Genomic DNA, 143,866 nt, shown 5'->3' with positions numbered 1-143,866 from the left:
TTCAAAGCAAGGGGGATTAAGGAAATAAGGAAAAAACTTAAAAGGAGCGACAGCAAACTAAAACGGAGACGCAGAAAGAAGATCTAAAAAGCAATGGCACGGAAGACAGAGGAGAAAGAATGGGGGAAAAAACCCAGCAAAGGGAGTAAAAGTAGGCACAGACAGAACGTTTAAAGAGCAGACATAGGCAGAAAATTCAAAAAGCGAGGGCACGAAGGAAAGACAAGGAATAATTAAAAAAGAAAGGCAGACAAAAACAAGCCTGCAAATGGGAGGCAAGTAGACAGCAAATTTCAAAAGCAACGGTGGTTAAGGAAATAAGGAAAAAAAGTTAAAAAATAGCGACGGCAAACTAAAACAGAGACCTAGAAAGAGAACCTAAAAAGCGATGGCACAGAAGAAAGAGAAGAAAGAGTAAAAAAGGGCAGCAAAGGGAGTAAAAGCAGGCAGAGAAGCCACTGGTAAAACGCGGTAGGCATTAGGGGACTAAAGGAAAAAATTATGAAATCGGAACAGCAAACTGAAACAGAGATGTAGAAAGAAAATTTAAAAAGCGTCGGCACTAAGGATGACAAGCAATAATTGAAAAAAAACCAGCAAAGGGCATAAAAGTGGGCATAGAAAGAACATTATAAAAGTGTGGGGGATTTGGGAAAGGAAGAGAAAAATTAGGCAATAGGGACCGCGAACGAAAAGAGACGGAGAAAGAGAATTTAAAAAACGCCTGCGCTAAGGAAAGACGAGGAATAATTAAAAGAAGAGACAGCGAAATAAAGACAGCGAACGGGATAAAAGAAGAAAATGTAAAAAGCAATGGGGATTAGGGAAATAAACCAAAGGAATTTAGAAGTAGGGACAGCGAAGCAAAACAGATGTAGAAAGAAAATTTGAAAAGCGACGGCACTAATAAAGACGAGAAATAACTAAAAAATAAAAACAGCGAATGGAATACAAGCAGACAGAAAATTTTAGAAGCAAATACGATTAGGGAAATAAGAAAAAAATTAAGTCGTAGCAACATTGACCTAAAAGAGATAGGTAGGGGGAAAAAAAAATAAATCTAAGAAACGATGGCAGTGAGGCAAAAGAAGCAAAAATAACCGAAAAGACAGCAAAGAGAAGAAAAGTAGCCAGAAAAGCTTAAAAGCAACTAAGGGCACTGAGGCAAACCAAGGAAAAATAACTGAAAAGACAGCAAACAGAAGAAAAGTAGACAGAAAAGTTTAAAAGCAAGTAAGGGCACTAAGGAGAAACGAGAAAAAATAATTAGAAAATAAAGAAAGTGAATGAGATAAAAGTAGAAAATTTAAAAAGCCAAGAGATTAAGAGAGGAAAGAACTAGACAAGAGGGAAAGCGAGCTAGAACGCAGACATGGACAGAAGATCTAAAAAGCAATGGCACTAAGGAAAGACAAGAAATAATGAGAAAGAAAGATATCGAAGGGAAAAGAAGTAGGCATAGAAAACACATTGGAAGAGCAATGGGAATTAGAGGGGAAAAGGGGAAAAAGCTGAGCAGGGAGAGCAAACTAAAACAGAGGTTGAAGGAAACATTTAAAAGCGACGGCACTGAGGCAAGAGAAGAAATCATTAAGGAATAAAGGCAGTGAACGGGATAAAAGTCAAACGGAAAGTTTTAAAAGCACCGGAGATTAAAGAAAGGAGGAAGAAACTTAAAAGTAGCGACGACAAACTAAAACGGAGACGTCGGAAGAAAATCTAAGAAGCGATGGCACTAAGGAAAACCAAGGAAAAAAAAATTCAAAACTAAAGACAGCGAACGAGATAAACGTAGAAAATTTTCAAAGCAAGGGGGATTAAGGAAATAAGGAAAAAACTTAAAAGGAGCGACAGCAAACTAAAACGGAGACGCAGAGAGAAGATCTAAAAAGCAATGGCACGGAAGACAGAGGAGAAAGAATGGGGGAAAAAACCCAGCAAAGGGAGTAAAAGTAGGCACAGACAGAACGTTTAAAGAGCAGACATAGGCAGAAAATTCAAAAAGCAAGGGCACGAAGGAAAGACAAGGAATAATTAAAAAAGAAAGGCAGACAAAAACAAGACTGCAAATGGGAGGCAAGTAGACGGCAAATTTCAAAAGCAACGGTGGTTAAGGAAATAAGGAAAAAAAGTTAAAAAATAGCGACGGCAAACTAAAACAGAGACCTAGAAAGAGAACCTAAAAAGCGATGGCACAGAAGAAAGAGAAGAAAGAGTAAAAAAGGGCAGCAAAGGGAGTAAAAGCAGGCAGAGAAGCAACTGGTAAAACGCGGTAGGCATTAGGGGACTAAAGGAAAAAATTATGAAATCGGAACAGCAAACTGAAACAGAGATGTAGAAAGAAAATTTAAAAAGCGACGGCACTAAGGATGACAAGCAATAATTGGAAAAAAAACCCAGCAAAGGGCATAAAAGTGGGCGTAGAAAGAACATTTTAAAAGTGTGGGGGATTTGGGAAAGGAAGAGAAAAATTAGGCAATAGGGACCGCGAACAAAAAGAGACGGAGAAAGAGAATTTAAAAACGCCTGTGCTAAGGAAAGACGAGGAATAACTAAAAGAAGAGACAGCGAACGGGATAAAAGAAGAAAATGTAAAAAGCAATGGGGATTAGGGAAATAAACCAAAAGAATTTAGAAGTAGGGACGGCGAAGCAAAACAGATGTAGAAAGAAAATTTGAAAGCGACGGCACTAATAAAGACGAGCAATAACTAAAAAATAAAAACAGCGAACGGAATACAGACAGAAATTTTAGAAGCAAATACGATTAAGGAAATAAGGAAAAAACTAAATTGTAGCAACATTGACCTAAAAGAGATAGGTAGGGGGAAAAAAAAAAAAATTGAAAAAGCGATGGCAGTGAGGCAAACCAAGTAAAAATAACCGAAAAGATAGCAAAGAGAAGAAAAGTAGCCAGAAAAGCTTAAAAGCAACTAAGGGCACTGAGGCAAACCAAGGAAAAATAACCGAAAAGACAGCAAACAGAAGAAAAGTAGCCAGAAAACTTAAAAGCAACTAAGGGCACTGAGGCAAACCAAGGAAAAATAACCGAAAAGACAGCAAACAGAAGAAAAGTAGCCAGAAAAGCTTAAAAGCAACTAAGGGCACTGAGGCAAACCAAGAAAAAATAACTGAAAAGACAGCAAACAGAAGAAAAGTAGACAGAAAAGTTTAAAAGCAAGTAAGGGCACTAAGGAAAAACGAGAAAAAATAATTAGAAAATAAAGAAAGTGAATGAGATAAAAGTAGAAAATTTAAAAAGCCAAGAGATTAAGAGAGGAAAGAACTAGACAAGAGGGAAAGCGAGCTAGAACGCAGACATGGACAGAAGATCTAAAAAGCAATGGCACTAAGGAAAGACAAGAAATAATGAGAAAGAAAGATATCGAAGGGAAAAGAAGTAGGCATAGAAAACACATTGGAAGAGCAATGGGAATTAGAGGGGAAAAGGGGAAAAAGCTGAGCAGGGAGAGCAAACTAAAACAGAGGTTGAAGGAAACATTTAAAAGCGACGGCACTGAGGCAAGAGAAGAAATCATTAAGGAATAAAGGCAGTGAACGGGATAAAAGTCAAACGGAAAGTTTTAAAAGCACCGGAGATTAAAGAAAGGAGGAAGAAACTTAAAAGTAGCGACGGCAAACTAAAACGGAGACGTCGGAAGAAAATCTAAGAAGTGATGGCACTAAGGAAAACCAAGGAAAAAAAATTCAAAACTAAAGACAGCGAACGAGATAAACGTAGAAAATTTTCAAAGCAAGGGGGATTAAGGAAATAAGGAAAAAACTTAAAAGGAGCGACAGCAAACTAAAACGGAGACGCAGAAAGAAGATCTAAAAAGCAATGGCACGGAAGACAGAGGAGAAAGAATGGGGGAAAAAACCCAGCAAAGGGAGTAAAAGTAGGCACAGACAGAACGTTTAAAGAGCAGACATAGGCAGAAAATTCAAAAAGCGAGGGCACGAAGGAAAGACAAGGAATAATTAAAAAAGAAAGGCAGACAAAAACAAGCCTGCAAATGGGAGGCAAGTAGACAGCAAATTTCAAAAGCAACGGTGGTTAAGGAAATAAGGAAAAAAAGTTAAAAAATAGCGACGGCAAACTAAAACAGAGACCTAGAAAGAGAACCTAAAAAGCGATGGCACAGAAGAAAGAGAAGAAAGAGTAAAAAAGGGCAGCAAAGGGAGTAAAAGCAGGCAGAGAAGCCACTGGTAAAACGCGGTAGGCATTAGGGGACTAAAGGAAAAAATTATGAAATCGGAACAGCAAACTGAAACAGAGATGTAGAAAGAAAATTTAAAAAGCGTCGGCACTAAGGATGACAAGCAATAATTGAAAAAAAACCAGCAAAGGGCATAAAAGTGGGCATAGAAAGAACATTTTAAAAGTGTGGGGGATTTGGGAAAGGAAGAGAAAAATTAGGCAATAGGGACCGCGAACGAAAAGAGACGGAGAAAGAGAATTTAAAAAACGCCTGCGCTAAGGAAAGACGAGGAATAACTAAAAGAAGAGACAGCGAACGGGATAAAAGAAGAAAATGTAAAAAGCAATGGGGATTAGGGAAATAAACCAAAAGAATTTAGAAGTAGGGACGGCGAAGCAAAACAGATGTAGAAAGAAAATTTGAAAAGCGACGGCACTAATAAAGACGAGCAATAACTAAAAAATAAAAACAGTGAACGGAATACAAGCAGACAGAAATTTTAGAAGCAAATACGATTAAGGAAATAAGGAAAAAACTAAATTGTAGCAACATTGACCTAAAAGAGATAGGTAGGGGGAGAAAAAAAAAAATTGAAAAAGCGATGGCAGTGAGGCAAACCAAGTAAAAATAACCGAAAAGATAGCAAAGAGAAGAAAAGTAGCCAGAAAAGCTTAAAAGCAACTAAGGGCACTGAGGCAAACCAAGGAAAAATAACCGAAAAGACAGCAAACAGAAGAAAAGTAGCCAGAAAAGCTTAAAAGCAACTAAGGGCACTGAGGCAAACCAAGGAAAAATAACCGAAAAGACAGCAAACAGAAGAAAAGTAGACAGAAAAGTTTAAAAGCAAGTAAGGGCACTGAGGCAAACCAAGAAAAAATAACTGAAAAGACAGCAAACAGAAGAAAAGTAGACAGAAAAGTTTAAAAGCAAGTAAGGGCACTAAGGAAAAACGAGAAAAAATAATTAGAAAATAAAGAAAGTGAATGAGATAAAAGTAGAAAATTTAAAAAGCCAAGAGATTAAGAGAGGAAAGAACTAGACAAGAGGGAAAGCGAGCTAGAACGCAGACATGGACAGAAGATCTAAAAAGCAACGGCACTAAGGAAAGACAAGAAATAATGAGAAAGAAAGATATCGAAGGGAAAAGAAGTAGGCATAGAAAACACATTGGAAGAGCGATGGGAATTAGGGGGAAAAGGGGAAAAAGCTAAGCAGGGAGAGCAAACTAAAACAGAGGTTGAAGGAAACATTTAAAAGCGACGGCACTGAGGCAAGAGAAGAAATCATTAAGGAATAAAGGCAGTGAACGGGATAAAAGTCAAACGGAAAGTTTTAAAAGCACCGGAGATTAAAGAAAGGAGGAAGAAACTTAAAAGTAGCGACGGCAAACTAAAACGGAGACGTCGGAAGAAAATCTAAGAAGCGATGGCACTAAGGAAAACCAAGGAAAAAAAATTCAAAACTAAAGACAGCGAACGAGATAAACGTAGAAAATTTTCAAAGCAAGGGGGATTAAGGAAATAAGGAAAAAACTTAAAAGGAGCGACAGCAAACTAAAACGGAGACGCAGAAAGAAGATCTAAAAAGCAATGGCACGGAAGACAGAGGAGAAAGAATGGGGGAAAAAACCCAGCAAAGGGAGTAAAAGTAGGCACAGACAGAACGTTTAAAGAGCAGACATAGGCAGAAAATTCAAAAAGCGAGGGCACGAAGGAAAGACAAGGAATAATTAAAAAAGAAAGGCAGACAAAAACAAGCCTGCAAATGGGAGGCAAGTAGACAGCAAATTTCAAAAGCAACGGTGGTTAAGGAAATAAGGAAAAAAAGTTAAAAAATAGCGACGGCAAACTAAAACAGAGACCTAGAAAGAGAACCTAAAAAGCGATGGCACAGAAGAAAGAGAAGAAAGAGTAAAAAAGGGCAGCAAAGGGAGTAAAAGCAGGCAGAGAAGCCACTGGTAAAACGCGGTAGGCATTAGGGGACTAAAGGAAAAAATTATGAAATCGGAACAGCAAACTGAAACAGAGATGTAGAAAGAAAATTTAAAAAGCGTCGGCACTAAGGATGACAAGCAATAATTGAAAAAAAACCAGCAAAGGGCATAAAAGTGGGCATAGAAAGAACATTATAAAAGTGTGGGGGATTTGGGAAAGGAAGAGAAAAATTAGGCAATAGGGACCGCGAACGAAAAGAGACGGAGAAAGAGAATTTAAAAAACGCCTGCGCTAAGGAAAGACGAGGAATAATTAAAAGAAGAGACAGCGAAATAAAGACAGCGAACGGGATAAAAGAAGAAAATGTAAAAAGCAATGGGGATTAGGGAAATAAACCAAAGGAATTTAGAAGTAGGGACAGCGAAGCAAAACAGATGTAGAAAGAAAATTTGAAAAGCGACGGCACTAATAAAGACGAGAAATAACTAAAAAATAAAAACAGCGAATGGAATACAAGCAGACAGAAAATTTTAGAAGCAAATACGATTAGGGAAATAAGAAAAAAATTAAGTCGTAGCAACATTGACCTAAAAGAGATAGGTAGGGGGAAAAAAAAATAAATCTAAGAAACGATGGCAGTGAGGCAAAAGAAGCAAAAATAACCGAAAAGACAGCAAAGAGAAGAAAAGTAGCCAGAGTAGCCAGAAAAGCTTAAAAGCAACTAAGGGCACTGAGGCAAACCAAGGAAAAATAACTGAAAAGACAGCAAACAGAAGAAAAGTAGACAGAAAAGTTTAAAAGCAAGTAAGGGCACTAAGGAAAGACGAGAAAAAATAATTAGAAAATAAAGAAAGTGAATGAGATAAAAGTAGAAAATTTAAAAAGCCAAGAGATTAAGAGAGGAAAGAACTAGACAAGAGGGAAAGCGAGCTAGAACGCAGACATGGACAGAAGATCTAAAAAGCAATGGCACTAAGGAAAGACAAGAAATAATGAGAAAGAAAGATATCGAAGGGAAAAGAAGTAGGCATAGAAAACACATTGGAAGAGCAATGGGAATTAGAGGGGAAAAGGGGAAAAAGCTGAGCAGGGAGAGCAAACTAAAACAGAGGTTGAAGGAAACATTTAAAAGCGACGGCACTGAGGCAAGAGAAGAAATCATTAAGGAATAAAGGCAGTGAACGGGATAAAAGTCAAACGGAAAGTTTTAAAAGCACCGGAGATTAAAGAAAGGAGGAAGAAACTTAAAAGTAGCGACGACAAACTAAAACGGAGACGTCGGAAGAAAATCTAAGAAGCGATGGCACTAAGGAAAACCAAGGAAAAAAAAATTCAAAACTAAAGACAGCGAACGAGATAAACGTAGAAAATTTTCAAAGCAAGGGGGATTAAGGAAATAAGGAAAAAACTTAAAAGGAGCGACAGCAAACTAAAACGGAGACGCAGAGAGAAGATCTAAAAAGCAATGGCACGGAAGACAGAGGAGAAAGAATGGGGGAAAAAACCCAGCAAAGGGAGTAAAAGTAGGCACAGACAGAACGTTTAAAGAGCGGACATAGGCAGAAAATTCAAAAAGCAAGGGCACGAAGGAAAGACAAGGAATAATTAAAAAAGAAAGGCAGACAAAAACAAGACTGCAAATGGGAGGCAAGTAGACGGCAAATTTCAAAAGCAACGGTGGTTAAGGAAATAAGGAAAAAAAGTTAAAAAATAGCGACGGCAAACTAAAACAGAGACCTAGAAAGAGAACCTAAAAAGCGATGGCACAGAAGAAAGAGAAGAACGAGTAAAAAAGGGCAGCAAAGGGAGTAAAAGCAGGCAGAGAAGCAACTGGTAAAACGCGGTAGGCATTAGGGGACTAAAGGAAAAAATTATGAAATCGGAACAGCAAACTGAAACAGAGATGTAGAAAGAAAATTTAAAAAGCGACGGCACTAAGGATGACAAGCAATAATTGGAAAAAAAACCCAGCAAAGGTCATAAAAGTGGGCATAGAAAGAACATTTTAAAAGTGTGGGGGATTTGGGAAAGGAAGAGAAAAATTAGGCAATAGGGACCGCGAACAAAAAGAGACGGAGAAAGAGAATTTAAAAAACGCCTGCGCTAAGGAAAGACGAGGAATAACTAAAAGAAGAGACAGCGAACGGGATAAAAGAAGAAAATGTAAAAAGCAATGGGGATTAGGGAAATAAACCAAAAGAATTTAGAAGTAGGGACGGCGAAGCAAAACAGATGTAGAAAGAAAATTTGAAAAGCGACGGCACTAATAAAGACGAGCAATAACTAAAAAATAAAAACAGCGAACGGAATACAAGCAGACAGAAATTTTAGAAGCAAATACGATTAAGGAAATAAGGAAAAAACTAAATTGTAGCAACATTGACCTAAAAGAGATAGGTAGGGGGAGAAAAAAAAAAATTGAAAAAGCAATGGCAGTGAGGCAAACCAAGTAAAAATAACCGAAAAGATAGCAAAGAGAAGAAAAGTAGCCAGAAAAGCTTAAAAGCAACTAAGGGCACTGAGGCAAACCAAGGAAAAATAACCGAAAAGACAGCAAACAGAAGAAAAGTAGCCAGAAAAGCTTAAAAGCAACTAAGGGCACTGAGGCAAACCAAGGAAAAATAACCGAAAAGACAGAAAACAGAAGAAAAGTAGACAGAAAAGTTTAAAAGCAAGTAAGGGCACTGAGGCAAACCAAGAAAAAATAACTGAAAAGACAGCAAACAGAAGAAAAGTAGACAGAAAAGTTTAAAAGCAAGTAAGGGCACTAAGGAAAAACGAGAAAAAATAATTAGAAAATAAAGAAAGTGAATGAGATAAAAGTAGAAAATTTAAAAAGCCAAGAGATTAAGAGAGGAAAGAACTAGACAAGAGGGAAAGCGAGCTAGAACGCAGACATGGACAGAAGATCTAAAAAGCAACGGCACTAAGGAAAGACAAGAAATAATGAGAAAGAAAGATATCGAAGGGAAAAGAAGTAGGCATAGAAAACACATTGGAAGAGCGATGGGAATTAGGGGGAAAAGGGGAAAAAGCTAAGCAGGGAGAGCAAACTAAAACAGAGGTTGAAGGAAACATTTAAAAGCGACGGCACTGAGGCAAGAGAAGAAATCATTAAGGAATAAAGGCAGTGAACGGGATAAAAGTCAAACGGAAAGTTTTAAAAGCACCGGAGATTAAAGAAAGGAGGAAGAAACTTAAAAGTAGCGACGGCAAACTAAAACGGAGACGTCGGAAGAAAATCTAAGAAGCGATGGCACTAAGGAAAACCAAGGAAAAAAAATCAAAACTAAAGACAGCAAACGAGATAAACGTAGAAAATTTTCAAAGCAAGGGGGATTAAGGAAATAAGGAAAAAACTTAAAAGGAGCGACGGCAAACTAAAACGGAGATGCAGAAAGAAGATCTAAAAAGCAATGGCACAGAAGACAGAGGAGAAAGAATGGGGGGGAAAAAACCAGCAAAGGGAGTAAAAGTAGGCACAGACAGAACGTTTAAAGAGCAGACATAGGCAGAAAATTCAAAAAGCGAGGGCACGAAGGAAAGACAAGGAATAATTAAAAGAGAAAGGCAGACAAAAACAAGACTGCAAATGGGAGGCAAGTAGACGGCAAATTTCAAAAGCAACGGTGATTAAGGAAATAAGGAAAAAAGTTAAAAAATAGCGACGGCAAACTAAAACAGAGACCTAGAAAGAGAACCTAAAAAGCGATGGCACAGAAGAAAGAGAAGAACGAGTAAAAAAGGGCAGCAAAGGGAGTAAAAGCAGGCAGAGAAGCAACTGGTAAAACGCGGTAGGCATTAGGGGACTAAAGGAAAAAATTATGAAATCGGAACAGCAAACTGAAACAGAGATGTAGAAAGAAAATTTAAAAAGCGACGGCACTAAGGATGACAAGCAATAATTGGAAAAAAACCCAGCAAAGGGCATAAAAGTGGGCATAGAAAGAACATTTTAAAAGTGTGGGGGATTTGGGAAAGGAAGAGAAAAATTAGGCAATAGGGACCGCGAACAAAAAGAGACGGAGAAAGAGAATTTAAAAAACGCCTGCGCTAAGGAAAGACGAGGAATAACTAAAAGAAGAGACAGCGAACGGGATAAAAGAAGAAAATGTAAAAAGCAATGGGGATTAGGGAAATAAACCAAAAGAATTTAGAAGTAGGGACGGCGAAGCAAAACAGATGTAGAAAGAAAATTTGAAAAGCGACGGCACTAATAAAGACGAGCAATAACTAAAAAATAAAAACAGCGAACGGAATACAAGCAGACAGAAATTTTAGAAGCAAATACGATTAAGGAAATAAGGAAAAAACTAAATTGTAGCAACATTGACCTAAAAGAGATAGGTAGGGGGAAAAAAAAAAAAAATTGAAAAAACGATGGCAGTGAGGCAAACCAAGTAAAAATAACCGAAAAGATAGCAAAGAGAAGAAAAGTAGCCAGAAAAGCTTAAAAGCAACTAAGGGCACTGAGGCAAACCAAGGAAAAATAACCGAAAAGACAGCAAACAGAAGAAAAGTAGCCAGAAAAGCTTAAAAGCAACTAAGGGCACTGAGGCAAACCAAGGAAAAATAACCGAAAAGACAGCAAACAGAAGAAAAGTAGCCAGAAAAGCTTAAAAGCAACTAAGGGCACTGAGGCAAACCAAGAAAAAATAACTGAAAAGACAGCAAACAGAAGAAAAGTAGACAGAAAAGTTTAAAAGCAAGTAAGGGCACTAAGGAAAAACGAGAAAAAATAATTAGAAAATAAAGAAAGTGAATGAGATAAAAGTAGAAAATTTAAAAAGCCAAGAGATTAAGAGAGGAAAGAACTAGACAAGAGGGAAAGCGAGCTAGAACGCAGACATGGACAGAAGATCTAAAAAGCAATGGCACTAAGGAAAGACAAGAAATAATGAGAAAGAAAGATATCGAAGGGAAAAGAAGTAGGCATAGAAAACACATTGGAAGAGCGATGGGAATTAGGGGGAAAAGGGGAAAAAGCTGAGCAGGGAGAGCAAACTAAAACAGAGGTTGAAGGAAACATTTAAAAGCGACGGCACTGAGGCAAGAGAAGAAATCATTAAGGAATAAAGGCAGTGAACGGGATAAAAGTCAAACGGAAAGTTTTAAAAGCACCGGAGATTAAAGAAAGGAGGAAGAAACTTAAAAGTAGCGACGGCAAACTAAAACGGAGACGTCGGAAGAAAATCTAAGAAGCGATGGCACTAAGGAAAACCAAGGAAAAAAAATTCAAAACTAAAGACAGCAAACGAGATAAACGTAGAAAATTTTCAAAGCAAGGGGGATTAAGGAAATAAGGAAAAAACTTAAAAGGAGCGACGGCAAACTAAAACGGAGATGCAGAAAGAAGATCTAAAAAGCAATGGCACAGAAGACAGAGGAGAAAGAATGGGGGGGGAAAAACCAGCAAAGGGAGTAAAAGTAGGCACAGACAGAACGTTTAAAGAGCAGACATAGGCAGAAAATTCAAAAAGCGAGGGCACGAAGGAAAGACAAGGAATAATTAAAAGAGAAAGGCAGACAAAAACAAGACTGCAAATGGGAGGCAAGTAGACGGCAAATTTCAAAAGCAACGGTGATTAAGGAAATAAGGAAAAAAGTTAAAAAATAGCGACGGCAAACTAAAACAGAGACCTAGAAAGAGAACCTAAAAAGCGATGGCACAGAAGAAAGAGAAGAAAGAGTAAAAAAGGGCAGCAAAGGGAGTAAAAGCAGGCAGAGAAGCCACTGGTAAAACGCGGTAGGCATTAGGGGACTAAAGGAAAAAATTATGAAATCGGAACAGCAAACTGGAACAGAGATGTCGAAAGAAAATTTAAAAAGCGACGGCACTAAGGATGACAAGCAATAATTGAAAAAAAAACCAGCAAAGGGCATAAAAGTGGGCATAGAAAGAACATTTTAAAAGTGTGGGGGATTTGGGAAAGGAAGAGAAAAATTAGGCAATAGGGATGGCGAACAAAAAGAGATGGAGAAAGAGAATTTAAAAAACGCCTGCGCTAAGGAAAGACGAGGAAAAATTAAAAGAAGAGACAGCGAAATAAAGACAGCGAACGGGATAAAAGAAAAAAATGTAAAAAGCAATGGGGATTAGGGGAAATAAACCAAAAGAATTTAGAAGTTGGGACGGCAAGTAAAACAGATGTAGAAAGAAAATTTGAAAAGTGATGGCACTAATAAAGACGAGAAATAACTAAAAAATAAAGACAGCGAATGGAATACAAGCAGACAGAAAATTTTAGAAGCAAATACGATTAAGGAAATAAGGAAAAAATTAAATCGTAGCAACATTGACCTAAAAGAGATAGGTAGGGGGGAAAAAAATCTAAAAAACGATGGCAGTGAGGCAAAAGAAGCAAAAATAACCTAAATGACAGCAAAGAGAAGAAAAGTAGCCAGAAAAGCTTAAAAGCAAGTAAGGGCACTAAGGAAAAACGAGAAAAAATAATTAGAAAATAAAGAAAGTGAATGAGATAAAAGTAGAAAATTTAAAAAGCCAAGAGATTAAGAGAGGAAAGAACTAGACAAGAGGGAAAGCGAGCTAGAACGCAGACATGGACAGAAGATCTAAAAAGCAATGGCACTAAGGAAAGACAAGAAATAATGAGAAAGAAAGATATCGAAGGGAAAAGAAGTAGGCATAGAAAACACATTGGAAGAGCAATGGGAATTAGAGGGGAAAAGGGGAAAAAGCTGAGCAGGGAGAGCAAACTAAAACAGAGGTTGAAGGAAACATTTAAAAGCGACGGCACTGAGGCAAGAGAAGAAATCATTAAGGAATAAAGGCAGTGAACGGGATAAAAGTCAAACGGAAAGTTTTAAAAGCACCGGAGATTAAAGAAAGGAGGAAGAAACTTAAAAGTAGCGACGGCAAACTAAAACGGAGACGTCGGAAGAAAATCTAAGAAGCGATGGCACTAAGGAAAACCAAGGAAAAAAAAATTCAAAACTAAAGACAGCGAACGAGATAAACGTAGAAAATTTTCAAAGCAAGGGGGATTAAGGAAATAAGGAAAAAACTTAAAAGGAGCGACAGCAAACTAAAACGGAGACGCAGAAAGAAGATCTAAAAAGCAATGGCACGGAAGACAGAGGAGAAAGAATGGGGGAAAAAACCCAGCAAAGGGAGTAAAAGTAGGCACAGACAGAACGTTTAAAGAGCAGACATAGGCAGAAAATTCAAAAAGCGAGGGCATGAAGGAAAGACAAGGAATAATTAAAAAAGAAAGGCAGACAAAAACAAGCCTGCAAATGGGAGGCAAGTAGACGGCAAATTTCAAAAGCAACGGTGATTAAGGAAATAAGGAAAAAAAGTTAAAAAATAGCGACGGCAAACTAAAACTGAGACCTAGAAAGAGAACCTAAAAAGCGATGGCACAGAAGAAAGAGAAGAACGAGTAAAAAAGGGCAGCAAAGGGAGTAAAAGCAGGCAGAGAAGCCACTGGTAAAACGCGGTAGGCATTAGGGGACTAAAGGAAAAAATTATGAAATCGGAACAGCAAACTGAAACAGAGATGTAGAAAGAAAATTTAAAAAGCGACGGCACTAAGGATGACAAGCAATAATTGGAAAAAAAACCCAGCAAAGGGCATAAAAGTGGGCATAGAAAGAACATTTTAAAAGTGTGGGGGATTTGGGAAAGGAAGAGAAAAATTAGGCAATAGGGACCGCGAACAAAAAGAGACGGAGAAAGAGAATTTAAAAAACGCCTGTGCTAAGGAAAGACGAGGAATAACTAAAAGAAGAGACAGCGAACGGGATAAAAGAAGAAAATGTAAAAAGCAATGGGGATTAGGGAAATAAACCAAAAGAATTTAGAAGTAGGGACGGCGAAGCAAAACAGATGTAGAAAGAAAATTTGAAAAGCGACGGCACTAATAAAGACGAGCAATAACTAAAAAATAAAAACAGCGAACGGAATACAAGCAGACAGAAATTTTAGAAGCAAATACGATTAAGGAAATAAGGAAAAAACTAAATTGTAGCAACATTGACCTAAAAGAGATAGGTAGGGGGAAAAAAAAAAAAATTGAAAAAGCGATGGCAGTGAGGCAAACCAAGTAAAAATAACCGAAAAGATAGCAAAGAGAAGAAAAGTAGCCAGAAAAGCTTAAAAGCAACTAAGGGCACTGAGGCAAACCAAGGAAAAATAACCGAAAAGACAGCAAACAGAAGAAAAGTAGCCAGAAAAGCTTAAAAGCAACTAAGGGCACTGAGGCAAACCAAGGAAAAATAACCGAAAAGACAGCAAACAGAAGAAAAGTAGCCAGAAAAGCTTAAAAGCAACTAAGGGCACTGAGGCAAACCAAGAAAAAATAACTGAAAAGACAGCAAACAGAAGAAAAGTAGACAGAAAAGTTTAAAAGCAAGTAAGGGCACTAAGGAAAAACGAGAAAAAATAATTAGAAAATAAAGAAAGTGAATGAGATAAAAGTAGAAAATTTAAAAAGCCAAGAGATTAAGAGAGGAAAGAACTAGACAAGAGGGAAAGCGAGCTAGAACGCAGACATGGACAGAAGATCTAAAAAGCAATGGCACTAAGGAAAGACAAGAAATAATGAGAAACAAAGATATCGAAGGGAAAAGAAGTAGGCATAGAAAACACATTGGAAGAGCAATGGGAATTAGAGGGGAAAAGGGGAAAAAGCTAAGCAGGGAGAGCAAACTAAAACAGAGGTTGAAGGAAACATTTAAAAGCGACGGCACTGAGGCAAGAGAAGAAATCATTAAGGAATAAAGGCAGTGAATGGGATAAAAGTCAAACGGAAAGTTTTAAAAGCACCGGAGATTAAAGAAAGGAGGAAGAAACATAAAAGTAGCGACGGCAAACTAAAACGGAGATGTCGGAAGAAAATCTAAGAAGCGATGGCACTAAGGAAAACCAAGGAAAAAAAATTCAAAACTAAAGACAGCGAACGAGAGAAACGTAGAAAATTTTCAAAGCAAGGGGGATTAAGGAAATAAGGAAAAAACTTAAAAGGAGCGACGGCAAACTAAAACGGAGATGCAGAAAGAAGATCTAAAAAGCAATGGCACAGAAGACAGAGGAGAAAGAATGGGGGGGGAAAAACCAGCAAAGGGAGTAAAAGTAGGCACAGAAAGAACGTTTAAAGAGCAGACATAGGCAGAAAATTCAAAAAGCGAGGGCACGAAGGAAAGACAAGGAATAATTAAAAAAGAAAGGCAGACAAAAACAAGCCTGCAAATGGGAGGCAAGTAGACGGCAAATTTTAAAAGCAACGGTGATTAAGGAAATAAGGAAAAAAAGTTTAAAAATAGCGACGGCAAACTAAAACAGAGACCTAGAAAGAGAACCTAAAAAGCGATGGCACAGAAGAAAGAGAAGAAAGAGTAAAAAAGGGCAGCAAAGGGAGTAAAAGCAGGCAGAGAAGCAACTGGTAAAACGCGGTAGGCATTAGGGGACTAAAGGAAAAAATTATGAAATCGGAACAGCAAACTGAAACAGAGATGTAGAAAGAAAATTTAAAAAGCGACGGCACTAAGGATGACAAGCAATAATTGGAAAAAAAACCCAGCAAAGGGCATAAAAGTGGCCATAGAAAGAACATTTTAAAAGTGTGGGGGATTTGGGAAAGGAAGAGAAAAATTAGGCAATAGGGACCGCGAACAAAAAGAGACGGAGAAAGAGAATTTAAAAAACGCCTGCGCTAAGGAAAGACGAGGAATAACTAAAAGAAGAGACAGCGAACGGGATAAAAGAAGAAAATGTAAAAAGCAATGGGGATTAGGGAAATAAACCAAAAGAATTTAGAAGTAGGGACGGCGAAGCAAAACAGATGTAGAAAGAAAATTTGAAAAGCGACAGCACTAATAAAGACGAGCAATAACTAAAAAATAAAAACAGCGAACGGAATACAAGCAGACAGAAATTTTAGAAGCAAATACGATTAAGGAAATAAGGAAAAAACTAAATTGTAGCAACATTGACCTAAAAGAGATAGGTAGGGGGAAAAAAAAAAAAATTGAAAAAGCGATGGCAGTGAGGCAAACCAAGTAAAAATAACCGAAAAGATAGCAAAGAGAAGAAAAGTAGCCAGAAAAGCTTAAGAGCAACTAAGGGCACTGAGGCAAAAGAAGCAAAAATAACCGAAAAGACAGCAAACGGAAGAAAAGTAGACAGAAAAGCTTAAAAGCAACTAAGGGCACTGAGGCAAACCAAGGAAAAATAACCGAAAAGACAGCAAACAGAAGAAAAGTAGACAGAAAAGCTTAAAAGCAAGTAAGGGCACTGAGGCAAACCAAGAAAAAATAACTGAAAAGACAGCAAACAGAAGAAAAGTAGACAGAAAAGTTTAAAAGCAAGTAAGGGCACTAAGGAAAAACGAGAAAAAATAATTAGAAAATAAAGAAAGTGAATGAGATAAAAGTAGAAAATTTAAAAAGCCAAGAGATTAAGAGAGGAAAGAACTAGACAAGAGGGAAAGCGAGCTAGAACGCAGACATGGACAGAAGATCTAAAAAGCAATGGCACTAAGGAAAGACAAGAAATAATGAGAAAGAAAGATATCGAAGGGAAAAGAAGTAGGCATAGAAAACACATTGGAAGAGCGATGGGAATTAGGGGGAAAAGGGGAAAAAGCTGAGCAGGGAGAGCAAACTAAAACAGAGGTTGAAGGAAACATTTAAAAGCGACGGCACTGAGGCAAGAGAAGAAATCATTAAGGAATAAAGGCAGTGAACGGGATAAAAGTCAAACGGAAAGTTTTAAAAGCACCGGAGATTAAAGAAAGGAGGAAGAAACATAAAAGTAGCGACGGCAAACTAAAACGGAGACGTCGGAAGAAAATCTAAGAAGCGATGGCACTAAGGAAAACCAAGGAAAAAAAATTCAAAACTAAGGACAGCAAACGAGATAAACGTAGAAAATTTTCAAAGCAAGGGGGATTAAGGAAATAAGGAAAAAACTTAAAAGGAGCGACGGCAAACTAAAACGGAGATGCAGAAAGAAGATCTAAAAAGCAATGGCACAGAAGACAGAGGAGAAAGAATGGGGGGGAAAAAACCAGCAAAGGGAGTAAAAGTAGGCACAGACAGAACGTTTAAAGAGCAGACATAGGCAGAAAATTCAAAAAGCGAGGGCACGAAGGAAAGACAAGGAATAATTAAAAGAGAAAGGCAGACAAAAACAAGACTGCAAATGGGAGGCAAGTAGACGGCAAATTTCAAAAGCAACGGTGATTAAGGAAATAAGGAAAAAAGTTAAAAAATAGCGACGGCAAACTAAAACAGAGACCTAGAAAGAGAACCTAAAAAGCGATGGCACAGAAGAAAGAGAAGAACGAGTAAAAAAGGGCAGCAAAGGGAGTAAAAGCAGGCAGAGAAGCCACTGGTAAAACGCGGTAGGCATTAGGGGACTAAAGGAAAAAATTATGAAATCGGAACAGCAAACTGGAACAGAGATGTCGAAAGAAAATTTAAAAAGCGACGGCACTAAGGATGACAAGCAATAATTGGAAAAAAAACCCAGCAAAGGGCATAAAAGTGGGCATAGAAAGAACATTTTTAAAGTGTGGGGGATTTGGGAAAGGAAGAGAAAAATTAGGCAATAGGGACCGCGAACAAAAAGAGACGGAGAAAGAGAATTTAAAAAACGCCTGCGCTAAGGAAAGACGAGGAATAACTAAAAGAAGAGACAGCGAACGGGATAAAAGAAGAAAATGTAAAAAGCAATGGGGATTAGGGAAATAAACCAAAAGAATTTAGAAGTAGGGACGGCGAAGCAAAACAGATGTAGAAAGAAAATTTGAAAAGCGACGGCACTAATAAAGACGAGCAATAACTAAAAAATAAAAACAGCGAACGGAATACAAGCAGACAGAAATTTTAGAAGCAAATACGATTAAGGAAATAAGGAAAAAACTAAATTGTAGCAACATTGACCTAAAAGAGATAGGTAGGGGGAAAAAAAAAAAAATTGAAAAAGCAATGGCAGTGAGGCAAACCAAGTAAAAATAACCGAAAAGATAGCAAAGAGAAGAAAAGTAGCCAGAAAAGCTTAAAAGCAACTAAGGGCACTGAGGCAAACCAAGGAAAAATAACCGAAAAGACAGCAAACAGAAGAAAAGTAGCCAGAAAAGCTTAAAAGCAACTAAGGGCACTGAGGCAAACCAAGGAAAAATAACCGAAAAGACAGCAAACAGAAGAAAAGTAGACAGAAAAGTTTAAAAGCAAGTAAGGGCACTGAGGCAAACCAAGAAAAAATAACTGAAAAGACAGCAAACAGAAGAAAAGTAGACAGAAAAGTTTAAAAGCAAGTAAGGGCACTAAGGAAAAACGAGAAAAAATAATTAGAAAATAAAGAAAGTGAATGAGATAAAAGTAGAAAATTTAAAAAGCCAAGAGATTAAGAGAGGAAAGAACTAGACAAGAGGGAAAGCGAGCTAGAACGCAGACATGGACAGAAGATCTAAAAAGCAATGGCACTAAGGAAAGACAAGAAATAATGAGAAAGAAAGATATCGAAGGGAAAAGAAGTAGGCATAGAAAACACATTGGAAGAGCGATGGGAATTAGGGGGAAAAGGGGAAAAAGCTGAGCAGGGAGAGCAAACTAAAACAGAGGTTGAAGGAAACATTTAAAAGCGACGGCACTGAGGCAAGAGAAGAAATCATTAAGGAATAAAGGCAGTGAACGGGATAAAAGTCAAACGGAAAGTTTTAAAAGCACCGGAGATTAAAGAAAGGAGGAAGAAACATAAAAGTAGCGACGGCAAACTAAAACGGAGACGTCGGAAGAAAATCTAAGAAGCGATGGCACTAAGGAAAACCAAGGAAAAAAAATTCAAAACTAAGGACAGCAAACGAGATAAACGTAGAAAATTTTCAAAGCAAGGGGGATTAAGGAAATAAGGAAAAAACTTAAAAGGAGCGACGGCAAACTAAAACGGAGATGCAGAAAGAAGATCTAAAAAGCAATGGCACAGAAGACAGAGGAGAAAGAATGGGGGGGAAAAAACCAGCAAAGGGAGTAAAAGTAGGCACAGACAGAACGTTTAAAGAGCAGACATAGGCAGAAAATTCAAAAAGCGAGGGCACGAAGGAAAGACAAGGAATAATTAAAAGAGAAAGGCAGACAAAAACAAGACTGCAAATGGGAGGCAAGTAGACGGCAAATTTCAAAAGCAACGGTGATTAAGGAAATAAGGAAAAAAGTTAAAAAATAGCGACGGCAAACTAAAACAGAGACCTAGAAAGAGAACCTAAAAAGCGATGGCACAGAAGAAAGAGAAGAAAGAGTAAAAAAGGGCAGCAAAGGGAGTAAAAGCAGGCAGAGAAGCCACTGGTAAAACGCGGTAGGCATTAGGGGACTAAAGGAAAAAATTATGAAATCGGAACAGCAAACTGGAACAGAGATGTCGAAAGAAAATTTAAAAAGCGACGGCACTAAGGATGACAAGCAATAATTGAAAAAAAAACCAGCAAAGGGCATAAAAGTGGGCATAGAAAGAACATTTTAAAAGTGTGGGGGATTTGGGAAAGGAAGAGAAAAATTAGGCAATAGGGATGGCGAACAAAAAGAGATGGAGAAAGAGAATTTAAAAAACGCCTGCGCTAAGGAAAGACGAGGAAAAATTAAAAGAAGAGACAGCGAAATAAAGACAGCGAACGGGATAAAAGAAAAAAATGTAAAACGCAATGGGGATTAGGGGAAATAAACCAAAAGAATTTAGAAGTTGGGACGGCAAGTAAAACAGATGTAGAAAGAAAATTTGAAAAGTGACGGCACTAATAAAGACGAGAAATAACTAAAAAATAAAGACAGCGAATGGAATACAAGCAGACAGAAAATTTTAGAAGCAAATACGATTAAGGAAATAAGGAAAAAATTAAATCGTAGCAACATTGACCTAAAAGAGATAGGTAGGGGGGGAAAAAAGTCTAAAAAACGATGGCAGTGAGGCAAAAGAAGCAAAAATAACCTAAATGACAGCAAAGAGAAGAAAAGTAGCCAGAAAAGCTTAAAAGCAAGTAAGGGCACTAAGGAAAAATGAGAAAAAATAATTAGAAAATAAAGAAAGTCAATGAGATAAAAGTAGAAAATTTAAAAAGCCAAGAGATTAAGAGAGGAAAGAACTAGACAAGAGGGAAAGCGAGCTAGAACGCAGACATGGACAGAAGATCTAAAAAGCAATGGCACTAAGGAAAGACAAGAAATAATGAGAAAGAAAGATATCGAAGGGAAAAGAAGTAGGCATAGAAAACACATTGGAAGAGCAATGGGAATTAGAGGGGAAAAGGGGAAAAAGCTGAGCAGGGAGAGCAAACTAAAACAGAGACCTAGAAAGAGAACCTAAAAAGCGATGGCACAGAAGAAAGAGAAGAACGAGTAAAAAAGGGCAGCAAAGGGAGTAAAAGCAGGCAGAGAAGCCACTGGTAAAACGCGGTAGGCATTAGGGGACTAAAGGAAAAAATTATGAAATCGGAACAGCAAACTGAAACAGAGATGTAGAAAGAAAATTTAAAAAGCGACGGCACTAAGGATGACAAGCAATAATTGGAAAAAAAACCCAGCAAAGGGCATAAAAGTGGGCATAGAAAGAACATTTTTAAAGTGTGGGGGATTTGGGAAAGGAAGAGAAAAATTAGGCAATAGGGACCGCGAACAAAAAGAGACGGAGAAAGAGAATTTAAAAAACGCCTGCGCTAAGGAAAGACGAGGAATAACTAAAAGAAGAGACAGCGAACGGGATAAAAGAAGAAAATGTAAAAAGCAATGGGGATTAGGGAAATAAACCAAAAGAATTTAGAAGTAGGGACGGCGAAGCAAAACAGATGTAGAAAGAAAATTTGAAAAGCGACGGCACTAATAAAGACGAGCAATAACTAAAAAATAAAAACAGCGAACGGAATACAAGCAGACAGAAATTTTAGAAGCAAATACGATTAAGGAAATAAGGAAAAAACTAAATTGTAGCAACATTGACCTAAAAGAGATAGGTAGGGGGAAAAAAAAAAAAATTGAAAAAGCAATGGCAGTGAGGCAAACCAAGTAAAAATAACCGAAAAGATAGCAAAGAGAAGAAAAGTAGCCAGAAAAGCTTAAAAGCAACTAAGGGCACTGAGGAAAACCAAGGAAGAATAACCGAAAAGACAGCAAACAGAAGAAAAGTAGCCAGAAAAGCTTAAAAGCAACTAAGGGCACTGAGGCAAACCAAGGAAAAATAACCGAAAAGACAGCAAACAGAAGAAAAGTAGACAGAAAAGTTTAAAAGCAAGTAAGGGCACTGAGGCAAACCAAGAAAAAATAACTGAAAAGACAGCAAACAGAAGAAAAGTAGACAGAAAAGTTTAAAAGCAAGTAAGGGCACTAAGGAAAAACGAGAAAAAATAATTAGAAAATAAAGAAAGTGAATGAGATAAAAGTAGAAAATTTAAAAAGCCAAGAGATTAAGAGAGGAAAGAACTAGACAAGAGGGAAAGCGAGCTAGAACGCAGACATGGACAGAAGATCTAAAAAGCAATGGCACTAAGGAAAGACAAGAAATAATGAGAAAGAAAGATATCGAAGGGAAAAGAAGTAGGCATAGAAAACACATTGGAAGAGCGATGGGAATTAGGGGGAAAAGGGGAAAAAGCTGAGCAGGGAGAGCAAACTAAAACAGAGGTTGAAGGAAACATTTAAAAGCAACGGCACTGAGGCAAGAGAAGAAATCATTAAGGAATAAAGGCAGTGAACGGGATAAAAGTCAAACGGAAAGTTTTAAAAGCACCGGAGATTAAAGAAAGGAGGAAGAAACATAAAAGTAGCGACGGCAAACTAAAACGGAGACGTCGGAAGAAAATCTAAGAAGCGATGGCACTAAGGAAAACCAAGGAAAAAAAATTCAAAACTAAAGACAGCGAACGAGAGAAACGTAGAAAATTTTCAAAGCAAGGGGGATTAAGGAAATAAGGAAAAAACTTAAAAGGAGCGACGGCAAACTAAAACGGAGATGCAGAAAGAAGATCTAAAAAGCAATGGCACAGAAGACAGAGGAGAAAGAATGGGGGGGAAAAAACCAGCAAAGGGAGTAAAAGTAGGCACAGACAGAACGTTTAAAGAGCAGACATAGGCAGAAAATTCAAAAAGCGAGGGCACGAAGGAAAGACAAGGAATAATTAAAAGAGAAAGGCAGACAAAAACAAGACTGCAAATGGGAGGCAAGTAGACGGCAAATTTCAAAAGCAACGGTGATTAAGGAAATAAGGAAAAAAGTTAAAAAATAGCGACGGCAAACTAAAACAGAGACCTAGAAAGAGAACCTAAAAAGCGATGGCACAGAAGAAAGAGAAGAAAGAGTAAAAAAGGGCAGCAAAGGGAGTAAAAGCAGGCAGAGAAGCCACTGGTAAAACGCGGTAGGCATTAGGGGACTAAAGGAAAAAATTATGAAATCGGAACAGCAAACTGGAACAGAGATGTCGAAAGAAAATTTAAAAAGCGACGGCACTAAGGATGACAAGCAATAATTGAAAAAAAAACCAGCAAAGGGCATAAAAGTGGGCATAGAAAGAACATTTTAAAAGTGTGGGGGATTTGGGAAAGGAAGAGAAAAATTAGGCAATAGGGATGGCGAACAAAAAGAGATGGAGAAAGAGAATTTAAAAAACGCCTGCGCTAAGGAAAGACGAGGAAAAATTAAAAGAAGAGACAGCGAAATAAAGACAGCGAACGGGATAAAAGAAAAAAATGTAAAAAGCAATGGGGATTAGGGAAATAAACCAAAAGAAATTAGAAGTTGGGACGGCAAGTAAAACAGATGTAGAAAGAAAATTTGAAAAGTGACGGCACTAATAAAGACGAGAAATAACTAAAAAATAAAGACAGCGAATGGAATACAAGCAGACAGAAAATTTTAGAAGCAAATACGATTAAGGAAATAAGGAAAAAATTAAATCGTAGCAACATTGACCTAAAAGAGATAGGTAGGGGGGAAAAAAAATCTAAAAAACGATGGCAGTGAGGCAAAAGAAGCAAAAATAACCTAAATGACAGCAAAGAGAAGAAAAGTAGCCAGAAAAGCTTAAAAGCAAGTAAGGGCACTAAGGAAAAATGAGAAAAAATAATTAGAAAATCAAGAAAGTCAATGAGATAAAAGTAGAAAATTTAAAAAGCCAAGAGATTAAGAGAGGAAAGAACTAGACAAGAGGGAAAGCGAGCTAGAACGCAGACATGGACAGAAGATCTAAAAAGCAATGGCACTAAGGAAAGACAAGAAATAATGAGAAAGAAAGATATCGAAGGGAAAAGAAGTAGGCATAGAAAACACATTGGAAGAGCGATGGGAATTAGGGGGAAAAGGGGAAAAAGCTGAGCAGGGAGAGCAAACTAAAACAGAGGTTGAAGGAAACATTTAAAAGCGACGGCACTGAGGCAAGAGAAGAAATCATTAAGGAATAAAGGCAGTGAACGGGATAAAAGTCAAACGGAAAGTTTTAAAAGCACCGGAGATTAAAGAAAGGAGGAAGAAACTTAAAAGTAGCGACGGCAAACTAAAACGGAGACGTCGGAAGAAAATCTAAGAAGCGATGGCACTAAGGAAAACCAAGGAAAAAAAAATTCAAAACTAAAGACAGCGAACGAGATAAACGTAGAAAATTTTCAAAGCAAGGTGGATTAAGGAAATAAGGAAAAAACTTAAAAGGAGCGACGGCAAACTAAAACGGAGACGCAGAAAGAAGATCTAAAAAGCAATGGCACGGAAGACAGAGGAGAAAGAATGGGGGAAAAAACCAGCAAAGGGAGTAAAAGTAGGCACAGAAAGAACGTTTAAAGAGCAGACATAGGCAGAAAATTCAAAAAGCGAGGGCACGAAGGAAAGACAAGGAATAATTAAAAAAGAAAGGCAGACAAAAACAAGACTGCAAATGGGAGGCAAGTAGACGGCAAATTTTAAAAGCAACGGTGATTAAGGAAATAAGGAAAAAAAGTTTAAAAATAGCGACGGCAAACTAAAACAGAGACCTAGAAAGAGAACCTAAAAAGCGATGGCACAGAAGAAAGAGAAGAAAGAGTAAAAAAGGGCAGCAAAGGGAGTAAAAGCAGGCAGAGAAGCAACTGGTAAAACGCGGTAGGCATTAGGGGACTAAAGGAAAAAATTATGAAATCGGAACAGCAAACTGAAGCAGAGATGTAGAAAGAAAATTTAAAAAGCGACGGCACTAAGGATGACAAGCAATAATTGAAAAAAACCCCAGCAAAGGGCATAAAAGTGGGCATAGAAAGAACATTTTAAAAGTGTGGGGGATTTGGGAAAGGAAGAGAAAAATTAGGCAATAGGGACCGCGAACGAAAAGAGACGGAGAAAGAGAATTTAAAAAACGCCTGCGCTAAGGAAAGACGAGGAATAATTAAAAGAAGAGACAGCGAACGGGATAAAAGAAGAAAATGTAAAAAGCAATGGGGATTAGGGAAATAAACCAAAAGAATTTAGAAGTAGGGACGGCGAAGTAAAACAGATGTAGAAAGAAAATTTGAAAAGCGACGGCACTAATAAAGACGAGAAATAACTAAAAAATAAAGACAGCGAACGGAATACAAGCAGACAGAAATTTTAGAAGCAAATACGATTAAGGAAATAAGGAAAAAATTAAATTGTAGCAACATTGACCTAAAAGAGATAGGTAGGGGAAAAAAAAAAAATTGAAAAAGCGATGGCAGTGAGGCAAAAGAAGCAAAAATAACCGAAAAGATAGCAAAGAGAAGAAAAGTAGCCAGAAAAGCTTAAAAGCAACTAAGGGCACTGAGGAAAACCAAGGAAAAATAACCGAAAAGACAGCAAACAGAAGAAAAGTAGCCAGAAAAGCTTAAAAGCAACCAAGGGCACTGAGGCAAACCAAGAAAAAATAACTGAAAAGACAGCAAACAGAAGAAAAGTAGACAGAAAAGTTTAAAAGCAAGTAAGGGCACTAAGGAAAAACGAGAAAAAATAATTAGAAAATAAAGAAAGTGAATGAGATAAAAGTAGAAAATTTAAAAAGCCAAGAGATTAAGAGAGGAAAGAACTAGACAAGAGGGAAAGCGAGCTAAAACGCAGACATGGACAGAAGATCTAAAAAGCAATGGCACTAAGGAAAGACAAGAAATAATGAGAAACAAAGATATCGAAGGGAAAAGAAGTAGGCATAGAAAACACATTGGAAGAGCAATGGGAATTAGAGGGGAAAAGGGGAAAAAGCTAAGCAGGGAGAGCAAACTAAAACAGAGGTTGAAGGAAACATTTAAAAGCGACGGCACTGAGGCAAGAGAAGAAATCATTAAGGAATAAAGGCAGTGAATGGGATAAAAGTCAAACGGAAAGTTTTAAAAGCACCGGAGATTAAAGAAAGGAGGAAGAAACATAAAAGTAGCGACGGCAAACTAAAACGGAGATGTCGGAAGAAAATCTAAGAAGCGATGGCACTAAGGAAAACCAAGGAAAAAAAATTCAAAACTAAAGACAGCGAACGAGAGAAACGTAGAAAATTTTCAAAGCAAGGGGGATTAAGGAAATAAGGAAAAAACTTAAAAGGAGCGACGGCAAACTAAAACGGAGATGCAGAAAGAAGATCTAAAAAGCAATGGCACAGAAGACAGAGGAGAAAGAATGGGGGGAAAAACCAGCAAAGGGAGTAAAAGTAGGCACAGAAAGAACGTTTAAAGAGCAGACATAGGCAGAAAATTCAAAAAGCGAGGGCACGAAGGAAAGACAAGGAATAATTAAAAAAGAAAGGCAGACAAAAACAAGCCTGCAAATGGGAGGCAAGTAGACAGCAAATTTTAAAAGCAACGGTGATTAAGGAAATAAGGAAAAAAAGTTTAAAAATAGCGACGGCAAACTAAAACAGAGACCTAGAAAGAGAACCTAAAAAGCGATGGCACAGAAGAAAGAGAAGAAAGAGTAAAAAAGGGCAGCAAAGGGAGTAAAAGCAGGCAGAGAAGCAACTGGTAAAACGCGGTAGGCATTAGGGGACTAAAGGAAAAAATTATGAAATCGGAACAGCAAACTGGAACAGAGATGTAGAAAGAAAATTTAAAAAGCGATGGCACTAAGGATGACAAGCAATAATTGAAAAAACAAACCAGCAAAGGGCATAAAAGTGGGCATAGAAAGAACATTTTAAAAGTGTGGGGGATTTGGGAAAGGAAGAGAAAAATTAGGCAATAGGGACCGCGAACGAAAAGAGACGGAGAAAGAGAATTTAAAAAACGCCTGCACTAAGGAAAGACGAGGAATAATTAAAAGAAGAGACAGCGAAATAAAGACAGCGAACGGAATAAAAGAAGAAAATGTAAAACACAATGGGGATTAGGGAAATAAACCAAAAGAATTTAGAAGTAGGGACGGCGAAGTAAAACAGATGTAGAAAGAAAATTTGAAAAGCGACGGCACTAATAAAGACGAGAAATAACTAAAAAATAAAGACAGCGAACGGAATACAAGCAGACAGAAAATTTTTTATTTTCCTAATTTGCTTTCCGTATTTGCTTATACGATTAGGGAAATAAGGAAAAAATTAAATCATAGCAACATTGACCTAAAAGAGATAGGTAGGGGGGGGAAAAAAAATCTAAAAAACGATGGCAGTGAGGCAAAAGAAGCAAAAATAACCGAAAAGACAGCAAACGGAAGAAAAGTAGACAGAAAAGCTTAAAAGCAACTAAGGGCACTGAGGCAAACCAAGGAAAAATAACCGAAAAGACAGCAAACAGAAGAAAAGTAGACAGAAAAGCTTAAAAGCAAGTAAGGGCACTAAGGAAAAACAAGAAAAAATAATTAGAAAATAAAGAAAGTGAATGAGATAAAAGTAGAAAATTTAAAAAGCCAAGCGATTAAGAGAGGAAAGAACTAGACAAGAGGGAAAGCGAGCTAAAACGCAGACATGGACAGAAGATCTAAAAAGCAATGGCACTAAGGAAAGACAAGAAATAATGAGAAAGAAAGATATCGAAGGGAAAAGAAGTAGGCATAGAAAACACATTGGAAGAGCGATGGGAATTAGGGGGGAAAAGGGGAACACGCTAAGCAGGGAGAGCAAACAAAAACAGAGGTTGAAGGAAAAATTTCAAAGCGACGGCACTGAGGCAAGAGAGGAAATCATTAAGGAATAAAGGCAGTGAACGGGATAAAAGTCAAACGGAAAGTTTTAAAAGCACCGGAGATTAAAGAAGTGAGGAAGAAACTTAAAAGTAGCGACGGCAAACGAAAACGGAGACGTCGGAAGAAAATCTAAGAAGCGATGGCACTAAGGAAAACCAAGGAAAAAAAATTCAAAACTAAAGACAGCGAACGAGATAAACGTAGAAAAATTTCAAAGCAAGGGGGATTAAGGAAATAAGGAAAAAACTTAAAAGGAGCGACGGCAAACTAAAACGGAGATGCAGAAAGAAGATCTAAAAAGCAATGGCACAGAAGACAGAGGAGAAAGAATGGGGGGAAAAACCAGCAAAGGGAGTAAAAGTAGGCACAGAAAGAACGTTTAAAGAGCAGACGTAGGCAGAAAATTCAAAAAGCGAGGGCACGAAGGAAAGACAAGGAATAATTAAAAGAGAAAGGCAGACAAAAACAAGACTGCAAATGGGAGGCAAGTAGACGGCAAATTTTAAAAGCAACGGTGATTAAGGAAATAAGGAAAAAAAGTTAAAAAATAGCGACGGCAAACTAAAACAGAGACCTAGAAAGAGAACCTAAAAAGCGATGGCACAGAAGAAAGAGAAGAAAGAGTAAAAAAGGGCAGCAAAGGGAGTAAAAGCAGGCAGAGAAGCCGCTGGTAAAACGCGGTAGGCATTAGGGGACTAAAGGAAAAAATTATGAAATCGGAACAGCAAACTGGAACAGAGATGTAGAAAGAAAATTTAAAAAGCGACGGCACTAAGGATGACAAGCAATAATTGCAAAACAAACCAGCAAAGGGCATAAAAGTGGGCATAGAAAGAACATTTTAAAAGTGTGGGGGATTTGGGAAAGGAAGAGAAAAATTAGGCAATAGGGACCGCGAACGAAAAGAGACGGAGAAAGAGAATTTAAAAAACGCCTGCACTAAGGAAAGACGAGGAATAATTAAAAGAAGAGACAGCGAAATAAAGACAGCGAACGGAATAAAAGAAGAAAATGTAAAACGCAATGGGGATTAGGGAAATAAACCAAAAGAATTTAGAAGTAGGGACGGCGAAGTAAAACAGATGTAGAAAGAAAATTTGAAAAGCGACGGCACTAATAAAGACGAGAAATAACTGAAAAATAAAGACAGCGAACGGAATACAAGCAGACAGAAAATTTTGGAAGCAAATACGATTAAGGAAATAAGGAAAAAATTAAATCGTAGCAACATTGACCTAAAAGAGATAGGTAGGGGGGAAAAACAAAATCTAAGAAACGATGGCAGTGAGGCAAAAGAAGCAAAAATAACCGAAAAGACAGCAAAGAGACGGAAAGTAGCCAGAAAAGCTTAAAAGCAACCAAGGGCACTGAGGCAAACCAAGAAAAAATAACTGAAAAGACAGCAAACAGAAGAAAAGTAGACAGAAAAGCTTAAAAGCAACCAAGGGCACTAAGGAAAAACAAGAAAAATTAATTAAAACATAAAGAAAGTGAATGAGATAAAAGTAGAAAATTTAAAAAGCCAAGCGATTAAGAGAGGAAAGAACTAGACAAGAGGGAAAGCGAGCTAAAACGCAGACATGGACAGAAGATCTAAAAAGCAATGGCACTAAGGAAAGACAAGAAATAATGAGAAACAAAGATATCGAAGGGAAAAGAAGTAGGCATAGAAAACACATTGGAAGAGCGATGGGAATTAGGGGGAAAAGGGGAACACGCTAAGCAGGGAGAGCAAACAAAAACAGAGGTTGAAGGAAAAATTTCAAAGCGACGGCACTGAGGCAAGAGAGGAAATCATTAAGGAATAAAGGCAGTGAACGCGATAAAAGTCAAACGGAAAGTTTTAAAAGCACCGGAGATTAAAGAAAGGAGGAAGAAACTTAAAAGTAGCGACGGCAAACGAAAACGGAGACGTCGGAAGAAAATCTAAGAAGCGATGGCACTAAGGAAAACCAAGGAAAAAAATTCAAAACTAAAGACAGCAAACGAGATAAACGTAGAAAATTTTCAAAGCAAGGGGGATTAAGGAAATAAGGAAAAAACTTAAAAGGAGCGACGGCAAACTAAAACGGAGATGCAGAAAGAAGATCTAAAAAGCAATGGCACAGAAGACAGAGGAGAAAGAATGGGGGGAAAAACCAGCAAAGGGAGTAAAAGGAGGCACAGAAAGAACGTTTAAAGAGCAGACATAGGCAGAAAATTCAAAAAGCGAGGGCACGAAGGAAAGACAAGGAATAATTAAAAAAGAAAGGCAGACAAAAACAAGACTGCAAATGGGAGGCAAGTAGACAGCAAATTTTAAAAGCAACGGTGATTAAGGAAATAAGGAAAAAAAGTTAAAAAATAGCGACGGCAAACTAAAACAGAGACCTAGAAAGAGAACCTAAAAAGCGATGGCACAGAAGAAAGAGAAGAAAGAGTAAAAAAGGGCAGCAAAGGGAGTAAAAGCAGGCAGAGAAGCCGCTGGTAAAACGCGGTAGGCATTAGGGGACTAAAGGAAAAAATTATGAAATCGGAACAGCAAACTGGAACAGAGATGTAGAAAGAAAATTTAAAAAGCGTCGGCACTAAGGATGACAAGCAATAATTGAAAAAAAAACCAGCAAAGGGCATAAAAGTGGGCATAGAAAGAACATTTTAAAAGTGTGGGGGATTTGGGAAAGGAAGAGAAAAATTAGGCAATAGGGACCGCGAACGAAAAGAGACGGAGAAAGAGAATTTAAAAAACGCCTGCGCTAAGGAAAGACGAGGAATAATTAAAAGAATAGACAGCGAAATAAAGACAGCGAACGGGATAAAAGAAGAAAATGTAAAACACAATGGGGATTAGGGAAATAAACCAAAAGAATTTAGAAGTAGGGACGGCGAAGTAAAACAGATGTAGAAAGAAAATTTGAAAAGCGACGGCACTAATAAAGACGAGAAATAACTGAAAAATAAAGACAGCGAACGGAATACAAGCAGACAGAAAATTTTGGAAGCAAATACGATTAGGGAAATAAGGAAAAAATTAAATCATAGCAACATTGACCTAAAAGAGATAGGTAGGGGGGAAAAAAAAAATCTAAAAAACGATGGCAGTGAGGCAAAAGAAGCAAAAATAACCGAAAAGACAGCAAAGAGAAGAAAAGTAGCCAGAAAAGCTTAAAAGCAACTAAGGGCACTGAGGCAAACCAAGGAAAAATAACTGAAAAGACAGCAAACAGAAGAAAAGTAGCCAGAGAAGCTTAAAAGCAAGTAAGGGCAGTAAGGAAAAACAAGAAAAAATAATTAGAAAATAAAGAAAGTCAATGAGATAAAAGTAGAAAATTTAAAAAGCCAAGAGATTAAGAGAGGAAAGAACTAGACAAGAGGGAAAGCGAGCTAGAACGCAGACATGGACAGAAGATCTAAAAAGCAATGGCACTAAGGAAAGACAAGAAATAATGAGAAAGAAAGATATCGAAGGGAAAAGAAGTAGGCATAGAAAACACATTGCAAGAGCGATGGGAATTAGGGGGGAAAAGGGGAACACGCTAAGCAGGGAGAGCAAACAAAAACAGAGGTTGAAGGAAAAATTTCAAAGCGACGGCACTGAGGCAAGAGAGGAAATCATTAAGGAATAAAGGCAGTGAACGGGATAAAAGTCAAAGGGAAAGTTTTAAAAGCACCGGAGATTAAAGAAAGGAGGAAGAAACTTAAAAGTAGCGACGGCAAACTAAAACGGAGACGTCGGAAGAAAATCTAAGAAGTGATGGCACTAAGGAAAACCAAGGAAAAAAAAATTCAAAACTAAAGACAGCGAACGAGAGAAACGTAGAAAATTTTCAAAGCAAGGGGGATTAAGGAAATAAGGAAAAAACTTAAAAGGAGCGACGGCAAACTAAAACGGAGACGCAGAAAGAAGATCTAAAAAGCAATGGCACAGAAGACAGAGGAGAAAGAATGGGGGGAAAAACCAGCAAAGGGAGTAAAAGGAGGCACAGAAAGAACGTTTAAAGAGCAGACATAGGCAGAAAATTCAAAAAGCGAGGGCACGAAGGAAAGACAAGGAATAATTAAAAAAGAAAGGCAGACAAAAACAAGCCTGCAAATGGGAGGCAAGTAGACGGCAAATTTTAAAAGCAACGGTGATTAAGGAAATAAGGAAAAAAAGTTAAAAAATAGCGACGGCAAACTAAAACAGAGACCTAGAAAGAGAACCTAAAAAGCGATGGCACAGAAGAAAGAGAAGAAAGAGTAAAAAAGGGCAGCAAAGGGAGTAAAAGCAGGCAGAGAAGCAACTGGTAAAACGCGGTAGGCATTAGGGGACTAAAGGAAAAAATTATGAAATCGGAACAGCAAACTGAAACAGAGATGTAGAAAGAAAATTTAAAAAGCGACGGCACTAAGGATGACAAGCAATAATTGCAAAAAAAAACAGCAAAGGGCATAAAAGTGGGCATAGAAAGAACATTTTAAAAGTGTGGGGGATTTGGGAAAGGAAGAGAAAAATTAGGCAATAGGGACCGTGAACGAAAAGAGACGGAGAAAGAGAATTTAAAAAACGCCTGCACTAAGGAAAGACGAGGAATAATTAAAAGAATAGACAGCGAAATAAAGACAGCGAACGGAATAAAAGAAGAAAATGTAAAACGCAATGGGGATTAGGGAAATAAACCAAAAGAATTTAGAAGTAGGGACGGCGAAGTAAAACAGATGTAGAAAGAAAATTTGAAAAGCGACGGCACTAATAAAGACGAGAAATAACTGAAAAATAAAGACAGCGAACGGAATACAAGCAGACAGAAAATTTTGGAAGCAAATACGATTAGGGAAATAAGGAAAAAATTAAATCATAGCAACATTGACCTAAAAGAGATAGGTGGGGGGGGGGGGGGGGGAATCTAAAAAACGATGGCAGTGAGGCAAAAGAAGCAAAAATAACCGAAAAGACAGCAAAGAGAAGAAAAGTAGCCAGAAAAGCTTAAAAGCAACTAAGGGCACTGAGGCAAACCAAGGAAAAATAACCGAAAAGACAGCAAACAGAAGAAAAGTAGACAGAAAAGCTTAAAAGCAAGTAAGGGCACTAAGGAAAAACGAGAAAAAATAATTAGAAAATAAAGAAAGTGAATGAGATAAAAGTAGAAAATTTAAAAAGCCAAGAGATTAAGAGAGGAAAGAACTAGACAAGAGGGAAAGCGAGCTAAAACGCAGACATGGACAGAAGATCTAAAAAGCAACGGCACTAAGGAAAGACAAGAAATAATGAGAAAGAAAGATATCGAAGGGAAAAGAAGTAGGCATAGAAAACACATTGGAAGAGCGATGGGAATTAGGGGGATAAGGGGAAAAAGCTAAGCAGGGAGAGCAAACTAAAACAGAGGTTGAAGGAAACATTTAAAAGTGACGGCACTGAGGCAAGAGAAGAAATCATTAAGGCAGTGAACGGGATAACAGTCAAACGGAAAGTTTTAAAAGCACCGGAGATTAAAGAAAGGAGGAAGAAACTTAAAAGTTGCAACGGCAAACTAAAACGGAGATGTCGGAAGAAAATCTAACAAGCGATGGCACTAAGGAAAACCAAGGAAAGAAAATTCAAAACTAAAGACAGCGAACGAGATAAACGTAGAAAATTTTCAAAGCAAGGGGGATTAAGGAAATAAGGAAAAAACTTAAAAGGAGCGACAGCAAACTAAAACGGAGATGCAGAAAGAAGATCTAAAAAGCAAAGGCACAGAAGACAGAGGAGAAAGAATGGGGGGAAAAACCAGCAAAGGGAGTAAAAGTAGGCACAGACAGAACGTTTAAAGAGCAGACATAGGCAGAAAATTCAAAAAGCGAGGGCACGAAGGAAAGACAAGGAATAATTAAAAAAGAAAGGCAGACAAAAACAAGCCTGCAAATGGGAGGCAAGTAGACAGCAAATTTTAAAAGCAACGGTGATTAAGGAAATAAGGAAAAAAAGTTAAAAAATAGCGACGGCAAACTAAAACAGAGACCTAGAAAGAGAACCTAAAAAGCGATGGCACAGAAGAAAGAGAAGAAAGAGTAAAAAAGGGCAGCAAAGGGAGTAAAAGCAGGCAGAGAAGCTGCTGGTAAAACGCGGTAGGCATTAGAGGACTAAAGGAAAAAATTACGAAATCGGAACAGCAAACTGAAACAGAGATGTAGAAAGAAAATTTAAAAAGCGACGGCACTAAGGATGACAAGCAATAATTGAAAAAAAAAACCAGCAAAGGGCATAAAAGTGGGCATAGAAAGAACATTTTAAAAGTGTGGGGGATTTGGGAAAGGAAGAGAAAAATTAGGCAATAGGGACCGCGAACGAAAAGAGACGGAGAAAGAGAATTTAAAAAACGCCTGCACTAAGGAAAGACGAGGAATAATTAAAAGAAGAGACAGCGAAATAAAGACAGCGAACGGGATAAAAGAAGAAAATGTAAAACACAATGGGGATTAGGGAAATAAACCAAAAGAATTTAGAAGTAGGGACGGCGAATTAAAACAGATGTAGAAAGAAAATTTGAAAAGCGACGGCACTAATAAAGACGAGAAATAACTAAAAAATAAAGACAGCGAACGGAATACAAGCAGACAGAAAATTTTAGAAGCAAATACGATTAGGGAAATGAAAAAATTAAATCATAGCAACATTGACCTAAAAGAGATAGGTAGGGGGGAAAAAAAAAATCTAAAAAACGATGGCAGTGAGGCAAAAGAAGCAAAAATAACCGAAAAGACAGCAAAGAGAAGAAAAGTAGCCAGAAAAGCTTAAAAGCAACTAAGGGCACTGAGGCAAACCAAGGAAAAATAACCGAAAAGACACCAAACAGAAGAAAAGTAGCCAGAAAAGCTTAAAAGCAACTAAGGGCACTGAGGCAAACCAAGAAAAAATAATTAGAAAATAAAGAAAGTGAATGAGATAAAAGTAGAAAATTTAAAAAGCCAAGAGATTAAGAGAGGAAAGAACTAGACAAGAGGGAAAGCGAGCTAAAACGCAGACATGGACAGAAGATCTAAAAAGCAACGGCACTAAGGAAAGACAAGAAATAATGAGAAAGAAAGATATCGAAGGGAAAAGAAGTAGGCATAGAAAACACATTGGAAGAGCGATGGGAATTAGGGGGAAAAGGGGAAAAAGCTAAGCAGGGAGAGCAAACTAAAACAGAGGTTGAAGGGAAAATTTAAAAGCGACAGCACTGAGGCAAGAGAAGAAATCATTAAAGATTAAAGACAGTGAATGGGATAAAAGTCAAACAGACAGTTTTAAAAGCACCGGAGATTAAAGAAAGGAGGAAGAAACTTAAAAGCAGTGACGGCAAACGAAAATGGAGACGTCGGAAGAAAATCTAAGAAGCGATGGCACTAAGGAAAACCAAGGAAAAAAAATTCAAAACTAAAGACAGCAAACGAGATAAACGCAGAAAATTTTCAAAGCAAGGGGGATTAAGGAAATAAAGAAAAAACTTAAAAGGAGCGACGGCAAACTAAAACGGAGACGCAGAAAGAAGATCTAAAAAGCAATGGCACAGAAGACAGAGGAGAAAGAATGGGGAAAAAACCAGCAAAGGGAGTAAAAGTAGGCACAGAAAGAACATTTAAAAAGTGAGGGGGATTAGGGAAATAAAGGAACTATTAAAAAAGGAGGAACAGCAGACTAAAGCAGAGACGTAAAAAAAAGGTAAAAGCAACAGCATTAAGGAAAGAGAGGAAATTATTAAAAAAATAAAATAAAGGTAGGCAAATAAAGACCATGAGCGGGATAAAAGTAGACAGAATATTTTAAAAGCAAATAGGATTCAGGAAATGAGGAAAAGCTTCTGAAACGGCAATAGCAAACTTAACTGGATGCGTAAAAAGAAAATTTAAGAACAGATGGCACTGAGGCAAAACAAGAAAAACTAATTTAAAAATAACAACAGCCAACAAGATGGAGGTAGAAAATTTTAAAAGCCAAAGGATTAAGAGAGGAGAGAACTCAAAAATAGCGACAGTGAATTAGAGCGCAGGTGTAGATAGGCATTTTTAAGAGCGACAGCACTAAGCAAAAGCAAGAAATCAAAAAAAGCTAGTAAAGGCTCTAGAGCACAAGCTTTACAGGGAGCAGTTGAGAGAGCCTGGGTTGTTTAGCCTGGAGAAGAGGAGGCTCAGGGGAGACCTTACCATCCTCTACACACACACCCCCTCCCCCCAAAAGGGGGTCGTAGAGAGGTGGGTGCTCGTCTCTTCTCCCCAGTGAAGAGTGCTAGGACAAGAGGAAATGGCCACAGGTTGCCTCAGGGGAGGTTTAGATTGGATGTTAGGAAAAGCTGCTTCACTGAATGGGTTGTCAGACATTGGATCAGGCTGCCCAGGGAGGTGGTTGAGTCCCCATCCCTGGAGGAATTTAAAAGACGTGTGGATGAGGCGCTTAGGAACATGGTAGACTCGGTAGCGTTAGGTTTGCAGTTGGACTTGATGATCTTAAAGGTCTTTTCCAACCTAAACGATTCTATCGTTAAAAAACTAAGACAGTGAATGTAATGTACGTAGGCATAGAAACAAAATTTAAAAAACGAGGGGGATTTGGGAAATAAAGGGGAGAATTAAAGTATAGGGACAGCAAACTAAAAGAGCTGTCGAAAGAAAATTTAAAAAGCAATGGCACTAAGGAAAGACAAGAAATAAATAAAAAAGACAGGGAAGGGAATAAAAGTAGGCATAGAAAGAACATTTAAAGAGCAGACATAGGCAGAAAATTCAAAAAGCGAGGGCACGAAGGAAAGACAAGGAATAACTAAAAAAGAAAGGAAGACAAATAAAGACCGCAAATGGGGTGAAAGTAGACAGCGGATTTTAAAAAGCAATGGTGACTAAGGAAATAAGGAAAAAAGTTAAAAAATAGCGACAGCAAACTAAAACAGAGACCTAGAAAGAGAACCTAAATAGCGATGGCACAGAAGAAAGAGAAGAAAGAGTAAAAAAAGACAGCAAAGGGAGTAAAAGCAGGCATAGAAGCAACTGGTAAAACACGGTAGGTGACATGCAGAAACAAACTTTACAACTCACAAAGAGTTATAAAGCAGGTATGTTTACTTCGGCGCCGGGGTGCAAGGGGATTGTTCCTCAAAGCTTGCACACTTCTTTGGCGAGCAAGCAATTATTTATTACACAAATGTATACATATTAATGAGATTACATAAGACAAATCATGCATATGCATAAATCGGGTGGACTAATTAAAATACTTATGTCATCACGTCTAAAAATGTCCACATTATCTTTGCGCATGCTCGGGCCTGGTTCTGGTGGTCATTTACTTCCTCAGAGGGTCTCATCTTCTTCTTCCTCTCTTATGCTTTGGACGAACTTTTGGCCATTAATACATATTCTTCGACACTTGGCAAATTCTGCATTTTCTAACTAGCATTAGCTGGTCTCAAAGTTAGTGTTCCTGCTATCATTTTCTTTAATTGATGCGCTAGTTCCTCAACAAGCATCAATCCAACTATAATTTTCTTTTAATTGATGCGTTAGTTCTTCAACAACCTTGGCCCTTAGTGAACATCACCAGCACGGGTTTTCTTAATGAGTCTCTTAAGGATTCTACAATAGATATGGTCACTATCTAAGGCTTAGACAAGGTACATATTGTACATACTGATTCAGCAAATATGAGCTAATTACAAGTGTCTTTCTATTTTTACATATCATAGGCATTAGGGAAATAAAAGAAAAAATTATGAAATCGGAACAGCAGACTGAAACAGAGATGTAAAAAGAAAATTTAAAAAGCGATGGCACTAAGGAAAGACTAAGGAATTAAAATTTAGGGAAAGGGTACCCAATAAACGAAGTTGTGAAAGAGAAATTAAATCGCCATGGGATACAAGAAATATAGGGAAGAATTTAAAAAGAAAAAATGTATCAAGAAAAGGAACCAGGTAGAGGGAGACGTAGAAGGAATTTTAAAAAGCAACTGAGTACCAGGCAGCACACAAAAGAACACATGACTCATCACAGCTCCTGGCACTGGCAGGAGACCTTCACCACCCCAAGGCTTTTCGCTCTGCCTCAGCAGCAGGCGCCTCGATGCTCCTCCACCATGAGGCTTCCCAGTGGCTCACACAGGCAGCCAACGGAGGCACCGAGCTCCCAGCGCTGTGTGCTGGTGGTGCATTCAGTCAGGGACAGCTCGGTGGGATCCTTCATTGCTGCAGGGACTGGCCATGCCTTGCCAGAGGCACCTGCCTGCAGGACCCCCTCAGATTCCCTCCTCAGCCAGCTCCCCTTTGTCAGCTCCCTCAGGCAGGCGTACCCTGGTGGCAGCCCCCTTTATAGCTAGAGCCCCTTCACACAGCAGGGCCAGCCCCATCCTCAGCCTCACTGGCCACACCTGGGGCTGCCCCAGCTCTAGGCCCAGCTGGAGCCCATTGGCAACAGGGGCCCCTGCCAAAGCCCCCAGCACATCCCCCCCTCCCTGCACCTGTCCACAGCCACGAGCTCTGCACCCAGGGGCTGCAAACACATCCAGGGGCACCGAGGAGGCAGGAAAAGTGTATTCAGTAAAGCACATCAGGAATCCAGGCAGTGAGCTGGCTCCAAGGCTCGGTGCCCCAAGGCAGCAGGACAGAGGGAAAAGAGGGAAGAGGCAAGCAGGAGGAAGGACAGAGGGCGGTAGAGAAGAGGTGTGGGGCAGGGAGCCAGAAAATGGGATGCTGGGAACAAAAAAAAGAGGGACGGGGAGCTGCACAAGGGTGGAGAGAGAGAGAAATGGAGGGCAATGAGGAGGAGGATGGAGAGATGGAGCACGAGAACCGCAGGAATGGAGAGATGGAGCCATAAATAAGAGGGGGAGGGAGCAGGGGTGAGAGATGGAAGGGACCGAGCAGGACAACAGGAACAGCAGAGAGGGACATAGAGAAGGAGACACATGCAGGCAGGAAACACAGAGTTGGAGGAGGGGGATTTTTCCACGGTAGGGAACTGGATAGAGGGAGACAGAGAGAAAACTGCAACAGGGGAACAAAGCAGAAGGCATTAAAAAAAAAAAGAAAATTATGAACAGGAAGCCAGACAGAGGCAGTCATAGAAAGAAAAATTAAAAAGCTACAGATGTGGAAAGAATTAAAAATTAGAGAACGTAAGATGGCTAGAGGGAGAAACAGAAAGGAACCTTGACACAGAAAGACAATTAATTCAAAAGCAAGTAAGTAGAGGACTAGCAGGAAACAACTGGGGAAAAAAAAAAGAGAGCAAACTAGATAAAACTATACATAGAAGCAAAGCTTTCAAAGCCAAGGGACTAAGAGAGGTAAGCATTAAAAAAATAGCTACAGCAAACTAAACAGAGACAGAAATTGTAAAAAGCGACTGCACTAAGGAAAGAAAAGAAACAATTAAAAAATAAAGACAGTGAATAGGATAAAGGTAGACAGAAAATTTTAAAAGCAACAGGGTTTAGGGAAATACAGAAAAAATTAAAAATAGGGACAGCAAACTAAAATGGTGGCGTAGGACAAAAATTTAAAAAGCGACGGCACTAAAGAAAGGCAAGCAATAATTAAAAAATAAAGACAGTAGACACGATGAAAGTAGATTGAAAATCTTAAGAGCAATGGGGACTGAAGAAATAACGAAAAAAATTTAAAACAGGGACGGTGAACTAAACCGGAGGTGTAGAAAGAAAATCTAAAAAGCAACGGCACTGAGGAAAGAGAAGAAATAATGAGAAATGAAGATAATGAAAGGAATAAAAGGAAGCCTAGAAATAATATTTAAAAAAGCGAGGGGGATTAGGGAAATAAAGGCAAAAAATAAAAGATAGCGACAGTAAACTAAGAGAGATGTAGAAAAAAACCTTAAAAAGCAAGGGCACTAGGGAAACAGAAGAAAAATTTAAAAGAAAACACAGTAAAATAAAGACAGCAAATGTGATAAAAGTAGAAAATTTAAAAGGGGATTACGGAAATAAATGGAAAAAATTAAAAACAGAAACAGCGAACTGAAACAGATGTAGAAAGAAAATTTATAAAGGGCTGGCACAAAGGAAAGCTAAGTAATACTTAAAAAATAAAGATGGCAAGCGGGATAAAATTAGACAGAAAACTGTAAAAGCAACAGGGATTAAGGAAATAAGGAAAAAATTAAAACATAGCAACATTGAACTAAAATGGAGAAGTAGAAAGAAAATTTAAAAGGCTATGGCACTGAAGACAGACAAAAAATAATTAAAAATAAAAATATCGATGGGAAAAAAGTAGGCATAGAAAACACATTTTAAAAGCGATGGGAATTAGGGAGGAAAAGGGGAAAAAACTAAACAGGGAGCGCAAACTAAAACAGACATTGAAGGAAAAATTTAAAAGTGATGGCACTAAGGAAAGAGAATAAATCATTAAAGAATAAAGACAACAAAATAAAGACAGTAAAGAGGATAAAAGTAGACAGAACATTTTAAAAGCAACGGGGATTAAAGAAATGAGGAAAAAACTTAAAAGTAGCGATGGCAAACGAAAACGGAGACATCAGAAGACAATCTAAGAAGCGATGGCACTAAGGAAAACCAAGGAAAAAAAATTCAAAACTAAAGACAGCGAACGAGATAAACGTAGAAAATTTTCAAAGCAAGGGGGATTAAGGAAATAAGGAAAAATTTTAAAAATGGCGACACCAAACTAAAACGGAGATGCAGAAAGAAGATCTAAAAAGCAATGGCACAGAAGATGGAGAAATAATGGAAAAAAAGACAGCAAGGGGAGTAAAAGTAGGCACAGAAAGAACATTTAAGAAGTGAGGGGGATTAGGGAAATAAATGAAGTATTAAAAAAAGAGGAACAGCTAACTAAAGCAGAGACATAGAAAAAATGTAAAAGCAATGGCATTAAGGAAAGAGAGGAAATAATTAAAAAAATGGAAGACAGTGAAATAAAGACCACAAATGGATAAAAGTAGACAGAAATTTTTAAAAGCAATGGTGATCAAGGAAATAAAGAAATAATAAAGACAGTGAATAGGTTAAAGTAGACTTAGAAAGAAAATATAAAAAGCGTCAGGCTACACGATAGCCAGGAAAGAATTAATAAACAATGATACGCAGCTTGATAAAAGTAGACATAGAAGGAAAATTTTAAAAGTGATTGGGTACAGGACAGTCAGGAAAAATTAAGAAAACAGTGACAGTGAACTGAGAAATAGAAAGGGAACTTAGAAGCGACGGGGCACAGGACATAGAGGAACAAATTAAAAAATAAAGACAGTGGACTGGATAAAAATAGACATAGAAAGAAAATTTTTAAAGTGACTGGGTACATGGGAGACTTTTTAAATATTTAAAATATTTTAAAATATAAAAATATATGTAGGTATTTTTAAAATAACAATAGGCAGCTTCATAAAATAGACACAGCGTCATGGTTTCACCCTGGCTGGCAACTAAGCACCACACAGCTGGGATGGGGGGAGAACTGGAAGGGTAAACATGAGACAGACACTCCTGGGTTGATACAAAAACAGTGTAATAATTAAAAAGAAATTTATTAAAAAAAAAAAGTAAAGGGAGGGAAAAAAAAAACTGCAAACAACAGAGAGGAAAATAAAAGCCAAGAAAAACAAGTGATGCAAATTAAAACAATTGCTCACCACCAACCGACCGATGCCCAGCCAGTCCCAAGCAGGGCCCCCCCCCCGACCTCCACCCCCAGTTTTATTGCTCAGTGGGATCCTTCATTGCTGCAGGGACTGGACATTCCTTGCTGGAGGCACCTGCCTGCAGGACCTCCTCGGATTCCCTCCTCAGCCAGTTCTCCTACATCAACTCCCTCAGGTATGCATGCCTGGGCAGACCCCTCCCCAGCTAAAGGGAAGAATTGAAAAATGGGGACAGTGAGCCGGATAGAGGGAGACATAGAAGTAAAAGTTAAAAAGCAACAGGGTACAGGACAGGTAGGAAAACATTAAGAAATAAAGATAGGGAGACAGGTACAGGGATACATAGAAAGAGAAACTAGAAAGCAGTGGGGTACAGGAAACACAGGGAAGAAGATAGAAATAGAAAGAATATTCAAAAGGTGTCAGGGTATAATTCACACAGGCAAGAATTAAAAAATAAGGCCAGGGAGCTGGAGAGAGACATACGTATAAAGAAAATTGTAAAACCAGTGGAAAAAGGAAAGAAATAAGGAAAAGGGAGCCCAGCAGAGGGAGGCATAGAAAGGAAGTTTGAAAAGTGATGGGGTACAGAGCAGAGGGAGGTATTAAAAAATAGGGTCAGGGAGACATTTAGGGAGAGACATAGAAATGAAATTTAAAAAGTAATGGGGTACAAGGCAGTGCAGAAAAACTGAAAAATAGGAAGAGGGAGACAGTTAGAGAGAGACATAGAAAAAATTTAAAAGGCAATGGGGTACTGGGCAGAGTTAGCAGAAGAATAACAAGGTTTTGGGAGCCATGCAGGGAGGTGGGTGAGCAGAGATGGAGACAGAGGAAGGGAGGCAGGCAGACATCTGGAGAAGGGTGGCAGAGATGGGCCAGCACTCAGAGGATGGAATGCGTGACTCACAGCATTTGCTTGTGCCAGCAGGAGACCTTCACCACCCTGAAGCTTCTCTCTCTGCCTCTTCCTCCTCCACAGTGCCACCTGCCCGACCTTCACATACTGGTGGTCTGCTTTGTCAGGGACAGCTCGGAGGGATCCCACCTTGCCACAGGGACTGGCCCTTCGTTGCTGGAGGCAGGTGCCTGCAGGACCTCCTCAGATTCCCTCCTCAGCCAGCTCCCCTTTGTCAGCTCCCTCAGGCAGGCATGCTCAGGCAGCCCCATTTACAGCTGAAGTCCCTTCACACAGCAGGGCCAGCCCCATCCTCAGCCTCACTGGCCACAGCTGGGGCTGCCTGAGCTGGAGCCCATCAGGAATAGGGGCCCTTGCCAAAGCCCCCCATCACATCACCCCCTCCCCTGCACCTGTCCACAGCCACAAGCTCTGCACCCAGGGGCTGCAAACACATCCAGGGGCACCAAGGAGGCAGGAAAAGTTTAATCATCAATGCATATAAGAAATCCCAGCAGTGAGTTGGCTACAAGGCTCAGTGCCCAAACTCAGCGGGACAGAGAGAAAAAAAGGCAAGAGAAAAGCAGGAGGGAGGACAGAGGGACATAGAGAAGAGGTGTGAGCCAGAAAATGGGATGCTGGGAAAAAGAGAGGGATGGGGACCAGAACAACGCTGTAGAGAGAGGGGAGACTGAGCAAAAAAACAGGGACAGAGAGATGGAGGAATAAGTAAGAGAGACAGGGAGCAGGAGACAGAGGCAGAAGGGACCAGCAGGACAACAAGACAGAGACAAGACAAGGGATGGGGAAAAATTCTAAAGTGATGGGGGGGAAGAAATATTGTCAAGAAATAAAAAAATAGAAACAGGGAGCAAGATAGAGATAGATGTAGAAAGAAAATTTCAAAAAGCGACAGGGTACAAGAAACATAGTCAAGAACTAAAAAATAGGGACGGGGGATAGAAAGAGGGAGATGTAGAAAGAAAATGTAAAAAGTGATGGAGTACAGGACAGAGAGGGAATAATTCAGAATTAGAGACAGGGAGATGGATAGAGAGAGACATAGAAAGAAAATTTTGAAAGCAACATGATACAAGAATCATGGACAACAAAAAAATAGGTACACAGAGCTGCATAGAGGGAGACATAAAAAGAAAATTTGAAAAGCGATAGGGTACAAGAAACACAGGCAATAAATTAAAATTAGGTCAGGGTGACATGAAGAGGGAAAGGTATCAAGAAAATTTAAAAGCCTACTGGGTTCAAGAAACATATGCAAGAATTAAAAAATAGGGACAGGGAGGCTGATAAAAGGAAACTGTGGTGGGCTGACCTTGGCTGGCCACTGGATGCCCACCAATCCGCTCTATCCTCAACAAGACAGGGAGACAAAATATAACAAAAAAGCTTGTGGGTCAAGATAAGGACAAAGAGAGATCACTCACGAATCATTGTCACAAGCAAAACACACTCGACTTTGGGAAATTAATTTATTGTCAATCAAAATCATAACAGGATAATGAGAAATAAATCTGAAAAACACCTTCCCCCTGTGCCTCTCTTGTTTCCTGGGCTCACCTTCACTCCTGACTTCTCTACCTCCTCCCCCCAAGAAACAGCGGGGAACAGGAAGCGGGGCTAGCAGTCAATTCATCAGATCTTGTCTCTGTTGCTCCTTCTTGCTCATGCTCTTCTTCTGCTCCCGTATGAGGTCCCTCCCACAGGGCCATGGGGCCAAAGGTCCTGCCAGAAAACCTGCTCCAGCACGGGTTCCTCTCCACTGGGTCACAGGTTCATTCAGGCACATGCACATGCTCCGGCATCAGGTCCTCCACGTACTGCAGGTCTATGTCTGCTCCACCGTGGACCTCCATGGGCTGCAGGGGGACAACCTGCATCACCATGGTCTTCACCACAGGCTGCAGGGGAAGTTCTGCTCTGGCATCTGGAGCACCTCCTCCCCTTCCTTCTTCAGTGACCTTGGCATGCCTAGCATGTCTCAGAAGAAGAGACTGAGGGCCCTCGCTAGCACCCTGTCCCTCTAGCCTTGGCGTGTCATCCCACAGCTTGTCACGAGCAAGCCTGACATTACTCGCTTCCCCCTTCAAGTCTAGTTTAAAGCTCTGTCAACGAGCCCCACTAGCCCATGAGGAAAGACCCTCTTTCCCCATTGAGAAAGGTGAATCCCACTCGGCGCCAGCAGCCCTGCTGCTGTGTAGACCGTGCCATTATTGAAGGTGGTCTGACAGACTGCAGCATGAGAACAAAGGCCCAGGAGCAGGACAAAGGGGAATAACGGGACAGAGAGCTGGACAGGGAGATGCAGTGAGGAACAATGGGATAGGCAGTGGTATGGAGATATACAGGCAAAAAGTTAGGGGGAGGACAGAGAGAATAACAGAAGAGACAAGGAGTGGGGCAGAGACGGAGAAAGAAACATTAGAGACAGAGAGAGGAGGAGAGTGACAGGACCAAGGCAGAGACTCAGAGAAAGAAAAAAAAAAAAAAAAGACACCAATGAGTAGTAGGCCAGAGGAACAAGGAAAGACAAGAAGAAGGACAGAGAAAAAAGGTGAGGCACAGGAAGTGGGATACCGCAAAAGAGAGAGCGACAGGGAACAGGACACTGGGACAAAGATTCAATGAGAGCAACAGAGAGAATGAAAGAGAAATGGAACGAGAGAAAAAACAGGGACAGCGAGCGGGACAGAGAGGTGAAGCAATAAATAAGAGGACCAGGGAGCCGCCCAAAGGCTCAGAGAGAGTAAGAGATTAACAGGAAGAAGGACAGGGACAATGAGATGCAGAATGAGAAAAAACAGCAACAATGAGAAAGGCAAAGTGGGGGAGAGAGAAAGAAAAGGAAAGAGGGTGAAAGATAGGAGGGCAGGGACACGGAACGGCACATACAGGCACAGAGAGGAAAAGAACACCAGGAAACAAGCCAGAGAAATTCTAGGGAAAAAGAGAGACAGACAGAGATCAGGACACAGAGATGGAAAAGCAAACAACAGAGCTGGGCTGCAGGACAGAGACAGAGGATGAAAAAAAAAAAAAAAAAAGAGGGAGAGGGAGCAGGACAAAAGCACAGAGAGAAGAAGAAAAGGGACCGGCAGAACAAGACAGAGGAAGAAGAAGCAGGACAGAAAAATAGAGAGAAGAGGTACAGGGAAGCAGGGGGAAAAAAAAAAAAATCATCACAGCAGCACGGGAAGGAGAGGGACCAGGGACCAGGACACAGAAGAGGGGTGACAGGGCCCCGAGGGCCTGGAACTCATCGCAGCCCTCACTCTAGACTTTGACAGTTCGGACGCTTCTTTCTCCTTCTCTCCTCCTGTTATAGAACATCTTGAAACACAAGGTCAAAAATGGGTGAAAGGAATGGAAAGAATGTAAAGAACATAGTTTGTAATGAACGCACCTGGTATTTAGACATATTAAAGATAAAAACTCTCTCTACTAACTAACAACAAGGACTAACACAAGGACTAATTCTAGGCAAATAGAATACAGTGCCAAAATAGTGTCCCGATGCTGACCTGCTTCATTATAATGTGAAAATCACACCTCCTAGCTAGAAAACGCCTCCAACCCAAATAAGCCCCCTACTCTCTGGGCATGTGTAGTGAATTAAAAGAGAACTGTATCTTTAAGATGAAGTAAGAAAGGTACTAACCACTAGGTTAGTTAAGGGGTGCAACCAGTAGGTGCAACTAACTTTGTTAAGTGTTATAAATACTTGTCATTACTTCAACCCGGTGTGCATGCTAGGAGGGGAAATCCCCCATGCGCCCAGCACTGCAATAAACCAATGTCGACTTTCTAAACTGTCATTTGGTTTGGAGAGTTTTCTTGATTATGATTTTCGGTAGCAGAATTTGGCAACCCAGATGGGACAAGCTCTCCAGAGTCTTGACAGACCAGACGAATCGTAAGGACTCCAATGCGCACAGGAGTATTTTCGGGGAGGCCCTCCAATTCCCTGGTCGGGTGAGTTTCTGCGATGGCTACCTGGGAGAGTAATGACATTGGTTATAAGTACTGGTAGTGGCTGCTTACAAGGAAGTCGTATCTGAATTAAGTGCACGTTGTTGAGGTAGTGGTACTGGAAGTGCACTATTGTGTAATCTGTATGCTACCACGAGGACACCCGGAGTCCGGATTTTGGTTTGGGTACAGGTGTGTGGTAACTTTGTATAATCCTGGGAAATATTTACCTTTTGTAAGACCACATTAGGAAAGTTGCGCAACAAAGAATATTTCACCCTATATAAGGCACTAAGGGGTAGCGCATTAGAGAAAGTTTTGTTTCCACACTCTGGTCTGGTTTCTGGTTTATTGAGCGTAGGCAATATTAAAGATTAGTGTGGAAACACTGGTTTGATTTTCAGTACCGAAATGGGTTTAACTGCTTCTCAGGAACCACCCGCTTGTTCCCCTCTAGGATGCATCCTGAAATTTTGGAATAAATTTGGGGGGGATCCCCATGACTACGGATAAATTGAAAAGATATTGTAATCAGTGGTGGCCACAATTTCGATTAGAAGATGGCAAAGAATGTCCTGAAAATGGATCTTTAACCTATAATACTATTCTGCAGTTGATGTTTTGTAGAAGAACTGATAAATGGGATGAGATTCCATATGTAGATTTGGGGGTTTTTGCTTTAAGGAATGATTGGGAGATCAGAAAGAAATGTGGTTTAGTGGATTTTAAATATCAGAATGGGATATATTTAGTGGAATTCTTAAGTGCCCTTGGGTTGTATATTAAAACATTGGAGCAAGTTTGGGGGTGACCCCCTCACTCAGAAAAAGTTGGTAGACTATTGCAATTATTGGTGGTCCTTGTATACTCTGGATGATCAGGAGAAATGGCCTAAAAACAGAAGTATAAACTACAATACTGTGTTGCAATTGTCGTTGTTTTGTAGACACGAAGGAAAATGGGATGAGATGTCATATGTGAATTTGTTCTTTGCATTATGGGATAATTGATATACGTAAGGAGTGTGGTTTGATTGCAAGTGAATGCAAGTGGTGTATTAGCATTAGAGGCAGAAAATAAGAAAGGACCTAAGCATTGTTGTTCAGCGTGTAGCATCAGCAGGTGATGCAACAAATAAAAAGAGAAATGGGAAGAAGAGGAGGACATCGAGATGTTGTTTGGACCAAGACGGGGTAATGGAGCAAGGAGAAATGAGCAGGATATGGCAGCGCAGGTCGAAAGGGGGGTGAGCTGAAGGGAAAGGGAACAAAGAAATAGTGATTCGGATAGTTCCGATGTGGAAGAAGGTTTCCCTTGGTGGAGCACAAAGGGCTGGAATACCATTGGAGAAAGATCAGTGTGCTTTCTGTAAGCACAAAGGACACTGGAAAAGGGAGTGTCCACATTTAAGTCGACAGGGCCGTGAGGAAATGCCGAGGCAGGCTGATAACATGATGACATTAGATTCAGATTCAGGGGGGACCAGGAGCAGAGTCGGAACCCTCCTCAACAGAACCCCTGGTTATAGTAAGGTTGGGGAATGAGAAAGTAAAATTTTTAGTAGATACAGGGGCTACTTATTCAGTATTGAATACATGCAAGGGTAATTTGAGTAGTCAAAGCATGTCAATTGTTGGTGCCACAGGGTGGAAAGAAAATCATCCGTTTTTCCAGCCTTTGAAGTTTGGACTTGGGAAAAGGGTGTTAACCCATTAATTCCTCTATATTCCGGATTGCCCTATATCGCTATTAGGACAATATCTATTAAGTAAATTGAATGCACAAATTACTTTTTATAAAGGAAAAGTCCAAATCCATATTCCTGAAAATAAAGTTTTGGATGCCCAAGTTTTTATGTTACAGAAGGAAGCTGAGTTATAGGAGATACCAGAAGAAGTTGAAAAGGCTGTAACACCTCCACTATGGGCTTCAGGAACACCAGGACAATCCAAGCAGCAGAACCAGTAATCATCCAGTTGAAACCAGACGCCAGACCGGTAAGATGGAAACAATATCCAATTAAATTAGAAGCAAGAAAAGGATTAGAACCATTAATAGAACAATTCGTAAATTTGGGGTTATTAAAAGAATGCCAATCAGAATACAACACCCTGATCTTACTAATTAAAAAGCCACATTCAGAAGAGTATAGATTGGTTCAGGGCTTAAGGGCTATAAATCAAATCGTGCAGGACATCCACCCACTACTGGCAAACCCATATACTCTCTTGACCACCCTGAAGGAAACAGACAAATGGTTTACTGTATTGGATCTGAAAGATGTGTTCTTTTGCCTTCCGCTAGCAACTGAGAGTCATAAACTGTTCGCTTTCGAATGGGAAAGCCCTAAAGACCAGTAGAAAAACTCAATTGTGCTGGACAGTATTACTGCAAGGATTTAAGAATAGCCCTACAATCTTTGGAAATCAATTAGCCAAAGAATTAGAAGACTGGCAGAAGACGCATGAAAAATATCACCTTGCTGCAGTACGTAGGTGACATACTGCTAGCAACAAGTAACAAGGAGGATTCCATACAAATGACAATAGACCTTCTAAACTTTTTGGGGCTGGCAGGGTACAAAGTGTCCTGGAAAAAGGCACAGATCGCCCAGCAGGAAGTAACATATTTGGGGTTCACAATTCCCCAGGCTTAGCGTAGTCTTGGAACTCAAAGGAAAGAGGCTATTTGTCAAATCCCAGAACCCAAATCGAAACAAGAGCTCAGAGCATTTCTCAGAACGGCCGGATGGTGTCGCCTGTGGAAAATGAATTTTGGATTCACTGCCATACCCCTGTCTAAAGCTGTACAAGGGAAAGGAAACCTCCCTGATTGGACGATTGGACTCAGGAGTGCAGAGATGCATCTACAAAAGTGAAACAGGCCTTAGTGAGCGCTCCAGCTCTAGGCCTTCTGAATTTGGAAAAGCCATTTGAATTACTTGTACATGAAAGACTGCATATTGCCTTAGGGGTATTTGCCCAGAGTCTGGGATCATCAAAAAGACCTGTGGGGCATTTTTCAAAACAATTAGACAATGTTAGCAAAGGATGGCCAGCATGCCTCCAAGCAGTGGTGGCTACAGTACTACTGATCCAAGAAGCCCAAAAATTGACACAGAGACAAGAGCTAACTGAATTTGTACCCCATGCAGTTACAGCAGTGCTAGAACAAAAAGGAGGACACTGGTTGCTGAAATACCAAGCTATTCTTTTGGAACGAGACGACGTGGAGCTGAAAGTAATCATGATCCTGAATCCAGCAACCTTTCTAACTATTGATCCTGGTAGAGAAGAATTAACTCGCAAGTGTTTGCAAACAATGGAACAGACGTATTCTAGCAGAGTAGATGTGAAAGATATGCCAATGGAAAATGCAGACTGGGACCTGTTCGTAGATGGTAGCAGCTTTATGTGGAACAGAACACAGAAAGCAGGTTACGCAGTGGTAACCATTAAGGAAGTAACTGAGGGTTAGGAGGCACAGGAGAGTGAGAGGAATTAAAAAATAGGGACAGGGTGTTGGAGAGAGGGAAACACAGAAAAAGAAAATAAAATGCAATGGGGTAGAAGGAACACAGCAAAACACGAAGAAGTAGGGAGAAGGAGCCGAGAAAGGAAAACAGAGAAAAAAAAAACTGGATAGGTGAAGTGGTACAGGGCAGAGTTGGCAGAAGAGTAACAAGTTTTGGGGAGCTGGACAAGGTAGGTGGGCCGGCAGACAGGGAGACAGAAGCAGGGACAGGCAGGGAGGTCAGGCAGAGAACTGGGAAAGGGCAGCAGAGATGGACCGGGCCGCACACAAGAGAACGCATGACTCACCACAGCTCTGGGCACTGGCAGGAGACCTTCACCGCCCCAACGCTTTTCTCTCTGCCTCAGCGGCAGGCACCTCAATGCTCTTCTACCTCCAGGCTTCCCAGCGGCTCACCCATGCAGCCGATGGAGGCACCGAGCTCCCAGCACTGCATGCTGGTGGTGCGTTCTGTCAGGGATGGCTTCGTGGGCCCCTTCGTGGCTGCAGGGACTGGCTGTGCCTTGCTGGAGGCACCTGCCTGCAAGGCCCCCTTGGGTTCCCTCCTCCTCAGCCAGCTCCCCTTTGTCAGCTCCCTCAGGCAGGCGTGCCCTGGCAGCCCCCTTTACAGCTAGAGCCCCTTCACACAGCAGGGCCAGCCCCATCCTCAGCCTCACTGGCCACACCTGGGGCTGCCCCAGCTCCAGGCCCAGCTGGAGCCCATTGGCAACAGGGGCCCCTGCCAAAGCCCCCAGCACATGCCCCCCTCCCCAGCACCTGTCCACAGCCACGAGCTCTGCAAACACACACAGGGGCACAGAAGAGGCAGGAAAAGTTTATTCCTTAATGCACATTAGGAATCCCGGTAGTGAGCTGGCTCCAAGGCTCGGTGCCCCAAGGCAGCAGGACAGAAGGAAAAGAGGGAAGAGGCAAGCAGGAAGGAGGACAGAGGGCGGTAGAGAAGAGGTGTGGGACAGGGAGCCAGAAAATGGGATGCTGGGAACAAAAAAAAGAGGGACAGGGAGCCGCACAAGGATGGAGAGAGAGAGAGATGAGAATGAGAAATGGAGGGCATTGAGGAGGAGGATGGGGAGATGGAGCAATAAATAACAGGGGGAGGGAGCAGGGCTGAAAGATGGAAGGGACCGAGCAGGACGACGGGAACAGCAGAGAGGGACAGAGAGACAAAGGAGGGGGATTTTTTCCACGGTCGGAAACTGGATAGAGGGAGACAGAGAGAAAACTGCAACAGGGGAACAAAGCAGAAGGAATTTAAAAAAAAAAAAAATATGGACAGGAAGCCGGAGAGAGGCAGTCAAAGAAAGAGAAATTAAAAAGCGATAAACATGGGCAAGAAATAAAAATCGGAGCATGTAAGACAGATCGAGGGAGAAATAGAAAGGAACAGGACAGAGAGGCAGGAAATTTTAAAAATTGTCAAAGGGAGCTCTGTAGAGGGAGATTTGAAAGAGTAAAGAAAAAGCGATGGGCTACAGGAAATGCAGGAAAGAAGAAAACAAGCCAGTGAACCAGGTAAATGGAATCACAGAAATAAAATTTTAAAAGCAGCATGGTATACGACAGGAAAGAACTAAAAACAAGGGAAAGGGAACTAGATAAATGGAGACATAAAAAGAAAATTTAAGAAGTGACAGGGTAAGGAAAACAGAAAAAAAACCAAACCAAAAAATAGGGAGAGCAAACCGGATAAAAGACGAGCAAGAAAGAAACATTCAAAAGTGACGGGGTACACAACAGGCAGGAAAGAATTAAAAAATAGGGATAGGGAGCTCGATAAAAGCAGACATGGAAGGCAACATGAAAATGCGAAGAGGTACAGGACAGCCAGCAGAGAACTCAAGACAGGGACAGCAAACTAGATTACCGGTGTATATAGAAACAAAATTTTAAAAGCCAAGGGATTAAGAGAGGGGAAAAAAATAAAAAAAATAGAGACAGTGATCGAAATAAACAGAGGCATATGAATAAAATTTACAAAGTGAAGCGCAGGCTGCAAGACCTGGAAAGGATGACAAAGAGGGAGAGACACATACAAAGTAAATTGAAAAAGCAACAGGGTACACAACATACTGAAAACTACTGAAAAATAAGGATAGGAAGCTTGACAGAGGAAGACATAGAAAGAAAATTTCAAAAACAACTGGGTAGAGGACAAACAGGAGAAAATGTAAAAAAAAAACCCAAACTAGATAAAAGTATACATAGAAGCAAAACTTTCAAAGCCAAGGGACTAAGAGAGGAAAGCATTAAAAAAGTAGCAACGGCAAACTAAACAAAGACAGACAGAAATTGTAAAAAGCGGCAGCACTAAGGAAAGAGAAGAAATAATTAAAAAATAAAGACAGTAAACGGGATAAACTTAGAGAGAAAAATCTTAAAAGCAATGGGGACTGAAGAACGAAAAAATGTTAAAATAGGGACGGTGAACTAAACCGGAGACATAGAAAGAAAATCTAAAAAGCAACGGGACTGAGGAAAGACAAGAATAATTAAAAATAAAGATAACAAAGGGAATACAAGTAGGCATAGAAATTACGTTAAAAAAGCGAGGGGGATTAGGGAAATAAAGGGAAAAAATAAAATACAGGGACAATAAACTAAGAGAGATGTAGGAAAAGAGCCTTAAAAAGCAAGGGCACCAGCGAGAGAGAAGAAAAAAATTAAAAGAAAAGACAGCAAAATAAAGACAACAAACGGGGTGAAAGTAGAAAATTTAAAAAGCGATGGCGATTACGGAAATGAATGGAAAAACATTTAAAAATAGGGACAGCGAACTGAAACTGACGTAGAAAGAAAATTTGTATAGCGCCGGCACTAAGGACAGATAAGTAATAACTAAAAAAGAGAGACAGCAACCGGGATAAAATTAGACAGAAAACTGTAAAAGCAACAGGGATTAAGGAAATAAGGAAAAAATGGAATCATAGCGACACTGAACTAAAATGGAGAAGTAGAAAGAAAATTTAAAAGGCTATGGCACTGAAGACAGACAAGAAATAATGAAAAATAAAGATATCGAAGGGAAGAAGAGTAGGCATAGAAACTGCATTTAAAAAGCAATGGCAATTAGTGGGGGAAAAAAAGGGAAAAAATTCACTAGCGACAGGGAACTACAACAGAGGTTGTAAGAAAATTTTAAAAGCGACGGCACTAAGGAGAGATAAGAAATAACTAAAAAATAAAAGACAGCGCAATAAAGACAGCGAACGGGATAAAAGTAGACAGAACATTTTAAAAGCAGCGGGGATTAAAGAAATAAGGAAAAAATTTTTAAATGGGGACGGCGAACTAAAACGGAGACATGGAGACAAATTCTAAACAGCGATGGCACTAAGGAAAGCCAAGAAAAAATAATTGAACACTAAAGACAGCAAACGAGATAAAAGTAGGAAATTTTGAAAGCAACGCAGACTAAGGAAATGAGGAAAAAATTTAAAAATAGCAATGGTGAACTAAACCGAAGATGTAGAAAGAAAGCCTAAAAAGCGATGGCACAGAACAAAGAGAAGCAATACTGAAAAACAGCCAGCAAGGGGAATAAAAGTAGGCATAGGAAGAACATTTAAAAAGTGAGGGGGATTAGGGAAATAAATGAAGTATTAAAAAAAGTGGAACAGCGAACTAAAAGAGATGTAGAAAAAACCCTTTAAAAAGCGATGGCGTTAGGAAAAACAAGAAAGAATTAAAAAAAAAAGTAAAGGTAGGCAAACAAAGACCACGAACGGGATAAAAGTAGACAGAAAAGTTAAAAAGCCATGGTGATTAAGGAAATAAAGACGTGATAAAGACAGCAAATAGGTTAAAGTAGATGTAGAATTAGAAAGAAAATGTAAAAGGGTCAGGGTACAAGATAGCCAGGAAAGAATTAATAAACAGTGATAAGCAGCTTGATAAAAGTAGACGTAGAAGGAAAATTTTAAAAGGGATTGGGCACAGGACAGACAAGAAAAATGAAAAAAAATAGTGACAGTAAACGGAGAAATAGAAAGGAACCTTAGAAGCGACAGGGCACAGAAAAGAGAAGAATACATTACAAAATAAAGACAGTGAACTGGATGAAAGTAGACATAGAAAGAAAATTTTAAAAGCAGCCAGGTACGCCGCAGGTTTTAAAAATATTTAACTATTTAAAGTATTTTAAGGTATTTTTAAAAATTTAAAAAACTTAAAAAATAACAATAGGCAGCTTCATAAAAGTAGAAACGGCGTCATGGTTTAACCCTGGCTGGCAACTAAGCACCATACAGCTGGGATGGGGGGAGAATTGGAAAGGTAAACATGAGAGACACTCTCGTGGGTTGATACAAAAAAGTTTAATAATTAAAAACAAATTAAAAAAAAAACAAACAAGTGATGCAAATGAAAACACATGCTCACCACTACCCGACCGATGCCCAGCCCGTCACGAGCAGTGGTCCCCCCACCAACCTCCAAGGCTCTGTGCCCAAACTCAGCAGGACGGAGGGGCAAAATGGAGGAGAAAAGCAGGAGGAAGGACAGATGGACATAAGGAAGTGTTGTTACTGGAATAGTCAGTCTTAAAAATCTCTCTAACACTTGTTTGTAGGTTAGAAAGCAGGCATTCTTTATTGTGGCACCAGATGCACCGGGGGGGGGGGGGGGGGGGGGGGGGGCGGCGGGAAATTCCACCTAGTCTGCATATCTAAACAGTGTTAGTTTGCAGCTTATATTGGCCTATTACATACACATGCATTAGGTTTCCTGGAATTGTTATACATATTCGTCTTTTTTTCCGGGAACTAAATAACCTATTTGCATAGTCTTTACGCATGCAGTTTAGAATTCTTGAGGTGGTCTTCGAGGGTCTCTGGGGATTGTTTTCTAGTGTCCGCTAGTTGAACTTTCTTCTTGCGCCTGTGCAGTTCCTTCTCATCTCATTATGCCCAATCTCTAGCCTTGAGAACCAGTTCTTTACCAGTTTTTATCTTTAAGCTCCTCTTTCCCCTGTACACAATATCTACTGTCCTTGGCTATTTTGGCAGTTGCTCACATTGTATCTGTCAAGAGCATCAGCTAACTACCTATTATTTCAAGACATGTTCCATATGTTATCAACTCCCCCCTTTTCTTGAAATTATGGATCCCTTTAATCCATAGTTCAAATACATATTCTTACATTCCAAACACCATCTTTCACATGTTAAAACACAAACACAAATTATCACTACTATAATGATAAATAGGTTCTTTAGCCATCTCCAATCAGGTAACAAGGAAGTCAGTTTGTCCCAAATTTCAGTAAATCCCCACGAAGTATCATCTCTCTGTATTTTCTGTAGGATACCAAGTTGTTATTTAATGAAACCTAAATCTGCATTGATTCTTCTTGTTTCATCAACATAGGTACAGCAATTACAATTTACAACTGCACACACCCCTCCATGTGAGGCCAACATCATATCTAAGGCCATTCTATTCTGGAGGGTAATCTTGGATACCTCTGTAACTTCTTTCTGTGGAGTTTTTACTGCATCAAAGGTGGCATTTCCAATTTCTTCCATTATACCCGATATGTTTACTATAGCTTTCTCTAATTCACTATCCTAACACGGGAATAAGCCACCTAACTAAAGAGAGGAATGCTGTCGGTCTTTTATTAATGGGTTGTTTAAACTTCTTTTCTGTTTTCCCATAGGCAATCTTATCCATCCAGTCCCAAAAAGCTGAGTTACTACTTAAAATCTTGGGAGGACTACTCCCAATATACACATGCTCATCAGGGTGGTAGCACCTTTCTCACTTTTTTTCCCTGCATAACCAATACCATCCAGTTCCTTTCCAAATTTTCCAATATTTTCCCCTGTATTTCTTTTGCCCTTTTTGTAGTTGAAGTTGGAAAAGCCAAGCACATTGTGGGCAAGTTCCTACCGAGAAATTGCCTGGAAGATTAGTTTTGTTATCTATCACACATTTTATCTTTTCTGTTAACCTGGGGATCTCTATTTCCCCAGTCTGCAAGTCAACATTATTTTCTACAAAACGCTCATCAGGCCTGTCCCAGAGATCATTCCATGTAGTATTAAAAGGGACTGGAATGCCAATTAATGGAATTCTCTTTGCAGTGCTGTGCTCTAGAAGTTTAGTGCATATTCAACATTCACTTGCGTTTATTGCCAGTGAGACTTTCTTTACCCATTGTATATGGGTATTTTCATCACACCGTTCCATCTCTCTTATGTTCCTTTTCTCCCTAGGTAAGCTTAAAGTCTTAGAGGTGTGGGGTGAGGCTACTTGATCCAATATTAAAAACACCATTATTGTTACTTTAATCTTTTGAGTTTCAAAGGAGACTGCTCTTCGGACTTCCATGGTGCTGGAGCTTTCTTGACTCTTGAATAGTGGATCAGATCCATTGACCCTTACCCCAGACTTTTACAGCTGTATAGGTAGTTAGCAGGATCTGGAATGGTCCTTTCCACTTTTCCATCCATGGTTCTGTATTCCATGACTTGATGTAAACCCAATCTCGGGTTGGAACAAGTGCAGAGGTACATCAAGTCCCAGAGGTCTGCTTGTTGCCACATATTTTTGGAGTCCCCATAAGGTTTCTCCTAGGTTTATTAAGTAATTCTTAAGGTTTATTTCCCCTGTTACGTGGTTGGCACATGGCACGTGTGGAGCCCCATAGGGTCATCCATATAACAACTCGAATGGACTCAAATTGCCTTTCCCATGAGGCCGAGTTCTAATTCTTAATAATGCTAAAGGTAACGCCTGTACCCAACTCATTGAGGTTTCCTGACAAATTTTCACAAGCTGCTGCTTAAGAGTGTAATTCATTCGTTCCACCTTGCCACTTGATGGTGGCCAATGGGATGCGTGATAGTCCTAGGTTATAGATAAAGCTTTACTTAACTGTTTCACAACCTTAGCAATGAAATGTGGCCCATTACCTGATGACATTCCTAAAGGTGTACCAAATCAGGGTATTATTTCTTTTAATAGAATTTTGATTACTTCGCGTGCCTTATTGGTGCAACAAGGGAAAGCCTCGGGCCATCCGGTAAATGTGTCAGCCAATACCAAAATGTATCGATATCCTTCCCTTCTAAGTAGTTCAGTAAAGTCTATTTGCCAATAATCTCCAGGAGAGTTTCCCCCTTTGGTTAATCCAAAACACTAACTTGTTACTTGTCTTCGGGTTATTTTTAAGGCAAGTTTCGCACTTTTCTGTGATGGATCGAATAATTTCCACCATTGCTCTACTTATCACAGTTTTCTGAAGATGTTTCACTAAATTTTCTGTTCCCCAATGTACCTTATTATGTTCCCTTCTAGCAATTTCCCCCGTCAGTGAGGGTGGAACAATTACTAGTCCCATAAGCATAACAACCCATCCATTTACTTGTTCCTTAGCTTGTAACTTAGTTATTATTTCATTACCCTTATCATCATATTTTGGTGGGATACCTGGTAACACTATCTCCTTTTCTGGGATCAGTGCTAGGATGCCTTTCTCTGCAGCCTCCCTTGCAGTTTTATCTGCCAATTGATTACCCAATTCTGGAGTAGTTTTGCCTGTTTGGTGTGCTTTGCAATGCATAATTGCTACTGCTGCTGGCTTCTGAACACTGTCCAGTAATTCTTGAATTTGAGAGGCATGTTTAATTGTAGTCCCTTGAGCCAATAAAAGTCCTCTTTCCTTCCAAATAGCCCCCTGAGCATGTATTACCCCAAAGGCATATTTGGAATCTGTCCATATGTTGACCCTATTTCTTTCACTTAAGTCCAGTGCTCTTGTGAGAGCTATCAATTCAGCTTTCTGGGCTGAAGTCGTTGAAAGTAGAGCTCGAGACTCTATTACCTGATTAACAGTGGTTACTGCATATCCTGACATTCGTTTCCCATTTCAAATGAAGCTGCTGCCGTCCGTGTAAGGTTCCCAGTCTGGATACTCTATTGGGGTGTCTTTGACGTTGGGTTGGCTGGAGTAAACTTCTTCGATGGTCTGTAAGCAGTCATGCTCCAGTGTTCCCTTTGCCCGATCAGTTGAGAGAAAAACAGCAGGATTAACAATAGAAGTGGTTTTAAGATGAACGTCATCCTGTTCCAATAACACCACTTGGTATTTCAGTGCGGCTGGGGGCTAACCAGTGTCCACCTTTCTCTTCTAACAGAGTAATTACCATATGAGGAACATATACAGTAATTTTCTGCCCTAGGGTGAACTTGAGGGCTTCTTGAATTAAGAGCATCATTGCTGCTATTGCTCTGAGACAGCCTGGCCCACCCTGGCTTACGTTATCCAGTTGCTTAGAAAAGTATGCAACTGCCCACAATTGCGTCCCGAGAAACTGTGTTAAAACCCCAAGGGCCACTCCTTTTCTTTCGTAAGTGAAGAGTTTGAAAGGCTTTGTAAAGTCTGGTAATCCAAGAGCAGGTGCCTCCACCAGAGCTTGCTTTAGCTGCTTAAACGCAGCTCTACTATTGTCAGTCCAATCAAGATATCCATTGAGAGTATCTTTTAACAGCTCATATAGAGGCCTCACCAACGGTCCATTACTAGCAATCCACAGGTGACACCACCCCACCATTCCCAGAAAGGCTCGCAATTCTCTAGTTGTCCTAGGTTTGGGAAGCCGGCAGATGGCTTTCTTCCACTCATATCCCAGCTGCCTGTGGCCTTTCAAAATTTCAAATCGCAGGTATGTAACTGTCTCTTGGGCTATTTGAGCCTTTTCTTTTGACACTTGTTATCCACTGAGTCCCAAGAAGTTCGGAAGACTTATCGTCCAAGAGAGACATTGTTCTTTGGTTTCTGCTGCAATCAAAATATCATCCATGTATTGCAATATGATCCCTTGATTATTTTCTTTTCTCCAAATCTCTAATTCCTTTGCTAATTGGTTTCCAAAAATCATTGGGCTATTTTTAAAGCCTTGCAGCAAAACTGTCCAAGTATATTGTGTTTTCCTGCCTGTTTCCAGATTTTCCCATTCAAAAGCAAAAAGCTCTTGACTTTCACCATCCAGGGGAATGCAGAAAAAGGCATCTTTTAAATCTAAAACAGTGAATCAACTGTGTTCTCCAGTGAGGGCTGTTAATAAAGTATATGGGTTTGCTACTACAGGATGAATGTCCTGAGCTATCTGGTTTATTGCCCTTAAATCCTGAACGAGTCAATAATCTCTTCCATTCAGCTTTTTGATTGGCAAAATAGGGGTGTTATATTTAGACTCACATTCTACCAATAACTTCTATTTTAAAAATCTTTGAATTATTGGCACTAATCCAATTCTGGCCTCTAACTTTAAAGGATATTGTTTAATTCTTACCGGTGATGATTCAGGTTTAAGGTAAATTCTTACTGGTTCTGCTCTCTTAGACCTCCCTGGGATCTCTGCAGCCCATGCCAAGGGAATCACGGCATCTTTCACTTCTTGAGGTATCTTTTCCTTCTTGGGATCTATATCCTGTAACAACAAGGCTGCCACCTCAACATATTTAGCTTCTGGAATTAAAATCTCTATTTTACCTCCCTTAAATTTAATTTCTGCATCTAGTTTTTCAAGTAAATCCCTCCCCCATAATGGTTTTGGAGAATTTGCCAAGTATAAAAACTGGTGGGTGAGCCATTGTTTTCCTAATTTCATTCGTAGAGGTTTAAAGAATGGCAGAGTTTCACGAATCCCAGTTGCACCAATAACATTTATGCTTTTAGTACTTAATTTTCCTTCTAGTGTGTTTAAAACAGAGTAAGTAGTTCCTGTGTCCACCAAAAATTCGATTTTCTCATTTCCCAGCTTTGCTTTAACCAGAGGGTCTGCTGGGAGAGACTCATTCAGTCCCCTTCAATCTTCATTGATTGAGAAATAGAGGGTTCGGAGAGGAATTTCATTTCCGGAAGGGGCACTCCCACTTCCAATGCCCCTCCTTTTTGCAGTTGGCACATTGATTCCTTCCCAAATGGGGTCTAGCCCACAAAAAGTCCCTGGGAGATTGCCCTCATCCCCTTCTTTGGTATAATCCTTTTTTCCTACCCTGAGCATTTTCTAACACTGCTATTAAGCTGCTGTTTGTTCTTTCCTTCTGACTATCCCTGTTTCTGTATGCAACCCAAGCCACACCTAATAATTTTCCCAAGTCATGGACATCATTTCCTTGTAATTTTTGTAATTTTCTTCTTATATAATCTGCAGACTTCCCTATAAACAGGGGATCTAACTGATTTCTACCTTCCTCTGAATCAGGATCAATAGTAGTATATTTACAGGCAGCTTCCTTTAGCTTATTCATAAAATCAGTGGGGGATTCTTTCTGATCCTGTTTAATTTCGTATAATTTAGACCAATCGATAGCTTTTGGTAATGCATTTCGAATACCAAACAACATCCATTTCCTATACTTTGTCAAAAGCTGTCTATGCCCATCTACGTTTGGATCCCAGTTCGGGTCTGTGGAGGGGAGGTGATTTTCCACCGTTCCCTGCAGATTCCTGGAAGCAACTTGCACTTCTACCTGCATCCTAGCTGCTTTGCGAATTATTTCCCTTTCAGTACTATCAAACAATACTTGCATAATGGCCTCAATGTCTTTCCAATCAGGATCCTATGTCTTAATCATCATTTCAAAGGCGTTAGCCACCTTATCTGGATCGTCTCTATAATTCCCAGCCGCCAGCTTCCAATTATTAAGGTCAGTGATCAAAAAGGGAACTGTTATCATTATTGGTCCATCATCCCCCACAGCTTGGCGCAGGGGAGCCTGTATAACTTCTCCCTGCCGGCTCTTTATCCACCCTGCAATTGGGCTAAATCCCTCTGCACTCAATCCTGCTGCACCACTCTGACTGCCATCTCTCCTTGTGTCATCTGCCCTGGATCCCTCACATTCGTTATGTTGGGACCCTAGACAGCGTTCTGGTATAATCATCAAATCAGTATCATCTTCCTCCTGCTCGTTAAGTTTCAAACACCTCTGTTCTATACTGCAAGCAGAACAGCACGTTCTCAAAGATCTACCTTTATCTTTCTCTAAAGCCAAAACAGAAGGATCACTAGGTGCCAAATTTAGACCACATTCTTTTTGCCACTCTGGATTATTTCTTAGAGTAAAGAACATATCAGCATATAACACTTCATCTCATTTTCTTTCCCTCCTCAAAAACATCAACTGCAGCAAAGTGTCATAATTTAAAGTACCATTTTTAGGCCATCTTTCCCCTTCATCCAATTCATATAGCAGCCACCATTGATTAAACTACTTAAATTATCCTGAGTCACATTTCATCCTGAAAGACCCCCCACTTGCCTCCAGTGTTTTAACATGCAGCCTAGTGGTGATTTCTTTAAAATACCACCCGTAGATTGCCCCAAACTCATCTTGATTTAGATTTTAGCTAGGTCAGATCACAGAAACAAAACCGGAAGTTGCTATACAAAATCAAATTACTAAAACAAAACCGCAAGCTGATAAACAAAATCAGATCACAAAGACAAGACTGTAAATCGATAAGCAAAGCCAATGATTCAAAAACCACTAAAACCGGTTCCAAGCAGGGGACTCAAACCCCTCGGGTACCCTTATAACCCAACCCTGTGGGGCTTTTGCCCCATCTTATAGGCAGGCACCAAACCAAAAGATAAAAAGGGTAAGAAAAGAATGCCTTAAAAATTTTATCTTACCAGTAAACTTGCTCCGAACTCTTTGGTCTGGGGATCAGAGGTTCTCCCCAAGAATCCCTCGGTGCCGACTGGAGGTACCACGATCCCACAGTTCCATCAAGATTCAGGAGCAGGTTCCCATCTAGGTTGCCAAAATGTTACAGGAAAAGTCGGTCATAAAAGAACTCTCTAACACCTTGTTTGTAAGTTAGAAAGCAGGCATTCTTCATTTTGGTGCCAGATGCACGGGGGATAATTCCACCTAGTGTGCATATCTAAACAGTGTTAGTTTGCAGCTTATATTGGCCTATCACATACACATGCATTAGGTTTCCTGGAATTGTTATACATATTCATCTTATTTCTGGGAACAATTAACATATTTGTGTAGTCTTTACACACGTGGTTTAGAATTCTTGAGAGAGTCTTCAGGGGGTCTCTGCCCCACCCCCCCTAGCCTGTCTCCAGGCCCCCACCCTGCCCCCTAGGCCCCCAGGCTCCGACCCCTGGGCCCGTCTCCTGGCCCCAGCCCCCATGCCTGTCTGTCTGTCTCCCGCCCCAGCCACTCTGTCTAGCTGTCTATCTCCCGCCCCAGTCCTGGCCCCTCTGTCTGTCTCCTGCCCCGGCGTCGATTACATGCAAGGGGGAAACACACAGATATACCCTCGAAACAGGCCGGTAGCACGGAAATCATGTTCTGATGCACGGCACCCCAGCTGCAGTATCACTATTCAGATGCAGGTCAGCACACCACCACACGTGTGCTCTCAAAGCATGGCCGCACTGCTTGTTGGGGAGAGTTTGCAGCTGGAAGCCCACAGGAAACCACACAAAACCATCAGCAAAACTACACTTTGTGCCTCGCCACAGGGGCCACAGTGGTAGCAAGGACTATGCCACGCCACATGTGCCCAAGAGCTATGCGGCTGCCCAGCAGCCACGTCCGCAAAAACTGCACCTTCTGGCACACGCTGGCAAACACAGCATGGCCACCCAGAAGCCGAGTGCCAGAAGACTACATCTCCTGGCATGCCTTGGGAACTGGCATGGCTGACCCGAAACCCCTTGCCCCAGGACTACAGCTCCTGGCATGTCGTGAAAGGCAGCCTTCCCTGCTTTTTCACCCTCCAGGGACATCATTCCCCTCTCCTCCACTGACACACCTGGAAGCCTTGCTAAGCCCTGAGCGCAGCCCCGTGCTCCCCAGCACTGCTCCGGGCAGCCCTGCCTCGTCCACCCCACTTGTCTCCTTACTCCCCTGGGCAGCCTCTGCCGCAGGCTCTGACATAGCATGGCTCCCCCACGCCCCCTCCTGCCCAGCAGCCCTCACCGCTGGCTTCTGAAATGGCGTGGCATCCCCAAACACCCACTGCCACCACACTCTGCCTCCAACACCAACTCCACTGCCCCCCCCCGCCAGGGCTTTCCCTAGGACCCACCAGTAGATCGCATGGCCCTGCTCACCTTCTCCCCTGGTACAAACACAGCCCAGCACTGCTCAGCGACTGCTCTGCTTCTCCCTTGGTTCACACTGGCCCCTCCATGGCTACCTGGGGCAGGGCAGCACCAGCCCCTTCACCAGCAGCCACCCCTTTACAGAGAGGGGCCATCACCATCAGCCTCACTGCTGGCACCTGGGGCTCCTCCAGCCCCAGCCCACAGCTGGAGTCCAGCAGGAACAGGGGACCATCACCCAACCCCCACAGTGCATCACCTCCTCCCCTGGGCTCCAGCACAGACCCTTGCCCGGTGTGTGTGTGTGGAAATGCAGCCAGGAGGGCAAAGGAGACGGCAAGTGTTTATTCAGTCACACACATAACAAGTCCCAGGAGTGAGTCTGTTCTGGGGCTCAGGGCCCCCGACACTCCCCCTACCTCTGGGAGACCTTGGCAGTCATTCCCAGAGCCACGCTTATTGGTTCAGTGGGAAACGGACGGTTGGTCAGCTGGAACCTGGAGCAATGGGCTGCTGGTCAGAGGTGGAGGCCACCAAAAATGAGGAGCAGGGTGCAGGACACTAGAAAAGAAGAGAAAAGAAAAGTGGCAGCTGGCTGGACAGTGGGGGTGTAATGAGGAAGCAGGTGTAATGAGGCAGGGAACAAGACAGCAAGAGAAAGATGGGAACAGGGTGCCCAAGAAAGATGGAGAAAAAAGCAGCAGGGAGAGAGGAAGAGAGGCAGCAGAAAGAGGGAGAGGAAGTGGGACAGAGACTGACAAAGAAGGATGGGGTGCAGGATGGAGATGCAGAAAAAAACTGGGACCAGCAGAGACAGACACAGAGGCTGGGGAGTGCACGATGACAGACATGGGGTCTGGCACCCTGACACAGGGGCTGGTGTACAGATTCAATGGGGTAAGGGACAGACAGGAAAGAATTTTAAAGTAGGCATAGGGAGCTTCTTAAAAGGAGAAATAAAAAGAAAATTTCAGAAGCAGAGGGAATAAGAAAAGAAATAAAAAATAGGGACAACAAACATGAAGACATAGAAAGACAAAGCAACAGCGTAAAATAACAGGCAGGAAAAATTAAAAAATAGGGACAGCAAACTAAATAAAAATTTTAAAAGCAACAGGGTACACAACTGACAAAGAACAATTAAAAATAGGGATTGGCAGCTTCATAAAAGTAGATATAGAAGGAGAATTTAAACAGCAACAGGGTAAGGGACAGACAAAAACAAATTAAAAAATAGGGACAGCAAACTGGATAAAAGTTGACATAGTCAGAAAATTTGAAAAGCAAAGGGATTAAGAACAGACAGGAAAAAAAATAAAAATAGGGTCAGCAAACTAAATAAATGAAGACATTGAAACAAAATTTAAGAAGTGATGAAGTAGAGGACAAGCAGGAAAAAATAAAAAACACAGAGGGAAGTGGATAAATGTAGATACAGAGAAAAAAATTCAGAAAGCAATGGGGTACTGGCCATACAGGTAAGAACTTAAATACTGGGAGAAGGAACCAGATAGACAGCCACAGGGAAAGGACATTGGAATAGCAACAGGGTGCAGAGCGGAGGGAGTCACTGACAATAGACAGGTCGCTGGGTAGTGGGAAACCTAGAGATGCAATTTGCACAAGCAACAGGGAAGAACACAGTATGGGAAGAATGAAGTAATTGCAGGTGGGGAGCTAGAAAAGGAGAGGCATAGAAAGGAAATGTAGAAGGTGATGGGGAACAGGGCAGTCCTGGCAGAAGAGCAAAAAGCTTCGGGGAACCAGACAGCCTAAAAGGGACATGGAGGCAGGGACAGGCAAGGTGGCAGACAGAGATCTCGAGGAGCATGGGAGGGATGGGCCCAGACACACGCAAGGGGGCACGTGACTCACTGCAGTTCCTAGTGCCAGCAGGAGACCTTCACCGCCCCAAGGCTTCTGCCCCTGCCTCCTCCACAGTGCTGGCTGCCCAACCCTCGCCCACACAGGAGCAGGCGGCAGGTGCCTCAACACTTGTCTCCTACAAGGCTTCCCTGAGGAGCTCCATCCAGAGCAAGAGCCTCACCCACTGCACCTGGGGCTGCCCCAGCCCATTCCCACCTGCAGCCATTTAAACCATCAGCCCAGCCCCATCCTCACCTGACAGGTCCCAGCTGGGCTGCCCCAGTACACCCCACAGCTGGAGGCCCTGGGGTGCAGGGGCCATGGCCCTAGCCCTAGCCCCAAAGCACCACATCACCCTCCAGGACCCTGCCCAGGGGCTGGAGATGCACTGGAGAGACAGAGAAATGTTTATTCACCCAGGGACAGGAGACATCCTGGCAGTGAGCATCCTCAAAGCACAGTGCCCCAGGGCAGCAGGACAGAGGGAGGAAGGAGGGACACCAGAAGAAGTGGGGGAGGGAGCCAGAATGAGGGAAAATTAAACACAGGAAGAAAGTGAAAAATGCAGGTATGGTGCCAGATACAGATGTAGGAAAAATGTAAATGGTGATGGGGTACAGGGCAGCATTGGCAGAAGAGGAAAAGTTTTGGGGAACCGGACAGGTAGGTGGGCAAGTGGAGGGGGGAGACAGAGGCAGGGACAGGCAGACAGGCAGGCAGACCTGGAGACCTTCCAGACACCTGCTGTGGTTACTGATCCCACACACGCACTGCACAGGGCAGCCATGAGAAACAGCCTAATTCCAGCCCAGCCAAAGCCAGGACAATCTGCGTCCCGCATCCCCCCACAGCGGGGTCCTACTCGGTCCCAGGCTGTGCTACAGCACCAGCCACCACCTCCTGCCCATCCTGCAACAGCTACACAGCTATCAGTCCCTTCGTCTGCAGAAATTATCCTTCAAACATCCATAAATTGTCCATAGAACGTCTACTGTGGTCAGCTAGTCCATGGCTTGGGCTCCACCCATTGTGGTGGTCACCCAGGACAGGAGAAGCGCTGCATGGCCACCGAAGCCAACTCAGACAGGGGCATGGCAGCAAGTCCATGGCTTCCTGCAGCTCCTCCTCCAGCAGCGTAGGTGGCTCCTCCAACAGCGTGTCCTACCACAGATGGAAGAGTGGGTTGCAGCACCTTCAAGGCATTTCCAGTGCCATGTTCATGTGGTGTCCGTGGCACCAGGCCATGGGGTTTAATGTCCCAGCAAACTCCTCCCCTGGCCTCTTCTCCAAGGGGAGTTGTCCACAGGCCACTGGCACTCTGGGGTCTCCCTGCTCTGGTGGGGACTTTGTGGACAACCAGCCCTTCAGGGTGTACTTGCTCTGGTGACCCCAGTGACCCCCCACATGACCCCTCCCAAATGACCCCTCCCCAAGATGGCGGTGGTGGTTCAGAGACAGCGCTTCAAGTGGTCACTGGAGCCCGAAACCCTCTCACAGTTTCTCCAAATCTGTTCACAGACCCCCAAACCCCTCACAGACTCTCAAACCCCCTCAAGATCCCTCCAAAACCTGCTTACAGACCCCCCCAAACCCCTCACGATCCTGCAATATATGTTCACAGACGCCCAAAACCACTCATGGAGCCCCAAAGCCCCTCAGAGAGCCCCCAAATCTTCTCACAGACACCAAAACTCCCTCAGGAATACCCAAGCCCCCTCATGAACCCCCAAGCCCCCCTGGTCCACACCTCCCGAGCTCCTCTGGGCTCAGCCTCTCCTGCAGCATCTCCACAGCCCATCAGAAACACCTGGCAGCATCACGATCCAGCCGCGACCCCAGCCCAGCCTCACTCCAGGACCCTGCTGCACCTCTATGGCAGAGGAAACACACCACTTCCATGATGCCCTGCTCAGGAATGCTGAAACACTGGGTTGACACCCGCCAGCCATCTTACGTGACTTCACAATGCAGTTTGGCCTCCCTGGCTGCCATAGCCAGCTCTGCTACACAGTTTGGCCCCCACTGGCTACCGTAGCTGGCTTTGCTACACATTTCAAAATGCCCTGGAGCTTTTCTCAGGCTTTGAAAAAGCCTGCAAGGGGCCCTGCTGCCTTCCAGAGGGTTCCTGGGCTTTGCCAAAACTTGCAGGAGGCCCTGCTGACTTCCAGAGTGCCCCAGGGCTTGTGCTGGGCCTTGCCAAAGCCCGCAAAGGGCTCTGCGGCTTTCCAGAGTGCCCTGTGCCTTTTGCTGGGCCTTGCCAAAGCCCACAAGGGGCCCTGCTGCCTTCCAGACTGTCCCAGGGCTTTTGCCAAGCTTTGCCGAAGACAATATCTGGCACCCCCTTGCCAGCAATGGATGCCTGAGCTCACTATCTGGCACCTCTCCACAGCTCCAGAGCCGCCGCAGCCATGACAGACCCAGCAGAAATGGTACCCCTTCTCCAGGCAGGAGGGAAGATGGTGGCCGCGGTCAGAAGTGGCAACACATCCTACTGCCTCTGTACATGCGGGGGGGGGGGGGGGGGGGGGGGGGGGGGGGGGGGGGCGGGGTGTGTTCCAGCACTCCCAATGGCTCTGATTGGGCGCTGCCACCCAGTCGTTGGCAGGATGTCCTGCTTCATCTAAGTCCTGCTTCCCACAGGGACAGGGGAGGTGGTTGGCAGGGATGGGAGGGGGACACTGCCAAATAGTGACAACAGGCAATGCCACTTGGGTGGGGCAGAGGGAGGCAGATGGTGCTCCTAGGGCTGGGGGCTGGGACTTGGGGAAAAGTGAGGGGGGACAACACAGATTCCCCATTGAAGGGGTATGTGAGCGGTGTACCCCCCTCCCCTTCCCCCAGTTTCCCCCCATACTGGGCATGCTGACCGCCAGCTCCTCCTTCAGCTTCTCCACCTTGGACTTGAAGGTTGTGTTCTTGTCATGGGAGGGTGGCATGGTGCTCCCTCACACCCCACCTCCTGCAGCTGCTGGGGCAGGGGGACACCAGAGGCACGTCAAGGACTGAGGCATCCAGGGCACCCCTTCGCCTGCACCTCACCGGCCCCAATACCTTCTGCAGGGCTTCATTGTTCTCCATGTCCTCCAGGCGGGTGGCCTGGCTAGCACCTTCTTCCTGTTTCCAGAAGCTTCGGTGGAGGCACCCAGTACAGCTTGCTGCAAGATGAGGGCAACCAAGCAGCACAGGAGGCTGTACAAGGCAGGGTAAGCTGGACCCCGTGGCCTCCCCTGGCCCGCTGTGCTCATCTGGGCCCCCCACGTTCACAAGGAGAGCAGCAGGGCAAAGCCAGCCAGGTAGAGATTGCACTGGGCCAGAAGAGCTTCTTGTGGAAGTGCTTGAGGGTGCTGGAACTGCTCTGCAGGGCCACCCGCTCTGGTGTGTCATACTTACGGGTCTCTCGCAGGGCATCTCCAGGGACAGGGCATCAGCAAAGGGGGGTCCGAGGCAGCTGAGCCCAAATCCCCCAGGTGAGTCCCAGCACCTACTGAAGAGCAGGAGGACGAGGATGACGATGAGGACGACAAAGACAGTGTTGCCATAGGCCACAGCTAGGCCCACCAGGCATGACTTGAAGATCTTCTGCCATCTGTTGGGGGAAAACTGGAGGTCAGGGATGAGAGCTGGGACACACCCCCAGCCCCAGGGTAACCCCCAGTCCCTCCCTCCAACCCACCTGGCAGCCAAGATGAAGGGGTTACAAAGCAGGAGGATGAGGAAGACCTCGGCATAGAGGAAGGTGGCGACAGCTGTCCACTGCAGGCTCATGGCAGCCTGGGGTGGGGGATGGTGGTGAGGGTGCTCTGAGGTGTTACGGGGGGGTCGGTAGGTTTTGGGGGTGACCATCACAGCTCTGGAGCAGGCGGAGAAGAAGGTGCAGGCCATGCAATGCCAGGCCGAGGGGCTGACACGGGGGTACAACCAGCTGCTGGACCAGCACACCCACCTGCAGGTACAGGAGGCCCCCGCCAAATCCCCTTGCACCACCCTAAACCACCTTGCCCCCCCCGCAAATCCCCTCTTCTGCGCCCCCCCCCCCCCCCCAAAAAGGCAGTCCACGAAGCAGGGCCCTTGCAGGCATCAGCAAAGCCCAGCAAAACTGTCACACACTCTGGAATGATGTAGAGCCCTATCTGGACATCAGCAAAGCTCAGCAAATACCCTGAAGCACTCTGGAGTGAAGCAGGGCCTGTTGCAGGCCTCAGCTAAGCCTGGTTAAAACTGTGAGACACTCTGGAAGGCAGCAGGAACTCTTGTGTGCTTCAGCAACATAATTTGCAATAAATTCTGCATTCATCTGTGTTGTAGAACCTTTAGCACCCCATGGTTATGATCTTTTCACAGGTGTGGGTGGGGTAGGCCTCTTAGCTTGCATCCGTGATCGCTACCTAGGGTTGTGGTGGTGGTGGGGTTATTGGGTGCTAGGGTTTAAGTGGGATATGGTTAAAGAGTATTAGTTTTGGGCTGGTGGAGTTGTTTTTGCCTTGCCTCATATATTTCATACTTTTTCATTTCATTTGTCTTTCCTCTTGTTGGTTTTCTTGGGGTAGGATAGCAGTGTAGGATGTGTGTTCAACACATTGTCTGGGTGAATTGTTCTTGGTTTTTTGTTTTATATGTTGATTCTGCTGTTTTATGTGTTAGTTCTGGTCTGGTATGGCTGACTTCCAGTAGCTGATTTTTTTCCTTCTGGGAGTTTCAAGTCACCTCCACTGATTATCATACCACTTATGTTTGAGTTACGTCGACTTGTTGTGGAGAAGACATTTCCACAGAGGTCGTTTCATTGTTTTTAATTTTTAGTTACTTTTGGACCATTTTCTGTAGTTTTGGAGGACCCCTGTTACATAGACTGCGACCTCCAGAGGTCTGATGGGAAATACCAGGGTCCCAGGAGGACTGCCGGCCCATAGAGCGTGACTTCCAGAGGACTGATGGCCACTTCCATCTGGCTGGAGGACCACCGGCCCATAGAGTGCGGCTTCCGGAGGACTGATGGGCACTTCTGTCTGCCTGGAGGACTGCTGGACCATAGAGTGTGTCTTCTGGAGGACTGATGGGCACTTCCGGTTGCCTGGAGGACCACCGGACCATAGAGTGCGGCTTCCAGAGGACTGAAGGGCACTTCCAGTTGCCTGGAGGACCTCCGGACCATAGAGTGCGGCTTCCAGAGGACTGATGGGCACTTCGGGAGGCCCTCAAGCACTATTGTGTGCTCTTGGTGCAGCCCGCCGGCCAACCAAGTCCGGTAGCTGGCGCGTGCAGTTCGGCGGTAGTGTCTGTTCTTAGCCAAGAAGCCGCTCCATGTGGTGGCGAGCCCACTGGAGCCACGGAGGTGCCAGTTAGTCCTCCAGACACGGGTCTCTAGGGCCCGGCGCCCGCGTTCCTCTGTGTCTCAGGGCCTCTCGCGCGGGTTCCAGCAGTAACGGCTGCTGTTGACGCGGGCTGCATCCGTTTCGCCGTGATTGCGGTGGGCTGCGGCTGCTGGCGGAGCGCAGGCGCCGTGGCATTGCTGCTGTTGTCTCGGTTCTGCATCCGCATCAGTTTCCTTAAGGGTTGGTGCCAGCAGGGGACTCCAGGGCTGCGGCCAGTGCTCGGTGGGTGCGGGGGGGGGGTTGGTACTTTACTGAGGGGAGCTTATTAATTATGAGGTGTGACCGAGGCTGGGGCGGGGGGAGTAGCCTCCTACTTTGCTGTTTAATCAATATTGTTAATTATAGGTTACAACAATCTATTCTCATTATTATTCTGATCAGAATTAGAGCAGTGGTCACGGGTATATGAATGCATGACAGTCTAGTAAGAAAAAAGTATAAAAATAACAACTTTCAGCACTATATTAAATGGAATACTCCTTGGCAGCAATTAATTCATTGCTTGTATTTTATCTAATTCTTGAACTGGGTAATATAATGTCACCCAAATGACCTAATTAAATGGTTTAATAGTATGAAATACAATGTTAGGTGTAGTAATTTGTTTAGGAATGTTTGGTGATTTGTTTAGGGAGCATGTTTGTGTAATTTTTGACTCTGATTAGATATTGTTTTGGTTTTATTTTGGGTTAGGAGTGGGTTGAGTAATGTGTAGTTTAGGTTTTCATGAGGTGGTAGAATAGGTGGGGTTGTGCAGTGGGGGAAGGTGGGGTTCTAGGAGAAATTAAAAAAATTAAAAATAATAACTCTGGTGCAGCAGTAGAAAATGGTTTGCTCCCTGGGAGAATTTTTTTTTCAAGTTTTTGTTTCTTTTATTTTAGTTACTCCCAGGGAGTATGCCATTTTCTACTGCTGGTTTAAGACCCCTAAACCTAACTCTAATCCCAAGCCAAACCCTAACCCTAACCTTAACCCTAAACCTGAGCCTAACCCTAAGCCTAATCCTAACCCCAAGCCTAATCCTAACCCCAACCGTAAGCCTAACCCTAACCCTAACACTAAGCCTAATCCTAACCCTAAGACTAAACCCTAAGCCTAAGCCTAAACCTAAGCCTAACCCCAAGCCTAAGCCTAAGCCTACCCCTAACCCTTACCAATAAGCCTAACCCTAACCCTAACCCCTAAGCCTAACCCTAAGCCTAACCCTAACGCTAAGCCTAACCCTAAGCCTAACCCCTAAGTCTAATCCTAAACCCTAAGCCTAAACCTAAGCCTAAACCCTAAGCCTAACCCCTAAACCTAAGCCTAAACCTAAGCCTAACCCCAACCCCTAAGCCTAACCCCTAAGCCTAAAACTAACCCTAAGGCTAACCCCTAAGCCTAAGCCTAAGCCTAACCCTTAAGCCTAAGCCTAACCCTTAAGCCTAAGCCTAAACCTAAGCCTACCCCTAACCCTAACCCCTAACCCTAACCCTAAGCCTAACCCTAACGCTAAGCCTAACCCTAAGCCTAACCCCTAAGCCTAAGACTAAGCCTAAGCCTAAGAGTAACCCTAAGGCTAAGTCCTAAACCTAAGCCTAAGCCTAAGCCTAACCCCAACCCCTAAAAGCCTAACCCCTAAGCCTAAACCTAAGCCTAACCCCTAAACCTAAGCCTAAACTTAAGCCTAACCCCAACCCCTAAGCCTAAACCTAAACCTAAGCCTAACCCCTAACCATAAGCCTAACCCCTAAGCCTAAAACTAACCCTAAGGCTAACCCCTAAGCCTAAGCCTAAGCCTAACCCTTAAGCCTAAGCCTAACCCTTAAGCCTAAGCCTAAACCTAAGCCTACCCCTAACCCTAACCCCTAACCCTAACCCTAAGCCTAACCCTAACGCTAAGCCTAACCCTAAGCCTAACCCCTAAACCTAAGACTAAGCCTAAGCCTAAGCGTAACCCTAAGGCTAAGTCCTAAACCTAAGCCTAAGCCTAAGCCTAACCCCAACCCCTAAGCCTAACCCCTAAGCCTAAACCTAAGCCTAACCCCTAAACCTAAGCCTAAGCCTAACCCCTAAGCCTAAGCCTAAACCTAAGCCTAACCCCTAAGCCTAAGCCTAAGCCTAAGGCTAACCCCTAAACCTAAGCCTAACCCCTAAGCCTAAGCCTAACCCCTAAGCCTAAGCATAACCCTAAGGCTAACCCCTAAACCTAAACCTAAGCCTAAGCCTAAGCCTAAGCCTAAGCCTAACCCTTAAGCCTAAGCCTAACCCTTAAGCCTAAGCCTAAACCTAAGCCTACCCCTAACCCTAACCCCTAACCCTAACCCTAAGCCTAACCCTAACGCTAAGCCTAACCCTAAGCCTAACCCCTAAGCCTAAGACTAAGCCTAAGCCTAAGCGTAACCCTAAGGCTAAGTCCTAAACCTAAGCCTAAGCCTAAGCCTAACCCCAACCCCTAAGCCTAACCCCTAAGCCTAAACCTAAGCCTAACCCCTAAGCCTAAACCTAAGCCTAACCCCTAAACCTAAGCCTAAGCCTAACCCCTAAGCCTAAGCCTAAACCTAAGCCTAACCCCTAAGCCTAAGCCTAAGCCTAAGGCTAACCCCTAAACCTAAGCCTAACCCCTAACCTAAGCCTAACCCCTAAGCCTAAGCATAACCCTAAGGCTAACCCCTAAACCTAAACCTAAGCCTAAGCCTAAGCCTAAGCCTAAGGCTAACCCCTAAGCCTAAACCTAACCCCTAAGCCTAAGGCTAACCCCTAAGCCTAAACCTAACCCCTAAACCTAATCCCTAAACCTAAGCCTAACCCCAACCCCTAAGCCTAAACCTCACCCCTAAGCCTAAGCCTAACCCTTAAACCTAAGCCTAAGCCTAAGCCTAAACTTAAACCTAACCCCTAAGCCTAAGCCTAAGCCTAAGCATAACCCTAAGTCTAACCCCTAAGCCTAAACCTAACCCTAAGGCTAACCCCTAAACCTAAGCCTAACCCCTAAGCCTAAACCTAATCCCTAAGCCTAAACCTAATCCCTAAGCCTAAACCTAACCCCTAAGCCTAACCCCTAAACCTAATCCTAACCCCTAAGCCTAAGCGTAACCCTAAACTTAACCCCTAAGCCTAAACCTAACCCCTAAGCCTAAGCCTCTGTGCTGGTTTTGGCTGGGGTAGAGTTAACTTTCTTCATAGCAGCTAGTATGGGGCTGTGTTTTGGATTTGTGCTGGAAACAGTGTTGATAAAGCAGGGATGTTTTAGTTACTGCTGAGCAGTGCTTACACAGAGTTAAGGCCTTTTCTGCTTCTCACCACCAGCGAGTAGGCTGGGGGTGCACAAGAAGTTGGGAGGGGACACAGCTGGGACAGCTGACCCCAACTGACCAAAGGGATATTCCATACCATATGACGTCATGCTCAGCATATAAAGCTGGGGGAAGAAGAAGGAAGGGGGGGACATTCGGAGTAATGGTGTTTGTCTTCCCAAGTAACCGTTACGCGTGATGGAGCCCTGCTTTCCTGGAGATGGCTGAACACCTGCCTGCCGATGGGAAGTGGTGAATGAATTCCTTGTTTTGCTTTGCTTGCGTGTGCGGCTTTTGCTTTACCTATTAAACTGTCTTTATCTCAACCCACGAGCTTTCTCACTTTTACTCTTCCGATTCTCTTCCCCATCCCACCTGGGGGGAGTGAGCGAGCGGCTGTGTGGTGCTTAGTTGCCAGCTGGGCTTAAACCACGACAGCCTCACCCCTAAACCTAAGCCTAAGCCTAACCCCTAAACCTAAGCCTAAGCCTAACCACTAAGCCTAAGCCTACCCCTAACCCTAACCCCTAAGCCTAACCCTAACCCCTAACCCTAAGACTAACCCTAATGCTAAGCCTAACCCTTAAGCTTAAGCCTAAGAATAAGCCTAAGCATAAGCCTAACCCCTAAGCCTAAACCTATGCCTAAGCATAAGCCCTAAACCTAACTTTTAACCCTACGCCTAAGCCTAAGCCCTAACCCTAACCCTAAGCATAAGCCTAATAACCCTAAGCCTCAGGCTAAGCCTAACCCTAAGGCTAAACATTTGCCTAGGTCTAAATGTAACTTCTAAGCTGGAGCCTAAGCCTAAGCCTGGCCCTAACCCTAGCTGTAAGCCCTAAGCCCCAAGGCGTGTGTTGAGGTCGTTTGTGGTCGGAATCTGTCCGGTTATGGCGTTTGGAGGTCACTTCCGGTAAAGGGGAGGTCACTTCCGGTCAAGGGGTGGTCAAACCCGGTCTTAGGACAGGACTTCTGGGAAAATGGTGGTCATTTCCGGTCAAGGAGTCGTCATTTCCGGTGTTGGGACAGCACTTCCGGTCAAAGGGTGGTCAATTGGCCTGGCTGAACAAGGAGCTTTTGCTGAGGCTCGGGGAAAAAAAGAGAACTTACCACCTCTGGAAGACGGAGCAGGCAAGTGAAGAAGAATACAAGGACCTCGTTAGGTCATGCAGAGAGGGAATTAGGAAGGCGAAAGCCCAGCTAGAGCTCAACCTGGCCACGGTCGTGAGGGACAACAAAAAAAGCTTCTATAAATACATTAACAACAAAAAGAGAGCCAAGGAGGATCTCCATCCTCTACTGGATGCGGCGGGGAACATTGTCACGAAGGATGAGGAAAAGGCTGAGGTACTTAATGCCTTCTTTGCCTCAGTCTTTAACAGCCACACCAGGTATCCTCAGGGTATCCATCTCCCTGAGCTGGATGACAGGGATGGAGAGCAAAATAGGCTCCCCATGATCCAGGAGGAAGCAGTTAATGACCTGCTATGCCACCTGGACACTCATAAGTCTATGGGGCCTCATGGCATCCACCCAAGGGTGCTGAGGGAGCTGGCGGAGGAGCTTGCCAAGCCACTCTCCATCATTTATCAACGGTCCTGGTTAAAAGGGGGAGGTCCCGGATGACTGGAGGCTTGCCAATGTGAAACCCATCTACAAGAAGGGTCGGAAGGAGGATCCGGGGAACTACAGGCCTGTCAGCCTGACCTCGGTGCCGGGGAAGGTTATGGAGAGGCTCATCTTGAGGGCGCTCACGGGACACGTGCAGGATAACCAAGGGATCAGGCCCAGCCAGCACGGGTTCATGAAAGGCAGGTCCTGCTTGACCAACCTGATCTCCTTCTATGACCAGGTGACCCGCCTAGTGGATGAGGGGAAGGCTGTTGATGTTGTCTACCTGGACTTCAGCAAAGCCTTTGACACTGTTATCCACAGTATTCTCCTGGAGAAGCTGGCGGCCCGTGGTTTAGACAGGTACACTCCTCGCTGGGTAAAAAACTGGCTGGATGGCCAAGCCCAGAGAGTTGTGGTGAATGGGGTGAAATCCAGCTGGCGGCCGGTCACAAGCGGAGTCCCCCAGGGCTCAGCTTTGGGACCGGGCTTGTTTAATGTCTTCATTGATGATCTGGATGAGGGGATAGAGTGCACCCTCAGCAAGTTTGCAGACGACACCAAGTTGGGAGGGAGTGTTGATCTGCTTGAGGGTAGGAAGGCTCTGCAGAGGGATCTGGACAGGCTGGATCGATGGGCTGAGGCCAACCGGATGAAGTTCAATAAGGCCAAGTGCCGGGTTCTACACTTTGGCCACAACAACCCCAGGCAACGCTACAGGCTTGGGGACGAGTGGCTGGAAAGCTCCCTCGCAGAAAAGGACCTGGGGGTGTTGATCGACAGCCAGCTGAATATGAGCCAGCAGTGTGCCCAGGTGGCCAAGAAGGCCAATGGCATCCTGGCTTGTATCAGAAATGGTGTGGCCAGCAGGAGCAGGGAGGTGATCATGCCCCTGTACTCGGCTCTGGTGAGGCCGCACCTCGAATACTGTGTTCAGTTTTGGGCCCCTCACTACAAGAAAGACATAGAGGTGCTGGAGCGTGTCCAGAGAAGGGCGACGAAGCTGGTGAGGGGTCTGGAGCACAAGTCTGATGAGGAGCGGCTGAGGGAGCTGGGGTTGTTCAGTCTGGAGAGAGGAGGCTGAGGGGAGACCTTATCGCTGTCTACAATTACCTGAAAGGGGGTTGCAGAGAGGTGGGTGTTGGTCTCTTCTCCCAAGTGACTAGCGACAGGACTAGAGGAAATGGCCTCAAGTTGCGCCAGGGGAGGTTCAGGCTAGATATTAGGAAAAAGTTCTTTACTGAGAGAGTAGTGAAACATTGGAATAGGCTGCCCAGGGAGGTGGTGGAGTCACCCTCGCTGGAGGTATTCAAGGAGCGTGTGGATGTGGCATTGTGGGATGTGGCTTGATGGGCATGGTGCTGTGTGGTGTTGGGTGGGTTGGTTTCTGGCGTGTTGTGTGTTTTTTGGTGTTTTGGTTTTTTTGTTTGTTTTTTTTTAGGTTGGACTTGATGATCTTACAGGTCTTTTCCAACCTTAGTGATTCTGTGATTCTGTGAATTCCGGTCAAGGGGTGGTCACTTCTGGTCTTGGGACAGCACTTCCGGTAAAATCGCGGTCACTTCCGGTAAGGCGGTGGTTAATTCCGGTCTTGGGACAGCACTTCCGGTAACATGGTGGTCACTTCCGGTCCCGGGGTGCTGCTGCGCTATGAGTTCGGGCTCAAGGGAGCTCACTTCCGGTGTTGGAACATCACTTCCGGTCCCGGGGTGCTGCTGAGCTATCAGTTGGGGCTTAAGGGAGCTCAGTTCCGGTGTCGGAACTTCTCTTCCAGTCACGGGGTACTGCTGGTCTATCAGTTCGGGCTAAAAGGAGCTCAGTTCCGGTGTTGGAACTTCGCTTCCGGTGTTCTGCGAGTTAGTTCCGGTGGTTAAGGGGTTACTTCCGATCAGAAGATGTGGATTTCCGGTGATTAAAGTTGATTTCCGGCGTTCAAGGGCGTTTCCGGCGTGGTTTCTGTTCGTTTCCTGTCAATTTTGGGCATTTCCGGTTTAGTTGGACGACTTCCTGATCATGGAGTTTTTGTCTCTGTAGCCCTGGAGGACTTCCGGATCATAGAGTACTCGTCTCTGTAGCCCTGGAGGACTTCCGGATCATAGAGTATTCGTCTCTGTAGCCCTGGAGGACTTCCGGATCATAGAGTATTCGTCTCTGTAGCCCTGGAGGACTTCCTGATCATAGAGATTTCGTCTCTGTAGCCCTGGAGGAGTTCCCGATCATAGAGATTTCGTCTCTGTAGCCCTGGAGGAGTTCCCGATCATAGAGATTTCGTCTCTGTAGCCCTGGAGGAGTTCCCGATCATAGAGTTTTCATCTCGATGGTAGTGGAGGACTTTCAGATCATAGAGTTTTCATCTCGATGGTAGTGGAGGACTTTCGGATCATAGAGTTTTCATCTCTATGGTAGTGGAGGACTTTCGGATCATACAGTTTTCGTCTCTGTAGTCCTATCTGTGGTTCTGAAGTTAGTTTTAGCGGTTTATAGTGCTTTGTGATGTGGTGTAGTGTAGAGTTTGTTTTTTGCGTGGGGTGTCTGTTCCTTCAGCATTAGTTTTTGTGCTGTTGGAGTGTTACTGGAGTTCTGTTGTTAATAGTATACAGTGGGGTGTTTTCTTGTAGAAGTTTGTGCATTGGGGGGGTTAGTTTAGTTTAGAGGCGGGTGGATTATTCTCTGGTTTTGGATTTGTTTGTGTTGTGGTTTATTTAGGTTGGGGGGGTGGGTGGGGTTATTTCATGTTGTGTTTTGTGGGTTTTTTTCTTGTTGAGTGATGTGGTGAGGGAGTTTTTGTGCTATTTTGCACATTTTCTCAGGGTGGTTTTTTTTTATTTGTTTGTTTTATTGTAGTGGCTGATATTTGATTTATAAGTTGATGATTAGTGTGGGTTGTGTACTCAGGGGCTGGTTATATGTATAGGAATAAAAAATTATAAAAGGGCTTGCTGAGTGGGAGAAAGGGGTTTTTTTTTTGTTTTGGCATTGTGTTTTCTTTTTGGTGGTTTTTTTTGTTTGGGGTTTTTTGGTTTTAAACATATACTCTGGGGGAGTGAATGCCATTTTCTACTGCTGTTCATAATTTTTTAATCCTGGTTATATTCATCTGTCCAAAACATTCAAACGCCCTCAAGGACCAAAAAAAAAGATTAATGCAAAACAGACCATGACGACAACTTGCTGAATGCTACCAAACAAACTTGAAGACGCAACAAGGACCATGATGTGCACCTACGACCACCACAAGAAAGACCTAGACACACAGCTGCAATAATAGGTATCAAAGAGCAGGGCAAAGAGATTCTAACACCCCCACCCCAAAGACATGCATGCCCCCACCCGCAGCCCCCAGGCAAAGGCAAATGAAAGACTCATGGAACATGTGGACAAAAAAAACCGCAGCTGCTGACGGAGACCGCACACAGACCGAAAACAAAGGCAGGGGAGACAAAAAGAGCAAAGAGGCTGCTTTGTTACATTGATTTTCTTTTCTTTACCTTATGCTAGTCTGTAAACTAGTCCACATTAAGGTTCTGACTACCATTTTTACTTCTCTTAAGTGACAAAAGGTTATTAATTAATTACAGCTTCTGTATGGGTGTTCCCTTTCTACCACCTCATTCGATCATTTCCTTTACCGATACTCGGCCCTCATTCACATCCTCTGTTATCTTCCCGACATTGCTGCTTTGCGGGGGCATCCCTTAGGGCCAAGCTGTAGCTTATGTCACTTTAAAACACCTCACAGTTCTTACAAAAGAAAACCTTTATGTGAGCACTTGTACTTTAGCTCTATTTTAGAGCGGGGAATGCATGTGCTTTCTCCGAACCTGTGCACAGCTACGTTTACCTATCAGCTACTCTCCCCCGAGTGCCCGTTTCTATTTTACATTGCTGCAAGGCCCATGCGAGAGCTTTCCAGGTGTGCTGGTTTTGGCTGGGATGGGGTTAACTTTCTTCATAGCAGCTAGTATGGGGCTGTGTTTTGGATTGTATGGGGCTGTGTTTTGGATTTGGGCTGGAAACAATGTTGATAAAGCAGGAATGTTTTAGTTACTGCTGAGCAGGGCTCACACAGCACCAAGGCCTTTTCTGCTCCTCACCCCACCCCACCAGTGAGTGGGCTGGGGGTGCACAGGAAGTTGGGAGGGGACACAGCCGGGACAGCTGACCCCAACTGACCAAAGGGGTATTCCATACCATATGACATCATGCTCAGTATATAAAGCTAGGGGAGGAAGAAGGAAGGTAGGGACATTCGGAGTAATGGCGTTTGTCTTCCCGAGCAACCGCTACGCGTGATAGAGCCCTGCTTCCCTGCAGATAGCTGAACACCTGCCTGCCGATGGGAAGTGGTGAATTAATTCCTTCTTTCGCTTTGCTTCTCCGCGCGGTGTTTTTTTTTGCTCTACCTATTAAACTGTTTTTATCTCAGCCCACGAGTTTTCTCACCTTTACTCTTCTGGTTCTCTCCCCCACCCCACCTGGGGGGAGTGAGTGAGCAGCTGTCTGGTGCTTAGTTGCCAGCTGGGCTTAAACCACGACAGTCCTTTTCTGGCGCCCAACGTGGGGCTCGAAGGGTTTGAGATAATAACAGATTCAACAGAACTTCTATCCTTTAAAAGTTATAGGTCAACATTAGTCTGTTTAATTTGCACCATGATCTTCTTTTTGCTATACCTGTTAAAGATTGGCCTGCGCTTTTTCAGTATGCTGTGCTCTGCAGTAATTAGTGACATTTTGCCTGGAAGATTTGTTTTTAAAACGCTGACCTTGAGCTGGGTAATCTGGTGTTTGGTCTCTGCGCTGAAGCCATTACTGTATTTTGGGTACCATCTCGTGGAGATACTTAACAATTATACTCCTTCTTCTGAGAGTTTTTTCGTGGAGGAAATACAGAACAGCACCATTGCTTCTTTCTTCTGTGATGTTGTCTCCCTCATGACAATGACCTCTCAGTACCTTGAACATCCTTGGGCAGTTAAAATACTTCTATTGATATTCCTTAGACATATTGCTTCAGTTTTCTCTAAGGTCAACAAGCAATTTAGGAATATGACCCAAGTTCCACGAGAGTATGGTCATGGGTGGCACGGCATGTGGGAGAATATGGGCAGGTATCTAGAGAACTTCTCACCTCCAATGATCTGGACTTTCACCCCTGAACACCAGGCCCGTAACTTTTTTCCATTTTTCTCCTCCTCTACTGAGTCACCTACAGGCATCAAAAACGCACACCTCACTTCGGACTTTCACGTGCCGTTTCAGTCACTACCGTGTTTTCAATGGGGATGTCTGACCGCCAGTCTTCTTTTAACCTTCACGTTTACATTCATCTGCTTCTGACTCCCAGTCAGGGTTCTGATATCTACGGCTACAGTTCGATTCTACACTCTTCTTTTAGTACCTCGATACAAATACTTACCGCCTAGTTCTTCAAATAATTCCTACTGTTCCTTCTATTCAGTCTTTACTCATTTCTCCTATAAATACATTTACGCTCCAAAACCTTACTGCTACCTTCATAGCCGCAGCAACGCTTTAGCACCTGCAATTCTCCACCTTGGAGCGTTTTCTGCATTCCTCCCTCCCATTACATCTACCACTTTACATCCAGAGGTTTTCCTCTTGGTGGCGACGTCTTCTCTGCCACTGGCGTTCCCGAGCCAACAGCCGGCAAGCTCCGCTCCTCTCAACACGCCACTCAACTACGGTGCCTACACACAAAAATAAAATGCGGTCGGTATGGTCACATCAGAAACTACAAAGCCCCTCACGAATATTTACAGTTGTACCCATGTAGAATACAGTTAGGCCAGCCTACTTTGCAGCAGAGTCCTCCTCAATGCTGGCTCTCCGATCTGACTCCCCGCCCCCTTCTACCACAAGATCTGGAACTGTCTCGCTGTGACTGTGTGCTAAATGACATACCTCCCTGCAGCAACAGGCAAATGCCCCATTCCAGGGGAGTGTTCCCCAGGAACACTGTTCCTGGGGGCCTCTAAAGAAAACTAAAATGGACCTGCCTGCAAAAACCCCAGTCCCAGCCCGACCTCTACCCAAATGTTGGCGACGAATATCGCCTTGCAGAGCAGCCAGGACCAGGGGAAAAATAACCCAGCCAGGGGAAAAAAAAAAAATCCCCCAGCTGGGGTTCTTTTATTCTATTTCTCTTCCTAAATGCCTGAAAAAGACAAAATCTCAACTCCACCTCCAACCTGCAAGGGAAAATACATAAAGTCAAAGCCAGTTATTTATACAAGGCTAAGCACCTTCAGAACACACAGCTCATTCAGCTACCACACAAACCACCCCTCAGTCCCACTTCATCCCTCCCACCACCCACCTGCCCTGAGGAGCCATCACTCACTTCTGCTACGCTCCCAGGAACACCCAGGGGCCTCTAAAGAAATACCCCCACACCTGCAAAAACCCTGGGCCTAGCCTAACCTCCATCCAAACATTGGCAATGAACATCACCTCACAGAGCGCCTAGAAACATGGGGGCAGGGGGTGTGCAGGCCAGGCACAGGGAAGGAACATGCTGCAAGAAAAAAAAAAACACACCCAGAAAAAACCCGCACCCCCGGCTCATTTCATGTCTGAAAAAAATTTTAAAAATTTTGTTTCTGCATACAACCTACAAGGCAATATTAAGAAACCCACACCCCAACACAGCTATACAAGCTTAGGTGTGTGCAAAACACACCCCTTGTTCAGCTACCGTGCAAACAACTCCCCGCTCTCAGCTCATCAATTCTACCGCCCACTAGGATGAGCTATTGCTGCGTGTCTGCAACGCCCCCCAGAGCCTCGATTATCACCCCGCCTGCAAAAACCCAAGCCCTAGCCCATCATCCTTCCAAACGTGGGCAACGAACGTCACGTTGCGGAACGGCCAGGACTGAGGGAAAACACAACCACCCAGCCCAGGGAAAAAAAAAACACACACACAGCCAGCTGAGGGATTCCCCCCCCCATTTTTATAAAAAGTTTTAGCATCTAAACATTAATTACAACCCACATTAAAGCCATTCATGCATACAAGGTTAGATACATTCAAAAACTAACACCCGTTCAACATCCGCTCAATTCCACCCCTCGCTCTAAACATCTGCATTTCACTGCCTGCTGCCGCAGCACATCACCCTGGTTCTAAACCTGTTCCCGGAACCACCTTGCCATGCGCCTCAAGTGTCCGACTCCAAAGCATCGGCGTTCATCGCCAGAAGCTGAGGAAGACTCTTCGCTATGCATGCCACTCCCGCTCCCTCGTCATTGCTTTTATTTCTACGCTCCGGCAAAACTCGCTCGAGGATTTGCTCCAGGGATCCGAATGGCCCCACTGTGCCTGCGTAAAGCAGTGGAAGGGACTCTAGAGCCTGCTTGGCGGTAGCTACCGACTATCCCCAAAAACATCCCGTACAACCTCCACCCAAACCAGGCACGCTAATCAACATATTAGCATCCTACATCAGGACAGTTCCACCCCAAGCGGAATTGCCACACACACACAGACAAAGTGGCTCCACCTCAAACACACAACATGGGGATGAAACCACAGAATATGGCTCTGTGCAAACAGAACTCTAAAGAGCAGAGCTGCAGGCGTCACTTGGCTCACCACCGCAAGAGATGACCACTCAAACATCTACAACGTGACACAAGCTGGACAGATCTGTGGTTCAAGCTATAATTACAAGACAAGGGCTCAACAGGCGCTATGCCAATGAGGCGATGCATTTGACACCCTCGAGTGGGCTACCAAGGTGCGTGCCTGTCTCAGAGAGCAATGGAGACATCGAGACCTGAGACAGGTATGGTATAGACACCAAAGACAGACAACACCAACTACACAACACCACACAGAAACAGGCTGGAACCACCCTGCCTGGCACATGCCAGCATCAGGCTGAGAAGTAACCCGCTCCCTTTGCCTACCCAGAGGGGACTGTTCCTGGACAGCCCTCTCCCCTATACTAACTTTAAAACCCTTCTCTCCAAATCCTAACATTGTCCCCCTCCTCCCAGCCCCGCTCCCTCAACTTAGGTTTTGGACAGCCAGGGGTCTGAATCCATCCTTGACAAAAAACCCACAACACACTGGCTAACTGAGATGTTCCTGCAGTCACCAGGTTCTCCTTCATCACCTGCAAAAACACAAGCATCAGCAGTAAGCATCATGTCAGTCAACACCAGCCTCTTCCACAACACTCTCCTCCTCATAAGCGAGGTGGCATTCCACTCCCCTGCTCCGCATCAATTCCAAAGGCACCTGCTGTGGCCCTGATTGCTTCTGGCACCTAAGATACCAAGAGACACAAAATCATCATGGGGCTTATGATAAGTCACAGGCCCCATGCTCCTCCTCGCTACTACGTAGCTCACCTCAAGTGGTCATCCAATTCCAAAGGTGGCCTGCACAGCACCTGCTAAACCAAGAGGTAAATGCCTAAGTGAGTTGCCATATAATACTTTGCTACTAGTCACCGACCCGGCCGACAACTCCTCACCTTCTCAGACTGCTTGTCGGCTGAGGCTGTCTCTACAAGGCTGCGTGTGGCACCTGCAAAAACCAAAGCAAAAGGCATATGCTGAGATACTGCATAAAACAGCAGCCTGCCCACAGTGACTCCCATCTCCCACACTTTACCTTGGCTGCTCGCTGGCCCCGCCTCTGACATTTACAGGTTGCCATGAAGGGGCTTGCATACCACCTGTAAAACATAAACAACAAGATGCTTCTAAACTTCACCAAGAATACAACACCTGAAAAATAACTGCTACTTCAACCCACTAGTCATGGCTCACCTTACCCGAGTCAGCTCCAGAGCCAATATCCCACTTTGTACCTTTAAAATTAAAACACACAAAACCCATAAGCTAGTCATACAGCCAGCGGTTGCATCTTCCCTCTGACACCATGCACCAACCCACCTTCTTAAAGTGTTCTGCTGGTCTCTCCTCCATCGCCCGTTGCTGCATCTGAAAAAGCAATATTGAATGAGTCACCCAGATGCTGATCGATAGCATAAGAATTCCAGAGGTCTCAATTCCATTTAAGAATACCATCTAGAGTCCAACTACAGCCTGCCATTAAGAAAAAAATACATATAGACCAAGCTTTAAGCCCCACACATACAAGCGTTAACACCTTTGAGATTCAGTCTGCTTCACTACTGCTGAACAGCCCCTCCCACACAGCTCCAGTCATCTCCATAAAACACTATGGAAGTGACTGTCCACACAACTTGCCAATGGCTACTTGATATGAGGTGACTGTACAACCGCTGCCTAGACAGTCTAGGCATATCAACATACCATAACCATAGACTCTTACTGCTATTCCACCTACCCCTGACACCACATCCCCAGGCAGAGCAGCTCCAAACCAAAATGCACACACGCGTGCACACACACACACCAACACAACTCAAAGATGAGAGAAAACTCTCAGCAAGAAGAATGACTCCCAGACCAGAGACTCTGTCACGCTAGAAGACCTAAATGGCCAGAACAATGAGGCAAGGAGGCTCTACGGCAGCCCCAGAAAAGAGTCACACATAATGGCCCGTAACAAGAAGTAGTCCCTGTCAAAACTGAGATGATGGATGCATAGGAAGCCCAGCTTCAAGACCTAAGAAGGTAAGGATGCAGGGCAGAAGAAATCCCAGTCCATGAAAATAGATGACTAGAGAGCTGAGCTGCTAACACAGCCTGGAACGACACCACAAAAGAGGCCTGATGGAGACTTCTGAGGTATGAGACCAATTCACGCTTTAAGCTTGTAATGCAAGAAAAGAAGCGCCTGATTAGCACTGTGCTGATGAGTACGGGCATTCGAGACTCTAGGGATGGCACTCAAGGTGCATGCTGTGCTCCTTGAGTGCAAAGAGCAACAACGACATTCAGACCCAAGGAAGATCTAAGACACAGAAGACAGACCACACAAACTACACACCAACACACAGACGCAGGCTGGAACTGCCCAGCATGCGCTGGTCTTGTGCTGAAAAGTAACCCACTTCCTTTACCTGCCCAAAGGTGACTGTTCCTGGACAGCCCTCTCCCCTACGCTACCTTTAAAACCCCTCCCTGCAATTCCCAACCTCATCCCCTCCTCCCAGCCCCAGTCCCTCAACTTAGCTGCCAGAGCGCCGGGGGTCTGAATCCATCCCCAAAGTTACATCAGCTAACTGGAATGTTCCTGCAGTCAACAGGTTCCTCTTCATCACCTGCAATAAAAACCAAACAAAACCAGAAGTGCCAGCAGTGAGCATCACATCAGCCAGCGCCAACCTCTTCTACAACACACCCCTCCTCAGATGAGTTGTGGCATTCTGCTCACCTGCTCATTCCAGAGCTGGATGCTTTGGCTGTTGTCACCTGTAGTAAGTAAGATTCCAAGAGACACAAAATTATCACTGAGCTTGTGAGTAGTCACCAGCCCCATGCTCTTCCTCGCTACCACCCCAGCTCACCTCAAATGAGCATCCAGTTCCAAAGGCGGCCCACGCAGCACCTGCAAAACCAAAAGGAAAATACTTAAGGGAGTTACAAGGGAGTTGCCATGTACTACTTTGTTCTTGGACACCAATGCAGCCAACCACCTTACCTTCTCATACTGCTCGTCAGCGTGTGGCTTCACCTCGCAGAGGCTGCGTGCAGCACCTAGAAAAAAACAAAGTAAAAGGCACATGCTGAGATACTGCCTGAAACCTCAGCCTGCCTGCAGTAATTCCTATCTCCCGCTCCTTTACCTCGACCGCTCGCCCACCTAGCCTCCATCATTTTGGGCTGCCGCATTAAGGCTCAGGTACCACCTGTAAGACACAAACAGCAAGGGATGCTTCTACCTTCACCAAGAATACAACACCTGAACATTAACTGCTACTTCAGCCCACTAGTCATGGCTCACCTTACATGAGTCGTCTCCAGAGCCAATATGCTGCTATGCACCTTTAAAATTAAAACACGCACAAAACCCATAAGCTAGCCATACAGCCAGCGGTTGCATCTTCCCTCTGACACCATGCACCAACCCACCTTCTTAAAGTGTTCTGCTGATTTCTCCTCTGGTCCATTGGCACACAGCTCATCCCTCTGCATCTGAAAAGGCAATATTGAATGAGTCACCCAGATGCTGATTGATAGCTGAACAGCTCCACTTAGAAATACCATCTGGAGTCTAACTACAGCCTGCCATTAAAACATAATAGACCAAAAACTTTAAGCCCCGCCCCCCCGCCAAGCCTCAGCACCTTTGAGATTCAATCTGCTTCACTACCACTGAACAGCCCCTCCCACACGGCTCTAACCATCCCCATCAAGCACTATGGAAACGACTGTCCACACAACCTGCCGATGGCTACTCCATGTGAGATGACTTCACAACCATTGCCTAGACAGTCTAGGCATATCAACATATTACCCATAGGCTCTTACTGCTATTCCACCTACCCCTGACTCCACATCCCCAGGCAGAGCAGCTCCAACCAAACACACACGCAGAGACCAACACTCCTCAGAACACTACAGACAACATGACTCAAAGACAACAGAAAAGCTCTCTGCAAGAAGAACGATGGCTGGACCAGAGATGCTGTTGGGCAAGAACACCTACAGGGTTGCGACGGTGAGGCGAGGAGGCTCTACGGCAGCCCCAGAAAAGAGTCACACATAATGGCCCGTAAGAAGAAGTTACTATCAAAACTGAGATGATGGATGCGCGAGAAGCCTGGCTTTGAGACCAAAGAATGTAAGGACGCAGGGCAGGAGAAGTCCCAGTCCGTGACAATAGAAGGCTAGAGAGCAGAGCTGCTGACACAGCCTGGAACAACACTGCAAGAGAACCGACCGAAAACTTAAGACAAGCAAGACCGATCCAGGCTTTAAGCTTGTAATGCAAGAAAAGAAGCGCCTGACAGGTACTATGTCAATGAATACAAGTGTGAGACCCTAGGGATGGTGCCCAAGGCACATGCTGTGGTTCTTGAGCGCAAAGAGCAACGAGGACATTAGGACCCGAGGAAGGTCCAAGACACAGAAGACAGACTATGCAAACTATACCACACCGACACAGGCTGGAACTGCCCTGCCCAGCACACATGATGTGTTGCTGATAAGCAACCCACTTCCTTTACCTGGTCAGCCCTCTCACCTACACCAACTTTTAATCTGCACCCCCTGCCATTCCCAACCTGGTCTGCCTCCTCCCAGCTCCAGTCCTTTAACTTAGCTTTTAGAGGGCCAGGGGTTTGAATCCATCCTCAACAAAACCCAAACAAGCCACATTGGCTAACTGGGGCATTCCTGCAGTCGCCAGGTTCCTCTTCATGATCTTCACAAAAACAGTGCCAGCAGTAAGCATCACATCAGTCAACACTGACCTCTTGCACAACACCCTCCTCCTCAATAGCAATATGGCCTTCCGCTCACCTGCACCATGCCGATTCCAAAGTCAGACACTGTGGCCATCATTGCTTCTGGCACCTAAGATACCAAGAGACAGAAAACTACCGTTGCGCTTGCAAGAAGTCACCAGCCCCATGCTCCTCCTCGCTACTACCCCAGCTCACCTCAACTCCAATTCCACAGGCAGCCTGAATGGCACCTACAAAACCAAAGAGAAACACCTAACTGAGCTGCCACATGATTATCTGCTCTTAGACACAAACCCAGCTGACAACCGCCTCACCTTCTCAGACTGCTCATCAGCCTGCAGCTTCACCCCTCCAAGCCTGCTTGCAGCACCTGAAGAAACCAAAGCAAAAGGCACGTGGTGAGATACTGCCCAAAACCACAGCCTTCCAATCTTTCATTCCTTTACCTTGGCCGCTCACCTGCCCTGCTTCTGCCATTTACAAGGTGCCATGTCAAAGCTTGGGTACCACCTGCCAAACACAAACAAGGGATGCTTCTAACCTCACTACAATACAAACCTGAAAATTAACTGCTAGTTGAGGCCACTAGTCATGGCTCACCTTGCCTGAGTCACATCCAGTGCCAGTAGCCTGCTTCACTCATTGCTTCCACCTGCAAAACAAAAAATCCCAAACCTGTAAGCTACTCGGTCCTGATGCTTATAGTCTATGAGGGGCCTGCCACAAGCTGTAAATGTTTAGTGACAAACTAGTACTCTGTGAGCAATTGGGTAGGCGATGAGCTGCCCCATACCCTGAAAGACACTATGAATTATGTCCCAGCTGCTTTCTTAAGAAATGCTAAAAGTCCATATACGGATGCATATAAAATGCTCACTTTAACCTCTGCTAGAAAATATCACCATCAGTCCTATTAGCAGAGACTATATCAGCAACATACAGCACAACTAGTGAAAAAACCAAGGTTGCACCTTCAATAAAGCCAGAAATTGCAGGGAAATGCAACACACCTAGAATAAAAAAACCCTGCATACAATCAAACAATCTCACTGCCCCTGAACACTCTATACAAAATTACTGACCTGAAAAAAAAAATGACTGTATATAGGTGTACTTTCTACTACAAATGCTGCTGAACCTTGATAGGTCCTGAAGCTCTCACCTCAGACAGACACCTCTGCTTCTCTAAATGTCAAAACACATCTGCCCAAATAGCTTAGACAGCTCAAAAGCAGCAATCAACTGAAGGAACAACAGAGCACTGACACCAAAGAAGGCCAGGAGCAGAACAAACTCCCTGATGAGAGGCTGTGGCTCATATACCCCGGGCCTCACCCAACGCCCTTCCCACAATCACCTGGGGAAGGGGAGGGGTGAATTGCCAGAAGGCATAAAGGCGGCCGGAGGAGCAACAGGCAGTTTGCTTGCCTGAGTTAAGTTTACAGCATGTAAAGCGCTGAAGAGAGAAAGCAACCCTTACTGGAAATGATGATACCTGTGCTTTTACTACAGCTACATCTATCGCATCAGCAACATGACCGGGTAGGGAATGAAACTTAATTTTTCTGGGGTGTAGATAGAAGATAGATGTCATACTAAGCTCTGTAAGAAAGTAGTTCATTAAAAGTAATAACTATATTATTATCAAAAATTATGTGCTTCAATTTCCTATTGAAAAAACCCAAAATGCTATAGGGTAACACTTAATTTCCAGCAAGACCACGCATACCACCTAACTTCTACCAGAACTACGTTCTGGGTAGGACTGAATGACAAAGTAGAATTAGAACCCATAAGAATCCCTTCTCAAAAATATCTCTGCTTGCAAAGTAAGTTATTTACTGTAAATCACCAACAATTCAGATTCAGCTTGACGGTCTCTCCAACTGACTCCCTTAAGAAAACTAGATGAGTCCCAAAGGGCAGAAAGCATCAGAAAAACATGGAAATACAAGAAACGCATCAGAAACTGTATGAAGCAGCCTAATTAGCACTGAAGTAGTTAGAACAAAAAGAAATGGCAAAACACAACAAAAAACACAATGGGAGAAGTGTTGATAAAAACAGATGAAGCCTGTTGCCTTCTCTGAAAAACTCAAAGAGGAGATCTGAGCTGATGATAGATGTCTTTGGGGTACCAGATACCAAATAGGAACACGCTATAAGACAGAAAACAGCAATACTGCTCTGGAACGCAAAGATGGCTTTGGAAAAGGTTCTGACAGAACAAGAGGCATCGTCACAGGGATTAGAGAGGTCCCGAAGGGGCCAGAGAGACCAAGAAGCCTTGGGGATGCAATGAGCTCAAAAGGGAATTGAACAAAGTACGGATGTCCTCAGGGGACTGAATGGAGGTGCACCAAACAGATGAGAGGAAGGAAAGACCGACCGGGGTAACACATGAGGACTCAGGAAGCATTCTGAGGGGCAAAGAGGGGTGCAAAGCACCACCTCCCCCCCCAATTTAAAACAGGGCCCTAGGGCATAGGGGATGGCTCACAAGAGCTCGGTAAAGGGAGCAGAGGGATCCTGAGGGGGGCTGAGAGACCAAAGAAGCCTCAGAGATAACAATGAGGAACTCTGAAGGGGATTTCAACAAAGTACGGGTGTCATCAGAGGGCTGAATGAAGGCATCCTAAATGGCAAAGAGTAAGATAAGAGCACTCTGAAGAGCACAAAAATATAAAATCAAAAGGGAGCTGAAGTGCTACAAGAGTGCTGTGGAGTACAAGAAAGGACTGGGGAGACCAAAATAAAACTCATAAAGGGCAGACGTTGGGGTCCTGCTAGCAATGGCAATGCTGCGTTGACTCAACTACTGGTCACTGTTCTCCTTCTGTGCTAGTCCATGAATCATAGGTTATTATTCACAAGTCCAGTAAGGATGCTATAAACCCTCCTATGACTCCAGGCTCTTAGCTGGGATCAAGTCGGGAACCTTCATGGAAGTGTTTGTGTTCTCCTTGCCACTGTGCTAACTTGTAATGGTCTGAGGATGGCAGTCTGTAGTTCTTCAAGTATAGTTATTCCCTGATGTTTTAAACGCCTAGGATTAACACAATTTATAAACACACTATTACTGAAGGGTGTAAAGCCAAGCTAAGATTTCTGCAACCACAGAAAATCTTTCTGAGTCTAACAGAGTGAACCATATATACCAATGACTACAGCTAAAGGCTATCAACTGCTACTGAGCGATGTCCTTCTGGCAGGCTGCACATCTCAAGTCCTTGATCTTCCTTTAGAGTCTCCCTTGCGGCATCGTAACTTTGTCAGCCAGCACTTGTCAGCGGAGTCATAGTGAAATCCATGGCCCTAAAAAAATATGAAGCAAAGCATCCTGAGTTGTACAAGGAGATGTAAAACGTATTTGGTCCAAAGCACACATACCCAGCAACTGACTGCTCTCCATTTGCACTGAAGAAGCTACCTGTTCCTGTGTTTGGCTGGCAGATTCCACTAGGAGGAAAATGGTCCAGTAGTCCACCTTTCAATGTAGCTTAATGCACTTAAATCATATACAGAACAAAACAGACTGGGTGTAAATCTACAAACTAACAAGTGTCTTGCTCCATTTCTCATGTCCTTATGTTTGACTACATGCAGACTAGAATCAAAACATTTAAAAAGACATTGACAGACTGACGTGGTATATGAGAGACATAAAATCTGTTCATGAGCTGGAGAAAATGCTTTAAAATGAGAGACAAGCAACTCAATCTCCTTTCAGAAAAAGACAGGGACATACAAACACCATACATAAAAACCTTTTCAGGGAGAAAACACTTAAGAGTAAAAGGTTGTGGTGAGTTGACCTTGGCTGGCTGCCAGGTGCCCACCAAACGGCACTATCATTCCCCTCTTCAACAGGACAGGGGGAGAAAATACGATAAAAGGCTTGTGGGTCGAGATAAGGACAGGGAGATCGCTCCGCAGTTACCATCATGCGCAAAACAGACTCGACTTCGGGAAATTAATTTAGTTTACTGCCAATCAAAATCAGCATAGGATAATGAGAAATAAGAACAAATCTAAAACCACCTTCTCCCCACCCCTCCCTTCCTGGGCTCAACTTCACTCCTGACTTCTCTATCTCCTCCCTCCAAGGAGTGCAAGGGGACAGGGAATGGGGGTTGCAGTCAGTTCATAACGCTTTGTCTCTGCCACTCCTTCCTCCTCACACTCTTCCCCTGCTCCAGCGTGGTGGGGTCCCACCCACGGTAGGCAGTCCTTCATGAACTTCTCCAATGTGGGTCCTTTTCACGCACTGCAGTTCTTCACAAACTGCTCCATCATGGGTCCTTTCCACAGGGTGCAGTCCTTCAGGAACGGACTGCTCCAGTGTGGGTCCCCCACGAGGCCACGGGTCCTGCCAGAAGACCTGCTTCTGCATGGGTTCCTCTCCGCAGAGCCACAGCTCCTGACAGGAGGCTGCTCCAGCGCAGGCTCTCCACAGGGTCACGGCTTCCTTCAGGCACATCCACCTGCTCCAGCATGGGGTCCTTGATGGGCTGCAGGGTGGATATCTGCTCTGCTGTGGATCTCCATGGGCTGCAGGGGGACAATCTGCTTCACCATGGTCTTCACCATGGGCTGCAGGGGAATGTCCGCTCCAGCACCTGGAGAACCTCCTCCCCCTCCTTCTTCACTGACCTTGGTGTCTGCAAAGTTCTTTCTCTCACACCTTCTCACTCCCCTCTCTCATCTGCTGTTGCACAGCGGTTTTTACCTCTTAAATACGTTATCATCACAGAGGCGCTACCACCATTGCTGATTGGCTCAGCTTTGGACAGCAGCGGGTCCTTGGAGCTGTCTGGAACTGGCTCCATCCAACATGGGGCCAGCGTCTGGTGTCTTCCCACAGAAGCCAACCCTGCAGCCCCCCCACGACCAAAACCTCGCCACATAAACCCAATACAAGGGTGCTCTAATTTGTCAGGAAAACACCTACAAATCAGTAAAATCTGAAGCTCTAAAATTGAAATTAGAAAAGAAAAATTTCACTTTCACACATTTTTATGTGACGCTATCAACCACTGCAAAAAACAACCACAGGAAGTAGTGTATTCTCCATGATTATTGTATTCAAGTTTAGATGCCTTTCTAGAAAGTTGTACTTCAGTCACAAATAACCAGGTTAGATGAGTGAGCAAACCAGTGAAATTCCATGCCCTATGCCACAGAGATGCCAAGTTTATACTGTTATATACCCAGAGAAACAATATTTCTTATGTACGAGGATCAGCTAATTTTCCCTACAAAATGCAGGAATTGCCTCCCAAACTATTCATTTCCTTTCCAAAACAAGAAACCCCTCCATAAATAAGGACTGCATTTGCAAAAATCCTTTCTAGCATCTGCCTTTCAAATGCCACAAACATTCCCATATACACACCTCTTCCTAACTTTGTGGGACCTGGGACTGCTTACCAACCTGTTGGAAAGAAACCCCAAATATATGGACCAGATATGCTTGAGTAGATACTGGCAGCTAATTCCCAAGGAGGACCACGTCTTAAGTTATACCTTTTCCTTCAGCACATCCTAATAGCTAGCTGAGGCTGTTTCCCTATTAATATAGTGGCCACTACAAATCATATTCTTACAAGCCAAACTGCCTTTGTATTTCTGCTTAACTGACGCCAACAGGTAACAAAGCATGTCACAGTCAGGCCTCACAACCAAGCTGGGAACTGAAATGGCTCTCAGAATCTAGCTGCAGAGCTTCTCTTGTGACTTCGCATATTTCATCGCCATGGACACGCACAGCTTACAAACACCACCATTCTTCAGCGATCACAGTTTGCCTATCAGCAAATGCTGTCCAGTAAACCAGGAACTGCAAGCCAGAAGAAGCTATTTGGAAAATCTGTAAAGACCACAGGAGCAGGAAAGGTGAGTGCTTTTTTAAAAAAAAACATTTTGTATCATACCAATGTTAGCAAGGCCTGTTTTTTCCATGCGGATTTAGTAATTTCTTTAACATTCATACAGCTCTACAGTTGCCTTTCCCCCAAAACTACACAATTAGTATTAACTCAGTTCTGCTACTTGTCCGTTGTGACACCCTTCTAGCTCTTCAAGTCTGTTTCCCAAAACACAACTGCACTGATTTCTATACCAATTCTTATGTCTCCCTATACCCACTCTACTTCTTATGCAGCTGGCACATTCCCAGCTTGGAATCTGTTCTGCTATTACTATGACAGGCGATTTTAGTATATTTATTCTATTTTGTTCACCTATCTACATGAATTTTGCATATTTTCTTTAAAAAGGGCCACCAGTTGTATTAGGATACAGTAACTTTTAGTTACAAACGTTCATTAAAACCATTAGACTTATCAGACTTCTCTCCAGTTCTAAATCCTTGATTGCATTGTTCCTCTTTTGAACAAGTAGTTTAGAAATTCAGCACACAAAGTACTACTCACTCCTTTATTTCCCAGTTATTCTGCAAGAATCATTAATACTGATGCATTTTCCTTCCTTTAGTATCTATCTTTTGTGGACTTAACTGTGCCTCTTATATTGCAGGTATCTCAGCAATTCTAAAACATAATGTTGCATGTTAAAAAAAGCTGAATCCCCTCCTGAAATGAATGCTTAAAAACAAAATTGCAAATTCTTAATGTAGGATTGTAGGCATAGTGCTCACACTGTCTGAATGTACATTCAAATAATTATACTACCACTTACTGTTACTTCAACAATTCCCTGCCTCGTTCAAATCACAAAAATTATGTCTAATTACTAGACATCCCTTTCCTATTATCTTTTAATAAGTTGATATATACAGAAGATGGATTTTTAAAAGTGCTATATAGGGCATCAACCATTAGTCCATCACCTTCACTTGGTATCTCACAAATGTTACAAAACATGTCTTCTAATTTATTTCTCAAATTCAGGAAGTGTCCAGCTATACTTACCAGTGTGAACCTGTGCCACACAGACAACAAGACCAACAACAATATTCTGAATGTAAAGGAAAAAGCATGGATTTCAGACATGTACAGCTCCTATCTTGTTACTGTGCTTCATCATTTGTCATTCAGTAATGTTTGGCCCTTCTGGAAAACAATCCTGTGCTCTAAAGGTGCGTCTTACTGTGGCAAATTTTACTAACAACTTGGTAAGTCTTACCATTATTTGCACTACACATGTGTTTCTTCACCCTAGGCTCTTATCTGGGATGTTGTTCTCTTGTCGTGGAAACCTGGGTGTACATCTAAGAATAAGCACAGAGGTCCTGTCCTCATTTATATGGCACCCATTCCAGAGCTGGCTCTTCCCACCACCTGCAGCCCCGACCTGTCTGATTGGTCAAAGCTATCTCACTGAGTCTTTTGCAATCCATCACGTTACCCTCATAATTTCCTGCAGAACAGATAGCTCTGGCACGCTACAAATTTGCTTCTATCTTTTGGCTGCTACGATGCACGTGCATGAGGCAAGGATCCAGGGCACTCCTTTCACAGAATCCCAGAATCCCAAATGATTGAGGTTGGAAGGGAGCTTTGGAGATCATCTGGTCCAAACACCCGGCTCAAGCAGAGCCACCTAGAGCAGGTTGTCCAGGATCATGTCCAGGCAGCTTTTGAGTATCTCCAAGATACTTCAGTATCTTTATTCCTGCTCTCTGGGGCCACTGAACGTTCCCAGGATCCAGTAGAGGTATCCCTTTCATAACTGTTCGGTTTTCAGATGTAAAATAAGTGGAGGTTTATATGTGATACTGTGGGGGTGGTGGGTGCCTTTGCTACCGAGTTCACTTCCCTCCTTCCTCCCCCAGTCTACAGCTGTTTATCAGATCAAGCAACTCCCAAGAGGATGCATAATGCTGGGGAGGGGGGAAGACAGGATAACTGGAAAAGGGTAACTGCCTGTGTGCACTAACACTAGCACCCACTCAGCACTGGTGAGGCCACATCTGTAGTGTGTCCAGTTCTGGGCTCCCCAGTACAAGAGAGACATGTAGCTACTGGAGGGAGTCCAACGAAGGGCCACGAAGATGATTAAGGGACCAGAGCATCTCTCGTCTAAGGAAAGGCTGAGAGAGCTGTGACTACTTAGCCTGAAGAAGAGAAGGAAAGGGGGGATCTTATTAATGTATATTGATACCTGAAGGGAGGGTGAAAAGAGGACAGAGCCAGGCTCTTTTCATACAATCATAGAACTGTTTAGGTTGGAAAAGACCCTTAAGATCATGGAGTCCAACCGTTAACCTAGCTCTGCCACTATGCTCATCCACTAAGCGGATCACCTTGTCATAGAAGGAGATCAGGTTGGTCAAGCAGGACCTGCCTTTCATAAACCCGTGCTGACTGGGCCTGATCACCTGGTTGTCATGTATGTGCCACGTGATGGCACTCAAGATGATCTGCTCCATAACTTTCCCCAGCACCGAGGTCAGGCTGACAGGCCTGTAGGTCCCCAGATCCTCCTTCCACCCCTTCTTGTAGATGGGCGTCACATTTGCTAACTTCCGGTCAACTGGGATCTCCCTGGTTAGCCAGGACTTCTGATAAGTGATGGAAAGTGGCTTGGTGAGCGTGAGCTTGGTGTCTATTTGTACACAATGCAGATGAGCTGAAGCAGGATCCATGCTAGAAAGGTATTTCCAGTTAAGGACAAAAGAATGTGGCATAGTGCTTCCACTGCAAACCACTCCTGCTACCCCCCAGTATGGATGTGATCTGCCCACCCAAAAAGTCCCTGAAACCTTGAGAGGTTAAAAATAAAACCAGGTCATTGTATTTCACCTGCTATGCAGTGCTTTTTCACATACTTACCACAGGCAATAAATATATAGTCTATTGCAGAAACACAAATAGATTATCTATGATAATATTGTGCTTTGCAATCATTTGACCAGTATAAATAGGAAATGACACAGGCAGAAAGAGAAGCCTCTCATTCTGCCTTAATTAAACCATCGTTATTAAAGGACTGTTATCTTCTCAGCAAGAGAGGACACAGACAAAACAAATCCTAACAGCACAGAAAACCAAGGCATCAGCTTGAATACCGATGTATTGTGATAGAGCCGTAACATCTTTCTCATAATAGAGTAAAATATTTTGCCTTAATTTGGCCAAAACACCAAAGCAAATTTCAGGTTACTCACCTATAACAAAACCAAAATAGAACACAGATAAAGCAGGCCAGATGAATAATCTCCAAATTAATAATTCAGCATGGTCTCAACAGATGCTGAATTGATGTTCAGCCCATAATGTTCTGTACCTACCTCCCACCCACCATATCTGAGAGAAAAATGCAGTCCTGGGCTACTGGGAAGATGACATCTGCATGGCACATTCAACATTCCATCAAAATCCATGGTGCACAAACTCCATGGCCGGATCTGAGAGGATGTTTCTTTAGCCATTATCCCCTTTATGGTCATTCTTTCACTCTCTCTGTATTCATAAATATTTAGTTATCTGTGTCGTATCTCAAATGACATTATAGTTAACGTGATGTCCAAAAAGCTAACAGTTTATGTTATCTCAGGCAGTGGAAGGATAAGAACGTGGTCACTCTCCGCAGTGAGAACAACATTTACATATCTTGATTGATCATTGAAGCTCTAGGTTAAAACTAGTTGCAACAGTTCCTTTTCTGCTCTCATTTCATAAGACAATACTGATTTAACTTTCTAAATCCAGGAAGAGGATGCAGCTGTCTCTTCAAATGCAAATACAGGAATATAACTTTGACGGAGGAATGGGGCTTAATCTGTACTACTGTCCATAACATGTTCTACAGGTAGCTTCCAGTCCAGCATGATGACTTAGCGGTTGTATTTTAGAATTTGCTTTATGAATTTGTAAGTTTCAGGCGTGCCTCTATTAGCACTTCAGTACTTACTTGCTGCTGAAGTTTTATGGACAAGATCTACTGCCTACAGAAAGACAGTACACAATGTACAGCCATAATAATGCGCCAGTGGAATTTGACTTTGTACTCCAATCTACAGAAATAACACAACATTATATGACAAAATAAAAATCTTAAAAAGATGTGTATTTTTAGATTGGCAGAATTACTTCTTCTCAGTTAACTAGGAATGTCAAAATGCAAATACACATATGTGCACATGTGCTCCAACTAAAGACTCAGGCCAGACATGAAAAATTTTAGGTCAAACATTTTAGCTGCCAGAATAATCATTTGAAAATGTAAGAACATAAGAGGGCATGACTGGGGAAAAAAAGCAATGGTCATACATGTGGCATAAATGCTCGCTTAGAATTTGTAATTTTTCATTCTGTTACAGTTTGCCAGAGTTTAACACCCCCGGTGCGGAATATGGCATCCAAGACAAAGCAGATAAAACAAGACCCCATGCGGGCTGGGAAAAATAAGCAAGGAGTAAGAACCAAGAATGGAGATATATCCAAAGGAATAAGTGACATGGAAATACTTGTCAAAGAGAGGAAATCGTACTTGCAGAAGGAATACAGGATTCTCACTGAACAGATGAACACATACATGGGAAGAGTGGAGCATTTCCTCCAGGAAAATAAATTCCTAGAAAAGGAAGCCCAACGGAATCAGGAAGAGAGCAACGCTTATCTCTCTTACATAACAAAACACAGCCAGAAGTGCCAGAATCTGCTAATAACATTAAATGACCAGAATCACAGTGATCTGTCTCAAGTCCGAACGCAGAAAGAGACGCTAATATCACAGTACACAGAAAAAGAGAAGGAGGTAAGGAGCGCTCTGATGAATATGGAGACAAAGTACTCTCTTTTGAACAAGGAGGTTGAAGACCTTCAGCCTTTCAAAGATCCATCTGTTCAGCTGGAACAGATGAAAAAGATTAAAGAGCTGGAGAAGGAATTGTTGGTCACAAAGATACAGCATTCAGATGAAATGCACAAAATCAGGAGCAGATTTCTGCAGGCCAAGGCTGACTGTGAGATGGACTTTCATCAGAAGACCCAGGTTCTCACCAAGAGAGCAGAAGCAGCAGTGATACAATCTCTAATTCAGCATATCAAACAAGTAAAAGCAGAGAATTGGCATCTGCGCCAGGAATTGATCAGACTCATCCAATACTCAAAAATCCTTAAAGAAACCAAAGTTCAACTGAGAGAGCAGCAGCAGCAGCTTCTTCGGGAGAACCAATACACTCAGGACATGGCACACATGCGCCGCTGGTTACACCAGCATGAGGCACACAATGCAAATGGCAAAACCTACAGCTCTCACAGCCCGTTCAGATGTGTCCATTAACCTAAAAAAACAGTTCTCCACTCCTCACTCATGCCAATGTATCAGTAGACATAGCTGGACTGTCAGTTATTGCCACTATTGGTTAGATAACAGAGTATACAGAAGTAAGTGTTCTGTGGGCGGATGAAAGGATTGATTTCCATAGCTCATGCTCAGCATGCAATCCAGACAACAGATCTTAAAAGTAACCCCAGCTTTAACTTTCATGACATCTGTATTAAGACATTTGAAACTGCACTCCCTTCACATCCCAAAATAAACAATGACACTTTCTCTTTGAGATCAGACTTTGATGTTTCATTAATTAGTAGTTTTCCATGGGCAAATTATATTCTTAGACTTAGTGAGTCAATCGCTATGTTACTTTTCACTGCAAACTATATCTACTGATACCATAGTATGAACCAATGTAGGCCAGCTCTTACTTTCACCAACATTTTCCCAAATTTTTTACATGGCAAAGACTTTATTTCACTTTCTGCTAGTCTCCAAAGGAGAGAAAATAAATATGCAAGGAACCAAATCCTTTAAACAATATAAGCAGCTGAGGTATTTAACCCTTGGTCATAACTATCAGTAAAATATATTCACTAAATATATTCATATCAATTTTTACTTTCTTCTCATTCTTTTCTTGCTTTAGTGTTTCACTTGAGAAGCAAAGAGGTAAAGAGTTCTGTTCCTGATAGACTGCAGCTACATTCACTTTCCAAGTTGAACACTTTTGGATTTCGATTCATCAACAATGACACCAGAGGTCACTCTTACTCTAAGTTTTAACATTCACACAGGGATATTGTACTCAGCAGCAGACCTTAGTTGAGATTGGAAGAGACCTACCTCAAAGAAGGGTCACCCAGAGCAAGGCCACTTTCAGTGGCTTTTGAGTATCTTCAAGGACAGAGACTCCACAGCCTCTCTGTGCAGCCTGTTCCAGTGTTTGACCACACTCACAGTAAAAAAAGTTTTTTCTTGTATTTAAATGGAATTTCAATTCCATCACAAATTTCAATTTCAGAACAGTCTGGCTCTGTCTTAGCCCCTGCTCTGCCTGATATTTAAATGCATTAGTAAGATCCTCTGAGCCTTCTCCAGGCTAAACAATCCCAGCTCTCAGCCTGTTCCTGTATCACAGATGCTCCAAGCCTTAATCACCTTTGTAGCCCTTTGCTGCACACAATCCTGTATGTCCATGTCTGTCTGGGGAGCCCAGAACTGCACAAGACACTCTAGATGTGGTCTCTCAGTGCTGAGTAAAAGGGAAGGATCGCTTCCCTCAAACAGCTGGCAAGGCTCTTCCTAGTGCAGCCCAGGACGGTATTAGCTGCCTTTGCTGCAAGAGCACATTTGCTGGCTCATGGTCAACCTGGTGTCCACCAGCACCTCCAGGTCCTTTCCTGCCAAGCTGTCTTCTAGCCTGATGGCTGCCAGCCTGTACTGCTGCACGGGATTATTCCTCCCCAAGTGCAGGACTTGGCATTTTCCAGTGATGAAGTTCACAAGGTTCCTGTTGGCCCATTTCTCCAGCATGACAGGGTCCCTCTGAACAGTAGCACGGCCACCTGCTCTATCAACAACTCCTTCCCATTTTGTATCACCTGCAAACTTGCTGAGGGGGCATTGCGGCCCACCATCCAGCTGAACGATACTGGCACCTGTATTGACCCCTTAGGTGCATCACCAGCAACTGACTTCTAGCTGGACTTCATGTCACTGACATCAAACCTTTGGTTCTGGCAGTTCAGCAAGTTTTCAGTCTGTCTAACCATGCACTTAACTAGTCTGTACTTGCTCACTTTGTCAACAAGGATGTTACGGGGATCAGCGTCTGCTAGAGCATGCTGCTAGCAAGGAAAGATTTGCATTGTAAGCATTAGCAATAACGAGTGCTAGATTAAAAAGAAGTAGGAAGATTTTTTGCAGTGCATTCGAATGATACCAGGTGCTGAGAGCAATGTCTGACCTCCCCCACTGACGCGAGCGCATTTCTTTAGAGTTTATCAGATGAAGGCCCAAGATGCGTGACGCTGGAGAAACTTTACACTTTGCCTGCGCCACTCCTCCGCCATACGCCTGGCAGCGGAGCAGCACGGCGGCCACAGCCCGCCGCTGTCCGAGGGCAGTCGTCCGGCGGAGGCGCGGGCCTCCCCCAGCAGCCGCCCGCTCAGCCAACAGGCACGGCCGGGCCCACGGCAGCACCTCCGGCGGCGCCGCAGAGCGCCCGGCCGAGAAGGAGGGAAGGCGGAAACGGCCGCACCACGCCTCAGGCCCCGCCAGCGGCACCACAGCGCCATGGGCCCCCTGGCGCATGCGTTGTGCGGCGGAGCTGTTTCCATAGCAGCAGGAATCAACAGGGAGAGCGCCGCGCGCGGCCTGGTGTGCCGTGCGGTGGAGTGCTCGTCCGCTCGCCGGGCGCGCCGCCCGCCGCCGCGGCGTGCCCGCCATGAGCGTGCCGGAGGTGGAGGCGCTCGTTTCCCAGAAGTACGAGATCAAGAGGCGCCTGGGCAAGGGGGTGAGTGCCCTCGGTGGGGCTTGGGAGCTCGGGGAGCCGGGCGGCGGGGTCTAGCGCTGCCGTGCGCGCCGTCCCGGCGGCGCCTTTGTCTGCGCTCTCCCGGTCCCTGCCGCAGGCCGCTGCCCTGAGCCGCGTCTAGTGCTGGCGGTCTGAGAGTTTATATAGTTGAGGAAAAAACTTGACTTTGAAATATTTATTATGCCCAATAAAGAAAGAAAAGTCACGAATCGTAGCCTGGTAACTTTCTGTGACTTGTTATAGTTGTTTCACAACTAAATTTCAGAGGAAGGTGTTATGTTGTAGCATGTGAAACTGAAAATACTTTTGAATTCCCCATTAGGTTTTTTTTCCTGTAATTTACTGGAGAACCGCCACGCAAAGCACCGACCTTGCATGTACACCTGGTTTATAGTAAAATGAATCTTTAAAGTATATTCTGTTTGTGCCTGCCAGATTCTTTCGCGTTTACTGTAACCCCATTACTAAAAGTATTACGCCACACCAAGCAATTTTTTTCCCCATAAAATTATGTGTTTTCATCTGAGAGCCGATGTTAATTTCTAAGATCTTTCTCCTCAGGCAGTCTCTAAACCCTTCCTGATTATCTGCTTTTCTATTCTGGCAGCTCTTTGCCATTGTTTAGTTATGTGGATACGAGTAGTTAAGTATTTCATGTGCAATTACAATGGGGCCCTTGAGAGAGGCTCATTTTCTTCATTATCCCCTAAAACAATGTTTTGTTTCTCCTTTTGATTTCACACTGGTCTTTCTTATGGCTGTATTTCATTCCAAGTTTGCCTCTGACTTGAGGTGTGCTGCCATCTTGTTACCAGCTATCAGCTTTCTCCCTTTGACTGAATGTAACATATTACATCTTTCAACATGCTAGGTTCTTCAAACAGAATGACATTATTCTTTCATCTGAAATATCAAATTGTTTGAGAGGTCTATTTGGAGACTGTTTCACAAACATAACTACATACATCCAGGTCTTTAATGGACTTCAGAGGCTTCAGGTCCATCATCTAGGCATCACTGACATTATCAAAACTACTAGTTGAGCTCTTAACTCAAGTGGTTGCAGTCTCCTAAATACTTGTGTTTTCTGCCTCTTGTATGCAGAAAGTTCTGTATGTATTGTGTATGTACACAGCTGATGTACTTACCTGCGCACTTAAAAGGCTGTTGGAGTCCCTGAAGCAGGTGAGGACTGCCCAAAAAACAGAGCAGAGAAGTGCAGCAGCAAGGGAGATAAGCTGTTCCTGTACAGTGAGGGAATTCAAACAGTTCTTTTTTTTTTTTTTTTAATTAAAAGCTGTGTTGTCTACTAAGGGAACAGGAACTTCTACCTGAGTTTTCCCTGTTCTGGATGACTGTGTGATACTTGCAAATGGTGATTACTCAGTCTTCCTTGTGGTACAGATCCATTTTTTTTTATTTTTAGGTCATAGCTTTGAATTTTAACTTTCAACATTCTAGGAGAGGCCTTATATCTGCACAGTGGGGTCATTTCTCACTCAGAAATGCCCAGTTAATGTTTAAATACTTGTACAAAGTAAAACAGCTGCAGTATGTGATATTGAGTGATTTTCATGGTTAAATACTCAGATAGTGACACTGAAGCAGATTTCCCAAGAATATGTGTGGTCCTGGAGTATGGGTTCAGGTCCTTTCCCGTGCATCAGGAAGTACAAACAGCTGGCGTATAAGTACCTCAGATAAATGTTATAATACTACACTGTTGGCAATTGGGTTGTCTCTCTCCTTTTTTCCCAAGTAACAAGTGATAGGACAAGAGGAAACGGCCTCAAGTTGCACCAGGGGAGGTTTAGATTGGATATTAGGAAAAATTTCTTCACCGAAAGGCTTGTCAAGCATTGGAACAGCCTGCCCAGGGAAGTGGTTGAGTCACCATCCCTGGAGGTATTTAAAAGACATGTAGATGGTGGTGCTTAGGGACATGGTTTGGTGGTGGACTTGGCAATGCTAGGTTAACGGTTGGACTTGATGATCTTAAAGGTCTTTTCCAACCTAAATGATTCTATGATTCTATGATACTGTCACTACAGGCCTTGGTAAAAAGTCTCTCTCCGTCTTTCTTATAAGCCCCCTTTAAGTATTGAAAGGCCCCAACGAGGTCTTCCCCGAGCCTTTTTTTCTCCAGGCTGAACAAACCCAACTCTCTCAGCCTTTCTGCATAGGAGAAGTGTTCCAGCCCTCAGACCACTTCCATTGTCCCTCCTCTGGACCCGCTCCAACAGGCGCATGTCTGTCTTGTGCTGGGGACCCCAGAGCTGGATGCAGTGCTCCAGGTGGGGTCTCACGAGAGCCAAGTAGAGCGGGAGAATCACCTCCCTCGACCTGCTGGCCATGCTTCTTTCAATGCAGCCCAGGAGACGGTTGGCTTTCTGGGCTGCAAGCGTACATTGCCAGCTCATATCCAGTTTTTCATCCACCAGTACCCCCAAGTCCTTCTCCGCAGGGCTGCTGTCAACCCATTCCTCCCCCAGTCTGTATTGATACTGGGGGTTGCCCCAACCCAGGTGCAGGACCTTGCACTTGACCTTGCTGAACTTCATAAGCATGTACATCTGCTATTGGCTGCTTTGGGGGCCTGGATGCTTGACCTTGTGGACCTTTGGTCAGACTCAGTATAGATGTTCTTAGTCCTTGACTCAACCAAGCATTGCTCATTGGCCTAATGTCTCTTTCTTCTAGGTAGCTGGTGATTACCTCTTCTTTCAGTCCCTCTGTTGAGTACGTTCTACTGCCACACTGAAGGTCTCAATAGTGCTGAAGATCTCATAGTACACTGTTCACCTGTCCCTTTTTCTCCCTAGGCTTATGGCATTGTATGGAAAGCAATCGATCGCAGGACAGGAGAAATAGTTGCTGTTAAAAAGATTTTCGATGCTTTCAGGAACAGAACAGATGCTCAGGTGAGAAACCATTGTTCTAACATGTCCTGAAAGATGTGGTGGGTGTTCATAGATATTTTCAGGATTTATGTCTCTGAAAGACGTTAGTTATTTGACAATTAGGCATGTAATAATAGAGTCTACAGCTATATTAGGTTAAAAAGGAGCAATAAATGTCAAGCTTTGTATATCATGGCATCTACAAAATACTGTTTGATGTCCCTGAGGAAAAAGTGTCTTCATAGGCATGCACAATTTGATTCTCCCTTATGTTGTTATGCTATAGTGTCTAAGCACAGAGAGCACACTTGTGACTCTCTAGTGAGCAACTGGATTTTTCCCTAGCCTGTCTACCATATAAGGGTTTCCTCTGCTTGAGACATTAGAATGGATTAAACCCTCTCATTGGAAGTCTGTATTCTGTTCTGTCATTCTGTTGAGGTGATAATAAAGTTTTTTTTCTTTATTCTAGAGAACATTTCGAGAGATTATGTTCCTGCAGGTAACGTCCATTTTTCCCCCTCCTCTCCAATTTTTAATTATCTCTAATGTTGTTCATGTATTTTCTTCCCATTCTTTTTTAAAATGCAATGATCGCTGTTGACAGCTCTTCTCATTTCTTTTCTGCACCATCTAGGCAAACAGTCTTTCCATGACCGGGCAAAAACACCTGAATGAAATAGAGAGTTGGTCTTATTTTTTCTTTGAGACATGCCCTGTTCTTTCCCCATTTTTAGCAGTATGTCTACTCTAGGATCACCATATTGACTTGCACTTTCTGTCACTTCTTACTTCTTTGTGGACAGAAAGTGTTTTTCTTAAATTTTAAATGCCATGATTCAGAGGTGGGGCTGGGGTGTGGAAGAGATTTACATGCCAAAATTTTTTTCTGCTGTCATGTGCAACTTGACCACTTGAAATAATCAAAGCAAAACTAAAAGGGAGGTTCTGTATGGAGTTAATGCTGCTCTTGTTTTGATATAATTGACCTCACACTACATCTAATGACCTTATCAGTGGCAGTGGCATTAAAATGATCTGTCCATTCCTCCACAGACTTACCATGTGGAAACATCAATGTTTTTGAATAGTGATAATGTTGTTATAAGTATGATTTTCTAGGGACACAAGCAAGGCAGGGCTCATAGGAAGAGGTATTTCCTAAGACTGTCAAGTTTAAGTAGGAAAGATGAGGTTTTTTACTTTTTAATTATTCTTTAAGCCTGAAATAGAAGCCACAAACTTAAGAGCTAAAAACATGAGAGAACAATTCCTTAGAAGTTAATTACCTGTAAGTTAGATCACCTCTGAAAGTATAGCACTTCTGGCGTAGATGAGTGGAGGAGGAATTGGGAAAAGAAAAAGAAGGATATTTCTCCTGAAGGAAAGAACAAGTCATTTTGGGGGAGGGAGGTTAATGTGCCATTAAGACCTTACTTTCATTACTTTTGGTGCTCAATAGACTTAAGAATTTTAGCTTCTTCCTCATATTTTTGAAGGTATTTTATAGCTCTTTGTTGAGGTTCAGGACTGAGAGATCAGAAAGGGAAGGATGTAAGAAATATTCTTTCATTGGTAGCTGGATGTTTGTCTTAATTTGCTTGTCTGTGCACATTCCTTCCTGGGCATAATGATTGCTTAGTTTAATCTGTATGTTTATCATGAGGGCATTTGATGGACTGGATGAAGTTTATTATAATTGAGAAGTGTTGATGTAGAATCTGGGCATTTTGATGATTCTGTTCTGGGTGATATGTAGTATGCTGGTCATTATGCTGCTTGCAGGTTTTATGTTTATTGTTCAGTATAGTTGTAGATCTATTTGGTGCATTTTGGGCCACATTTTAGAAGGTAATTTTTGGTAATTACTTTAGTGAGAACATTGTTTTTTAAGCAAAGATAAGTAGGACTGGCTCTGACAAGATTTTTGCAAGGTGGGATTTTTTTAGTGTAGATTGAAACTTTTTCATAACTTTCCGTTATCAGTTCCAGGGCAAGACAGTGTGAGATAATGGGGTTTTCCTTCAGTGTGAAGTACGTTCTTAAACAGCACTCAAGTAACACTGTCAAGACTGATCTGCATCTCTAGAAAAATACCCCTTTTGGGTAAAAACTTTCTTTAGATTATTTGGATGGGTATTCTGAATTTTGTCCTCAGAATAAATGCAAGGGTATTTGATGGCCTGGCTGTATATTACTGCTTTGTAAGTGTATTTTCATGAGTTGCTGCAGGTGAGTGTGTTGATTTGTGGATTTTTCTAGATGTTGTACATTATAACCAAATTTTGTCTTGGCCTCAGAGTCTGGGAAGATGATACTGTTGTAAGGGTGTGCTGGAGATAGCTTAATATTATGATTTTTGATACTGTTTATAACTGAATGTGTGATGGAAATACATAAAGAGTCATTACTGGTTCAAATAATAACAAAAAATTCATTTACGTATTTTAGATACAAGCGTAGGTTTTACGGTGCAGTTACTTATACTCAGGGTAGTTTATGAAAATGTTGGCATACTATGTTCACAGTGTCACTAGCTGCGTAGAAGTGTTAGCTATAGGAAATAAAAGTCTGATCTCCCATTACAGTCAGTTCAATCAATGCAGCCTGTAAAGTGTTTCAGCCTACCTTCAGATAGACACTTTCTGGTTGGTTGGGGTTTTTAATTATGAATGTTGATGACAACTTTGTTCTATTTTCACTGTCACAACAATTCTTTGCCTTCAGTAGGAAATACAAGAGGCGTAAAGTTGACTGGATTTTATTTGCAAATGGTATAGAGGGTTTTTTAGAACTAATGTCTCAGACAACTGAGGTTTTTTTTTATATTAATTGTCTGGTTTCATACTGTGGAGCAAGCTTAAATCCTTTTTTTTAATTTATTTCAGTAGAAGCATAATGAAGCAAATAGCATGTTAATGTTTGTTCTAGACAATAATACAAAATGAAATAGGTTATTGTCCTTTTTTATGATTCACAAGCAAGAGACTTGATTTTGACAGTTGGGTCTCTTCCCCCTGCAGGAATTTGGAGAACATCCAAATATCATCAAGCTGCTTGATGTTATCCGAGCTCAGAACAACAAGGACATCTACCTCATCTTTGAGTCCATGGGTAAGACTTAGCATTGCATCAGCCATTTAAATACAGCCTCTCTTGTGAGTTATCTTTGTTCCGTACTTTGATAGTAGTGTGTTGATGATTTACATGAATATGCTTGTAAGTAGACATAGAAGTAGGAGCAGTGCAGGTTTTTTTTATATATATATCAGTTGTGATTACATGGGAATAGCAGTGAAACTTTAAAGGGAGTAATAATTATATGAGAGCTGGCTGGTTGAGATGAAGGAAAGATGGCAGTTAGCAACAAATTAGAAGGCTTGTAGAGAGAGGAGAGTTGCATATGGAAAAGACTGTGCAATTTTATTATAACAAAAGTATGCAATAATAGAACAGTAAATGTAGCGTGAGCTGCAAGTCAAACTGATAATACAGAGAGATTGCAGTACTATTAGTAATTACGCTGTTAACTTTTGTTGAGGATGCACTTGAAAGATTACAGTTTGGACAATGATCTATTCTGGCCTTGCTTTGAGGAACTTATATAGGGTGCTTTGACCATGGCTTGATTTATCAGACACCAGGCCTGCTGGTAACAGACGGGAAAAGCCTATCTCACAAGGGGAAGAGGGTTCTAGGACAAGAGTTAGCAGGGCTCATTGAGAGAGCTTTAAACTAGATTTGAAGGGTGATGGGGAGGTAACTGGGCTTGCTAGAGAGGTGCCTGGGTGTAGTAGCTCAGCACTTGTGGGGCAGCGTACTAGTATTTTTGAGAACCAGAAGGCCTACCACCCCTCTAGGGTGAAAATTACATGCACAACTCCCTCCCTGAAATGCTTATACACCAATGCATGCAGCATGGGGAATAAACAGGAAGAATCAGAGATCTGTGTGCGGTTGCAGGGCCATGATCTCATTGCAATTACTGAGACATGGTGGGATAGCTCACATGACTAGAACGCTGTCATGGATGGCTGTGTTCTTTTTACGAAAGATAGGCCAGCAAGGCGAGGTGGTGGAGTTGCTCTTTATGTGAGACAGCAACTGGAATGTATCGAGCTCTCCCTGGGGGCAGATGAAGAGCAAGTTGAGAGCTTGTGGGTAAGGATTAAGGGGCAGGCTAATATGTGAGACACTGTTGTGGGTGTTTATTACAAGCCACCTGATCAGGATGGGGAAGCTAATGAGGCCTTCTACAGACAGTTGAGAGTTGCCTCAAAATCACAGGCCTTGGTTCTCATGGGGGACTTCAATCACCCTGATATCTGCTGGGAAGGCTACACAGCCAGGCATGTACAGTCCAGGAGATTCCTCCAGTGTATTGATGATAACTTTTTGACTCAGGAGCCAACATGGAGAGGTGTACTACTGGACCTAGTACTGACAAACAAAGAGGGACTAGTGGAAGACATTAAGGTTGGGGGCAGCCTTGGCTGTAGTGATCACGAGAAGATAGAGTTTAGGATCATGTGCGGTATGCACGAAACAACAAGTAGGATCGCAACCTTGGACTTCAGGAGGGCTAACTTTGATCTCCTCAAGGAACTGCTTGGAGAAATCCCATGGGTCAGGGCTCTAGAGAGTAGGGATGCTCAAGAGAGCTGGGTGATATTCAAGTCCCACTTCTTCCAAGCTCAGGATCAGTGCATCCCTAAGAGCAAGAAATCAGGCAAGGGAAGCAGGAGACCTGTATGGTTGAGCAGGTAGCTTCTGAAAAAGCTCAAGTGGAAGAAGGAAGTTTACAGTATGTGGAAGAAGGGACTGACCACTTGGGAAGATTACAAGAATGCTGTCAGAGTGTGCAGGGATGATACGAGGAAAGCCAAGGCCTCCTTGGAATTAAACCTGGCAAGAGATGTCAAGGTCAACGGGAAGGGTTTCTTCAAGTACATCAGAGGCAAAAGGAAAACTAGAGAAAATGTGGGCCCGCTGTTGAATGAGACAGGTGCCATGGTGACAGATGATGCAGAGAAGGCAGAGTTACTGAATGCCTTCTTTGCTTCAGTCTTTACTGCTCTGGCCAGCCCTCAGGAGTCCCGGAATTTGGACGTAATGGAGAAAGTCTGGAAGAAGGAAGACTTTCATTTTATTGAGGACGATCAAGTTAGAGACCAATTAAGTAAACTGGACATCCACAAGTCCATGGGTCCTGATGGGATGCACTCGTGAGTGCTGAGGGAGCTGGCAGAAGTCATTGCTGGGCCACTCTCCATCATTTTTGAAAGATCCTGGAGAACTGGCGAAGTGCCTGAGGACTGGAGGAAAGCCAATGTCACTCCAGTCTTCAAAAAGGGCAAGAAGGAAGACCCAGGAAGCTACAGGCCAGTCAGCCTCACCTCCATCCCTGGAAAGATGATGGAACAGCTCGTTCTGGGTGTCATCACAAAGCATCTGGCGGAAAAGAAGGTTATCAGAAGTAGTCAACATGGATTCACCAAGGGGAAGTTATGTCTGACCAATCTGGTAGCCTTCTACGATGGCATGACTAGATGGATAGATGAGGGGAGGGCAGTAGATGTTGTCTAACTGACTTCAGCAAGGCTTTTGACACTGTCTCCCACAGCATCCTCATAGGCAAGCTTAGGAACAGACAGTGGGGTGGATTGAAAACTGGCTGACAGATAGAGCTCAGAGGGTTGTGATTAGTGGCACAGAGTCTAGCTGGAGGTGTGTAACAAGTGGTATTCCCCAGGGGTCAGTACTGGGTCCAGTCCTGTTCAATATATTCCTCAATGACCTGGATGAACAGATAGAGTGTGCCCTCAGCAAGTTTGCTGACGACGCAAAACTGGGAGGAGCAGCGGACACACCGGAAGCTCTGTGGAAAGGGACCTGGGAGTCCTGGGGGACAACAGGATGACCACGAGCCAGCAGTGTGCCCTTGTGGCCAAGAAGGCCAATGGCATCCTGGGGTGCATCCAGAAGAGTGTGACTAGCAGGGCGAGGGAAGTTATCCTCCCCCTCTACTCTGTGCTGGTGAGGCCGCATCTGGAGTCCTGTGTCCAGTTCTGGGCTCCCGAGTTCCAGAAGGACAGGGAGCTGCTGGAGAGAGTACAGCAAAGGGCTACGAAGATGATTAGGGGACTGGAACATCTTTCTTATGAGGAAAGGCTGAGGGACTTGGGTCTTTTTAGTCTGGAGAGGAGAAGACTGAGGGGGGATCTTATTAATGCTTCTAAATACTTAAGGGGTGGGTGCCAGGAGGATGGGGCCAGTCTTTTTTCACGGGTGCCCAGTGACAGGACGAGAGGTAATGGGCACAAACTTGGTCATAGGAAGTTCCATCTAAACATGAGGAAGAACTTCTTTACTTTGAGGGTGGTAGAGCACTGGAACAGGCTGCCCAGAGAGGTTGTGGAGTCTCCTTCTCTGGAGATATTCAAAACTCGCCTGGATGCATTCCTGTGCAATCTGCTCTAGATGAACCTGCTCCGGCGGGGGGGTTGGACTAGATGATCTCCAGAGGTCCCTTCCAACCCCTATCATTCTGTGATTCTGTGATATTCACAACTTGGTAATCCTTTACTGATGTAAATATATTACTGATGTAATATATTACAGAGACAGATTTGCATGCTGTGATTAAGAAGGGGAGTTTGCTGAAAGATATCCACAAGTGTTACATTCTCTACCAACTCCTGAAGGCAACTAAATTCATCCACTCAGGAAATGTTATTCACAGAGATCAGAAGGTATATTTCAGTCATAGTCTTTATCCTTCACTCAAGTTTTCTGTTAAACACTAAATGGAAAAGTATGAAAAGAATGAGACTAGTAAAAGAACCTTGATAATAATCTGCCATTCAGAGAGTAAAAAGCTTATTCATTTTCCTTTATTCAATTCAGCCTTCAAATATCTTGCTGGATGCAGACTGCTTTGTTAAACTTTGTGATTTTGGGCTGGCCCGTTCTTTATGTCAGATCAGTGAGGACCAAGGCAACCCTGCTCTAACGGAATACGTGGCAACACGCTGGTACCGAGCCCCTGAGATCTTACTTTCCTCTCGGAGGTAACCGCTTAATATGAGTGAAGGGATAGGATTCTAGAATTTCTTCACCACTGGGAAAATTTATTGTCTAAAAGTCTTAAATCTTTTCATTTTGGATGTCACCAGATGTAATGTCATGTCAGCAGTCCATTTTCTCAATATGCATTTAAACTTCAGTTCTGCAACATAAAAATCTCTCATTACATGTACATTTCCTTCCTGGCTTCTTAGATTGTCCATTTACATACATTATCAGCTCATCTGTTTGTCATCCTTTCCCCCAGTAGACTTATTGTTTCTCCCCTTAAATCTGCACCTTTACAAAATTTGGTTGGGTACCAACCAAATTTAAGGAGAGTTTTTTGATAGACCTTCAGAAAATATTCTGTAATCAAATGTTAAATCAGCTCCCTGCTAGTCAGGCTTAGTCCTTTTTTTTGACTTGAATATACAAATCTTATTGATCAGAAAAGAAAATAAGTATAGGTTAGGTTAGTATCCCAAATTTGAAATGTGTATGTTTTGCAAACTGTTATTTACTTGTTGTTTGGCATTTACTTTGCTTAAGTAATTGTAACTACTTTCTAGATACATTATGCCCTGAAAAGTTAGTTGTTTCCAAACAGCAACTTGTATCTTCACTGTTGGTCACATGAAAAGTATATATTACCTTGTCCTGGCATTTATCTTTAATATATTTTGTTTTATGGTTTCCTAGAATAGACTTTTAGTAGTATAAATCTCCTTTCTGTTTTATGCTTGTTGGTTTCATGATTCCCAAATCTCATTCACTTTATAGTTAAAACCTGTGAGCGTTCGTATTCAAGGAGTGAGCAAGCTTGTTTTTCTAGCAAAATAAGCTAATGTAGATGATGTGAATACCAGGTACAGAAAAATATTTGCTTGATTTAGTCCTAACTCTGTTCTATTCTTATTTGTAGTTACACTAAAGGTGTAGACATGTGGAGCATTGGCTGTATTCTGGGAGAGATGCTACTTGGGAAACCTCTTTTTCCTGGAACATCAACAGTGAATCAAATAGAGCAGATCTTGAGAGTCATTCCTGCCCCATCCCCAGAAGGTAGGACTCTTCTATGGGGAAAGGTATTTAGAGAAGAGACTAAAAGAGTGAAGGAAAGCAGCCCAGCTGGATCAGGGAAGAAGGTATCTCTTGTGAGTCGTTCTAACATCTTTCCCAGGAAATTAAAGACTTAATTGTGAAATGTGTTAGAGGAAAATAAGCCCATACCTGATTAGATGAGAAACAAGAACGAGGCTTTCAAAACATTTTTGAGGTTTATAAGAGGATAACAGGTTAAAACATACTTCAGTGGGACTTGTACAGTAAAGGTAAGTTGGACTTTTTGGTCTGGAAATCTAAACACAGAAGTGAAAGCTGGATATGTTAAATCCAAAAGGGAGGAGGAGGAGGATTATTGTTCTTGTTACTATTATTGTCTTCTATGAGTTCCAGTCTAACAGCCCATACACTTTATAAACTTTTACAACATGTTAATATGTTCTAACTGAGCTAACAAATAGTTCTTAGAAAAATAACTACCTTCAGTTTAAGCAAATCACAGTTTTGGAGAATTCCATTCAAGCTTAAAGCTATTTATAGTTTTTATTAGAGATTTGGTTGCTGTGAATGAAATATGAATGGAAATTTGTGTGTGAAAACACCAAAACAGGAGTTAGAAGAATAGCCAGCACTAATAACAAACAATACTATTCCATTCTCAGCAATACAATTGAGAAATGTGTTGATAATGTCATAACTGGAAGGTCTGCACTCTAAGACAAGACCCCAGGCCAGATGACTCATTAGCAGAAGATCCTGTATCCTTACCACAGGACAATGGCTGTAAGGTTGCAGCATATCACAGGCACAGTTTCTTTTTCTTTTAGCCAAACAAGGGAAAACAGACACTTGTTCAAAGCATTACTGCAAACAAGGAAAACCAACCTATGAGCAGCAACTTTGCCTAGGATTTATGGGGACCAAAGAAGCAAGATTCTGAAGCAAAAAAAAAAAATTCAATAGCAACTGTTGACTCTTTGAGAGTATGACAGATCTGTTCAGAAAACAGTTCATCATCACCAACCAAAAAGAATCCCAGCGGATGTGATGAGGAAATCAATAGCTGGTATCCCTTGTTCTCTGTGTCCCACACAAGTGATCCTGGCCAGATCATTTGGCCTCAGATATCTTGGTGCTTCTGCGTATGTGGGTATAAGACTGCAAGTTTGTGAAATCTGTGATAGAATGAATAGGAATTGAGAAAATCAGCTTAGAAAATTTGTAAGTAAATATTCCATCCCCCTTCCGTAAGAACTCCCATTGAGTTTTATTAGGATAATTTCCTATGTTAATATCCAATATTTGCTTTCCTTCATAAACTGTGTAGCTCTGGTAATTCTAATCTTGGCATTAACAGTATCTTTTCATTATTGCAGATATTTTGGCTATGCAATCAGATTACAGGGCCTCAGTTATTAACCGCTTGAGTTCCCGGTAAGCCTTGTATGTTCAGTGTGTCTCAGAAGTCAACAATCTACTGTATGGTGTTGGCAAAAAGATCCCCTGAAGTTCACCTTCCAGTGTTCACCAGTGGAAATGATTTCTGCTCTCTGCAGATTCACCTAGCTCTAGGGAAGGGATGTAAAGTTAAAAAAAAAAAAGGGGGGGGGAAACAAAAAAAAAAGAGAAGACCAATGACATAATCTGGGAATAACAAAACAAAATGAGGCTGGGCCTACATTCCAAGCTACTGTCATGTGTACTTTCTCAAAACTAGAATATTTTCCTATCCTGAGTCATTCAGGTATCTGATGGAAAGCCTGAATCTATTCAGGCTGACAGCCTCATTCCAGCTGCTTAATGAATCTCTGTGATTTTTTTTTTTTTTTTCTGTCATATCTGTCATGGTTCTTTTTCCTCCAGTTATGTACACAAACTACCACATAATTATACATTTATTACATACCTAATTAGTAAACATTAGTAAACTTAATGCTCTTAGACTATCTAATAGCCATAGCAAATTACTCACCAGTCTCTTTAAGTATTCTCTATTTGTATCTGTCATGATATTAGTGGGCATCCCTTCTCATCAGGGAGTCTGCAATACACATAGCCCAGCTATGTGTGATATGAGTTCTCTGAATGCTTACTGATAAGTTTTTATAGATTTAGGTTAGGGTGGCTCAAACCATAAGCTGTAGGAGGTCCCTTGCTGTTCACATGAACAGCATATGCGTTTTCATGCTGACTTTTGCTGACTTCTTCAGTTGGCATCCTGGAGCATTATTCCCTTTCATTCAGTGATGCCAGCATTCCTGTATCAATCTATGCCAGGTAGTTGAGGAACTGAGACCCTTTTGTCCCTGCTAATTCAGCTGTCAGCATGGCATGTGTGTTTGACCTTGTCAGGGAGAAGTGAATGGCCGCAGTATCCCATAGGAATTTCCCTTGATGCAACTTGTGAATGTTGCTTCTCATCCTTTTGCTGTGCACCTGTACTGGCTTTGGTTGGAATGGAGTTATTTTCCTTCATAGCAGCTCATATGCTGCTATGTTTCATATTTGTGACCAAAACAGTGTGGATAACATAGCACTGTTTCAGCTGTTGCTTAACAATGCTTGCACAGCAGCCATCAAGGCTGTCTCTGTTTTCCACCCTGCCCCCACAGCAAGTAGGTTAAGGGTTGGCAAGAGACTGAGAGGGGACACAGCTGGGACAGCTGACCTGACCAAAGAGATATTCCGTACAATATAGTGTCATGCTCAGCAATAAAATGGGTGGGAAGGAATTTCTCCAAAGTAGCTGTTGCTCAGACGCTGGCTGAGTGTCGGTCTGCTGGTGGTAAGTGATTGCTTTTGCACAACTTGTATTTTTGTGTTGGTTTTTTTCTTTTTAAATATTTCCCTTTTTTTAACCTCCACTTATTGAACTGTCTTTACCTTGACCCATGAGGTTTTCTTGCTTTTGCCCTTCTGATTCTTTTCCCCACCCTGCTGAGGGGGAGACAGTGAGTGACTGGATGAAGTCTTAGCTGTCAGCTGGGGTCAACCCACCAGAGTCCTTTTTGGCACCCAACATAGGGCTAGAGGGCTTTGACATCACAATAGATTTGATTGGAGTGTACTAAACAGGAATTTATAGTAATTACACCTGTTTAGCTGTTGCTGGTCATAATATTGATGCATTTGTTCTCAACACTGGTTTATTTGTTCCTTTACCTGCTCCATGGCATGCTCCCTCTCTTGCTTTGCATCAAATTTGAGGGCTTGTTAATGGCTGCTTTCAGCTTTTGCAGTTTTCTGTGCTGTTTAGCACTTTTTTGTATTTTGCCTGTGAGAGCCAGGATAAAAGCACTGGCCTCGAGCCTAATCTGATATTTAGGCCCTGCACTGGTTCTGTCCCAGTACTTTGGGAGTAGTCTCATGGAGACAATTAACAATTTCTTCTCTTCTCATCCAAGAGCCAATTTGTAGAGGAAATGAAGAGTGGCACCTCCCCCTCCCTCTCTCCTGGGGTAGATTTTTTTTCTGCCTTGTTACAACAGCTCTTCAGTTTCTTTAACATCCTTGGGTAACTAGAATGCTCATGTTGGTATACGTCAAGAATCTGATTCTGGCTTTTCCTAAGGATAACCGACTATTTGTGAATGCCACACAAGGATGTGCCCTGAGGTAGTTGGATCATGGGTCACAAGTTGCGTAGGAGAATTTGGGCAGGCACTTTTTTTTGACAGCCCTGCTCTATGGATGTTAGCTTCTTTTTTTTTTTTTCCCCCCCAAAAATGTGAAAGTCAAGTGGCTAACTTCTAACGGATGGCTCCAGCTAGGTAAAAGAGCGAGTGAAATCTCAGTCTTCAAAACTGAAAAGACTTTTTCTGAGCCACTCAGTTCAAATGCGATGTTCAGTGATTAATCATCTTTCTAAACTAAAAGAATGGTGTCATGGAGTAACAAAATTATTTAAAATATGAGTAAGAATTGTGGTTTAAAACCAATTTTTCAAATGTATTAGATATTCTTTTGTTCATTATGTTGATTTTTAAACTTCATCTTCTCATTGCAAATTATACAGAAATATATTTCTGCGGTCTAAAGGCTGGATTCATGGGATCTTTAACAGTTCAACTGAAACATCCAAGTTAGGAGTTTGGGCTTCCTGCATTGTCAAAAGAACAAAAGAAGGACTTGTCCAGAGGACTCGTTATTCCCCTGTGTCTGATACTGTCTGATATCTCTCACTCTTTCCAACTGAAACAAGAGAAGGACTAGACTTGCAAATTAGGCACTTCATGTAGGTTCCTAGTACTAGGAGGGAGGCATTCAAATCTGATCAAAGGGGTAAAAGACTTTACCGTACTCACAGGCCTATACTTTAGAGTGTTCCAGGATTATGACACACAGTTTGTGAGTGAGCTCTGGAGTCAAGTGTCACCTTGATGTGATTCCCAGAAGTGTAATTGATGCCTTCACTGTGAATTAGATGCTGGGAGCTTATATTGTTGTTTTTTGACTTCTAGGCAGCGAGTAACATTTGAGGAGATTTTACCATCCTCTACTCCACTGCCTGCCTTGGATCTTCTGAAGAAACTTTTAGTATTTAACCCTGATAAACGACTCACAGCAGAGGAGGCGCTGCAGCATCCTTATGTGAAAAGGTGAGAGTAATACCAATGTGCAGATTCCCCTGCTGTCTTCTGAGAGGCCTGCTGTTATAGCAGGTCTTCTGTTATAGACCTGCTCTTGGCACAAGAGACAGCTAATTCTTAATTTTCTCTAACCCTGTTTACACTAGAGGTCACAGTAGATGGTTTAACAATTCTTTTTAACATTATATTAATCTGTGGTGCTGTTTTTAGTCTTAGTGAATTACATTATGTGTTATCACCTTCTTAGGTTTCACTGTCCAGCCAGGGAGCCCTCTCTGGATTATGATGTGATTCTTCCTTTAGGTGATGATATCCAGCTGTCTGTGGCAGAATATCGAAATAAATTGTATGAGGTATTTTCTCTTATCCTATTTTCCAAAATCCTAATCCTCCAGGTAACCTGCCATTCTTGCACACACTTAATGAATTCTGTCATTTTCTTCTATTTGCATTCCCCTGGGCTTTCCATACATGCTTACAGTTACATCTTGGTGTTTCTTATCAGTCAGTTCCATACTGTCGTAATTTTTGGGAGGTCTTTAAATCTAGATTGCCACTGGGAAAAGAAAAGTCTGTAAAGCATGATGTCTGAGAAAGACTGTGTTAAAGGAAAATATATTATGCTGGATCCAACAGTCCCAGAGAGGTGAGACTGCTGCCACTCCATGTCCCCAGGTCCAGCCAGTAGCAAAGCTGAAGATACATTCTCAGTAGGCACACACACACAGAAAATACATACACACTACATATATACATATATACATGGCTGGCCACATGGATCACAAACAGACACTCAGAGCACTTACACAAACATAGACAGCACCAACAGCCTCATCTTGCTCCCTTCTCTGGCTAATCAAGATGGAAGTCCACTCGTGAGAATATATATACACACATACGTACAAGGTGCATCCCTGCAGCAGCTGATCTCGGACACTCAGTCTGCTCAATAGCTGGCCCCTGGATCCCAGTCTCCTCAGTTGCTGGCACTTGGATATACAAGCCCCCAAGGCTGCAGCCCTACTCCAGTTGCTGGTACAGACCATGCAGACAAACATCCGGCCAGGACTTTGCAGGTCCCTTAGCCCTTCCGTGCCCCTAGTGTTCTCACCCTTAGAGATACACAGGCACTCTCACACCCAGAGCTGGCCCTTAGAGACCCAGTCAACCCCTTGCTCCCAGGCCACTTGATCTATTCACTGACTAGTTGACTTGATCTTTGCTAGCAATCACATGCTCACTCACATACCTGAACTCTTCAGTTGCTGGCACCATGGACGCACAGGCCCTCTGACCTGTGATCTGACTCCAGTTGCTGGCACTCACACCTGCATACACGCACACGCAGACAGAATAGACAGCCTCTCTTCCAGGAAAGAGAAAGGAATTTAATAAGAAGATAGAGCAAACTGCATTGATCAGGTGCAGGGCATGGCCAGACAAAGTGTTGAGAAGCCCTTGATTTGGGTTCCCACCAGCCATAGTGCATCTCTGTGCTCCTCGCAGCCTGTGCAGATGGGCCTTTGATGGGCTGATGGCTTCTGTAAATGGGCCAGGGAGTACCTCAGCAGAGTATTATTTGGGGTCCCCATCCTGCCGTTGTCTTTCTGAGCGCCATTGTGGGTCTGCAGACAAGCTGTTATCACATAACCTAACAGACTGAACTTTTTTGCTGGAGCATAATCAAGTGCCATTGCATGCTGCACCACGTACACAGAACTATCAGATTTCAGAGTAATTAATTAACAGAGGAGGAAAAGCAAGTGAAGGATCAGTGTAGCTGATGCACTAATAATAAAGGAGAGTGATGTTTTAGGAGCCATATTTTGCATGCATTAATGTGGGGAAATAGTGTACTTGAAAAATCAGGAAATGGTGCAATAATCAAGCACATAAGTAAAAAAAGGCTGATGCAAAATTTTTAGTGGTACAGGGAAAAGGAAAGATAGTACTTTTGATGCCATTTGATATACACAATAAGATCAAAAGGAAAATAAAAAGGTCCTGCACCTGGGTCGGGGCAACCCCCAGTATTAATACAGGCTGGGGGAGGAATGGATGAGAGCAGCCCTGCGGAGAAGGACTTGGGGGTACTGGTGGATGAAAAATTGGATATGAGCTGGCAATGAGCACTTGCAGCCCAGAAAGCCAACCGTCTCCTGGGCTGCGTCGAAAGAAGCGTGGCCAGCAGGTCAAGGGAGGTGGTTCTCCCCCTCTACTCAGCTCTCATAAGACCCTCTGGTCTGGGGAGACCTTTTTGCAGCCTTTCAATACTTAAAGGGGGCTTATAAGAAGGACAGAGAGAGACTTTTTACCAAGGCCTGTAGCGGCAGAACAAGGGACAATGGTTTTAAACTGAAAGAAGGCAGGTTTAGATTGGACATAAGGAAGAAATTTTTTACGATGAGGGTGATGATACACTGGAACAGGTTGCGCAGAGAATTTGTGGATGCCCCATCCCTGGAAGTGTTCAAGGTCAGGATGGACGGGTCTTTGAGCAACCTGATCTAGTTAAAGATGTCCCTGCCCAAGGCAGGGGTGTTGGACTAGGTGATCTTTAAAGGTCCCTTCCAACCCAAGCCATTCTATGATTCTATGAACATTTGAGTAATGTCTAAAGAAGTGAAAGAAGAACAAATAAAAACAGAAATCGGAACTAATTATAAGAGATACAGAACTGATCTGGATGGTGGTGTTGAGGCAGTAGGGGGAGGATAGCTGGAGTGAATGCTCTAACAAAGAAATACAAGGAGCAGCAAAAATGGAACTAAATCAAGTCTTCAGGAGGAGAATTTGGTTTTGGTTTAGTTTTGGGGTGTGTTTTTTTTTCTTTCCCTTTTTACAGTGAAAGAAATTATGTAAATGCCATGTTATGAGGCAAAGGAACTGGAAGATGGTGATAAGAGCAGGAGTTGGAATGTAAATGTAGTAAAACAGGCATCGGAAAGAATGATAGTGGGAAGAGAAGATTGAAAAGAAAGCTCAGAGATCAGAAAATCCAAGACTGAGAAAGAGTAATAAGGGTGTCCAGCTTCCCAGAGAGAGAGGAAAAGTGTTCTTGCTTCTATTAACAGCAATTAAAATTGAAGAAAGAAAAAATAAAATTGAATTTTAAAAGTTGAACCTACTTAAAATTTCTGTTAAGGCCTTTAATAGCAGGAAACTAATAAACTCTACTGTGATAAGAGTGTTAGGAGTCATGAGCAGGTGAATTAGTAAAGTGAATCCTGAGCACAGGTAGAAAAGATATTCTAAATGTCAATAGATTGGTCACAGATAATCTAGGTACAAGGCTAAAAGAAGTGAATAGTTCTGAATAATCTTACTGATAGGGTGTCAAATTTGGGACGGCTGTGATGACAGGAAGTTGACAGCAGATTGTCTGCACCAGGACCCAAAACCTTGGCAAGGATTCTGTTGCTAGATAATAGCGTGTAGAGGTAGGTGAGAAATAATCGTGAACTAACCAGAGTGAACGTTGCTTTGACCATTAAAAAATCAGCTTTGCAAAGTTCTAGAAAGAGATGGTAAGAAACAACATAGTGTTGACCTTTTGGGCATATAGATTCTGTCTTTCTGGCTAATGCCCATTTTATTTAGTGGTGTTCTCCCTCAAGATATATTTAAATTGCCTGTCCACCCAATCCTTTTTCTTAATGCTTCAGCCTATTCTTTCTTTCCACTGAGAATATTATTCCTATCTTCTTTCCAACCCTAAATTAATTTTAAAATTACACTTGTTACCTGTCCTGTGAAATAAATAGCAGTTATTTGTAAGTCTTTCTCTTTGTTTTTATGTTTTGTTCCTCTGCTATGCTATGTAGCTGTGTGAAGTCTAACCAACTTCTCCTTTCGGTAGATGATCCTTGAAAAGAAATTAAATAGCCATCCAAAAGAGCAAGTGCGGAGAGAAAATATTCAACTAAGTCAGTCTGAATCAAGGCCACTTCTTCCGAATTCCAATTCTGTGAATTTACCTACCAGGAAAGGCCAGAGAGAACCAACACCGCCTCTTCTAAGAACTTCGCATGTGCATACTGGAACTACAACTAGTGTCCAGCCAGAAGTATCCACCCAGAGTGAAGATTTAACAAGAACTTTATGTCAGAGGTCAAAGATCAATGTGATATACAATCCCATAACACACACTGCTGTTCAAAGTAGGTATTCCCCTCCTACAGTGGGATGTAATCCACCACAAGGCATTATTATGGGGAAGAAAGAAGAAAAGACATTGAGTGGGGAAAAAGAAATAAGGGGAATTTACATGGCAAAATGAGAGTTTGAAAGTGCGGGAGGAAAATGACGTAAGGAGAAAAGACTGTTGAATGAGTTTTGAGTGTATGATGTTCTCTTTGGCTCTTTCCTGCATCAGTGGTGACTCTATGTTCCTTTCTGTTTTCTCTTTGCTTCTCTACTGCTGTTATCTTTTCCCATGCCCTTTAGAACTGGTTTTGTTTGCTACTACATTCTAATTTTATTCTGAATATATTTGTTCTGTTTGTGAGATGAAGCAAGGTGGCAGGGGATGACTTCATTTTTACATTCTGTCCCTGGCTCAGTTAGTGTGTTCTGTGTCCTCACAATTTTCCTACTTTCTCTCATGTTTTTTCTTCTGCAGGTAATGCAAATTCTGGTGCTGTGATCAGGAACTGTTCTGCACCACTTTCTCAACAGGCCAGAATCCCCAACAATAGGAAACTGGGGAGACAAATCACACGGGCAAATGCAAATGCTCAGCTACCTCCTACAAGTGTACAGAACCTTTATAATGTGAGTAGCAGTCCTACCAAAAAAAAAACCACCTTAACTTTTCATGGACCAAAATGATAGACACAAAATATCTTAATCTGCAACTTTGTAAAAATACTTAAATGAGAGGTAAGACATATTGTTCTGAGAGTGACTAAATTAATAAAGTTTTATCAGTTAAAATTACTTATGACAAAGATACACAGTGCAATTTCGTTGCTTGTATGTAGTGTCAGTCAAATGGTACCAGTAACCTAATTTGATAAGGCAGCTGGGCTTGTAAAGAGTATGTTCCCTTTACTAGTGAGCTGAAGAGTATGCTGACTGAAGAGTTTCTGCTAACAGAGGAAATAACTAGACACAACTTGGGTCTAATATGGGGTAGATTCATATAGGAACTTGCATATCGCAGTCTTCAGTGTTGCAATACCTACATTTCAGGTGTTTTGTCTACTAATGAAGTTTATGACCCTGAGTTAAGTTCTGTGCATGAGGCAGAGCATTGAGAGGAAGACCATCTGTAGTAACCAGGAAATGCGAAGGGCACAGATGTGGCTTAAACCTTACATCTCCAGCATATGTAATGCTGATCTTCAGCTAGTCTGGGTTTATAAACACTAACTTTCTCCTGGAGTTTTAAGTCTAACCCCAGACTTTCAAAAAAACCCCTATCATTTGTGACTTGAGCAGCAAGAGTATTTTAGTGCCTATAGGTTTATGCAAGACTTCTGTGAATGACTGCTGAATTTAAGTACAGGAATTAGGTACTTCAGAGAACACAGCCCTTTTGTAAATCTAGGTCTCTGCCTCATTAGCAGTATTTTTTTCACAAAGATCAATTGTAATGGATCATATATGTCAGCTAACTGTAATCAAAAAGTAAAAATGTATCTGCAGATTCTCTGCCACTACTTCTTTTTTCTATCTTGGATTTTTAATGCAACGTCTTTTGAGATGTGCTGAGATATATGACTTTTTTTCCACTGCCCTTTTTCTAGAGGGCAGGCTAATTTTGCACTCCATTCTACTTTCAATTTTATCACTTCAGACAAGTGAGGATTTGAACACCATTTCAGATTATTGCATTGTTCAGATTGTCAGCAGCACCAAAAACGCCCTTTGACTTGAGAATAACAGATCAGTTGCTTTTACGTTATCTTCAGGCATGGCTTGTCCTGTCCAAAGTGTGTAGGTTGCAAATTCTTTTTTAATCAAATTGAGATTGTTGGATATTCCAAACTTAGCTGGAGAATTCGCACTACCTCTGGAATCAGCCTAATGGATTGCTGTTGCAGAATAGTGAAGGTTTCAGTCCTGTCCTCTCTGCTCCTCCCTCTTCCCTGTTCTTGGCCACACTTCCTTGTAAGAGTTCTTACCCTCATTGGGTTCTTAAATGACCTCCTTGCCCCTGCTTTTTCTTTTTCCTGAGCTAGTTGTCCACTGACTAGCTTAAGGAGAGTCTAGCCAACATAAGGTGATCAGAGGAAGGTATGGCAGAGGAAGACTATGGAAGGAGGCACCACAGATTACCTTTTTTGTGGCACTAAAGATTGACTTGTCGTGGGACTTTCTCACATCCCCACAAAAGAATACTTGAGTGTCCATGTGCTGGAGCTCCAAACCATTAAAGACGTATGCTGAGCACAGTTGTGTGAAGGGACTTCTGATAGATAACACTATCAAAGATGATTTGGGTGAGATCACCTGCTTTCTGTCAGGTGACAGAAAGCGAATTTTACCTTAAAGCGAATTACTTCTTTGAACACAGCTCTGAATGATCTGAACCATTTCAAGCTAGAAACAAGCTGCAGACACTGTTAAGACTCAAGCTTGTTCCTACTGGATCTCTACTGGAGGTCCCAGTGGACTGGAGGTTAGCAAATGTGATGCCCATCTTCAAGAAGGGCCAGAAGGAGGATCCGGGGAACTACAGGCCTGTCAGCCTGACCTCGGTGCTGGGGAAGATTATGGAGCAGATCATCTTGAGTGCCATCACACAGCACATATGGGACAACCAGGCAGTCAGGCCCAGTCCGCATGGGTTTATGAAAGGCAGGTCCTGCCTGACTAACCTGATTTCCTTCTATGACAAGGTGACCTGCTTAGTGGATGAGGGAAAGGCTGTGGATATACTCTACCTAGACTTTAGTAAAGCCTTTGACAGCATTTTTCACAGCATTCTCCTGGAGAAACTGACTGCTCATGGCTTGGAAGGGTGCACTCTTCGCTTGGTAAAAAACTGGCTGGATGGCCAGGCCCAAAGGGTTGTGGTGAATAGAGTTAAATCCAGTTGGCGGTCGTTCACAAGTGGTGTTTCCCAGGACTCAGTATTGGGGCCAGTTTTGTTTAGTATCTTTATCAATGATCTGGACGAGGGGATCGAGTGCACCCTCAGTAAGTTTGCAGACGTCACCAGGTTGGGCAGGTGTGTTGGTCTGCTTGAGGGTAGGAAAGCTCTGCAGAGGGATCTGGACAGGCTGGATCGATGGGCCGAGGCCAATTGTATGAGATTCAGCAAGGCTGAGTGCCGGGTCCTGCACTTGGGTCACAACAACCCTATGCAATGCTACAGGCTTGGGGACGAGTGGCTGGAAGGCTGCCTGGCAGAAAAGGACCTGGGGGTGTTGACTGACAGCTGCCTGAATATGAGCTGACAGTGTGCCCAGGTGGCCAAGAAGGCCAATGGCATCCTGGCTTGTATCAGAAATAGTGTGGCCAGCAGGAGTAGGGAGGTGATGGTGCCCCTGTACTCGGCACTGGTGAGGCCGCACCTCGAATGCTGTGTTCAGTTTTGGGCCCCTCACTCCAAGAAGGACATGGAGGTGCTGGAGCGTGTCCAGAGAAGGGCGACGAAGCTGGTGAGGGGTCTGGAACACAAGTCTGATGAGGAGTGGTTGAGAGAGAGCTGGGGCTGTTTAGCGTGGAGAAGAGGAGGCTGAGGGGAGACCTCATCGCTCTCTACAATTACCTGAAAGGGGGTTGTGGTGAGGTGGGTGCTGGTCTCTTCTCCCAAGTGACAACTGATAGGACAAGAGGAGATGGCCACAAGTTGCACCAGGGGAGGTTTAAATTGGATATTAGGAAAAACTTTTTCACTGAAAGGGTTGTCAGACACTGGAACAGGCTGCCCAGGGAGGTGCTTGAGTCACCATCCCTGGAGGTATTTAAAAGACGTGGGGTTGAGGTGCTTAGGGACATGGTTTAGTCGTGGACTTAGCAGGGTTAGGTTTACGGTTGGACTTGATGATCTTAAAGGTCTTTTCCAACCTAAATGATTCTATGATTCTTCTCACTGTTGTGACTGATATGAAAATACATATGAATAACTGCTAAAAGGAGACGCGATTGCCAGTAACTTCCAAGTATGTCCACATGCACACTTGCAACCCATCTTTCAGCCCCTCTTCTTTGGAATCCCATACAAAATGTTTTGAGAGTGAGAGGAACCATTTATTCCACAAGTGTGGAGCAAGTGTGGAACCAATTATTCCACAATATGAGATTGTGGAGAATGCTGCATGTGCAGATGTACCTATGAACAATGCATTTTGAAGAATCTTTAGGTAATTGTGACCAACTTTCTGTTACTGGAAGAGCGTACTAGGGAGAAGATCACCCTACACATGCCCCGTGCTTTATATTTGTACCCTGAGAGGCTAATACTGACTCGTGTCAGAGACAGGATATTGTGATAGAAGGTCATCAGCATTGTGGCTGATCTTGCGTTAAGTTAATGTTGACTTTTCCTTTTTTCCCATTCAGCTTCAGCAGGAGCTGAAAAGTTCTGGCATTCAGTTTGCTCTGCATTCAGTCTGCATTCATTTTCAATATTCTCTCAGGCTCATGAAACTCTTGTTCTCAGCAATTTGACCAGGGAAGACTCCTGTAATGGCTGGGGTGACAGCAGCCAGTGCCACAATACTGAGTGGAAACTCTTACCTTTCAGTTAACCATAGAGGTTCACAAAGCATAAGCTGCAGTGAAACAGCTCTTCTCTTGAACTGCAGGTTCAAATGTATTGTAATGTATTAATGTATTAATGTATTATTAACTTTTCCCCACAGGGGCTGATAAACACAGTATCCATATGCAGCTTCCAACTTAGAAAGTCACCAAGCCATTTCATTGGCAGAAGCCAGGAGGATATACTGGGGAATGATGATGATGATCTGGCTTTTGTACATATATTTAAAGCATTCACTACTGTTGAAAACAAGATACTAGCCCAACAGGCCTTTGGATTTTTGCTCTAGTGCAGGATTAGTTTGTCATATGTCGCTCCAGTGCAGCTAGCTCATTCTTGATACACCCATTCTTCAGCCCTTCTCCCTCACATCATCCTCACCATCCTATTCTTGATCTTACAAAACAGTCAGTTTTGTTTATTATTCATATAACATTCACGATATGTCATACTCCTCAGCTGAAGCAAAATCTATGTTCCTTATTTGTATTTTAGAAAGCTGATTACAGGTTACTAACCATCTTGCTTTTCTTTCTCAAATAGAATCCAAGAAATACTCACTTTCACAGCAAAGATGTTCATCCCCTTCCGAAGTCCAGTAAAAAGATATTCCAGATTACTGCAAATATGGGAGCTGCTGGTGATCCAAAAGCATCAATGGGCAGTTATTCCCAGGCCTATGGAACCATATGTAAATCTGCACTGCAGAGTCTTCCAATATCAAAGTCCTCCCAACAACATGAGCAGTGAACATGGAAGTGTTCTAACCAGGTGAAGTACAGCTCATCTCATCAGTCCCCTAACTGAGCCAGTAACAGCAAGTGAGAGCAAAATACAACAGGCATTTGACAGTTACCCCAGCTGAAGGGAAATGCTTTATTCATTGTATGGAACAATGTACTACTTTCCTCTGGACAAACCAACAGGAAAGAGAAACTAATCCCTTTGCCTTCCAGTCTTACCAGACAAAGGCACAGTACTATTTGCTCCCATACCATGAGAACAATGAATAACTGTCAGTTCATATTCCTCGTTTCAATTAATGCAAAAAAGTACAGAAAACTGCAATATTCTGATACTTGAATGTATTTAGACATATTCAGACTATTCAGGGCCTTCAGACATATTCAGACATATTCAGGGCCCATGTGAACCTCATGAAGTTCAACAAGGCCAAGTGCAAGGTCCTGCACCTGGGTCGGGGCAACCCCCAGTATTAATACAGGCTGGGGGAGGAATGGATGAGAGCAGCCCTGCGGAGAAGGACTTGGGGGTACTGGTGGATGAAAAATTGGATATGAGCTGGCAATGAGCACTTGCAGCCCAGAAAGCCAACCGTCTCCTGGGCTGCGTCGAAAGAAGCGTGGCCAGCAGGTCAAGGGAGGTGGTTCTCCCCCTCTACTCAGCTCTCATAAGACCCTCTGGTCTGGGGAGACCTTTTTGCAGCCTTTCAATACTTAAAGGGGGCTTATAAGAAGGACAGAGAGAGACTTTTTACCAAGGCCTGTAGCGGCAGAACAAGGGACAATGGTTTTAAACTGAAAGAAGGCAGGTTTAGATTGGACATAAGGAAGAAATTTTTTATGATGAGGGTGATGATACACTGGAACAGGTTGCGCAGAGAATTTGTGGATGCCCCATCCCTGGAAGTGTTCAAGGTCAGGATGGACGGGTCTTTGAGCAACCTGATCTAGTTAAAGATGTCCCTGCCCAAGGCAGGGGTGTTGGACTAGGTGATCTTTAAAGGCCCCTTCCAACCCCTTCTATGATTCTTTAGCAGTTTCAGGTGCACTGCCTAAATGCGGGTTTTTTTCTTTTGGAGCCGAACAGGTAACTAACTGTTCTCTGAAGACCAAGAAGACTAAACGCTTCACAGATGATCTTAAAGCCCTTCATTTTGTTTTCCACTAATTTCTGTGACTCTTCTGGGGTAAATGAACATAATGAATGGTGGCTTAATTTCATTAAAATCAAGTAGAAAAGCATTTTAAATATAGGTGTGTTCTGCTACAATATTTAATAGCTTACCTACCATGTAATATTGTAAATATTGTAATAATAAATACTTTATATTGCACTACAGAAAATCTTTGTCTTTCAGTCAATGTGTGCTGCGTGTGAAAGGGAAAAATACAGGGGTGTCTTGTTCAATGAATAATATGGAGGTTTTTTTTTTTCTGCTTTCAGAAAGCAATGTTCCAAGAGATACTATTGCTGAAACATCATGGAGTTGTTACCAGGCAACAGTGGGACTATAGTAAACTTTAAAACTATATTCCTGTTTTAATACTGATTTTTGATACATTCTCCTCATTAACTTGAAGTTCTTGTAAGAAATCTCTGTCCCTGAAATTTTACTTCACCTACGATAAAGATTGTTACTCCAGAACATTGGGACTATAGTTACAGAGGGGATTCAGGCACTAAATTCCAACATGTGAGTACCACTGCCATTGATAGAATATCCATTTTGTCTTTTAGTACCTAAACACCAAAGGCTAGTTAAGGAAAAAAATAGTACATTCACTTCTGGTACCAGATGTGGTCGCTTAAGTCTGGTAATACTAGGGAGCTGGGAATGCAGAGGGAAGTCCTGATTTATTCTCGTATATTCATAAAATAAGCATTTCCTGTCTTTCTCAGGTACACGTAGATACAGGAAATGGCAATGACAGGGTGAACATGTTGTGTAGGCAGTGCTCTGTGCAGCATGTTGGCTCTTGTCAGTCTAAGATGCCAATTCTCATGCACAGAAAAGGGAGCCTACTGCTTAATTCAGGGTTGTGGCTTCCACTGAAAGCCTAGCACCTGGCAATTTGACAATACAACACAACATCTAAGATCCTCTGTGAACCTAATCTCAGACTGAGAGGTGATGGGCTCTAACTTTTTATTCTTAAAATGGCTTTTGTTATTACCAAGTGAATTAGTTATTCTCTAATATTGTATACACCTACAACATCTGGTAATCAACCTATCCCTAAAAGAGGTGAGTCATTCTAGTTCTGGTCAGGAATATACTTTCACACTGAACGCACCATGCTGAGCAAGATAAAATTCTAAAAATCTAAACAAGTACAGCAAAATTCTAAAATATTAATGTAATCTGTGACTATAGAAATAATTAAATTTCTAACTTGTCTGTTACAGAACAATGCTGGAGCAGGTAGGTTTGGGAAAGGCTGGGGAGGTATGGAATGATGCAAGTAAGAATTACACAAAATAGGGCTAGCATATATATAATAGGATATATCTCTATATAGCCTATCTTCCTCTCTGGAGTAAAATAATCTCTATCTGTATCATCTGGCAGAGAACAACTGTATTGATCATTACAGTTCATTTTGGGACCCACCAATAACTGGATCTGATTCATTACTAAGAGCAGACAAAATAAGTATGCATACAGCATTCATTTGTGAATTTGTACATATGTAACAGATTATGGGTTGTATCTGAAATGGTATACATTTATACAATACGGAATAAGCGTTAAGAAATCCATTTCAGCTTTTTTTTTCCAATTTTGGCTGCTTCTTCCCTCCTTTTTTTCTTTTTTTCCTCTCTTAACTTTATTTCTAGGTTTACCTCCTCATGTTAAAGTAATTCCTCTTGATTCTTCCAGCTTCTTACCACCATCTGTATTAATATGGGAATCAGCTTAATTTTTTTTTTCAGATCAGACAATCTATCTTTCCACAAATTCATTTCCCAAGGTTTTCAACAAACAGTAAAATAATCATTAATTTTTAGATATGTAAATTATATAAAGCCTGCTAAATTATATAAAGCCTGCTACCATGAGAGCTGATCTTCTAAGAAAAAGCTAAAGAACAGCTAAGTAACTAAACATTATGAACAGTGTTTTCTTGATAGCCTGTGCCTCTACCTTCTGTCCTGCAAGACACTGTAACACAACAGCATAAACCTACAGGCTAATCTGGACTGTTTTAAAGCTGCATCGTTAAGCTTGGTACCAACTACTACAAGAAACGTACATGAGATAAAACACTTCTGAGCTTGAAAATTCCAGCAGCCTTATTCCTTCCATTGTTAGGAGTCCCTTATTTCCTTGTCTTCACATGGAAAGATGTGCTAACAAATGAACATCCCCTCCTCCCCACAATCACTTAATGAATTGGAGTTACATTGTCAAAGGAGGTTACTACTTGGTCAAGACAGCATTTTAAATTAATTAATTAAACTCCTGACTCAGCTGAAAAGGAGTTCTGAAAACAGGTCTTTCTCCATTGATTGCCTGTCAATTTCCTTTTTTAATGGCCTTTCAGCTGCTTCTTTCAGCTCAACCACCAAAGCAGTACTTCCCTTATACATAAGGAAACAAACCAATAACAAAACAGAACCAATAGGCTTAGAAAATGGTAAATACAAAAGCTGAGCATGTACTGCTAGACAGGACCATAACCATAGACAGGGGCAAAAAGTTGTTTACAATTTTTTTTTCCCCTGTAAACCTTCAAAAAGGTGCCTCCCGTATTTGAGTCGTTATTAGATACAAAGAAAAGATAACTGTACCAGAGAAACAACTGGTTTTTAAACACTTTTTCCAGTTAATGCACATGCATGTGTGTCTGTGTGTATTTTTCTTTCGTGGACTGAACTCAAGTATTGAATTTTCTATTTTTTATTCTTTCCTTCTGAAAGTGGAATTGTTTTGTCTGCTGAAAATATACCCCAAGCATAATATAAAGAGACTTTTACTTTATTTCTTTGTTTTAAGCATCTTGGCAATTTAATAATTTTATTTGAAACATACTGTGATAAGGTTACCTGATATCACATGAATTTATTGGGCAAATTGTGCCATAGGAGTCTAATGCTGAACACACTTCCACTCACTAACCATGAAGAGTATTCCCTATGGTGCTTATAGCCATCATAAACAAGTTACTTCCTCATTCCCCTTTGACAGTCAGTGATTATATGGAATTAAATATTATTTCTATGATCACTTTTTGGTCTTGAAGGTCCCCAGGATTTTGGGCATGAATTTTCCCATTTTCTTGTCTTTGGCATCTGTGTCATATTCCTCTTCACTTTGACTTGTATGTTCATCCTTTTTGCAGAAGACCTCAAATCTACTGTAGACTCGCTTCTCCTTCCGCATATTCTCCATTTTTTTCAGAAGAGTATCTCTATCCTCTGATGGTTGTCGCTGAAGGTTTCGTTTCTGGCTCCCAAAACTCTCTGACCTGTGGATGTTACAGCTTTTCTCCTTCTCACCTTTCCTTTCCAAGCTTGTAGTTGACTTAGAAAGATCAGGATTACTAGTGGATGGTAGTTGCTTGGCCAGTTCAGCTCTGTTCTTCTGACTGTTTGCAGAGATTTGTTCCAAAATCACCTTGGTATCATCACGGAGGTTGCTGCTGTACAGGATGTTAGCTGTGGATGAAGGAAATCTCCCCTGTGTTGGCTGGCTGCTTTTGGGAGGAAGTGGTGTTGCAAATTTATGGGTTTTTTCTTCCTCCATCATTTCCTGACAGTCCCCTATGGAAGATCGTTTGAGAACCACAGCCTGCTTGTCAGATTTTCCACTCTCAGAAGTGGGTTCCTCCTCCAATTTCTTTTCACCTTTTGAGTTCAAAAGCTGCTTCAGCCGTAGTGACCCTTTTCTTAAAAATTCCATTGGATTTTGTTCTTGTTTTGAACAGTCTTCCTCAGACTTATTGAGAGAGCTGTCAGATCCTTGACTTCTAGATAAGTTTTCAAGAACTGATGTGGTACTTGTCCTAATCTGTGGTTTCTTCAGTTCTGTATTGACTAATTTTTGAGTGTCTTCTCTGAATGTCACTCTTTCCTTCTTCTCTGGAAGAGTCAATTTCTGAGTGTCTCCTACAAATATAAGACTCTCCTTCTCTGGAAGAGCAGGTTTATTCTCTATGGGGTAAAACCGAGATGATAATTTGTCCACCTTAGTGCCAATATGTGCTAGGGAATCTTTATTCAATGTGTCAACAAGCTGGGGGGTTGATGAGGCCATTCCAAATGGTCTGTCAGCCTCTCCATGCACTTTGTAAGTACCGCAGGAGTCTTTGGAGTCTAGTACCCTACTCTCCAGAATCTTATATTGCACGGATTTGGTACATTTCTTCTCTGTGTTCTGTGATTCTTCCTGTAGATAACTGGAAACAGCTTTGGTATGAGTGACTGTAGCTCGCTCTGTGTCTTTGCCCACAGCTTTGTACTTCTCTAAAAGTTCTGCCACTTTAGATGAGGCGGCTGTCTTTACAGTTTCATTGTCTTTTGTCAACTCACTGGACATTTGTTCTTTTTGGATCATCTGAACCTTTTCTATTGTGGTGTTAGGCTGGTCTAACTTGGCAGCACTGAAAATCAGAGAGGACCTGAGTCTTGAGCTCCTCTGGATCAAAGGATTTATTCTGGACCTAAAGGCATCTTGTTTCATTATAGGGGTTTCTTCACCTACCCTATCAGGATCTGCAAATTCTTTGGCACTTTCAATTCCCAGTGACTTGCTATTAAAAGACATAGGGGATTTGAATGCTGGGATGAGGTCAGCGGGGTGCTTTGTAAGGGCATCCCCAAGAACATCATTATATGCCTCTGATTCCATAGGCATTGGAAGACCTTCTTCTGGTTCGGACTGGTATGCACTAAGGTATGAAGAAATCCTCCAGTTACGTAAACCTGTTCTATTTTCCTGTGTGTTCTTGTCTTCATCTTGGTCCTCATCTTTGTCTTGTAAGAACAGGCGTTGTTCCAGGCTTTGTTTCTGTGTAGGAGAAGTCTGGCAAATGAATTTCTGTCCTATATTCTGCCTTCTTAACATCATTCCCATTGGGCCATTGCCTGCAGGATTCAGCTGATCAGAGCCATGTCTCACTTCCCTGGAAGAATTTGAAGGTACATAATCCAGCCTTAAGGGGAAACCTTCCTGTGGAAAATTGGATTCAAGTTCAGGGTATCTGGGTCCCTCTCCATAGTCTTCCAGTTCATTGAATCCTGGCCTACCACCTCGGATTCTCTCAAAGAGTCCCTGAGGTCTGCCAGAAAGGTGGGGATGTTCAAACTGGTACTGGTAGAACTGATCCTTCTGAAAATGACTAGACTGGATTTTAAATTCATCCATATTGTTCATGAACATCTGCCTGGCATACTGTTTAGAAGAAGCAAAATTTTCAAATGTTCCTTCTGCAAAACTGTGTCTCTTAAAAGCATCCAACTCCAGCTGCTTGGAACGGAGAAAACCCCTGACAGGATCCATCTGAGAATTCTCCATTTCTACCTTTTTATACATTCGCATGGCTGACCCCTCCACAGTATGGCGCAACATGTCATCCCGCCTGAAATTTGACAGGAAATACCTGTCTGGATCGACTCTGTCCATAAAGGAGGGAAAAAGATTGTCATCCCTCTGGAACATCAGGGGTGCTTTTTTTGGAAAGAAAGGCATGTTATTGCCAAAGGGAGTCATGGCAAATGTGTTCTCTGCCTTTGCCAAGGCATTGGCTGGAGGAACAAGAGGTTCTGACTGTGCAAACAAAATTCGGAATTCTTCATCAAAGCTGGCCACCAGCTCCCCCTGGAAGATGTGTGCAATGCTTCTGTGAATCTTCTCAAAAGACCACATAAAACTACAAAGAGAAATAGAAGTAATGATAGTGTATTAGCATCAAGTAGCTCAATTGTACCGCTTTACATTAAACCATTTGCTTGCCTGGAGAAAATTCTCCTGATTCTATTTACTGCTCAGGCAGCCATTCATTACATGCTATTGTTCCCAAGCGTCATAGTTACGAATTGATTTGGCATGCCATCTTTGCAGAGGATTTTACAAGGCAATAAATGACTTCTGTTCTAAAAAAGCCAATCAGTAGCAACAACAGCAAGCAAGCGAGCTGATGATAATACTTATATGAAGTAGATGTTCCTGCAATTACTTTGGGTTGTAATTGGTTTTTATAATTAAAATGTTGTGCCCATCTTTAAAAAGAGCAAAAGGATCAACTAGGGAACTACAGCAAGTCAGCCTTACCTCAGACTGAGGGCAAATTGTGGAGCAAACCTTCTGGAAGAAGGCCAATGGCATCCTGGCCTGTATCAGAAATAGTGTGGCCAGCAGGAGTAGGGAAGTGATCGTGCCCCTGTACTCAGTGCTGGTGAGGCCGCACCTTGAATGCTGTGTTCAGTTTTGGGCCCCTCACTACAAGAAGGACATGGAGGTGCTGGAGCGTGTCCAGAGAAGGGTGACGAAGCTGGTGAGGGGTCTGGAACACAAGTCTGATGAGGAGTGGCTGAGGGACCTGGGGTTGTTCAGTCTGGAGAAGAGGAGGCTGAGGGGAGACCTCATCGCTCTCTACAACTACCTGAAAGGGGGTTGCAGAGAGGTGGGTGTTGGCCTCTTCTCCCAAGTGACAAGTGACAGGACAAGAGGAAATGGCCTCAAGTTGTGCCAGGGGAGGTGTAGGCTGGATATTAGGAAAAATTTCTTTACTGAGAGAGTGGTGAAGCATTGGAACAGGCTGCCCAGGGAGGTGGTGGAGTCACCATCACTGGAGGTGTTCAAGGAACGTGTGGACGTGGCATTGTGGGACATGGTTTAGTGGGCATGGTGGTGTTGGGTTGATGGTTGGACTTGATGATCTTACAGGTCTTTTCCAACCTTAATGATTCTGTGATTCTGTGGAAGCCATTTCCAGGCACAGGAATAACAGAAAGACAACTGGGATCAGACAGCAGGGATCTACCAAGGACAAACCATGCCTGACCCAATCTGATTGCCTTCTACAAAGAGAAAGCTGGCTGTGTGGACAAGGGGACAGCAGAAGATGAGGTTTTTCTTGACTTTAGCAAGGGTTTCCACATGGTCATTACATATGTATCTTTGTAGCCAAATTGGAACACTGTGGACTGAATGAGTGTGCCCCATAGTAAATGGGAAATGGGTTGGACTGTCGGGCTTCATGGGTGGTGGTCAGTGATTTGAAGTCTGACTGGTGGACAGTTATAAGTGGTGTTCCTCAGGGGTCAGAACTTGGGAAAATAGTCTTCAACACTGTCATTAATGACCTGGACAACAGGACAGTGTGCACCCTTGGCAAGCTTGCAGATGACACCAGAATTGGGGGGATGGTGCAGTTGATGTGCCATTCAGGACCATGTCCAGACAGTTTTTGAATATCTCTAAGGAGAGGGACTCCACAAGGTCCCTGGGCAACGTATTCCAGTGTTCAGTAAACCTCACAGTAAAAACATGTTTCCTTATGTTCAAACGGAACCTCCTGTGTTTGAGTTTGTGCCCTGGTTTGCCTCTGGTTCTGCCACTGGGCACCACTGGAAAGAGTCTGGCTCCATCCATCGTCTTTGCGCCCTCCCTTCAGGTATCTATATACATTAATAAGATCCCCCTGAACTGTCTCTTCTCTAGGCTAAACAGTCCCAGCTCTCTCAACCTTTCCTCACAGATGAGGTGCTCCGTTCCCGTCACCATCCTTGTGGCCCTTCATTGGACTCTCTCCAATATGTCCATGTCTTTTTTGTACTGGACACACTATTCCAGGTGTGATCTTACTGCTGCTGAATAAAGGGGGAGGATCACCTCCCTCAACCTGCTGGCAATGCTTTGCCTAATGCAGCCCAGGATACCATTTGCTGCCTTTGCGGCAAGGGCACATTGCTGGCTCGTGTTCAACTTGGTGTCCACCAGGACCCCCAGATCCTTTTCCGCCAAGCTGTTTTCCAGCTGGGTGGCCCTCTAGCGTATACTGGATCATGGTTTCCCAGTTTTAGGTTTCCCAGTACAAGAAAACTGTTCACAAAGTGGAGAAAGTTTATCAGAGGTCTACCAAGATGGATAGCAGGATAAAGTATATTTGGTATGAGGCAAGGCTGGAAGAGCCAGGCTTGTTCAGCCTGAAGAAAAGTATGCTAAGGATGGCAAGAGTAGGGGGGTGGGGGCAATTAGCTGATTGCTGTCCTCAACTACATAAAGGGTGGTTATAAGGAAAATGGAGCCAACCTCTTCCCAGAGGTACACTGCAGGATACAAGGCAACAGATGCAATTGTAGCAAGAGAAATATCAATGAGCTATAAATAAAAAAATTCTTCACAATGAGGGTACTCAAACATTGGAGCAGCTGCCCAGGGAGGTTGGGGAGTCTGTATCCCTGGAAATACTCAAAACCTGACTGGACATGGCCCTGAGTAACTTTATGTAACTTTGACGATAGCTTTACTTTGAGCAGGGATGTTGGGCAGCTACCAGTAAACTGTACATGAGTACTTTCAGACTGAGCTACAAAAGGTTTCTAATATCAGCGTAAGAAAGGCTTACGTTTGCCGCCTTATATCACAGAATCACTACAGTTGGAAAAGACCTGTAAGATCAAGTCCAACCATCAACCAACACCACCATGCCCACTAAACCATGTCCCACAATGCCACGTCCACACGTTCCTTGAACACCTCCAGTGATGGTGACTCCACCACCTCCCTGGGCAGCCTGTTCCAATGCTTCACCACTCTCTCAGTAAAGAAATTTTTCCTAATATCCAGCCTACACCTCCCCTGGCACAACTTGAGGCCATTTCCTCTTGTCCTGTCACTTGTCACTTGGGAGAAGAGACCAGCACCCACCTCACCACAACCCCCTTTCAGGTAATTGTAGGGAGTGATAAGGTCTCCCCTCAGCCTCCTCTTCTCCAGGCTAAACAGCCCCAGTTCCCTCAGCCGCTCCTCATAAGACTTGTGCTCCAGACCCCTCACCAGCTTCGTCACCCTTCTCTGGACACGCTCCAGCACCTCAATGTCCTTCTTGGAGTGAGGGGCCCAAAACTGAACACAGTATTTGAGGTGCGGCCTCACCAGCGCTGAGTACAGGGGCACGATCACCTCCCTGCTCCTGCTGGCCACACTGTTTCCGATACAGGCCAGGATGCCATTGGCCTTCTTGGCCACCTGGGCACACTGCTGGCTCATATTCAGCTGGCTGTCGATCAACACCCCCAGGTCTTTTTCTGCGGGGGATCTTTCCAGCTACTTGTCCCCATGTTATTTGAGGGTTTTTGAGGCTGCAGTGGGGGAGGGGATATTGACAGACTGCAGTAGATTTTGGTTATGAGCAAGGATGTAAGATATGTTTTGGTCTACGAATAGGAAATGGGATATAGTAACATACACCCCTCAACTGAGATACTCGGCATAACATGGGCATAATATAGTTATTAACAATAAAGGCATGGGTAATTCCATACAAGTAACTTGCTCTTGAAATGTAAAGGCCTACTCCTTGGTCTCTTTAACTATTCTGCTTTGAAGGGAGTTGTTGGATTAGGGTTGGTCAGTGGAGCCCAGTGACAGGACCAGAGGCAATGGGCACAAATTGAAACACAGGAGGTTCCATTTGAACATAAGGAAACACGTTTTTATTGTGCAGATGACTGAGCACTGGAATAGGTTGCCCGGGGACCTTGTGGAGTCCCTCTCCTTAGAGATATTCAAAAACCGTCTGGACACGGTCCTGGGCAACTGGTTCTAGGCGGCCCTGCTTGAGCAGGGTGGGGTTGGACTAGATGACCTCCAGAGATCCCTTTCATCCTCAACCGTTTTGTGATTCTGTGCAGGAAGGAGGAAGACATTCAGCGTTATGGCGTGTCTTCCCAAGTCAAGCTCTGCTTTCCTGGAAACGGGTAGATATCTGCCTGCCAATGGGAAGCACTGAATGGATTCCTTATTTTGCTTTGCTTGCATGTGCAGGTTTGATTTAGCTATTGAACTGTCTTTATCTCAACCCACGAGTTTTCTCACGTTTGCCCTTCTGATTCTCTCCTACATCCTGCTGGGAATAGTGAGCAAACATCTGTGTGGGGCTTAGCTGCCTACTGGGGTTAACCCACACCACCTCGTAATTACCATATCTTTTTAACAGATCGTTTACTCTCTTGATGTGAAGGAAGCTTGGCTTCGGGCATCTGGGCTTGAGGGCTTGTTTAATTGGTGCATCTACCTCAGTTGCAAAATGGTGTATTTTTCCTGAAAATTGCTGCTCAGTATTCTTCAGTGAGAAAAGCTTTCATTCATTTGGAAGTGCCGAAGCACTCCTTTACCAATTAACCAGCCTCTTTCTCACTGAAACTGGGACATGTAACATTGCAGGGCTTCTCACCTGTAGTTGCCACTCAGCACCACCATGCAGTCCACCAAGAGGAATTTCTCTTTCACATGGCCTTTGAAGGACATCCCTGTGCGGCAGTAGTAGGTTGGGCCAGAAACTGTCCTCACCCTTAGGAACTGCAAACCAGACAAGGCACTGACTCAGTTGGAAGCTGTTACTTCCTTCCCCTGCCCCTCCTTCTTCCCCTTGCTCTTTTAACTTCCATCCTGCCACCATTTTTATACTTCAGCTCTAGTGATTCTATCTGCATACACAATGGATAGATAAACCCGTTTATTAGTGTGTCCCCAGCCTTCAGCCCTGTATTGTTTCTTCATACTCATCTTTCACTAGGCTCTGGCCCATTTTCCCCTTTCTCAGGTTTTTACTGTCATAAAAGCCCTCCGTGTCCCAGGATATATCCCCCTCAGGATGTGAATTAGGGGCAGGGCAGGTCTTCGGTTTGCTCACCTCCACATAGTTAAGATTGACTCTGCATTTAGCAGCTGTATCAAGGAAAAGTTGAGAGTTCATTTCATCCAGCAAGATGTACACAGGCACTCTGCGAGCAGCAGCATCCAACACCTCAAACAGCAGATCCACATCAGTGAAAATGTCCATCACTATGGCTACCACCTAGGAAAAGAATGCAAGACAGACATCAGCAATCTGTGCCCTGACTGATCACATTCCCCAGCACCTCACATTACAAAGCTGCACTGCTCCACCGTCTCCATTCCAACTTCCTTTTTAAACAGGAATCTTCCCATTTAAAGGTTCCTTTAAACATTGTGGGCCCCAGAACTGGAAACAGAATTGCTATCTAAGGTGCATATTCTGTATATGAGGGTGAGAGGTGAGGGAAAAACCTCACTGCCACTGTGCGTTCCCTTACTCATTAATCCAATAATACCAGGTATTTTTTTGGTCACGTAACCACACTGGAAGGTTGTATTGAGCTGCTTGGCCACTACCTGCTCACCCCCTCCAACATACCCATGCCATTTTTGGATAACTTCCTGGCCAGTGTTCAGTCAGCCACTATATAGCTGCATCATATGCTGATAATACGGGAAGTAGCTTCAAAGCTCTATCTTCCTCTCCTTCCCAACTCTTATTTTATCAGTGAGTATAAATACCTGATGGAAGGGCGTAAGGAATATGGACCCAAACTCTTCTCAGTGGTACCCAGTGAAAGGACCAGACACAAGACACAAATTGAAATATGGGAAATTCCAGTTAAACGTAAGAAAAACCTCTTTTACCGTAAGGGTGATTGAACACTGGAACAGGTTGCCCAGAAAGGTTGTGGAGTTTCCATCCTTGGAGATACTCAAGGTCATGTCCTAAGTAACCCTCTCTAATCGACCCTGCTGTAAGCAGGGGGGCTGGACTAGACCGTATCCACAGGTCCCTTTCAACCTCAACTGTTCTGTGAATCTGTGAACTCTGGGCGTGTTTTAGCATGGCCTTACATATTTTTCCATGAGACCAGAGAGCAGAGGCTAGCTTTGATGCAGTCAACGGTAGTTTTAGAATCATCCTTCCCCTCTGTCAGGTCCTAGAAGCAAAATTAAGGGAAATAGCAGAGGACAGCTTTGATGCAGTCAACGGTATTTTTAGAATCATCCTTCCCCTCTGTCAGGTCCTAGGAGCAAAGTTAAGGGAACTAGCAGAGGACCTGATGCATTCCGATTCATCTTTCGCACACATACAATTTATCTCTGCTCTAGTTGGGCCTTTCACTGTCTCACCTGTTGAGCTGCTCGAATCATTCTGCGAGCCTCCTCCTTAATGCTGGGATTGTCCGGGGGTGGTGGTTGCACAAGGGTTGTCACCTCTGTTCCCCTGAACCCAAAGACCATTGGCCAGCCCAGGTCAAGCTCAGGAACAGCAAGGTCCGAGTTCATGGGCCAGTAAGTCCCAGAGGATCCATCCATGTCATTGTCACCTGCGGTGTCTGTGCTACCTTCCTGATTGGCGTACTGGGGTTTCTGGAGATTCTGTATGATGTGATCCACCTCTGAGTTGCAAAGAAAATCAGGGGCTGCTTCCTCTGCCAGGAAGCGTTGGTAACTTTCTTTGCCCTCTTCAGTAAGCACATCCAGAGCTAAGCGGTAATACTCCTTGTAATGGGGAGGAAGATAATTAGGGTCAAGGGGATTGTCCCCCTGTGAGGAGCTTTGAGATCGACGAGCCATGAGGGGAGGGAGAGCTGTAAGAAAAGAATAACCAACAATGAGAGCAGTTTCACTCCAGTGACACATCCTTCCTCATAAATGGTGAGAGTTGGGGGTTCATGATGGCAAAATCAAAAGGGAAGAGATTCAAAGCACATGGAGTAATGTTGGAGAAAGTTCATTGCGAATGGATGGGGAGCCTTAAATTAGGCAAAGGCAGTAATCGCTTAAGCATTACTTTAACACAGTTAAATGTTTCAGGGCAAAATAAGGAACAAATCAAATTGGGCAGCACTGTGATGAACAAGGATGATGCATCTAACAGAATGCCCAGCCTTCTTTTTTAGGCTGCCGATTGCTAAGCTTAAATTTGTCTTTTGTTTTAAAGCTCCTTCTACCCCCCCAAGGAACAATTCTGCTGGTTATTATCTGGACTCCATTAAAATTCATTTCCAAATGCTACAAAAATTATTCACTGCGTGTAATACGGCACTAAACTAAAAAGCATATGCATGTATACAAACGCACACTTCTGAATCCTTATAAATTGAGTGTTATAATCACCTCAGCATATGAATAGAAGCAGGGTATGAGTGGAATGCAGGCAAGTATAAGGGTATCCTGCTGTTATAAGAGGGTCAGAAGTCATACAAGGCTTCATGAGAGCCATGAAGAAATAAGAAATGAGGGACATGATTGCTTCTTTGATCTCTTGATGTTGGGAGAAATCTGAGCTGAAGGGGCTCATATTCAATATTTGACAATTGTCTGTAGGGAACCTATTATTTGAGACTAAAGACAAATTTTATTTTAATCAATTTTTGGAAGAAAAGCTTGCTACAAATACAACTCAATAAATAATATCCTACTGATCTGCAAAGAACTCCAAAGCACTTTGGCTTCTGAGCCTCAGTTAATGTCAATGCTCGGACATACTTTTCCTGGGGCCTCAGCACTGACATGCCAACAGAGGCTTCTTCATAATGAAAAGAGCGTCATTGTCCTCATGCAAAGGTACGTTAATAGGAAGTGTGAGTATAGAGGGTGAAAGTGGCTGCTATTGTCATTGCCATCCAGCATTTTTGCTCCCAAAATGGAAGGGATTGCCATGGATGTGGGAGGAAGAAAAAAGGCCCATACTATCACTCTCATTAATAGCTCTTAAGTATAAAGCTAGAATAGTTTCAAGACAAAGCCTAAGTGGACTTTCTTATCTGACTACCTGCATAGCACAGATCAGTGCTATGTTACTCCTGCTTCAAACTCCCACAAGTTACTCCTGCTTCAAACTATAACTCCTAGTAGAGCTGCAAGATACAACAGGAAAAAAAATGGTCTAAATATAAAGATAGCAATTGAATCTAACAGGTCCCTGTGCGAAGTATTCCAATAGATAATCGTCTTTATAGTCCACACATGTAGCCTTATTTGTAGTCTGAATTGTCTAGATTTATCGTCCCACTCTAATTCTCATTCTTTTTTCTCTTAAAATAAAAAGCAGTCCACTACATACCTCCATTTGGTGCACTCAAGTCACCTATGTACCTGCTCTTAAGTATTGTAGTAGTATCTTTACCCTTTCATTTTAAGGAAATGCTCACAGAGTTCCATTCATTCTTGGATATGAGACCAACATATTCAGATATAATCCATAAAGGGGAAGAACGGTCATGCAGACAGCAAACTGCTCATAACACTGGCCTGCTCAGAACAGTAATGATGAGAGAAAACTACGAACACAAAAAACAATGAAGAAGCAGAACATTATGATACTGACTGGACAATCAAAATGGCAGAGGGAATATAATGTTGATAAAGTGGTGAAACAACCTTAATTTTATATTTTATTGATTAATTATTTCAATACTGTTATAAATCAAGAAGGAGAAGATGGACCTTTAAAGGAAAAGTGTCAGCTAATGCTAAGCATTATTAGGAAAGGAACACAGAAAACAACACCACTGCACAGATTCAGAGGGAACTCACATTCTGAATGTGTTGTGGATATGAAAGTCTCATTCCTCACATCTTGAAAAAGGCTACTATAAACCTGAACTATTATTCTTTAGTCTAGAGAAGACATCTACAAAATATGACCAGGGACAGCTGTCCATTTTCTCCTCCAGTACAAGAACTAAAAGGGCATAAAATTAAACTAGCAGGTAGTGGGTTCAAATTGAACACCAGGAAACACTTTTTCTCAATTTTACTTACTCTGCAGAACTCCTTCCCACAGGATGTTTTAGGATGGTTAGAGAAAGTATGTACAAACAGGACAGGCATGCAATACTTTTTGTCAGAACACCTTTCCACCATCCCACAATTTGTGGCTCGAAAGGTAGGTCAGGAAACATAGGGGGAAGGCTAAGTGGGGTAGTTTTTAGAGTAAGAGGAGTCACTTCACTTCCCTAAGGGTTTGTGGCAGTCAATGTATTCATGAATAAGCAGGAAAAATAGTACCAGTGAAGAAATAAATTTGATGCAAAAGCAAAATGATCCCATGGTTCTCTCTAAGCCACTGGCCACAGGGAGAAAACAAGTATGGAGCTGGAGGGACTCCTGGTATGACTGAATATAGCGATCGTAAGTGAAGCATTGTGGGATGTAGCTTGATGGGCATGGTGCTGTGTGGTGTTGGGTGGGTTGGTTTTTGGTGTGTTGTGGTTTGTTGTTGTTGTGTGGTGTGGTGGGGTTTGTTTTGTTTTGTTTTGTTTTGTTTTTTTAGGTTGGACTTGATGATCTTACAGGTCTTTTCCAACCGTAGTGATTCTGTGATTCTGTGAAGCGGGACAGACGGTCCCAGGAGGGTCACTGGTCTGCGAGGGATGCTGGAAGGGTACCTGTGCTTCTCCTGTAACACGGAGAGGCATCTGCACTCGCCTGCGCTGCCACAGTAAGAACAGTCCCTCGGGAGGGCGTTGCCTCCTCCCGCCCGTGTTGGAGGGCGTCATTTCGCTGCGTGCGCACTAAGGAGTGTCAGCCGCAGCTGTGAAACGCAGCGGGTGAGTGCCCCGCGGGGCTTCGTGCGGGCGGGGCGGGGCGGGGCGGGGCCGGAGGGCAGGCGGGAAGCAGGTTTGTCAGCACCCAGCCTGGGACAGTTGTGGGGCCATCAGCCCTCACGCTGCTCCGCCCAGACCGTCTCCCACCTAAGGCCGTGCTGAGGCGTCTCCAGCCTCCGAAGCACCAGCACAGAGACCAGCAGTGACCACGGGGAAGCAGGGCCGGGTGCGCTCAGCCACCCTGGGAGCACCAGGAGCAGACAGGGCGGGGCGGGGCGGGGCAGCCCCGACTCCAGACGTCACCTTTACCTGCGAAAACAGATCCCGAGGGCCGCAGCGAACACCTGAACTGGACTGCACCAAACACTGGCGCATGAACAGACCTCTGGCTGAGTAATAAGGCTGGGAAATCTGCACCGTCACCCTCTTTGGCTCACAAGGAGAGAACTAAGGAGGGAGATGCTGTGTCTTATTTCAGCCAGCTCCTTCTCGGAAGTTAATGCTGAGAAAGCACCGTCGAATCCAGCTTGGAAAGAACCTGCAGCCTGCTGAGTGTGCGATTCCTGTGTTTGCCCAGGCGAGGTTCTAGTCATTCGGCCTCCTCGCTTCCTTCAGGTGGTTTTAATTTCTTCCAAAATAGACACACAAATCTGAGAACTGTGAAATGAAATGCAGAAATTGTTTCTGCCACCATAAGCCTAAGTAACTCATGATCTGCAAGGATGTAAGGACAGGTCTCTAACAAGTGGGCACAATAAATTTTAGAGTAGCTACAGTAAGTGTGTTTGACCATTACACTGTTCCCAAGGAAGGATGAAAAAACTGTAATAAAGTATCCTCTTCCCCCAAGAAGACGCTAGATTACCCTGATCCTAAGCATGAGGAGAATCTAGAGTTTGCTCAGTTTTAAAGTATAGCTGTCATGTACTGTGATTCCCCTGAATAGATCCTCATTTTTATTTTAGAAATGAAGTTCAGGAAGAATCTGAAGATTTCATACTTTTGTCTGGAGTGTGTAACAACTTGTGTGCGGCAGCAGTTGTAACTCTGAGTGGGGAGCCTGCTATGCATGCACAGATGAACTCTACAGTGTGTTCACGTAAGTTCGGTCCCCCCACGTAGTGCCAGAGTAACAGCACTAGTGCTGCACAGAAAGTCTGTGTGTATGCGATGAGGTGAATACACTCAGGACCCTTATCATAGCTGCATGGGTAGCACAGGTAAGCAAAAGCAGCAATTTCAACCACCTACACACACTGCACTCACTGTATATGCACTGGAGTATATCTCTTCATAGAATCCTTGATAGAAGTAGATCAGTTCTGGTTTGAAACAGCTTACACTATAGCTAAGCAGGACTTTAATTTTAAAAATATCTTAAATATTCTGCAACTCTTAAGAGAAAACTAACTTACTGAATAGGATTCCAGAGAGTGAAAGCACCTGACAGTTCTTGGGAATTACCTGGAATGCATTCAAAAAGATACGGTCCTGTTTCTGCTTGTGATGCATCTGCTGGTATGTCAGAAGTGGAACAAGTGTCTGCACCTTATGTTTGTGCAAGATGGGAAACTGATGGTCTACTGATACCAATTTTGAGTCTGGGGAATAAAAACAGTTTCAAGAGTGACTGGT

The 143,866-nt window shown here is 43.1% G+C and overlaps 2 protein-coding genes and 1 pseudogene across 3 annotated transcripts; 1 reads left to right on the top strand and 2 right to left on the bottom strand.

Annotated features, from left to right (window-relative positions):
* Positions 1 to 59,795: 59,795 nt before the first annotated feature.
* Positions 59,796 to 67,936, bottom strand: LOC104264113 (B-cell receptor-associated protein 31-like; annotated as a pseudogene).
* Positions 67,937 to 100,496: 32,560 nt separating this feature from the next.
* On the top strand, positions 100,497 to 126,905 carry MAPK15 (mitogen-activated protein kinase 15). 2 transcript variants are annotated; one of them, XM_059815285.1, is made up of 14 exons: positions 100,497 to 100,565; positions 103,406 to 103,504; positions 103,956 to 103,985; positions 106,507 to 106,597; positions 110,105 to 110,235; positions 110,390 to 110,553; positions 111,474 to 111,613; positions 112,990 to 113,047; positions 116,074 to 116,211; positions 116,450 to 116,555; positions 120,062 to 120,362; positions 120,824 to 120,975; positions 125,462 to 125,689; positions 126,749 to 126,905. In XM_059815285.1, the coding sequence occupies exons 1-13, from the start codon at positions 100,497 to 100,499 to the stop codon at positions 125,666 to 125,668; spliced, it is 1,686 nt and encodes a 561-aa protein (XP_059671268.1). In that variant the 3' UTR covers positions 125,669 to 125,689; positions 126,749 to 126,905. The 2 variants fall into 2 exon arrangements, with proteins under 2 accessions (XP_059671268.1, XP_059671270.1); XM_059815287.1 differs by lacking the exons at positions 100,497 to 100,565; positions 110,105 to 110,235 and having other exon boundaries at positions 103,450 to 103,504.
* A 2,851-nt stretch (positions 126,906 to 129,756) lies between these two features.
* FAM83H (family with sequence similarity 83 member H) lies at positions 129,757 to 139,259 on the bottom strand. The gene is made up of 4 exons (XM_009819807.2): positions 138,807 to 139,259; positions 137,524 to 137,688; positions 137,065 to 137,189; positions 129,757 to 132,534 (listed from the first exon to the last, which is right to left on the bottom strand). The coding sequence occupies exons 1-4, from the start codon at positions 139,251 to 139,253 to the stop codon at positions 129,888 to 129,890; spliced, it is 3,384 nt and encodes a 1,127-aa protein (XP_009818109.2). The 5' UTR covers positions 139,254 to 139,259; the 3' UTR covers positions 129,757 to 129,887.
* Between the last annotated feature and the right edge of the window lie 4,607 nt (positions 139,260 to 143,866).

This window comes from Gavia stellata, chromosome 3 (genome assembly GCF_030936135.1).
Source record: "Gavia stellata isolate bGavSte3 chromosome 3, bGavSte3.hap2, whole genome shotgun sequence".
Classification (NCBI taxonomy): domain Eukaryota; kingdom Metazoa; phylum Chordata; class Aves; order Gaviiformes; family Gaviidae; genus Gavia; species Gavia stellata.
This window is presented reverse-complemented; position numbering and strand designations above follow the sequence as displayed.

What these genes read in the sequence shown, in the direction of transcription:
- FAM83H (XM_009819807.2), bottom strand. Translation starts at nt 139,253, where the DNA reads ATGGCTCGTCGATCTCAAAGCTCCTCACAGGGGGACAATCCCCTTGAC. An exon ending in TCAATCTTAACTATGTGGAG is followed by an intron (nt 137,190 to 137,523) that starts GTGAGCAAACCG and finishes TCTGGTTTGCAG; the next exon opens with TTCCTAAGGGTGAGGACAGT. An exon ending in GTGCTGAGTGGCAACTACAG is followed by an intron (nt 132,535 to 137,064) that starts GTGAGAAGCCCT and finishes TTCTCTTTGTAG; the next exon opens with TTTTATGTGGTCTTTTGAGA.
- MAPK15 (XM_059815285.1), top strand. Translation starts at nt 100,497, where the DNA reads ATGAGCGTGCCGGAGGTGGAGGCGCTCGTTTCCCAGAAGTACGAGATC. An exon ending in AGAGGCGCCTGGGCAAGGGG is followed by an intron (nt 100,566 to 103,405) that starts GTGAGTGCCCTC and finishes TTTTCTCCCTAG; the next exon opens with GCTTATGGCATTGTATGGAA. An exon ending in TTATTCACAGAGATCAGAAG is followed by an intron (nt 110,236 to 110,389) that starts GTATATTTCAGT and finishes TATTCAATTCAG; the next exon opens with CCTTCAAATATCTTGCTGGA.